This window comes from Pelodiscus sinensis, chromosome 15, assembly GCF_049634645.1.
Source record: "Pelodiscus sinensis isolate JC-2024 chromosome 15, ASM4963464v1, whole genome shotgun sequence".
Taxonomy (NCBI): Eukaryota; Metazoa; Chordata; order Testudines; family Trionychidae; genus Pelodiscus; species Pelodiscus sinensis.
This window is the reverse complement of record NC_134725.1, coordinates 3997485-4136325: the sequence shown is the minus strand read 5'-3', so window position 1 is coordinate 4136325 and position 138841 is coordinate 3997485. Positions and strand designations below refer to the sequence as shown.

At 49.9% G+C, this 138841-nt stretch overlaps 5 protein-coding genes across 9 annotated transcripts; 3 read left to right on the top strand and 2 right to left on the bottom strand.

Moving 5' to 3' along the window:
• Positions 1–31400: 31400 nt before the first annotated feature.
• On the bottom strand, positions 31401–33139 carry VPREB3 (V-set pre-B cell surrogate light chain 3). Its single transcript, XM_006126099.3, has 2 exons — positions 32632–33139; positions 31401–32444 (listed from the first exon to the last, which is right to left on the bottom strand). Exons 1-2 carry the CDS (start codon positions 32678–32680, stop codon positions 32131–32133), a joined length of 363 nt encoding a protein of 120 aa, XP_006126161.1. The 5' UTR covers positions 32681–33139; the 3' UTR covers positions 31401–32130.
• Positions 33140–42834: 9695 nt separating this feature from the next.
• LOC142818439 (uncharacterized) lies at positions 42835–67198 on the top strand. Its single transcript, XM_075897858.1, has 4 exons — positions 42835–43660; positions 57576–57659; positions 65149–65300; positions 66151–67198. Exons 1-4 carry the CDS (start codon positions 43381–43383, stop codon positions 66268–66270), a joined length of 636 nt encoding a protein of 211 aa, XP_075753973.1. The 5' UTR covers positions 42835–43380; the 3' UTR covers positions 66271–67198.
• Positions 67199–68229: 1031 nt separating this feature from the next.
• Positions 68230–79618, top strand: LOC142818440 (pre-B lymphocyte protein 3-like). 2 transcript variants are annotated; one of them, XR_012895912.1, is made up of 2 exons: positions 68230–69183; positions 76546–76780. XR_012895912.1 is itself a non-coding variant. In XM_075897859.1 (2 exons), exons 1-2 carry the CDS (start codon positions 69099–69101, stop codon positions 76964–76966), a joined length of 414 nt encoding a protein of 137 aa, XP_075753974.1. In that variant the 5' UTR covers positions 68249–69098; the 3' UTR covers positions 76967–79618. The 2 variants fall into 2 exon arrangements, 1 of the variants encoding a protein (XP_075753974.1); XM_075897859.1 differs by having other exon boundaries at positions 68249–69183; positions 76638–79618.
• A 15154-nt stretch (positions 79619–94772) lies between these two features.
• C15H22orf15 (chromosome 15 C22orf15 homolog) lies at positions 94773–118803 on the top strand. 3 transcript variants are annotated; one of them, XM_075897853.1, is made up of 6 exons: positions 94773–97406; positions 100510–100596; positions 102638–102763; positions 102987–103061; positions 105485–105657; positions 118431–118803. In XM_075897853.1, the coding sequence occupies exons 1-5, from the start codon at positions 97382–97384 to the stop codon at positions 105655–105657; spliced, it is 486 nt and encodes a 161-aa protein (XP_075753968.1). In that variant the 5' UTR covers positions 94773–97381; the 3' UTR covers positions 118431–118803. The 3 variants fall into 3 exon arrangements, with proteins under 3 accessions (XP_075753968.1, XP_075753969.1, XP_075753967.1); XM_075897854.1 differs by lacking the exon at positions 102987–103061; XM_075897852.1 differs by lacking the exons at positions 105485–105657; positions 118431–118803 and having other exon boundaries at positions 102987–103510.
• Positions 111172–122860, bottom strand: LOC102445770 (coiled-coil-helix-coiled-coil-helix domain-containing protein 2). 2 transcript variants are annotated; one of them, XM_075897855.1, is made up of 4 exons: positions 122703–122860; positions 118522–118732; positions 111953–112100; positions 111172–111437 (listed from the first exon to the last, which is right to left on the bottom strand). In XM_075897855.1, exons 1-4 carry the CDS (start codon positions 122744–122746, stop codon positions 111418–111420), a joined length of 423 nt encoding a protein of 140 aa, XP_075753970.1. In that variant the 5' UTR covers positions 122747–122860; the 3' UTR covers positions 111172–111417. The 2 variants fall into 2 exon arrangements, with proteins under 2 accessions (XP_075753970.1, XP_075753971.1); XM_075897856.1 differs by having other exon boundaries at positions 118522–118729; positions 122703–122854.
• Between the last annotated feature and the right edge of the window lie 15981 nt (positions 122861–138841).

Sequence of the window (138841 nt, the reverse complement as noted above, 5' to 3'; positions counted from 1 at the left end):
CTTTCTGACTCTATCCATTAGGCCGCACTGCCCTGCAGTCCTGAGCTGCGTGTCTGACTCTAGCCATTAGGCCGTACTGCCCTGCAGTCCAGGGCTGCGTTTCTGACTCTATCCATTAGGCCGTACTGCCCTGCAGTCCTGAGCTGCGTGTCTGACTCTAGCCATTAGGCCGTACTGCCCTGCAGTCCAGGGCTGCGTGTCTGACTCTAGCCATTAGGCCGTGCTGCCCTGCAGTCCAGAGCTGCCTGTCTGACTCTAGCCATTAGGCCGTGTTGCCCTGCAGTCCAGTGCTGCGTGTCTGACTCTAGCCATTAGGCCGTACTGCCCTGCAGTCCAGTGCTGGGTTTCTGACTCTAGCCATTAGGCCGTACTGCCCTGCCGTCCAGAGCTGTGTGTCTGACTCTTGCCATTATGCCGTACTGCCCTGCACTCCAGGGCTGCCTTTCTGACTCTAGCCATTAGGCCGTGCTGCCCTGCAGTCCAGAGCTGCGTGTCTGACTCTAGCCATTAGGCCGTACTGCCCTGCAGTCGAGGGCTGCATTTCTGACTCTCGCCATTACGCCTTACTGCCCTGCAGTCCAGAGCTGCGTGTCTGACTCTATCCATTAGGCCGTACTGACCTGCAGTCCAGAGCTGCATGTCTCAATCTAGCCATTAGGCCGTGCTGCCCTGCAGTCCAGAGCTTCGTGTCTGACTCTAGGCATTAGGCTGTACTGCCCTGCAGCCAACGGCTGTGTTGCTGAGTCTATCCATTGAGCTGTGCGGCCCAGGCCCCCGTGACTGACTCTAGCCATTGGGCCTTGCTGCCTCGCACCCCAGGGCTGCGTTACTGCCTCTAACCGTTAGGCCGTGCTACCCTGCCCCCAGCAAGGGGCGGGGCTATTAATGTCTCTGGCCAGTGTGGCCTTTTCTATGGTCTTCTGCCTCACTTGAAGCCCGCAATGAAACTTCTGCCCTTCAAAGGGGCTATTTATACTCGGCATGTTAGATGGGTGCCTAAGCCCCGCCCTCATTGGGAGACTCCGCCCCCCTCTGTTGTCTCATCCAATTATCTCAGCCAGGGCGTCGTCAAAATAGATTTCGAAATCCGGAGCCAACCCTTCGGACCTCCTTATAGGAGGGTCCAGGGAGATTTCGGAACAGCGCTCTCTTTTTTCCATGCAGCGCGGCGTAGACAGCGCCAAATTTCGAGAGGAGCCAAATTTCGACTCGTGTGTCGTTTTCGGCCAGCAGCTCCTGCCTCGAAAGAAGCCTTCCGTCCATCGCGGAGCTTGGTTTGAAACTCGACGCGTCTACACAGCACGTTCCGAAACAGACGGTTCTTCCTCCGACTTCCCTTACTCCTCGTCCAATGAGAGTGACAGGAGCCGGAGAGACCCGCCCTCCGGCTTGACAGGGTTTCGCCATTCTTTCGAACAGCCCGCCGGCTGTGGAGACGCGGACAACGTTAGGAAAAAGTAACTCCAGTTATTTCGAAATCACGTTGCTGTGGCGACGCGGACGAAGTGACTTCAAAAATCATTTCGTCCACATCTGCCCAGGAACGTGATTTTGAGATAATTATCATTACTTTGAAATTAAGCTCATTATTTCGAAATTACGTTGCTGTGGAGACGCGGAAGAAGTGATTTTGAGATAATGCCAGTTATTTCGAAATCATATTGCTGTGGAGACGTGGACGAAGTGATTTTGAGGTCACGCCAGTTATTTCGAAATTACGTTGCTGTGGAGACGCGGACGAAGTGATTTTGAGGTCACGCCAGGTATTTAGAAATCACATTGCTGTGGAGACGCGGATGAAGTGATTTTGAGGTAACACCAGTTATTTCGAAATTACGTTGCTGTGGAGACGCGGACAAAGTGATTTTGAGGTCACACCAGTTATTTCGAAATTACGTTTCTGTGGAGATGTGGATGAAGTGATTGTGAAGTCATGCCAGTTATTTCGAAATTACGTTTCTGTGGAGACGCGGACGAAATGATTTCGAGGTAATGCCAGTTATTTCGAAATTATGTTGCTGTGGAGACACGGACAAAGTGATTTTGAGGTCACGCCAGTTATTTCGAAATCACGTTGCTGTAGCGACGCAGACCAAGTGACTTCAACATCATTTCAGTTGCTGTGGAGACGTGGACGAAGTGATTTTGAGGTCACGCCCGTTATTTCGAAATTACATTGCTGTGGAGACATGGACAAAGTCATTTTGAGGTCATGCCAGTTATTTCGATATCATGTTGCTGTGGAGACGCGGATTAAGTGATTTTGAGGTAACGCCATTATTTTGAAATCACGTTGCTGTAGCGACGCGGACGAAGTGACTTCAACATCATTTCAGTTGCTGTGGAGACGTGGACGAAGTGATGTTGAGGTCACGCCCGTTATTTCGAAATTACGTTGCTGTGGAGACATGGACAAAGTCATTTTGAGGTCATGCCAGTTATTTCGATATCATGTTGCTGTGGCGACGCGGATTAAGTGATTTTGAGGTAACGCCAGTTATTTCGAAATCACGTTGCTGTGGAGACGCGGACAAAGTGATTTTGAGGTAATGCCAGTTATTTCGAAATTACGTTGCTATGGCGACGCGGACAAAGTGATTGTGAAGTCATGACAGTTATTTCAAAATCACGTTGCTGTGGTGACACACACAAAGTGACTTCAAAATCACTTCGGCCATGTCTGCACAGGAACATGATTTCGAAATAAGTAGCATTACTTGGAAATAACACTAGTTATTTCGAAATTACGTTACTGTGGAGACATGGACGACGTGATTTTGAGGTCACGCCAGTTATTTCGAAATCACGTTGCTGTAGTGATGCGTATGAAGTGACTTCAAAATCACTTTGTCCACGTCTGCACAGGAACACGATTTTGAGAGAACTAGCATTACTTTGAAATAACGCTTGTTATTTCGAAATCACGTTGCTGTGGAGACGCGGACAAAGTGATTTTGAGGTAACGCCAGTTATTTCGAAATCACGTTGCTATGGAGACGCGGACGAAGTGATTTTGAGGTCACGCCAGTTATTTCGAAATTATGTTGCTGTGGAGACGCAAACAAAGTGATTTTGAGGTCACACCTTTTATTTCGATATCACGTTGCTGTGGAGACATGGACAAAATGATTTCGAGGTAATGCCAGTTATTTCAAAATCACGTTTCTGTAGCGACGCGGATGAAGTGACTTCAAAATCATTTTGTCCACATCTGCACAGGAACACGATTTTGAGAGAACTAGCGTTACTTTGAAATAACGCTCGTCATTTCAAAATTACGTTGCTGTGGAGATGCGGAGAAAGTTATTTTGAGGTCATGCCAGTTATTTCGAAATCACGTTGCTGTGGAGACGCGGATGAAGTGATTTTGAGGTCACACCAGTTATTTCGAAATTACGTTGCTATGGAGACGTGGATGAAGTGATTTTGAGGTCACGCCAGTTATTTCGAAATCACGTTGCTGTGGAGATGCAGGCAAAATGATTTCGAGGTAATGCCAGATATTTCAAAATTACGCTGCTGTGGAGACGCAAACAAAGTGATTTTGAGGTCACACCTTTTATTTCGCTATCATGTTGCTGTGGAGACGTGGACGAAGTGATTTTGAGGTCACGCCAGTTATTTCGAAATTACGTTGCTATGGAGACGTGGATGAAGTGATTTTGAGGTCACGCCAGTTATTTCGAAATCACGTTGCTGTGGAGATGTGGGCGAAATGATTTCGAGGTAATGCCAGTTATTTCAAAATTACGCTGCTGTGGAGACGCGGACAAAGTTATTTTGAGGTCATGCCAGTTATTTCGAAATCACGTTGCTGTGGAGACGCGGATGAAGTGATTTTGAGGTCACGCCAGTTATTTCGAAATTACGTTGCTATGGAGCCGTGGATGAAGTGATTTTGAGGTCACGCCAGTTATTTCGAAATCACGTTGCTGTGGAGATGCAGGCAAAATGATTTCGAGGTAATGCCAGATATTTCAAAATTACGCTGCTGTGGAGATGCAAACAAAGTGATTTTGAGGTCACACCTTTTATTTCGCTATCATGTTGCTGTGGAGATGCGGATGAAGTGATTTTGAGGTCACGGCAGTTATTTCGAAATCACGTTGCTGTGGAGATGCGGGCGAAATGATTTCGAGGTACAGTAATGCCAGTTATTTCAAAATTACGCTGCTGTGGAGACGCGGACGAAGTGATTTCGAGGTGACGCCAATTATTTCGAAATCACGTTGCTGTGGCAACGCAGACAAAGTGACTTCAAAATCACTTTGGCCATGTCTGCACAGGAACACAATTTCGAAATAACTAGCGTTACTTTGAAATAACTCTAGTTATTTCGAAATAACGTTACTGTGGAGACACGGACGAAGTGATTTTGAGGTCACGCCAGTTATTTCGAAATCATGTTGCGGTGGAGATGCAGATGAAGTGATTTCATCAAAGTAACGCCAGATATTTCGAAATCGCGTTGCTGTGGGGATGCGGATGAAGTGATTTCGAGGTAACGCCAGATATTTTGAAATCACACTGCTGTGGCAATGTAAACAAAGTCACGGCGAAAAAATGCCAGTTATTTCGAAGTAACGTTGCTGTGGGAATGCGGACGAAGTGATTTTGAGGTAACTCATTATTTTGAAATCACATTGCTGTGAGAACACGGACGGAGTTATTTCGAAATCACATTTCTGCAGAGACGTGGACGAAGGGATTTCCAGGTAACGCCAGTTATTTCGAAATCATGTTGCTGTGGGGATGCGGAAAAAGTGATTTCAAGGTAACCAGTGATTTTGAAATCACGTTGCTGTGGAAACGTGAAGTGATTTTGAAATGAGGCCAGCTATTTCGAAATCACGTTTCTGTGGGAACGTGGATGAAGTGATTTCAAGGTAAAGCCATTATTTTGATAGCATATTGCTGTGGAGACACGGACAAAGTGATTTTGAGATAACGCCAGTTATTTTGAAATCACATTGCTGCGGCGATGCGGACGAAGTAATTTCGAAGAATCGCTAGTGATTTCAAAATCCCGGTGCTGTGGAGACGCGGACGAAGAGATTTCGAAGAATCGCTAGTGATTTCGAAATCACGGTGCTGCGGAGACGCGGACGAAGTGATTTCGAAGAATCGCTAGCGATTTCGAAATCCCGGTGCTGCGGAGACGCGGACGAAGCGATTTCGAAGAATCGCTAGCGATTTCGAAATCCCGGTGCTGCGGAGACGCGGACGAAGAGATTTCGAAGAATCGCTAGTGATTTCGAAATCCCGGTGCTGCGGAGACGCGGACGAAGTGATTTCGAAGAATCGCTAGTGATTTCGAAATCCCGGTGCTGCGGAGACGCGGACGAAGCGATTTCGAAGAATCGCCAGTGATTTCGAAATCCCGTTGCTGCGGAGACACGGACGAAGTGATTTCGAAGTATCGCCAGTGATTTCGAAATCCCGTTGCTGTGGAGACGCAGACGCCGTGATTTCAAAGCATCGCTAGTGATTTCGAAATCCCGTTGCTGTGGAGACGCGGACCGAGGGACTATTATATTCACCCCACAACTTTCCCAAAGACGTTCGAAAGAAAAGGTGACGCGTGGCCTTCAAACAGCGGCCCATACCTCTTTTTAATAACACACTCCGGGCCCCGTCTTTGGCGCGGGAGAAAAATTAATCATTCGTAAGCCTAATGGATTCTGCTCCGGACCAGATAAAGGAGCAAAACCCGTAATAATAAGACTAAAACACCAACCCGTTGGATTTAGTTCTGATATCTGACCCACCAGGCGATTTCTGAATTACTTCTCTAATTAGTTTTCACCTTCATGAAGGATACAACCCGTCTCTCTCGGGAGCCATCGACACATGAGAAAAATTTCTCGCAGGCAATTATACGGAAGCAGCAGTCATGTTTGGGATAAGCCGGGATAACACCATATTATAGGGGAAACACGATCGTTTTCTCTAAAAACGTAACCCGTCGTCCTTATTTTCTAAAGGTAACATGCCTTCTAGCCGCTCAGCAAATTGTACTGCTCATCCGTGGGATCGTGGGACGGTTCTCTGAAAACGAAGTTGCTTTTTCCGGGAGGTAACGATTTTTCCTCTCCGTGGACTCCTCTTCCAAGAATGATAGATCCCCCAACCGTGGGACCGAGAGACACGGCACAGCGAGGTCCAGAAATAATTTTCTCGCCCTCCTCCTCACCCCCGTTCTCGTTATTTTCATGTCGACGTAGAATCCCAAAACGGGAAGGGACCTCGAGAGGTCATCGAGTCCGGTCTCCTGTCCCCTGGCAGGACCAAGCCCCATCTAGACCATCCTTGGTAGATGTCTACCCAACCTGTTCTTCAATATTTCCAGAGATAGAGATTTTAACGCTTCCCTAGACCTAGCAGCCTGTGTCTGTTACAAGAGCCCTCTTTTGGGGCAGTGTGGCCTAGCAGCCGGAGTCAATACCAAGCACCCCTCTCACTGAAGCGGTACGGCCTAGTAGCTAGAGTCTGTAACAAGCCCAATTATCGCTGTGCCAGTGCGGCCTAGCAGCCAGAGTCTATAACAAGCCCAGTTATCGCTGGGGCAGTGTGGCCTAGCAGCCAGAGTCTGTAACAAGCCCAATTATCGCTGTGGCAGTGCGGCCTAGTAGCCAGAGTCTGTAACAAGCCCAATTATCGCTGGGGCAGTGCGGCCTAGTAGCCAGAGTCTGTAACAAGCCCAATTATCACTGGGGCAGTGCGGCCTAGTAGCCAGAGTCTGTAACAAGCCCAATTATCGCTGGGGCAGTGCGGCCTAGCAGCCAGAGTCTGTAATAAGCCCAATTATCGCTGGGGCAGTGCGGCCTAGTAGCCAGAGTCTGTAATAAGCCCAATTATCGCCGGGGCAGTGCGGCCTAGTAGCCAGAGTCTGTAACAAGCCCAATTATCGCTGGGGCAGTGCGGCCTAGTAGCCAGAGTCTGTAACAAGCCCAATTATCACTGGGGCAGTGCGGCCTAGTAGCCAGAGTCTGTAACAAGCACAATTATCGCTGGGGCAGTGCGGCCTAGCAGCCAGAGTCTGTAATAAGCCCAATTATCGCTGGGGCAGTGCGGCCTAGTAGCCAGAGTCTGTAACAAGCCCAATTATCGTTGTGGCAGTGCGGCCTAGCAGCCAGAGTCTGTAACCAGCCCAATTATCGCTGGGGCAGTGCGGCCTAGCAGCCAGAGTCTTTACCAAGCCCAATTAACGCTGGGGCAGTGCGGCCTAGCAGCCAGAGTCTGTAACAAGCCCAGTTATCGCCGGGGCAGTGCGGCCTAGCAGCCAGAGTCTGTAACAAGCCCAATTATTGCCGGGGCAGTGCGGCCTAGCAGCCAGAGTCTGTAACAAGCCCAATTATCGCCGGGGCAGTGCGGCCTAGCAGCCAGAGTCTTTACCAAGCCCAATTATCGCTGGGGCAGTGCGGCCTAGCAGCCAGAGTCTTTACCAAGCCCAATTATCGCCGGGGCAGTGCGGCCTAGCAGCCAGAGTCTGTAACAAGCCCAATTATCGCCGGGGCAGTGCGGCCTAGTAGCCAGAGTCTGTAACAAGCCCAATTATCGCCGGGGCAGTGCGGCCTAGTAGCTAGAGTCTGTAACAAGCCCAATTATCGCCGGGGCAGTGCGGCCTAGTAGCCAGAGCCTGTAACAAGCCCAATTATTGCTGGGGCAGTGCGGCCTAGCAGCCAGAGTCTGTAACCAGCCCAATTATCCTTGTGGCAGTGCGGCCTAGTAGCCAGAGTCTGTAACAAGCCCAATTATCGCTGGGGCAGTGCGGCCTAGTAGCCAGAGTCTGTAACAAGCCCAGTTATCGCTGGGGCAGTGCGGCCTAGTAGCCAGAGTCTGTAACAAGCCCAATTATCGCTGGGGCAGTGCGGCCTAGCAGCCAGAGTCTTTATCAAGCCCAATTATTGCTGGGGCAGTGTGGCCTAGTAGCCAGAGTCTGTAACAAGCCCAATTATCGCTGGGGCAGTGCGGCCTAGCAGCCAGAGTCTGTAACCAGCCCAATTATCGCCGGGGCAGTGCGGCCTAGTAGCCAGAGTCTGTAACAAGCCCAATTATCGCCGGGGCAGTGCGGCCTAGCAGCCAGAGTCTGTAACAAGCCCAATTATCGCCGGGGCAGTGCGGCCTAGCAGCCAGAGTCTGTAACAAGCCCAATTATCGCTGGGGCAGTGCGGCCTAGCAGCCAGAGTCTGTAACAAGCCCAATTATTGCCGGGGCAGTGCGGCCTAGCAGCCAGAGTCTGTAACAAGCCCAATTATCGCCGGGGCAGTGCGGCCTAGCAGCCAGAGTCTTTACCAAGCCCAATTATCGCTGGGGCAGTGCGGCCTAGCAGCCAGAGTCTTTACCAAGCCCAATTATCGCCGGGGCAGTGCGGCCTAGCAGCCAGAGTCTGTAACAAGCCCAATTATCGCCGGGGCAGTGCGGCCTAGTAGCCAGAGCCTGTAACAAGCCCAATTATTGCTGGGGCAGTGCGGCCTAGCAGCCAGAGTCTGTAACCAGCCCAATTATCCTTGTGGCAGTGCGGCCTAGTAGCCAGAGTCTGTAACAAGCCCAATTATCGCTGGGGCAGTGCGGCCTAGTAGCCAGAGTCTGTAACAAGCCCAGTTATCGCTGGGGCAGTGCGGCCTAGTAGCCAGAGTCTGTAACAAGCCCAATTATCGCTGGGGCAGTGCGGCCTAGCAGCCAGAGTCTTTATCAAGCCCAATTATTGCTGGGGCAGTGTGGCCTAGTAGCCAGAGTCTGTAACAAGCCCAATTATCGCTGGGGCAGTGCGGCCTAGCAGCCAGAGTCTGTAACCAGCCCAATTATCGCCGGGGCAGTGCGGCCTAGTAGCCAGAGTCTGTAACAAGCCCAATTATCGCTGGGGCAGTGCGGCCTAGCAGCCAGAGTCTGTAACAAGCCCAATTATCGCTGGGGCAGTGCGGCCTAGTAGCCAGAGTCTGTAACAAGCCCAATTATCGCTGGGGCAGTGCGGCCTAGTAGCCAGAGTCTGTAACAAGCCCAGTTATCGCTGGGGCAGTGCGGCCTAGTAGCCAGAGTCTGTAACAAGCCCAATTATCGCTGGGGCAGTGCGGCCTAGCAGCCAGAGTCTGTAACAAGCCCAATTATCGCTGGGGCAGTGCGGCCTAGCAGCCAGAGTCTGTAACAAGCCCAGTTATCGCTGGGGCAGTGCGGCCTAGTAGCCAGAGTCTGTAACAAGCCCAATTATCACTGGGGCAGTGCGGCCTAGCAGCCAGAGTCTGTAACAAGGACAATTATCGCCGGGGCAGTGCGGCCTAGTAGCCAGAGTCTGTAACAAGCCCAATTATCGCTGGGGCAGTGCGGCCTAGCAGCCAGAGTCTGTAACAAGCCCAATTATCGCTGGGGCAGTGCGGCCTAGTAGCCAGAGTCTGTAACAAGCCCAATTATCGCCGGGGCAGTGCGGCCTAGCAGCCAGAGTCTGTAACCAGCCCAATTATCGCTGGGGCAGTGCGGCCTAGTAGCCAGAGTCTGTAACCAGCCCAATTATCGCTGGGGCAGTGCGGCCTAGTAGCCAGAGTCTGTAACAAGCCCAATTATCGCTGGGGCAGTGCGGCCTAGCAACCAGAGTCTGTAACAAGCCCAATTATCGCCGGGGCAGTGCGGCCTAGCAGCCAGAGTCTGTAACAAGCCCAATTATCACTGGGGCAGTGCGGCCTAGCAGCCAGAGTCTGTAACAAGCCCAATTATCGCTGGGGCAGTGCGGCCTAGCAGCCAGAGTCTGTAACAACCCCAATTATCGCTGGGGCAGTGCGGCCTAGCAGCCAGAGTCTGTAACAAGCCCAATTATCGCCGGGGCAGTGCGGCCTAGCAGCCAGAGTCTGTAACAAGCCCAATTATCGCTGGGGCAGTGCGGCCTAGCAGCCAGAGTCTGTAACAAGCCCAATTATTGCCGGGGCAGTGCGGCCTAGCAGCCAGAGTCTGTAACAAGCCCAATTATCGCCGGGGCAGTGCGGCCTAGCAGCCAGAGTCTTTACCAAGCCCAATTATCGCCGGGGCAGTGCGGCCTAGTAGCCAGAGCCTGTAACAAGCCCAATTATTGCTGGGGCAGTGCGGCCTAGCAGCCAGAGTCTGTAACCAGCCCAATTATCCTTGTGGCAGTGCGGCCTAGTAGCCAGAGTCTGTAACAAGCCCAATTATCGCTGGGGCAGTGCGGCCTAGTAGCCAGAGTCTGTAACAAGCCCAGTTATCGCTGGGGCAGTGCGGCCTAGTAGCCAGAGTCTGTAACAAGCCCAATTATCGCTGGGGCAGTGCGGCCTAGCAGCCAGAGTCTTTATCAAGCCCAATTATTGCTGGGGCAGTGTGGCCTAGTAGCCAGAGTCTGTAACAAGCCCAATTATCGCTGGGGCAGTGCGGCCTAGCAGCCAGAGTCTGTAACCAGCCCAATTATCGCCGGGGCAGTGCGGCCTAGTAGCCAGAGTCTGTAACAAGCCCAATTATCGCCGGGGCAGTGCGGCCTAGTAGCCAGAGTCTGTAACAAGCCCAATTATCGCTGGGGCAGTGTGGCCTAGCAGCCAGAGTCTGTAACAAGCCCAATTATCGCTGGGGCAGTGCGGCCTAGCAGCCAGAGTCTGTAACAAGCCCAATTATCGCTGGGGCAGTGCGGCCTAGTAGCCAGAGTCTGTAACAAGCCCAATTATCGCTGGGGCAGTGCGGCCTAGTAGCCAGAGTCTGTAACAAGCCCAGTTATCGCTGGGGCAGTGCGGCCTAGTAGCCAGAGTCTGTAACAAGCCCAATTATCGCTGGGGCAGTGCGGCCTAGCAGCCAGAGTCTGTAACAAGCCCAATTATCGCTGGGGCAGTGCGGCCTAGCAGCCAGAGTCTGTAACAAGCCCAGTTATCGCTGGGGCAGTGCGGCCTAGTAGCCAGAGTCTGTAACAAGCCCAATTATCACTGGGGCAGTGCGGCCTAGTAGCCAGAGTCTGTAACAAGCCCAATTATCGCCGGGGCAGTGCGGCCTAGTAGCCAGAGTCTGTAACAAGCCCAATTATCGCCGGGGCAGTGCGGCCTAGCAGCCAGAGTCTGTAACAAGGACAATTATCGCCGGGGCAGTGCGGCCTAGTAGCCAGAGTCTGTAACAAGCCCAATTATCGCTGGGGCAGTGCGGCCTAGTAGCCAGAGTCTGTAACAAGCCCAATTATCGCGGGGGTAGTGCGGCCTAGTAGCCAGAGTCTGTAACAAGCCCAATTATCGCAGGGGCAGTGCGGCCTAGCAGCCAGAGTCTGTAACCAGCCCAATTATCGCTGGGGCAGTGCGGCCTAGTAGCCAGAGTCTGTAACAAGCCCAATTATCGCTGGGGCAGTGCGGCCTAGCAGCCAGAGTCTGTAACAAGCCCAATTATCGCTGGGGCAGTGCGGCCTAGTAGCCAGAGTCTGTAACAAGCCCAATTATCGCTGGGGCAGTGCGGCCTAGCAGCCAGAGTCTGTAACAAGCCCAATTATCGTTGTGGCAGTGCGGCCTAGCAGCCAGAGTCTGTAACAAGCCCAATTATCGCTGGGGCAGTGCGGCCTAGCAGCCAGAGTCTGTAACCAGCCCAATTATCGCTGGGGCAGTGCGGCCTAGCAGCCAGAGTCTGTAACAAGCCCAATTATTGCCGGGGCAGTGCGGCCTAGCAGCCAGAGTCTGTAACAAGCCCAATTATCGCCGGGGCAGTGCGGCCTAGCAGCCAGAGTCTGTAACCAGCCCAATTATCGCTGGGGCAGTGCGGCCTAGCAGCCAGAGTCTGTAACCAGCCCAATTATCGCTGGGGCAGTGCGGCCTAGCAACCAGAGTCTGTAACAAGCCCAATTATCGCTGGGGCAGTGCGGCCTAGTAGCCAGAGTCTGTAACCAGCCCAATTATCGCTGGGGCAGTGCGGCCTAGTAGCCAGAGTCTGTAACAAGCCCAATTATCGCTGGGGCAGTGCGGCCTAGCAGCCAGAGTCTGTAACAAGCCCAATTATCGCTGGGGCAGTGCGGCCTAGTAGCCAGAGTCTGTAACCAGCCCAATTATCGCTGGGGCAGTGCGGCCTAGTAGCCAGAGTCTGTAACCAGCCCAATTATCGCTGGGGCAGTGCGGCCTAGTAGCCAGAGTCTGTAACCAGCCCAATTATCGCTGGGGCAGTGCGGCCTAGTAGCCAGAGTCTGTAACAAGCCCAATTATCGCTGGGGCAGTGCGGCCTAGCAGCCAGAGTCTGTAACAAGCCCAATTATCGCTGGGGCAGTGCGGCCTAGCAGCCAGAGTCTGTAACAAGCCCAATTATCGCTGGGGCAGTGCGGCCTAGCAGCCAGAGTCTGTAACAAGCCCAATTATCGCCGGGGCAGTGCGGCCTAGTAGCCAGAGTCTGTAACAAGCCCAATTATCGCCGGGGCAGTGCGGCCTAGTAGCCAGAGTCTGTAACAAGCCCAATTATCGCTGGGGCAGTGCGGCCTAGCAACCAGAGTCTGTAACAAGCCCAATTATCGCTGGGGCAGTGCGGCCTAGTAGCCAGAGTCTGTAACCAGCCCAATTATCACTGGGGCAGTGCGGCCTAGCAGCCAGAGTCTGTAACAAGCCCAATTATCGCTGTGGCAGTGCGGCCTAGTAGCCAGAGTCTGTAACCAGCCCAATTATCGCTGGGGCAGTGCGGCCTAGTAGCCAGAGTCTGTAACAAGCCCAATTATCACTGGGGCAGTGCGGCCTAGCAGCCAGAGTCTGTAACCAGCCCAGTTATCGCTGGGGCAGTGCGGCCTAGCAGCCAGAGTCTGTAACAAGCCCAATTATCGCTGGGGCAGTGCGGCCTAGCAGCCAGAGTCTGTAACCAGCCCAATTATCGCTGGGGCAGTGCGGCCTAGTAGCCAGAGTTTTTACCAAGCCCAATTATCGCTGGGGCAGTGCGGCCTAGCAGCCAGAGTCTGTAACAAGCCCAATTATCGCTGGGGCAGTGCGGCCTAGTAGCCAGAGTCTGTAACAAGCCCAATTATTGCCGGGGCAGTGCGGCCTAGCAGCCAGAGTCTTTACCGAGCCCAGTTATCGCCGGGGCAGTGCGGCCTAGCAGCCAGAGTCTTTACCAAGCCCAATTATCGCCGGGGCAGTGCGGCCTAGCAGCCAGAGTCTTTACCAAGCCCAGTTATCGCTGGGGCAGTGCGGCCTAGTAGCCAGAGTCTGTAACAAGCCCAATTATCGCTGGGGCAGTGCGGCCTAGTAGCCAGAGTCTATAACAAGCCCAATTATCGCTGGGGCAGTGCGGCCTAGCAGCCAGAGTCTGTAACAAGCCCAATTATCGCTGGGGCAGTGCGGCCTAGCAGCCAGAGTCTATAACAAGCCCAATTATCGCTGGGGCAGTGCGGCCTAGCAGCCAGAGTCTGTAACAAGCCCAATTATCGCTGGGGCAGTGCGGTCTAGCAGCCAGAGTCTATAACAAGCCCAAGTATCGCTGGGGCAGTGCGGCCTAGCAGCCAGAGTCTGTAACAAGCCCAATTATCGCTGGGGCAGTGCGGCCTAGTAGCCAGAGTTTTTACCAAGCCCAGTTATTGCTGTGGCAGTGCGGCCTAGCAGCCAGAGTCTGTAACAAGCCTAAGTGGTGGAGCTCTGTTGGTCTTATCTCCGTGGTCTAAGTGCCTCTGTATGGGCCAGCGACCCACACGAGGCATGTGGGTTGCACCGGATCGGGCAGCGCTTCCCCGGACTGGCTCAGAATGGCGGCTGGGTCGGGCGCTCCTCCCGAATGCTTCCTAAAATTCACAGCACACACATCGGGACGGAGAGAAAAGCCAACTCCCGATAAACGTCTCTCCGGTGGAAACAACCGGCAGATCCTACCAGCCACGGCTATGACAGAAAGTTCCCAATACCCTTACAAATCTGTCGGCTCTGCATTCAGCAGCAATCCAATTTCTCCCCGGCTGACACAATCCTCCCCCTTCCATGTTGAGGCCCAGGTCTGTGTCTTCCCCGCCTGGATTGATGGCCTGGCGCACTCATAAATGTCAGCGCTCCGTGGGATGGATGGAGGAGGCGGGGGACGCTTCCCCTCGACTTCCGATTTCTTTGGCGTTTTTTCCTCCCTCAGCTCTTTTACAAGCGCCATAAACCAGCCGTGGATTAGTGGCGGCTGTGAAAACTTTCGGGGCAAGCTCCTCAAAGCGGCTTTCGTTGACACCCGCTGCCTGACAGGGTGTCCTTTGCAGTCCCAAGCTCTCAGCTAGGGGGCAGGCCCCAGTTCGGAGAGAAACCAGATCTCCTTCTTGCCCACGAGGGCTAGGGAAACACGCCCAGGACGGCCATTTTCTGTTGCCCCAGGACGGGCTGGCATCTTGATGTAGACGGAGCTTGAGGGCGGAGGGCTGGACTCGATGACCTCTCGAGGTCCCTTCCAGTCCTATGATTCTATGATTCTATGTAGCCCATGGTGGAAGAACCTCGTTTGGGTTGGGGGTCACTGACACACAAGTGAAAAGCAAAAAAAAACAACCAAGGGTACGTCTAGACGACAGGCGTTTGTCGACAGAAGTTTTGTCGACAGTATCAGTCGACAAAGCTGCTGTCAACAAAGAGCGTCTAGACTCCATCCAGTGCTGTCAACAAAGAGCGTCTAGACTCCATCCAGTTCTGTCAACAAAGAGCGTCTAGACTCCATCCAGTGCTGTCAACAAAGAGCGTCTAGACTCCATCCAGTTCTGTCAACAAAGAGCGTCTAGACTCCATCCAGTTCTGTCAACAAAGAGCGTCTAGACTCCATCCAGTTCTGTCGACAAAGAGCGTCTAGACTCCATCCAGTTCTGTCAACAAAGAGCGTCTAGACTCCATCCAGTTCTGTCAACAAAGAGCGTCTAGACTCCATCTAGTTCTGTCAACAAAGAGCGTCTAGACTCCATCCAGTTCTGTCGACAAAGAGCGTCTAGACTCCATCCAGTTCTGTCGACAAAGCAAGCCGCTTTGTCGACATGCCAGTGCAGACGCAAAGGACGGTGTCGATGAAAGAATTCCTTGTGTCGACAGAACTCTGTCGACAAATGGCGTTATTCCTCGTCCAATGAGGTGTACAGCTGTCGACAAAACGGCCGAGTTCCGTCGCCATGAAGTCGACAGAACTCAGCAGCAGCGTAGACTCAGCTTTGGTTTTGTCGACCAAATTCCACTTTTGTCGACAAAACCCTGTAGTCTAGACACACCTTCTCTGTCGACAAAAGTTCTGTCGACAAAAGCCTGTCGTCCAGACGTACCCATAGGGTGTGTCTAGACTACAGGGTTTTGTCGACAAACGTGGACTTTTGTCGACAAATCTATACCTGCGTCTACACCACCACTGAGTTCTGTTGACATAACGTCGACCGAACTCGGCAGTTTCGTTGACGTATGTAAACCTCATTCTACGAGGAATAACGCCGTTTATCGACAGAGTTCTGTCGACAGAATGCATTATTGCATCGACACTGTCCTTTGCGTTCCCACTGTCATGTTGACAAAGCAGCTTGCTTTGGCGACAGAACTGGATGCCGTCTAGACGCTCTTTGTCGACAGAAGCTTTGTCAACAGCATGGGAATGTCTAGACAACAGGGTTTTGTTGACAGAAGTTTTGTCGACAGATAGGGTGTGTCTAGACTACAGGGTTTTGTCGACAAACGTGGACTTTTGTCGACAAAACGATACCTGCGTCCACACTGCCTTTGAGTTATGTCGACATAACATCGACAAAACTCAGCAGTTTTGTCAACGTATGTAAACCTCATTCTACGAGGAATAACGCCGTTTGTCAACAGAGTTCTGTCGATAGAAGGCGCTATTGCATCGACACTGTCCTTTGCGTCCACACTGTTATGTCGACAAAACGGCTTGCTTTGTCGACAGAACTAGATGCCGTCTAGACGCGCTTTGTCGACAGAAGTTGATCCATCGAAAGGCGTGACCCGATCCCGTTGATCTCCTGGGATGGACACATCGAATCATAGCCCACGTGAACTGGAAAGGACCTCGAAGGGTCATCAAGTTCCGTTCCCTGCCCCAGCCACCGTTCTGTCATCCCGGGTGAACCCTCCCTCATTGGCCATGCTCACACCAATAGCAGCGGCTCACCCCTTTGGTGGGCGTGGGCTACTCAGACCTGCCGGCCTGGGATCCAATGGGGAGACTGCCCGCACCAGGAAAGTGACAAGGGGCCTTTTGTCTCAGAATGAATTTCTGATGTACATACCCTTCACTGCATAGACTAGACCAACCGTTTCCGACCTGTGGGTCGCAGACCCCCAGTGGTCCTCAGCGGTACTGCAGGGGGGCCCTGGAAAGTTTAAGACTAAGGATCGGGCCCACCACAACAGTCCGATCCTTTCTTTTTCTCTTCTCTCTTTTCTCCCTCTCTTTTTTTCTCTTTTCTCATTCTTTCTTTTTCCCTCTTTTTTCTCTCGCTTTTTTTCTTTTCTCTCTCTTTTCTCTTTTTTCTCTTTCTTGCACTTTGTCTCTTTTCTCTTTTTCTGTTTTTCTTTTTTCTCTCTTTCTCCTTTTTTCTCTTTTTTCTTTTCCTTCTCTCCAATCTCTCTTTTTCTCCTTTTTCTCTCTCTCCCTTTTCTCTCTCTCGCTTTCTCACTCTTTTTTCTTTTTTTCTCTCTCCCTCTCTCTCTTCTTTCTCTTTTTTTCTCTTTTTTCTCTTTTCTTTTTCTCTCTTTTTTCTCTTTTTTCTCCTCTCTCTCTTTTCCTTTTTTCTTTTTTTCTCCCTTTTTCTCTCTTTTGTCTCTTTCTCTCACTTTGTCTCTTGTCTCTCTCTTTTTCTGTTTTTCTTTTTTCTCTCTTTTTACTTTTCTTTTTTTCTTTTCCTTCTCTCCGATCTCTCTTTTTCTCCTTTTTCTCTCTCTTTCTTTTCTTTCTCTCACTTTGTCTCTTTTCTCTCTCTTTTTCTGTTTTTCTTTTTTCTCTCTTTTTACTTTTTTCTTTTTTTCTTTTCCTTCTCTCCGATCTCTCTTTTTCTCCTTTTTCTCTCTCTTTCTTTTCTTTCTCTCACTTTGTCTCTTTTCTCTCTCTTTTTCTGTTTTTTCTCTCTTTTTACTTTTTTCATTTTTTTCTTTTCCTTCTCTCCAATCTCTCTATTTCTCCTTTCTCCTCTCTTTATTTCTTTTTTCTCTTTTTTTCACTTTTTTTCTGTTCTTTCTCTCTCCTCTCTCTCTCTCCTTTCTCTTTTTCTCTCTCTCCTTTGTTTTCTCTTTTCTTTTTCTCTTTTTTCTTAATGCTCTCTTTTTTCTCCTCTCTCTAGCCTCTCTCTCTTTTTCTTTTTTCTTTTTTTCCCTTTTTTCTCTCTTTTTTCTCTTTCTCTCACTTTGTCTCTTTTCTCTCCCTTTTTCTGTTTTTCTTTTTCCTCTTTTTTTACTTTTTTCTCTTTTTTCTTTCCCTTCTCTCTGATCTCTCTTTTTCTCCTTTTTCTCCCTCTCCTTTCTCTCTCTCTCTCTCTCTATTCCTCTCTTTTTTCCTTTTCTCTCTTTTTTTCTTTTTCTTTTCTTTCTTTTTTCACATTTTTTCTTTTCTTTCTCTCCTCTCTCTCTTCTTTCTCTTTTTCTCTCTGGCCGTGTCCACACTCAGGGGTTCTTTCGAAAAAAGTACCCTTTTTTCGAAAGAACTTCCCCTGCATCCAGACTCAAGCCGCGTTCTTTCGAAATTATTTCGAAAGAACGCGGCTTTTCTTTCGATGGCGGTAAACCTCGTTTCACGAGGAAGAACGCCTTCCTTCGAAAGTTCCTCTTTCGAAGGAAGGCGTTCTTCAATGTAAAGAGGCCGTCTTCGAAAGAGAGCATCCAGACTCGCTGGGTGCTCTCTTTTGAAAAAGCGGATTTCCTCTATCAAAAGATCCACCTGCTGTCTAGATGCGATCTTTCGAAAGAGGCTCTTTCGAAAGATGCTTTCGAAAGAGCCTCTTTCGAAAGAAGCCTGCAGTCTAGACACAGCCTCTTTTTTCTCCTCTCTCGTCTCACTCTTTCTTTTTTCTCCCTTTTTCCTCTCTTTTTTCTCTTTTCTTTCCCCCTTTTTTTCTTTTGACTCTCTCTCCTCTCTCTCTTTTTCTCTTTTTTCTTTTTCTCTCTCTTTTTTGCCTCCCGCAAAGAGGGCACTGCACGAAATGTCACTAGATTGAAAAGGGGTCCATATGCTTGAAAAGATTGGGACCCACTGAATTAGGTGATAGAACATAACATAAGAACATAAGAACGGCCGTACTGGCTCAGACCAAAGGTCCATCTAGCCCAGTAGCCTGTCTGCCCACAGTGGCCAGCACCAAGTGCCCCAGAGGGGGTGGACCGAAGACAATGATCAAGCAATTTGTCTCCTGCCATCCCTCTCCAGCCTCTGACAAACAGAGGCCAGGGACACCATTTCTATCCCCTGGCTAATAGCCTTTTATGGACCTAACCTCCAGGAAATGATCTAGCTTCTCTTTCAACTCTGTTCTAGTCCTAGCCTTCACAGCCTCCTCCGGCGAGGAGTTCCACAGGTTGACTATGCACTGTGTGAAGACAAACAGAAGCTAGGGACACCATTTTACCCCCTGGCTAATAGCCTTTTATGGACCTAACCTCCATGAAATTATCTAGCTTCTCTTTAAACTCTATTACAGTCCTAGCCTTCACAGCCTCCTCCGGCGAGGAGTTCCACAGGTTGACTATGCACTGTGTGAAGACAAACAGAAGCTAGGGACACCATTTTACCCCCTGGCTAATAGCCTTTTATGGACCTAACCTCCATGAAATTATCTAGCTTCTCTTTAAACTCTATTACAGTCCTAGCCTTCACAGCCTCCTCCGGCGAGGAGTTCCACAGGTTGACTATGCACTGCGTGAAGACAAACAGAAGCTAGGGACACCATTTTACCCCCTGGCTAATAGCCTTTTATGGACCTAACCTCCATGAAATTATCTAGCTTCTTTTTAAACTCTATTACAGTCCTAGCCTTCACAGCCTCCTCCGGCGAGGAGTTCCACAGGTTGACTAAGCACTGTGTGAAGACAAACAGAAGCTAGGGACACCATTTTACCCCCTGGCTAATAGCCTTTTATGGACCTACCCTCCATGAAATTATCTAGCTTCTTTTTAAACTCTATTATAGTCCTAGCCTTCACAGCCTCCTCCGGCAAGGAGTTCCACAGGTCGACTCCACGCTGTGTGAAGACAAACAGAAGCTAGGGACATCATTTCTATCCCCTGGCTAATAGCCTTTTATAGACCTAACCTCCATGAAATTATCTAGCTTCTCTTTAAACTCTGTTATAGTCCTAGCCTTCACAGCCTCCTCCGGCGAGGAGTTCCACAGGTTGACTACACGCTGTGTGAAGAAGAACTTTCTTTTATCACCAGCACGTAGCTTCTTGGGCAGCACGGGCAGGGCTGGCAGACTGAGGTCCAAGGCTTGACGCCATGTTGTCTTCTGAAAGCGAAGGAGCACTTGGAGCCCAATGATTTGGGGGCTGGAGCGTATGACCTATGAGGAGAGGCAGAGGGAGGTGGGTCTGTTTAGTCTGCAGAAGAGAAGAGTGAGGGGGGATTTGGGAGCAGCCTTCAACTTCCAAAGAGGCTGGAGAGAGGCTGTTCTCAGTAGTGACGGATGCAGAACAGGGAGCAATGGGCTCAAGTTGCAGCAGGGGAGGGCTAGGTTGGATATTAGGAAAAACGATTTCCCGAGGAGGGTGGGGAAGCGCGGGGATGGGTTCCCTAGGGAGAACAGAGCCGGAGAAGGGAAAGCTGAGCAGGAAAAAGCAACCCACAGGGGAGAGGAGATGGACCCGCTACTGCCCATGGCTGGGAGGGGGCGTTTGCACCCTGCACCCTGCGGGGGAAGGAGGGGAAGATTGCTATGAGTCCGGGGAGTGGGGCAATGGGAGCAAGCCACCTGCTTTGCTTTGGGGACTGCTGGGAAGTGGGGGGAGGAGGAGAGGGGGTATCTGGTAGGAGGCCTGTCTCCTCCAAGGGCCCAGCCCTGCTCCTAGACAGCCAGAGACCAGCAACCTGCGGTGCTGCATCGCCACCTAGTGGCAGAGAGAGAGAGTGGTTCCCAACTTTTTCCAGCATAGGGACCCCTTTCCAGTCTAGCATTTCATGGACCACCCCCCTCCTCCTTCTCCCCTTGCGGGAGAAAAAAAAAAGAGAAGAGAGAATAAAAGAGAGCGGGAAGAGAAAAAGGAGAAGGAAAGAGAGAGAGAAAAGAAAAAAGAGAGAAAAAGAAGGACAAAAATAAAGAAAGAAAGGAAAAAAGAGAAAAGAGAGAGGGGAAAAAGAGAAAAGAAAAAAGAGAAAAGAGAGAGGGGAAAAAGAGAAAAGAAAAAAGAGAAAAGAGAGAGGGGAAAAAGAGAAAAGAAAAAAGAGAAAAGAGAGAGGGGAAAAAGAGAAAAGAAAAAAGAGAAAAGAGAGAGGGGAAAAAGAGAAAAGAAAAAAGAGAAAAGAGAGAGCGGAAAAAGAGAAAAGAAAAAAGAGAAAAGAGAGAGGGGAAAAAGAGAAAAGAGAGAGGGAAAAAGAGAAAAGAAAAAAGAGAAAAGAGAGAGGGAAAAAAGAGAAAAGAAAAAAGAGAAAAGAGAGAGGGGAAAAAGAGAAAAGAAAAAAGAGAAAAGAGAGAGGGAAAAAGAGAAAAGAAAAAAGAGAAAAGAGAGAGGGAAAAAAGAGAAAAGAGAAAAGAGAGAGGGAAAAAGAGAAAAGAAAAAAGAGAAAAGAGAGAGGGAAAAAAGAGAAAAGAAAAAAGAGAAAAGAGAGAGGGGAAAAAGAGAAAAGAAAAAAGAGAAAAGAGAGAGGGGAAAAAGAGAAAAGAAAAAAGAGAAAAGAGAGAGGGGAAAAAGAGAAAAGAAAAAAGAGAAAAGAGAGAGCGGAAAAAGAGAAAAGAAAAAAGAGAAAAGAGAGAGGGGAAAAAGAGAAAAGAAAAAAGAGAAAAGAGAGAGGGGAAAAAGAGAAAAGAAAAAAGAGAAAAGAGAGAGGGGAAAAAGAGAAAGAGAGAGGGAAAAAGAGAAAAGAGAAAAGAGAGAGGGAAAAAAGAGAAAAGAAAAAAGAGAAAAGAGAGAGGGAAAAAGAGAAAAGAAAAAAGAGAGAGAGGAAAAAGAGACACAGAGAAAAGCAAAACGCGAGAGAAAAGAGAGAAAAAAGAGAGAGAAAGAAAAAAGAACAAGAGAGAGAGAGAAAAGAAAAAAGAGAGAAAAAGAAAGAAAGACAAAAAAGAGAGAAAAGAGAGAGGGGGAAAGAGAAAAAAGAGAGAAGGAAAAAGAGAGAGTAAAAAGCAAAAAGCGAGAGAAAAGAGAGGGAGAGAAAAAGAGAGAAAGAAAAAAAAACAAAAGAGAGAGAGAGAGAGAAAAGGAAAAAGGGAGCAGGAAAAGGAAAAAAGAGAAAATAGAGAGAGAAAAGAAAAAAGAGAGAGAAAAAGAAATAAAGACAAAAAAGAGAGAAAAGAAAGAGGAGGGGAAGAGAAAAAAGAGAGAAGGAAAAAGAGAGAGAAAAAAGCAAAAAGCGAGAGAAAAGAGAGAGAGAAAAAGAGAAAGAAAAAGACCAAAAGGGAGAGAAAAGGAAAAAGGGAGAGGGAAACGGAAAAAAGAAGGAAAAAAAGAGAGACAGAAAAAAGAGAGAAAAAGGGAGCCAAAAAAGAAAAAAGAGATATGGAAAAAGAAAAAAGAAAAAAAGAGAGACAAAAAATGGAAAAGAGAGAAAAGAGAGAGAAAGGACAAAAGGGAAAAAGAGAGAAAGAAAAACAAAAAAGGAAAAGATAGAGAGAAAAGAGAAAGGGAAATGAGAAAGAAGAGAGAGAAAGAGAAAAAAGAGGAAAAAGAGGAAAAAAGAAAAAAGAGAGAGAGAAAAGAAAAGAGAGAAAAAAGAGTGAAATAAGATAAAAGAGAGGAAAAGAGAAAAAAGAAAAAGGAGGGAGAGAAAAAGAAAGAAAGACAAAAAAGAAAAAAGAGAGAAAAGAGAGAGGAAAAGGAGAAAAAAGAAAAAAGAGAGAAAAAGAAAGAAAGACAAAAAAGGGAAAAAAGAGAGAAAAGAGAGAGGAAAAAGAGAAAAATGAAAAGAGAGAGAGAAAAAAGAAAGAAAGAAAAAAAAGAAAAAAGAGAATAGAGAGAGGGAAAAGAGAGAGAGAGAGAGAAAGAAGCAAAAAGTGAGAGAAAAGAGAAAAAGAAAAAAATAAAAGAGAGAGAAAAAAGAAAAAAGGAAGAGGGAAAAGGAAAAAAGAAAAAGAGAAACAAAAAAGAAAAAAGAAAAAGAGAGACAGAGAAAGGAAAAAAGAGAGAAAGAAAAAAGAAAAAGAGAAAAAAAGAGAAAGGGAAACAAGAAAAAAGAGAGAAAAGAAAGAGAAAAAGAGAAAAGAGAGAGAAAGAGGAAAAAGAGAGAAGAGAAAAGAGAGAGGGAAATAAGAGAAAAGAGAAAAAAGAGAGGAAAGAGAAAAAGAAAGGATCGGACCTGCTGCGTTGGGCCAGCTCCTTATTTTTAAGCTTTCCATGGACCCCGGATCCACAGAGCACAAGGCTGGGAACCACTGGGTGTAGCCCGGTCTCTGGCGGCTGGGCACATCCTGGAGCCGGGCGGGGAAGCCAACAGGCCTAGGCAGGCCGGCTGGGCTCCGGGAAGGCCTCTGAGTCGGCGGAGGGGCGCTTGAGCTGCCTATTCGCCCTCCAGCGACAAGGCCCCAGCGACTGGCCAGCTCCGGTCCCTGCCCGCGAGCCCAACCACCGTGGCTCAACAGCCGGAGCTCTTCCCCTCCGCCCATCCCCTCGCTTTCCTGTTTGTGCACTGGCTCTATTTTTTGACATTCCTCAGACCACAGGGGTCCCCCGGAGACAGTCCCGCGGCGGAGACGGAACCGCCTGACTTCCTGCCGCCGGGTGCTCATGTATGGATACCGATGAAGCAACACGTCTGCCAGATTCAAGTGGGCTCGGGCCGGTTTTCTTGCTCGTTTCGTGCCCGGTCCGTGCCACGCTCGTTTTCCCGCTCTTTGCACGTGCACGAGGAAACCCCGACACCCGGGCATGCGAGGCACGGTTTTCAAAAAGGCACCTCCCCGTGGTGCGGCGGGATACCCCTTCTTGTGGTTTGTTACAACCGACAACTGGGCAAAAAAAGGGGGGGCACGAAACACAAATATACACCCGACAAAGGATTAATTTTGCTCACCGGGTGCTGCTGATGGTGCAGGATGAAGGGAATAGAAAACCCGAAGTGGCCTTAGACTCCTCGCTTCACTCAAGCCTCGGTCCCTTTCAGTCTAAACTAAACAACCCCTCTTTTTTCCCTCTCTCTTTTCGCTCTTTTCTTTTTTCTCTTTTTTCGTTTTTCTCTTCTTTCTTCCCTGTCTTTTTTCTTCCTCTTTTTTCTTTTTTTCTCTTATTTTTCTCTCTTTTCTGCTTTCTATTTTCTCTCACCTTTTTCTTTTTTCTCTTTTTGTCTTTCTTTTTATTTTTTCTCTCTTTTTTCTTTCTCTTTTTTCTCTTCTTCTCCCTCCTCTCTCTTTTTTCTTTTTCTTTTTTCTTTTTTACTCTCATTTTTCTCTCTTTTCCACTTTCTTTTTTCTTTTTTCTCTTTTTTCTCTCTTTTTCTCTCTCTCTTTCTCTTCCTTTCCCCCTCTCTCTTTTTACTCTCTTTTCTCTTTTTTCTCCCTTTTTCTCTCTCTTTTTTCTCTTCTTTCTTTTTCCCTCTCTTCTTCATTTTTTCTCTTTTTTCTTTCTCTCTTTTTACTTTTCTTTCTCTCTCTTTTCTTTTTTTTCTCTGTTGTTTCTTTTCTCTGTTTTTTTCTCTTCTTTCTTTTTCCCTCTCTCTTTTTCATTTTTCTTTCTTGTTTCTTTCTTTCTCTCTTTTTTCTTTTCTCTCTCACTCTCTTTTCTCTTCTTTCTTTTTCCCTCTCTTCTTCATTTTTTCTCTTTTTTCTTTCTCTCTTTTTACTTTTCTCTCTCTCTCGTTTCTTTTTTTCTTTCTCTGTTGTTTCCTTTCTCTGTTTTTTTCTCTTCTTTCTTTTTCCCTCTCTCTTTTTCATTTTTCTCTCTCGTTTTTTTCTTTCTCTCTTTTTTCTTTTCTCTCTCACTCTCTTTTCTCTTCTTTCTTTTTCTCTCTATTCTTCATTTTCTCTCTTTTTTCTTTCTCTCTTTTTTCTCTTTCTCTCTTTTTTATCTTCTTTCTTTTTCCTTCTCTTTAATTGTTTCTCTCATTTTTTCTTTTTTCTTTTTTTCTCTCTCTCTTTTCTCTTCTTTCTTTTCCCCTCTCTCCTTCATTTTTTCTCTTTTTTCTTTCTTTTTTCTTTTCTCTTTCTCTTTCCTTTTTTCCTTTCTCCATTTTCTTCTCTCTCTCTTTTTCTCTCTTTTGTCTCCTCTTTCTTTTTCCCTCTCTTTCATTTTTTCTCTCTTTTTTCTTTTTTTATTTCTCCTGCAGGAAGGGTGTGTGTACATGAAATGTTAATAAATTGACAAGAGGTCCGGATGCTTGAAAATGTTGATAACCACGGAGCTAGCTAACACTGACAGCTGACTCAGCCGCTCTGGCGTGTTTCTGTCCCAGATTCCTCCAGTGTACAATGCTAGGATGAAGAATGGAGAACAGGAAAGTAAGGCAAAGAGAAATGAAAATGGGACCCTGGGATTATCCACACAGGCCTGTTCACACCCTGAACCTGCCTTTGCTTCAGCAAAGACAGAACGTCATCTGAGCCATCCTATGGGTGTTCGTTCTGGGATCCACCGGGCCAATAAACGGATACGCTTGGGGGTTGTTTTTCTTTGTCCTAGACTTGGGAATACATTGAACAGATGCCCTGGGTTTCCAGCAGCCGGGGTAGTCCCATATTTCCCCAGGCTCTTGGATGCACCAGAGAAAGCCCGGCAGTGCTGCGGAAGGGCCCAGACCCATGGTGACGGGGTACCCTTCACGACATTCAGTACTGGGGTGGCCAACCCATTCTGGGTAAAAAGCCAAGACAGCAGCGGATCCAACACGAAGAGCAAGTTGTCGAGAAAAAAAAAAAAAAGCTCTGTCCCTTTAAGAAAACGCATTTAAACACGTTTAGAGGCTTTTTGGCCACATTAGGCTCCCGCTGGCCGACGCCATCTTTAATTCTAGTCTTTCACGGCTGAACCGACGCCAACTTTCATTCTAGTCTTTCATAGCCACATCGATGCCATCTTTAATTCTTGTCTTTCATAGCTACGCCGACGCCATCTTTAATTTGTCTTTCACGGCCACGCTGACACCATCTTTAATTCTCGTCTTTCATAGCCACGCCGACGCCATCTTTAATTTGTCTCTCATGGCCGTGCCGCCTCCATCTTTAATTTGTCTTTTATGGCCACACCGACGCCATCTTTAATTTGTCTTTCATGGCCGTGCCGACACCATCTTCAATTCTAGTCTTTCATAGCCACATTGACGCCATCTTTAATTTGTCTTTCATGGCCATGCCGACACCATCTTTAATTCTAGTCTTTCATAGTCGCGCCGATGCCATCTTTAATTCTCGTCTTTCATGTCCACGCCGACGCCATCTTTAATTTGTCTTTCATGGCTGTGCCAACACCATCTTTAATTTTAGTCTTTCATAGCCACATCAATGCCATCTTTAATTTGTCTTTCATGGCCACGCTGACACCATCTTTAATTCTAGTCTTTCATAGCCACGTCGATGCCATCTTTAATTCTCGTCTTTCATAGCCACGCTGACGCCATCTTTAATTTGTCTCTCATGGCCGTGCCGACTCCATCTTTAATTTGTCTTTTATGGCCAAACCGACGCCATCTTTAATTTGTCTTTCATGGCCGTGCCGACACCATCTTTAATTCTTGCCTTTCATAGCCGCGCCGATGCCATCTTTAATTCTAGTCTTTCATAGTCGCGCCAATGCCATCTTTAATTCTAGTCTTTCATGGCTGCGCCATCGCCATCTTTAATTCTCGTCTTTCATGTCCACACCGACACCATCTTTAATTTGTCTTTCATGGCTGTGCCGACACCATCTTTAATTCTAGTCTTTCATAGCCGCATTGACGCATCTTTTATTTGTCTTTCATGGCTGTGCCGACACCATCTTTAATTCTAGTCTTTCATAGCCGCACCATCGCCATCTTTAAGTCTCGTCTTTCATGGCCGTGCCGACACCATCTTTAATTCTAGTCTTTCATGGCCGCGCCATCGCCATCTATAATTCTCGTCTTTCATGTCCACGCCGACGCCGTCTTTAATTTGTCTTTCATGGCTGCACTGACACCATCTTTAATTCTAGTCTTTCATAGCCACATCAATGCCATCTTTAATTTGTCTTTCATGGCCGTGCCGACACCATCTTTAATTCTAGTCTTTCATGGCCACGCCATCGCCATCTTTAAGTCTCGTCTTTCATGGCTGTGCCGACACCATCTTTAATTCTAGTCTTTCATGGCCACCCCATCGCCATCTTTAAGTCTCGTCTTTCATGGCCGTGCCGACACCATCTTTAATTCTAGTCTTTCATAGCTTCACCATCGCCATCTATAATTCTCGTCTTTCATGTCCACGCCGACGCCATCTTTAATTTGTCTTTCACGGCCACGCTGACACCATCTTTAATTCTCGTCTTTTATGGCCACACCGACGCCATCTTTAATTTGTCTTTCATGGCCGTGCCGACACCATCTTTAATTCTAGTCTTTCATAGCTGCGCCATCGCCATCTATAATTCTCGTCTTTCATGTCCACGCCGACGCCATCTTTAATTCTAGTCTTTCATGGCCACGCCATCGCCATCTTTAAGTCTCGTCTTTCATGGCTGTGCCGACACCATCTTTAATTCTAGTCTTTCATGGCCACCCCATCGCCATCTTTAAGTCTCGTCTTTCATGGCCGTGCCGACACCATCTTTAATTCTAGTCTTTCATAGCTTCACCATCGCCATCTATAATTCTCGTCTTTCATGTCCACGCCGACGCCATCTTTAATTTGTCTTTCACGGCCACGCTGACACCATCTTTAATTCTCGTCTTTTATGGCCACACCGACGCCATCTTTAATTTGTCTTTCATGGCCGTGCCGACACCATCTTTAATTCTAGTCTTTCATAGCTGCGCCATCGCCATCTATAATGCTCGTCTTTCATGTCCACGCCGACGCCATCTTTAATTTGTCTTTCATGGCTGCCCTGACAGCATCTTTAATTGTAGTGTCTCATGGCCGCGCCGACGCCCTCTTTAATTTTAGTCTTTCATGGCCACCCCAACGGAGAGGGCCATTTTTGGGAACTCGGGGGCAGCTTACGAGCCGCGGGGGTGGGGGCTTCGCAAACCACGCCCTGAGTGGGAAGAGAGCTGCATACAGCTTCCGAGCTTCCAGTTGGCCACGGCTGGGTTAATATGCCCTCAGCCAAGCGAGCCGGTGGCCTGAATTTCTCAGCTGCTGGGCTGGCAGGGGCTGACCCTTCAAGCTGCAGGGAGTTTTGTACTGGTGCAGATTCCTAGGGGCTCTGAGCTGATGAACAGGAGCTTGTGGGCAGGAGAGACCAGCCCTCTGGGGGAGCGGCTGTCACAGGGGCCCGGCCTCCGTTGAACAGGAACCGCCGTCCGTCACAGCTCTGTGAACACAACTGCCTGGCAGGCCTCGCCTGTGGGCTCACTCAAGGGTGGGGAAGGAGCCGTTTCTGTTTTCCGCACCTGACGGGGCTGCGGTTCCCTGAACGTGAGGCTCTGCAGACAGAAGCACAGCAGGGTCCCCAAGGAGCGGCTGACATTTCGGTTCCACATTTCTGCCGTTGACACACATGGGCCCAGAGAAATCCCAACACGGCCACCCCAACCCTTTGTCCTGCTGAGCAAGACCCTCTAGGCTCTTTCATTGGGCCACCCAATGAAATGAAGCGTCCGACCCACGGATGTTTTTCGTCACCCAGCACGCCGTCCACCTGTGGAACTCCTCGCCATAGGAGGTGGCGAACGCCAGGACTTGAACAGGGTTCCAAAAAGAGCTTGATGGATTCATGGAGCTGAGGTCCATCAATGGCTGGTCGCCAGGATGGGGAGGAACGGTGTCCCCAGCCTCTGTTTGTCAGGAAATCGGTGACAGGGGAAGGATCACGTGAAGGTTCCCTGTTGTGCTCCTCCCTCTGGGGTATCTAGTATGGGCCCCTGTCGGCCGAAGGACCCTGAGCTAGATGGACCTTTGATCTGACCCAATCTGGCCATACTTATGTTCCAGCATTATTGTCACAGTGCTATGCAAAGTCATATCAATAGTAAGACCAGGTCAGGGAAAGCTTCTTAAAAGGCAGCAGGTTTTAAAAAAAACTAAAGGAAGGTTTTTTTCCCCCCACTCAGCACACTGTGAACCTGTGGAACTCCTCGCTGCAGGATGTTGCAAATGCCAGGACTTGAACAGGATTCCAAAAAGAGCCTGATAGATTCATGGAAGGTAGGTCCATCAATGGCTATTCTCCAGGATGGGTAGGCATGGTGTCCCTGGCCTCTGTTTGTCTGGAAATGGGTGACGGGGGGGGGGGGGGGGGGACGACTCATGTCAGGATTCCCTGTTGTGTTCCCGCCCTCTGGGACACCTGGCATTGGCCACTGTCAGCAGACAGGATACTGGGCTAGAGGGACCTTTGGTTTGACCCAGTCTGGCCATAACTACGTTCCAGTGTTGTTGTCACAATGCTTTGCAAGGTCATACCAATACTAAGACCAGGTCAGGGAAAGCTTCTTAAAAGGCAGCAGGTTTAAACCAAACTAAAGGAAGTTTTTTTTTCCATGCAGCACACCGTCAACCTGTGGAACTCCTCGCCACAGGACGCTGTGAATGCCAGGACAGCGCTATGCAAACTCATACAGATACGATGACCGGATCAGCCCTTTTAAGATTTCTTTAAAGGGGCAGGCCACAATACCCAGGTACAGAACTCCAGAAAAAAAATCCGTCTTCCTCGGCATAAAGTTTTAGACAGAGCAAACTCATAAAATGTCTGCCTCCTTTTATAACTGAATGAGGGAGATGTGCATCTGCTACCCCTCCCCCCCAGTAACAATTAATTACCCTGGGTTTATTAATTATAGACTACTAGCACTGGAAGGGACCTCGAGAGAGATCAACGAAGCAAAGTCATTTTATTAAGTATCCAAAGCAGGATTTCTGCAGTTGTAAATCATAGCAGACAGAACAAAGCACGTTACTAAGCAAAATCAAACCAAAAACAGCAGCTACGCTTAAGAAAATGGGTTACAAATCACAAACGCTTACGCTAGGTCTTATTTCAGGTAAAAACCCTTCTCAGGTAAAAATTCTTTCTGAGTAGGGTCCATCTATCCTCCTCCACCGCTCTGGTTACAGGCTTTCCGCTTCCAGGCATTTTCATATATCCTCTTGGGGTGGGGAGGCAGTCTGTAAAACCAGCTGAGAAGAATCCCTGTTCACTTCGCTTGTCTTATATCGAATTTCCCCAAAGCAGGAAGTTTTTGGTCAATGTCCCCATTCACCTCTGTGGAAAAGTACAAAATTCAAGATGGAGTCCAGTATCAGGTGACATGGTCGCACGTTTTTGCAACATCCAGACCTCAGTAGCGGAGTAAAAGTTCTGCAAGAAGACAGTTCATCCCCCCTCAATTGTCTCTTGCTAATGAGTAATTAGCTCTGTATCTCACTTCTTGGTTGTCTCTGATGGGTTAACAATAGGCTTTTCTCAACATAAACACACAGGCTGTGTCTAGACTGGCAAGTTTTTCTGCAAAATCATCTGATTTTGCGGAAAAACTTGCCAGCTGTCTACACTGGCCGCTTGAATTTCCGGAAAAGCACTGACGATCTCCTGTAAAATCATCAGTGCTTTTCCGGAAATACTACGCTGCTCCCGTTCGGGCAAAAGTCTTTTTCCGGAAGACTTTTGCGCAAAAGGGCCAGTGTAGACAGCTCAGATTTGTTTTCCGCAAAAAAGCCCCGATGGCGAAAATGGCGATCGGGGCTTTTTTGCGGAAAACCGCGTCTAGATTGGCCACGGACGCTTTTCCGGAAAAAGTGCTTTTGTGGAAAAGCATCCTGCCAATCTAGACGTGCTTTTCCGAAAATGCTTTTAACGGAAAACTTTTCCGTTAAAAGCATTTCCGGAAAATCACGCCAGTGTAGACGTAGCTACTGACAATAACACTACACTCAGTTTTCTTAATTTAAGACAGAAATGGGACATGCCTGCAAATAGAATAGACTGGTGGTTCCCAACCTTTTTGAGCATACGGACCCTTTTTTCAATCGATTAGAATTTCATGGACCTTCCCTGCGGGAGGAAAAAAAAGAGAGAGGGAAAAAGAAAACAGAGAGAGAGAGAAAAGAGAGAGAAAGCAAAAAAGAGAGAGAAAAAAAGAGGAAGCGAAAAAGAGAGAGAGAAAAGAAAGAAAGAAAGAAAAAAGAGAAAAAAAGAGAGGAAGCAAAAAAGAGAGAGAAAAAAGAGAGGAAGCGAAAAAGAGAGAGAGAAAAGAAAGAAAGAAAAAAGAGAGAGAAAAAAGAGAGGAAGCGAAAAAGAGAGAGAAAAAAGAGAGGAAGCGAAAAAGAGAGAAAAAAAGAGAGGAAGCGAAAAAGAGAGAGAGAAAAGAAAGAAAGAAAGAAAAAAGAGAGAGAAAAAAGAGAGGAAGCGAAAAAGAGAGAGAAAAAAGAGAGGAAGCGAAAAAGAGAGAGAGAAAATAAAGTAAGAAAAAAGAGAGAGAAAAAGAGAGGGAAAAAGAAAAAGAAAAAAGAGAGAAAAGAGAGAGTGAAAAGAAAAAAGACACAGGGAAAAGAAAAAAAGAGAGAAAAGAGAAAAGAGAGAGGGAAACAAGGTAAAAGAGACAAAAAGAGGGAGAGAAAAAGAGGGAGAAAAGAGAGAGAAAGCAAAAAAGAGAGGAGGAAAAATTAAAAAAAGAGAGAGAAAGTGGAAAAAGAGAGAGAAAAAAGAGAGAAAGAAAAAAGAGACAGAGAAATGGGACATGCCTGCAAATAGAATAGACCAGTGGTGCCCAACTTTTTTGAGCACACAGACCCCTTTCTCAATTGATTACAATTTCATGGACCTTCCCTGCGGGAGAAAAAAAAGAAAGGGGGAAAAAGAAAAAAAAGAGAGAGAGAAAAGCGAGAGGAAGCGAAAAAGAGAGAGAAAAAAGAGAGAGGAAGCGAAAAAGAGAGAAAGAAAAAAGAGAGGGAAAAAGAAAAAGAAAAAAGAGAGAAAAGAGAGAGTGAAAAGAAAAAAGACAGAGGGAAGAGAAAAAAAGAGAAAAAGGAAAGAGAGAGGGAAACAAGATAAAAGAGACAAAAAGAGGGAGAGAAAAGAGAAAAAGAGGGAGAGAAAAGAGAGAAAGAAAAAAGAAAATAGAAAAAACAGAGAGAGAAAAAAGAGAAAAGGGAAAAGAGAGAAAAAAGAGAGAGAATAAAAGAAAGGGAAACAGGAAAAAAAAGAGAGAAAAGAGAAAAAGAGAGAGAGAGAAAGAAAAAGAGAGAGAGAGAAAAGGGGAAAAAGAGAGAGCGGGAAAAGAAAAAAGAGCGACAAAAGAGAGGGAAACAAGAAAAAAGAGATAGAGAGAAAAGAAAGAAAGAGAGAAAAAAGAGAGAGAATAAAAGAAAGGGAAACAGGAAAAAAGAGAGAGAGAAGAGAGAGACAGAAAGAAAGAGAGAGAAAGAGAAAAGGGAAAAAAGAGAGAGCGGGAAAAGAAAAAAGAGCGACAGAAGAGGGGAAACAAGAAAAAAAGAGATAGAGAGAAAAGAAAGAAAGAGAGAAAAAATAGAGAAAAAAAGGGGAAAAGAAAGGATCCTTATTTTTAAACTTTCCACGTACCCCCTGCAGTACCGTCGCGGACCACCAGGGGTCTGTGGAGCACAGGTTGGGAACCACGGGAACAGAACATATGAACAGACACACTGGGTCAGACCAAAGGCCCATCTAGCCCAGTGTCCTGTCTGCCCACAGCAGCCAAAGTCAAATGCCCCAGAGGGGGGTAAACAGAACATGGAATAGACTGATCCATCCCCTGTCGCCCATTTCCAGCCTCTGACAAACAGAGGATAGTAGGGACACCATTCCTGCCCATCCTGGCTAGTAACCTCCATGAATTAATCTAGTTCTTTTCTGAGCCCTGCTCTTCACAACATCCTGCAGCAAGGAGTTCCGCAGGTTTCCCGTTCAAAAGTTATTTTGCGCATTTGTTTCCAGGGATGCAGCTTCCTCCTCCTCAGCCTGTTCGAGAACGGTGAACGCCGTGTCACAGCATGATGGAACAGTAATAGTCGGCGGCGTCTTCGGCTTCGAACGCAGCGATGGTCAGGACGCAGGCGTTGAGGGCGGGTTCTTTGGTGGCGGAGAACCGGGCGGGGGTGCCGGCGGGTTTGTGCTGGTCCGTCTCCGAGTTGTAGTAGAGTAAGAACTTCGGAGGGCGGCCGGCTCGCTGCTGGTACCAGGAGACCCCGTAGTCGCTGATGTTGTACCCCGGGTTCAGGGCGCACGAGAGGTTCACCGTTTGTCCCAGCAACACTAATATGGAGGCCGGCTGAATCAACACTGGCTGAACCCTGCAGGCTGACCGAAACAAGGGGGCCGTTATGGACGGATTGTCCCGATCCCACCGGGGGTCGCTCCGCTGGGACGTGACCCCCCTCCGGCATCACTTCCCCGGTTTGGGCCTTCCTGTGTGGCCGCACCTGCCTCCCCCAGCCTCTTCCTCGGCAGCTCCCCCTCCCTGGGCAGCTCCGCTCCGGGAACGTACCTGGCACCAACGCCGTGGAGAGGAGTAGAACCAGGAGCCACGGCCCCATCGCTGAGGCCTGGGCGCCGGAGGGACAGCTATCGGCCGCTGCGGTGCACCCTGGTGTGGTGCGAACCGGCAGCAGCTCGTCAGCCCTGGCAGGCCCGACAGAGCAAACGGGGCTATGCAAATGAGCCCGGGGGCTCGGGGACGTCTCCGTCACCCTGCCCTGTGTACCGTGCAGCCACACGGCCGGCTCCGGGGGAGGCTCGAAGCACTGCAGGGAAGAACGCAGGCCCGGCTGTATTTCGGGCTCCGTTCTTTGCTGTGGGATCCACCCTCCGCGTCCGGCCTGCCCTCCCCTCTGCCGGTGCCTGCGGAGGAGAGCGAGGAGGGGGGTTAATCCGGCCGTGGCTGCCTCGCGCCGGGCCGGTGTCCCCACAGGGAAAGCGGGGGCAAGGAACCCCCCTCGCTTGCAGGAGCCGGGAGGCGGCAGCCCCTCGATTTTCGGCAACGCGGCGGGGAAAGGACGCGGGGAGGAGAACCGGAGCAGGCCAGAGCGAGCCGCTTTCCTCTGAGAGACATGGAGGTGTATCCGGAGCCGGTCACAAGGCCGGAGCTGTCCCCGGGCGGCTGGTTCACCTCAGACTCTGAGCGGAGAAGGAGCCCAGGACTGGGCCCGGTGACAGAGCGACTGCTGCCGGGCCTGGACACGTGGAGTCAACCCGCCTCCTGCTTGGATGCCGGTTCTGGATCAGCCCTGCCCTGCTGCCAGTATCTATGGTGCCTGAGATCAACCTAGGAGCCTTTGGTACCCAGGTGTGCCCCCTAGCAACAACAGCATCTTCGCCTGCCTAGCGACGGCCGCAGGCCTCGGCTGGATCCCTCCGGCCCTGCTGACACGGGGAGAGTCTGAGCGTCCGTCTACACAGCACAGTTCTTTCGAAATCATTTTCCTGGCGTCTACACAGCACAGCTATTTCGAAATCATTTTCCTGGCGTCTACACAGCACAGCTATTTCGAAATCATTTTCCTGGCGTCTACACAGCACAGTTCTTTCGAAATCATTTTCCTGGCGTCTACACAGCACAGCTATTTCGAAATCACTTTCCTGGCGTCTACACAGCACAGCTATTTCGAAATCATTTTCCTGGCGTCTACACAGCACAGTTCTTTCGAAATCATTTTCCTGGCGTCTACACAGCACAGCTATTTCGAAATCATTTTCCTGGCGTCTACACAGCACAGCTATTTCGAAATCACTTTCCTGGCGTCTACACAGCACAGCTATTTCGAAATCATTTTCCTAGCGTCTACACAGCACAGCTATTTCGAAATCATTTTCCTGGTGTCTACACAGCACAGCTATTTCGAAATCACTTTCCTGGCGTCTACACAGCCAAAGCGTTATTTCGAAATAAAACCGAATTAGCGGCGCGCTTCTTTCGAATTGGGTTAAACTCATGCCACGCGGAGTAACGCCAAATTCGAAATAGCGAATTCGAAGGAAGTGCGGTGTAGACGCTTAATTCGAAATCGAGGGCTTCCAGCCTTCCCAGGGTGCCTTCAACCAGCCTCAACCAAGAACACACCTCTCCCTCCCTCCTTCCCGGAGCCCTTAAAGGGGTTGACTCTGGCCACAGGGCCTGGGCCAGCTCCAAGCCTGCCAGCCCAGAGCCAGCAGTGGCCACCGGGGCCCCTGACTCAGTGGCCCCAAAACAGGAGCCAGCAAGCCACTGGCGGCCAGCCCTCCACCGCTCCCCAGGAGCAGTCTGCCAGCTCGCAGGAGCCTGCCAGGGCCTGGAGAAGGCGGGCACCTTCCTGGTCCAGGGTGGAGATCATGGACCTTATTCAGGTTTGGGGGGGGTGCCCCCAACATCCATGATCTCAGCCCTAGAGGGAGGCATACGGCCGTCTATGTCAGGATAGCTGCCAGCCTGGCCACCAAAGGCCACATGTGAACCCAGGAGCAGGTTTGCATGAAAATCAAGTTGGTCCGGCGAGACCCCCAACCCTGAGCTTCCCCTCCCCCTTTTTCCCCCTTCCACCTCCCTCCTCCCAGGTTTCCCCCTCCCCTTTCCCACCCTCTCTCTTCCCCTCTCCTGCCTCCTTTTCCCAGTCTCCCCAGAGTTTCATTCCCCACCTCCCAGTTTTGTTAAATAAAGAGAGTTTGTGTTCATGAAAATATGTGTATTTTATTTGACATCAGGAAGGGGGGTTGGGAGGGTAAGTGGAAGGACGTGAGGGAGGAATGAGGCACAAGCCCCCAGTGGGGCAGACCTTAGTGCTCCTCAGGGTGGAAGCTCTCCCGCAGGGCCTCCTGGATACTGACAGCCCCCCAATGGACCCCCCCAAATGTCAGCCTGCAGAAAGTGCAGCCAGGCTCGCAGCAACGTGTCCACGAGAAGCACCAGCTCTGGCTTCATGTTGCTGTGCTGTGGTGTCCCCAGTGAGGGCAACCAGAGCACGCAGAGACAAAATCCTTTGCTGTCCCTCATTGAGGTAGGTAAGCAAGCAGAGAAAGCTGAGAACTGTCTGTCCGGGAGAAGAGGGGTGGTGGGGAGTGTCCCGTTAAGCACAGGCGTCAGTTAGCCTCAGGCAACAGCCACATGCATACACTTCTGACCTGCTTCTGGCTGGCCTTAAATCCGATTCTGTGTCCAGCCAGTGTGGATGAAGTATTTCAAATTAGCAAAATGCCCTGGTGGCCACCCGGGCCACAAGATAACTTCTGACCTGATGCCTTGCCGGAACCAGTTCCGTCTGGCCTTAAATGTCATTCAGCGTCCATTTCAGTGTGGATACGCTATTTCGAAATAGCAAAACGCTCTTCCGAAATGCATTTTGGCTGTGTCTACACTGGCCACTTATTCCGGAAAATCAGCCGCTTTTCCGGAATAACTTGCCAGCTGTCTACACTGGCCCCTTGAATTTCCGGAAAAGCACTGACGATCTACTGTAAAAAATCAGCCACTTTTCCGGAATAACTTGCCAGCTGTCTACACTGGGCCCTTGAATTTCCGGAAAAGCACTGACGATCTACTGTAAGAAATCAGCCGCTTTTCCGGAATAACTTGCCAGCTGTCTACACTGGGCCCTTGAATTTCCAGAAAAGCACTGACGATCTACTGTAAGAAATCAGCCACTTTTCCGGAAATACTATGCTGCGCAAAAGTCCTTTTTCCGGAAAACTGTTCTGGAAAAGGGCCAGTGTAGACAGCACAGGACTGTTTTCCACAAAAAAGCCCCGATCACGAAACGAGGCCGATCGAACGCGCAAATGAAGCGCAGATTTAAATATCCCACACTTCATTTGCAAAGTCGCACCCGATCACCGAGCCTCATTTTCTCAGGAGTACGGAAGCGTTCGAAAAAGGGGTGTTTCCTTTCGAAAGGACCCGCGTCCAGAGGGCGCGTTCCCTTTCGAAATACCGTCTTTCGCCACAGGGAGAGCCGGAGGGGCGTCCTGCCTCGTCCCGGCTTTGGGACGGTTTCCACGGTGACGCTCGGCACCGGAGTGGGCTGGCGTAACCCTCCCCGTGACAGTTTCTGCGCCCGACTGTCACCATGGCGATGGCTGCCAGTAGGGTTGCCAGGCGTCCGGTATTCACCCGGACAGGCCGGTATTTTCGGCTCCTGTCTGGGTAAAAAAATTTAGAGAATACCAGACACCTAAAATTCCCCTGGGTCTTAGTGCTCAACTTCTCCCCTGTTCCTTTTTCGTTCTTTTTTTTTTTTTGTTCAACAACTTTGGTCTCACCCCACTTTTTTTCCCGGTGGTTTTTTTTTTGGAGGAGGGGGGGTCGGTATTTTTCGTTCAACCATCTGGCACCCCGAGCTGCCAGACGGGCGACGAGGCATTTCTAGTTTGGCCTGGTGGGGCTTTTTCCGAAGGTGTCTTCGAGGAACCGTCTCCTCAGAGCGGCGGCTGGAGGCCTGAGTGTGTAGCTGAAAAGCAGGCCTGGGGTGCGGTGAAGTGGGGGGGGGGTGCGTTTGTGGGGTGCATGGAGAAACAGGACACAAACTCTCGTGTCATGGCTACACCCCACCATCCTCAGCTTGAGCCGGGTAAAGCTCAGAGTCCCCTCCGGCCTCACAATCGTGGGTAGCAGCACGTTCGAAATCCAAGGGCAACGGGAGGTCTCCACCGATACCCCAGAGCTCCCTCGCTCCTGATACCACCCAAAAAGAAGGATCTGGTTGGTAGACGGTTGCAGTTGCTAAGTGCCGGGTACAAGCGGAGCTACCACCGAAGTCCCCCTCCCGAACAACGCTGGCATCGGCCACAACAGTCGCCCCCTTTCCCCCACCCCGCTAAATCAGACCTGTGCCCGGCGACTGGCACGGAACGTTTTCGACATGACAGTCGCTGGGGTTTTCACCCGGTGCAAAGACGTCAGTACCCCCGAGCTGCCACGTGAGGGGGGTGTTGGGTGACGGTGACAGGCAGAGGCCTGTAGGTTGTGAGCTTGTCAGCCCTCGGAAGCAAGGTGGGGACGCCTCTGCCGAGTGTTTGGCACGGAGACCCTCCAGGGAAACTCAAGGGGGCCCAGAGAAGAGGCGCTGGGGACGGAGATGGAGACGGAGACGGAGACGTGGGTCCCCGTGTGCCAGCACTGAACACAAGGGCCCAGCGTGGGGTCTACAAACAAGCTGGGACCAGGGGCACATATAGGTACCCCAGGGATAGAGGGCGGCTGCATTTAGTGCATAGGGGGCCCCGAGCCGGGGAAGGGGGAGATCCAGGAGTCGGGGTGGCAGGGTGCTGGGGAGAGCGCGTGCCGGGCGCTAGGGGGCAAAAGGCTCCACTCAACCCAGTCGCTGCTGCTCTTCTTCCTCGGACTCTCGGGGGGGGAGGAGAAAGTTCGGAGCCGCGGCCTCCTCCGCCCTCCCCTCGGCACCCGGGGGCAAGAGGAAGGTACATGCCGAGCGTGTTCCCCTCGCGCCCTCACAGGGGAGAGGAATTAGACCCGGGGCATGCAGCTGCAGCCCTCCCCAAAGGGTGCCCAGGGGGGGCTAGGGGCTGGGGCAAGCCGGGGGGGGGCACTTAACCCCAGCCTGCCCCTTTCACACGCCCGGCGGCCTGTTGCTTCACACGGCGGCCTGCGGGACAGTCCTGAGAGCAGAGCGAACCCTCTCCCTGCCACCGTATCCCTGGCACCGTCTCCCTGCCACCGTATCCCTGGCACCGTCTCCCTGGCACCGTCTCCCTGGCACCGTCTCCCTGGCACCGTCTCCCTGGCACCGTCTCCCTGGCACCGTCACCCTGCCACCGTCTCCCTGCCACCGTCTCCCTGCCACCGTCTCCCTGGCACCGTCTCCCTGCCACTCTCTTCCTGCCACCGTCTCCCTGGCACCGTCTCCCTGCCACTGTCTCCCTGGCACCCTCTTCCTACCACCCTCTTCCAGTCACGCTCTTCCTGGCACCGTCTCCCTGCCACCGTCTTCCTGCCACCGTCTCCCTGCCACCGTCTCCCTGCCACCGTCTCCCTGGCACCGTCTCCCTGCCACCGTCTCCCTGCCACTCTCTTCCTGCCACCGTCTCCCTGGCACCGTCTCCCTGCCACTGTCTCCCTGGCACCCTCTTCCTACCACCCTCTTCCAGTCACGCTCTTCCTGGCACCGTCTCCCTGCCACCGTCTTCCAGCCACCGTCTTCCTGCCACCGTCTCCCTGCCACCATCTTCCTGCCACCGTCTTCCTGCCACCGTCTCCCTGGCACCGTCTTCCTGCCACCGTCTCCCTGCCACTCTCTTCCTGCCACCGTCTCCCTGGCACCGTCTCCCTGCCACCGTCTTCCTGCCACCGTCTCCCTGCCACCGTCTTCCAGCCACCGTCTTCCTGCCACCGTCTCCCTGCCACCGTCTTCCTGCCACCGTCTTCCTGCCACCGTCTCCCTGGCACCGTCTCCCTGCCACCGTCTCCCTGGCACCGTCTTCCTGCCACCGTCTCCCTGCCACCGTCTTCCTGCCACTGTCTCCCTGCCACTGTCTCCCTGCCACCGTCTCCCTGCCACCGTCTTCCTGCCACTGTCTCCCTGGCACCGTCTCCCTGCCACCGTCTTCCTGCCACCGTCTCCCTGCCACCGTCTCCCTGGCACCGTCTCCCTGCCACCATCTCCCTGCCACCGTCTCCCTGGCACCGTCTCCCTGCTACCGTCTCCCTGCCACCGTCTTCCTGCCACCATCTCCCTGCCACCGTCTCCCTGGCACCGTCTCCCTGGCACCGTCTTCCTGCCACCGTCTCCCTGCCACCGTCTCCCTGGCACTGTCTTCCTGTCTCCGTCTTCTTTTCACCACCTTCCCGCCCCTGTCTTCCTGTCTCTGTCTACCTTTTGCCGTCTTCCTGTCACCATCTTCCTGTCACCGTCTTTCTGTCACCATCTTCCTGTCCCTGTCTTCCTGTCACCATCTACCTTTCGCCATCTTCCTTTCACACTCTTCCTGTCTCCCTGTCCCCACCTTCCTGTCCCCTCAGATCTCAACAAAAAACCAGTGAACAGAAAGGTGCCCTGTTTCGTGTCAACAGAGGAGTAAACAACAGGCCTGCCCTCTGTAAGAGGACGAACAGCCGCCCTAGCTGGGACGGGGGCTGTATGTCAGAAGCGGGGTCAAATCGAGGCCCTGAGCGCCTGTGTGTTCAAGACCCCTTGGCTCTCTCGGGAAGGGCAGGGCTGCCGGTGCCGGCGTCACACGCCAATTCCAGTCCTCTTTTCTATTTCCACAGACTCTGCAGCTCGTGTCTCAATTGCCCCTTCTGCTCACTCAAACCCACGGCCCTTATGGGCCCCTTGTCTCCCGTCCAACACGTCCTGCTCTGGCAGTGCGGCCTGCTTCGCTGATTGAGGCTGCCACCGCTGCGCTTACCCCCAGAGGCCTCATCTCCGCCGTCCCGCTACCCTGAGGTGATCACGAAAAAGTCGATGAGCTTTTTTGGGATGCTGCTGCCAGTTCCAGCTCCTCTTCCCCCTTCCCACTTTCTTCGCCCCGTTCAGTCCCTCAGACTCCCTGTGCCTTTCACCTGCATCATGCACATTTCTGGCCGAGTTTCCTCATAACGTTAGAGAGACGAGGTGAGTGAGGGAAGATCTTTGATTGGACCAGCTTCGGGTGGTGAACGGGACAGGCCGTCAACTACACAAAGCTTAGGTGGGCACAAAACTTCACCAGCAGAACTTGGTCCAGTCAACAATACTCTCTTGCCAACTTTGTCTCACTTGTAGACCAGGACCAACATGGCTACTGGTAGTAACACAGGAGTTTGACCTTCCAAATGGGGGGTTACAGCATGAAGAGGGATAAGAACAAGTCCTGCGACCTAGGACCAAGGCTCCCAGCCCTCTGGCTCCAGAGCCTTTGCTGCCAAGGGTCAGCAACGCTTGAGGTATGCACCATGTCCGTGAGCGGCCCTGGGAGGGGGGGAGGTTGAATCTGAGGAGGGGATGGGACAGTGTAGAAGTTGGCTTCATGGAGAGTGGTGATAAGGCAAGGGTCCCAGCCTTCTTGAGAAGAAAGAAAGAAAGAAAGAAAGAAAGAAAGAAAGAAAGAAAGAAAGAAAGAAAGAAAGAAAGAAAGAAAGAAAGAAAGAAAGAAAGAAAGAAAGAAAGAAAGAAAAGAGAGAGACAGAGAGAGAGAAAGGAAAAGAAAAAGAGAGAAAAGAGAGGGAAATGGGAGAAAGAAAGAAAGAAAGAAAGAAAGAAAGAAAGAAAGAAAGAAAGAAAGAAAGGAAAAGAAAAAGAGAGAAAAGAGAGGGAAATGGGAGAAAGAAAGAAAGAAAGAAAGAAAGAAAGAAAGAAAGAAAGAAAGAAAGAAAAGAGAGAGACAGAGAGAGAGAAAGGAAAAGAAAAAGAGAGAAAAGAGAGGGAAATGGGAGAAAGAAAGAAAGAAAGAAAGAAAGAAAGAAAGAAAGAAAGAAAGAAAGAAAGAAAGAAAGAAAGAAAAGAGAGAGACAGAGAGAGAGAAAGGAAAAGAAAAAGAGAGAAAAGAGAGGGAAATGGGAGAAAGAAAGAAAGAAAGAAAGAAAGAAAGAAAGAAAGAAAGAAAGAAAGAAAGAGAAAGAAAGAAAGAAAGAAAGAAAATGAGAGAAAAAAGAGAGACGGAGAAAAGAGAGACGGAAACAAGAAAAAAGAGAGAGAGAAAAGAGTGATAAAGAGAAAAAAGATATGGGAAAAAGAAAAAACAAGAAAAAAGACAGAAGAGAAAAAGAGAGAGGGAAATAAGAAAACAGAAGGATAAAGGGGGATAAAATGAGAGAAAAAAGAGAGAGGGAGAAAAGAAAAAGAGAAAAGAGAGAGAGAAACAAGAAAAAAAGAGGGAGAGAAGAGTGAGAAAAAGAGAAAAGAGAGAGGGAGGAAAAGAGGACAAAAGAAAAAAGAGAAAAGAAAAAGAGAGAGAGAAAAGAGAGAGGGAAATAAGAAAACAGAAGGAGAAGAGAGAGAGAGAGAAAAGCGAGAGTCAAAAGAAAAAGAAACGAAAAAAGAGAGAGAGAAAAGAGAGAGGGAAACAAGAAAAAGAGAAAGAAAAAGGAGAAAGAGACAGAAAAGAGATAAAAAAGAAAACAGGGAGAGAAAAGTGAGAAAAAGAGAAAAAGAAAGGATCGGGCCCGCCGTGGTAGGCCTCATCCTTATTTTTAAACTTTCCATGGACCCCCTGCAGTACCGGCGAGGACCAGAGCTTGGGAACCGCTGTGCTGAGGGATCGCGAGGCGAGGGAGAACCAGGAGCCCAAGGGTGGAGGTGGACAGTGGTGCCGAGGGATCGTGAGGTGGAAGGAATCTCATAGGGTCGTGTCAGGGACCTGGGATTTCTCCTCCTCCGGGGGAAGCCGCGCACGGAATTTTCCACTCCATTTTGGCCAGTCACGTCTCTGACCCCCGGCTTTCCATCCTCCCCTCTCTCCTCTTGTCAGTGCTTGAAAAGGTCGCAGTGCTGGTGTTGCATTGATGTGGGCCGTGTCTCCTCTGAAGCACGTGCTCTGGGCTTCACGGTGAGGCCGTGGGGGCAGAGCTGGGTTATTATTAGGGTTCCGTCTCACGCCGTGTGCTCGTGTGCACCCTGCAGACCACGCCCTGGGTGAGGTGAGACATTTGCTCTCTCGCCTGCTCAGACGCACGCCCGGGTTGCAGCCTCTGCTACCAATACATGGTGTCTGCAGACTCCACAAACAACACAGGCCTTGGGACGCAGAGAGAGATGTAAGAGGCAAGAGCAAGCGTGGGATAAACATGGCTCTTTCCATCGCTGCGTTGGTGGGTTTCCTCTTTCTGGAAGCGTTCCTTTCCCTAGGTAAGTAGAGTCACCTCACTCAGATATCCTTGGGCCTTTGGGGAGTTTGCTCAGGAGAAGAGCCAGGTGGAAACTGGGCATGGGGTGATTAAAATCGGAAAAGGGGGAGATGAAATAATAAAGATGAGCCCAAACGCCAACCCTAGATCTTGGAGGGGGTCAGAATCCAAACACAGCTGGCCCACCCGGCTGAGCCAAACCCCGAAATCGGAGCACCTCTGGATTTCTTCACGGCCTTCGAATCTGGCTTTGAGTTGAATTTTGTGGATGTGCTCGTGGCTCTGTTCCTTGCGCCTCAGTTTCCCTACTGCAAATCTTCTTCGGTGCTTTGAATGGTAACCGTGACAGAGAGTTGTTCTGCTTGGATTTTGTCTTTTTTAATGGAACCTGACATACAAAAGAATGCTGAACCCAGTGCCCACGAAAACTCACGATGCCTCTCCAATTTGATCTGAGGAAGTGGGTCTAGCCCACGAAAGCTCATCACTTAATAAACCATCTTTAAAGTGCTACATAGTCCTGTCGTTTGCTTCAGCAAGACCAGATTAACACGGCTACATCTCTGTTACTAATCTACATGTTTTGTTCGTCTTTAAAGTGCTATCAGACGATGTGTTGGTTTTTAAGTGTAGCCAAGAGATATTCACACACAAAAAGGACCTGGTTTTATGTAGCTTGGACCAAAAAAGTGAATAAAAAGGCCAGTGCGATGAAAAGAAGGCAAAGTTTTCTTCTGAACTGTGTTTAAATGAAAACATATATATAGCACTGAGCATATCATTATGCTTTTGTGTTCAAATATAAGTCAGCATTGCAATATAAACTGAGAAATTAACATGGAAAATAGATGGATGCAGTTGCTTTGCAATGGGAAAAAAATCCCTTTTCTTATCCACAAAGAAAGGATTGAAGTGAATTAATTAGACCTTTTTTCCTGTCCTGTTTTTTTATGGGTTTGCTAGACTGTGGTGAAATAATTATTTCTTGGCATTTGCAAAAAATACTGCTGAGGGAACTTTATCTAAGTAACATTAAGTATTTGGGGCAGCTGGTTAAAAACTGGAAGGAAGTATTTGTGTGAGCAGCTAGATTGTATTGCTAGCCAAAATATTTCAAAAAGACGATTTGCAAAATCCAGCATTGCCCGGAGAGGGATGAAAGTCTAAAGTCTATTGTCTACCCTGCGTTTCTCAACCATTTTTTTATTAACTATATTATAAGCACCCTCAGTACCTAGTTTGCAGACACACCAAGTTTTTTTCTTCCTTTGCAACACATTTGTTTAAACAGCTTCATCGTAGCCAGACGGGCGATGAAATTGGTGGGTGTAAAAAGTCCAAAGATTCCCTACAAAGCAGGCGGGGTCCAGAGTTTGCTGAGATGCTGTTCACTTGTTTTTTTCTCCTTTAGGTTTTCCGGGGAACCCTCTGGAGATCGCGGAAGGGGAACCCGTCTCCTTTGAATGCCGCTTTAATGGATCGCTGGAGATGGCCAATCCATTCTACGAGATAATCTGGATGTATAATAATTCCCGTAATACGTCAGACAGGATCCTGCAATTTAGGATGACTCGTCCCAATACCAGCGCCCCTGTCTCGGTCGCTGCTGGACATTTTAGGGCCCGGTTAGAATTCGAGAAGAACATCAGCTCTCTCTCCATCCCTGCTGCGTCCATGAATGACAGTGGACTATATTATTGTGACGTGGTCATAGGGCCACCACCGGTCCATTCGAGAACGGACGGGATTCATCTGATTGTCGTCAAGGGTGAGTGTGTCTCCTTTCCTCTCCTGTGTCTTTCCCCTTTCGCTCAGTGGCTCCAACAACCGCACGAACGAAACCAACGGGGACTCAGCTCCTAGGAGCAGAGCTGGTGGAAGGTGGTGAGTTTTGGGCAGCTCGCGGCTTCTGCCCTGAGCACAGGGAGTTTGTTTCTAAAAAGAGGCCGGGGGATTAAGATAACCATTAAATTCAGGCCCATTAAAAGACCCCAAAAGCATTCCCAGACTGTCCCATTAAAAGAGAGAAAGCAAAGGGGGAAACCTATCCACTCCCCTGACAGTAAAGTGGTGTAGTGGGTTCTGGCATGGCCTAGTGGATAAGGTGCTCCCCTAGACAAGGACAGATTCATGGGTTCAAATCCTGTGTCCCCTGAAATGGGATAGGATGACTAAAAGCTGGGTAGCTCTGGGGCAGGAGGGATAAGGGGTGCCTTGATAGCAGCATAGTGAGGCTGGTTCCTGTGTGGACTAGGGCACTTGCTTGAGGAGCATAAGGTTGTGGGTTCCAGTCCCATCTCCCCCAGGACAGTCAAAAACCAGGTGACCCCAAGGACAAGAAATACAAAAGGCACCCTGATGGTGAGGTCCATGTTCAGAATAGAAAGAGGTAAATTGTGGTGGCCTCTGTAGACTTACATTGGACTAGAGCTGTTCAACTGATCCATAAATGACCTATGAGGGAAAACTGAACATAAGAACAGCCATACTGGGTCAGACCAAAGATCCATCTAGCCCAGTATCCTGTCTGCCGACTGTGGCCAGCACCGGGTGGACCAAAGCCAATGATTAAAGCAATTTGTCTCCAGCCTCTGACAAACAGAGGCCAGGGGCATCATTTCTATTCCCTGGCTAATAGCCTTTTATGGACCTAACCTCCATGAAATTATCTAGCTTCTCTTTCAACTCTGTAATAGTCCTAGCCTTCACAGCCTCCTCCGGCGAGGAGTTCCACAGGTTAACTACACGCTGTGTGAAAAAGAACTTTCGCTTATTAGATCTAAACCTGCTCCCCATTCATTTCATTTGGTGTCCTCTCGTTCTTCTATTATGGGAACTAATAAATAACTTTTCTTTATCCGCCCTCTCCACACCACTCTTGATTTTATAGACCTCTATCCTATCCCCCCTCAGTCTCCTCTTTTCTAAACTGAAAAGTCCCCGTCGCTTTAACCTCTCCTCATATGGGACCCGTTCCAACCCCCGAATCATTTTAGTTGCCCTTTTCTGAACCCTTTCCAAGGCCAAAATATCTTTTTGGAGGTGAGGAGACCACATCTGGACACAGTATTCAAGATGTGGGCGTACCATAGTTTTATACAGGGCAGTAAGACTGAAAGAATTGGGTTTGTTTCGTTTAGAAAGGAGAAGACTGAGGGGGGACATGAGAGCCATTTTCAGGTATCTAAAAGGGTGTCATAAGGAGGAGGGAGAAAACTTGTTCATCTAGGCCTCTGAGGATAGAACAAGCAGCAATGGGCTTAAACTGCAGCAAGGGAGGTTTAGGTTGGACATTAGGAAAAAGTTCCTGCCTGTCAGGGTGGTCAAACACTGGAATAAATTGCCCAGGGAGGTTGTGGAATCCCCATCTCTGGAGATATTTAAGAGCAGGTTAGATAAATGTCTATCAGAGATGGTCTGGACAGTGTTGGGTCCTGCCATGAAGGCAGGGGACTGGACTCCTTCCAGTCCTATGATCGTATGAAACCATCTGCCGAAAGGGTTTACAAGTGAGGGTGGTAAAGTTTGCAGATGATACGTTACTCAAGATCAGGGAGTCTAAAACAGACTGCCAAGAGTTACAAAGGGATCTCACAGTCCTGGAGGACTAGGCGCTAAAATTCAGTATCGAACGCAAAACAAAAAATGCCCACCAGCTTCCCAACGAGCCATCCTAAACGCGCTGTTCCCGATCAAGAGAGAGATCTCGGAGTCAGTTACAGTACTGCAAATTCACTGGCACCCCGGAACTCCCTCTCCAACATCAGAGGAGTTCAAAACGATCTTCAGTCGCCCCCGGGACAAGCACGACGGATTATTCTAGCTGTCCTGAACGTGCATCAAAACAATCCCAGAGAGCTAGCGGTAGATAAAAGTGCTGTCAGTTTCATCCAGAAAGCAACAGTAAGACACAATGGCTGTGTCTAGAGTGGCAAGTTTTTCTGCAAAATCATCTGATTTTGCGGAAAAACTTGCCAGCTGTCTACACTGGCCGCTTGAATTTCCGGAAAAGCACTGACGATCTCCTTTAAAATCATCAGCGCTTTTCCGGAAAAACTATGCTGCTCCCAAAAGTCTTTTTCCGAAAGACTTTTGCCCAAAAAGGCCAGTGTAGACAGCATAGTTCTGTTTTCCGCAAAAAAGCCCCGATCACGAAAATGGCGATCGGGACTTTTTTGCGGAAAACTGCATCTAGATTGCCTACAGACGCTTTTCCGCAAAAAAGTACTTTTGCGGAAAAGCGTCCCTGCCAATCTAGACGCGCTTTTCCGAAAATGCTTTTAACGGAAAATTTTCCTTTAAAAGCATTTCCAGAAAATCAGGCCAGTCTAGACGTCGCCAATGTCTTCAAGCTGGGACATTAGTGAAGATTGCAGGTCGGTGATTGCATTGATTTTAAAATGCTGTCATTCATGATGATGAAATTATAGAATCACAGTATCATAGAACTGGAAGGGACCTTGACTGGTCGACTCATCCAGACCTCTGCAACACTGGCAGGACTAAAATATTGGGTAGACCATAGAATCATAGAATCATAGGACTGGAAGGGACCTCGAGAGGTCATCGAGTCCAGCCCCCCGCCCTCAAGGCAGGACCAAGCTCCGTCTACACTATCCCTGACAGATGTCTATCTAACCTGTTCTTAAATATCTCCAGAGAGGGAGATTCCACCACCTCCCTTGGCAATTTATTCCAATATTTGACCACCCTGACAGTTAGGAATTTTTTCCTAATGTCCAATCTAAACCTCCCCTGCTGCACTTTAAGCCCATTACTCCTTGTCCTGTCCTCAGAAACCAAGAGGAACAAATTTTCTCCTTCCTCCTTGTGACACCCTTTTAGATATTTGAAAACCGCTATCATGTCCCCCCTTAATCTTCTTTTTTCCAAACTAAACAAGCCCAGTTCATGAAGCCTGGCTTCATAGGTCATGTTCTCCAGACCTTTCATCATTCTTGTCGCTCTTCTCTGGACCCTTTCCAATTTCTCCACATCTTTCTTGAAATGGGGCGCCCAGAACTGGACACAGTACTCCAGCTGAGGCCTAACTAGTGCAGAGTAGAGCGGCAGAATGACTTCACGAGTTTTGCTTACAACACACCTGTTGATACAACCTAGAATCATATTTGCTTTTTTTGCAACAGCATCACACTGTTGACTCATATTCAACTTGTGGTCCACTATGACCCCTAGATCCCTTTCCGCCATGCTCCTTCCTAGACAGTCGCTTCCCATCTTGTATGTATGGAACTGATTGTTCCTTCCTAAGTGGAACACTTTGCATTTCTCTTTATTAAACTTCATCCTGTTTACCTCTGACCATTTCTCTAACTTGCTAAGGTCATTTTGAATTATGTCCCTCTCCTCCAAAGAAGTCGCAACCCCACCCAGTTTGGTATCATCTGCAAACTTAATAAGCGTACTCTCTATCCCAATATCTCCATCATTGATGAAGATATTGAACAGTACGGGTCCCAAAACAGACCCTTGCAGAACTCCACTTGTTATCCCTTTCCAGCAGGATTTAGAACCGTTAACAACAACTCTCTGACTACGGTTATCCAGCCAATTATGCACCCACCTTATCGTGGCCCTATCTAAGTTATATTTGCCTAGTTTATCAATAAGAATATCATGCGAGACCGTATCAAATGCCTTACTAAAGTCTAGGTATACCATCCCTGGCAGGTCTCTGTCTAACCTGCTCTTAAAAATCTCCAGTGAGGGAGATTCTACAACCTCCCTCGGCAATTCATCACCCTGAGGACACCTCAGACCATTTTCTGATAGTTCATTGGTTTGACGCAGAATACTTAGCTATTTTATAGTGTCAGATGGCTCTATAATAACCTCTGTAGTTGAGAATTAGGGAAAAATAGTTTGCAGTTTTTTTATGAAAAAAAATTCACATATGTTCATAGCTTCCTGTACATATTTTCTGCAGAAGAATGAGCAAATGTTGTCCAAAAAGGCAAATTTGCCATATTTTATAGCAATCGTAGACTTTCTAGTAGATACTCTCTATCCCTAAGGCAAACATTATATTATAAATATTGATAATATTTATACTATACTTATAATATATAATATAATTATCATATCAATTTTGGTAATATTATACTATAAATTCCAGTAATTGTATTACTGGAATTTAATTATTTGCCTCTCCTGTCCCGGTATATAGAAATGTACTGTGTTCAAAACAGTACTGCTAATGAGCAGGGCTAAACCTATCTATATTTATGGACTATTGTCATGATAAAAAAATTATTTGTAAAAATATTCCCGATCTATGTTATTTATAATTGTATCTTAGACTATTTTAATGGGCATTATACCTTAGAATTCAAATAAAATGTAGCTCACACTTATGGAACATAAAAGTGGTGCTTAATATAACTTTATGAAGCTAAAAACAAATCGTTAACAGTAATGTGTTGATTCTCCTAATGTTGGATTGGTGTGTTTTTATAACTGAAACAAGATTGCATTTTTGGGAATCTCATTTGTACGATCTAAGAATCCAGGCTGGGTATAGAATCATTAACAAATATATTTCATATAGATTAGATTTTAAATAAAATACAGTGTTTCTTGGGCATGGCCTTTTGTCAATTGTTTCAGAAATATGATCTTTTTTTTACATCCCAGAAGGAGCCATCAGTATTATGAACTGAGTTTATTTATTCTTTAATGTTTTCCCTGGTATTCAAAGGGATCATTAATCTAATCCAGGGGTTCCCAACCTAGGGTACGCATCCCCCCCAGGAGGTACGAGAAGCTTGTCAAGGGAGTATGGGGAATATTTGGTAAATAACTCGATTATCCTAATTGAAATATTCCAAAAGTCGGAGTGTTAGTGAAAAAAGTTGTGGATTCTAGAGTCTAGAATTTATTTCCGTTCATATTGAATAGGGGGTACAGGAAGGTTTACTAAAAGCCAAGGGGATACAGGGTCCAAAAAATGTTTCGGCGCTTCGGGGAGTAGCCAAGTTAGTTTGTTAGGGTACGTCTACATATGCATCCCTAGTTCGAAGTAGGGAGTAAGTGTAGATGTACCCTTAGGCTGTGTCTAGACTGGCAAGTTTTTCCGCAAAATCATCTGATTTTGCGGAAAAACTTGCCAGCTGTCTACACTGGCCGCTTGAATTTCCGGAAAAGCACTGACGATCTCATGAAAGATTGTCAGTGCTTTTCCGGAAATACTACGCTGCTCCCGTTCGGGCAAAAGTCTTTGTAGTCAGTGTAGACAGCACAGTACTGTTTTCCGCAAAAAAGCCCCGATCGCGAAAATGGCGATCGGGGCTTTTTTGCGGAAAAGCGCATCTAGATTGGCCATGGAGCGATTTTTCCAAAAATGCTTTTAACGGAAAACTTTTCCGTTAAAAGCATTTCCGGACAATCATGCCAGTGTAGACGCACAGAAAAAACCCACAAGTGGTCTGGTAGCACTTTATAGACTAACGAAACATGTAGATGGGATCATGAGCTTTCGTGGGCAGAACCCACTTCTTAGTTACTCTTTAAAGTGCTACCCGACTATTGTTTTTTAAATTGATTCTGTACCAAGTAACTCGGCTACCCCCTGAAGCTTTTGACTTCAATGGGGTTTGGGTCAGGCACCATCTGGATGAATAACGCAAGAAGAATTTGGCCCTGTCTGTTAATTCTCCCCCCGTTGTTAGTCAAACGAATTAGCCCGAGAAACCTAACGTCTGCCTTCTACATTATAGAGTTATTGACACTGCATTACTCTCGGCCTTGGGAGTGATCAGCCCAGAAGTGTAACTTTTCCCCCCACCAATAAAACGAATTGTCTAATTAGACTAATTGTCGTGAGTTCATGGGTAAGGTATCAGGATTGTGAGGCCTGATTGCAGAATTCAGATTCCTTGCACAAAGGGATTGGTTGTTTTTCTTACACATTAGCCCAGGCATGGCTCACCGAGCCGATGGGAGCCTGCTGAGGCCAAAAAGCCTTCTTAAAGGGCCAGTCTTGTTTTTTTTTTTTTTGCTCTATAACTTTTTGCGCTGGATCCAGCTGGATCTTCATCTGGAACAGGTTGGCCACCCCTGGATTAGCCAAACCTTTGCTCTTTACCCTCTGTGGCTATATTAGAATCATAGAATACTAGGACTGGAAGGGACCTCGAGAGGTCATCGAGTCCGGTCCCCCTGCCTTCATGGGGCAGCTGTGTGTGTTTAAAGTCCAGAAACTTAGCTGTGGGGACTGTGGTGGTTCTCACACTGTTCGGGGTGTGTCACAATAGCTCATGGCCACAGAGGCCTTCGTTTGGGCAAATCCCCCAGGCTGGTGGTGCCTTCTAAAATTTGGTTTCCCCAAGCGAGGCAGAAAGGTGAACTCCTGGGTCCTTGTAACAGCCTTCCCTGGAGTCCCATTAGATTCTCTGGTCTATCTGACCACAGGCAAGCTGTACTCTACGGTTACTGACACCCACAAACATAGCTTGATAACTCTTCGGCTGTGTGCGGTCTCCGAATGCTCACGCTCTTTCCGAACACCGTGCAGGCTTTACACAGGTAGCCAGTGCTGCAAACTTCTAAGAACCCCCAAGGACCACAAATCAGGCACGGTGCAAAGGCGCTAGAACCAGGTTTATCGTCACACGACTTACGGTTTCTAGCACCTTGCGTGTCTAAGCCAGACGTCAACAGTTCACACGAGTACATACAAGATGGGAAGTGACTGTCTCAAGATGGGAAGCGACTGTCTAGGAAGGAGCATGGCGGAAAGGGATCTAGGGGTCATAGTGGACCACAAGTTGAATAGGAGTCAACAGTGTGATGCTGTTGCGAAAAAAGCAAATATGATTCGAGGTTGTATCAACAGGTGTGTTGGAAGCAAAACTCGTGAAGTCATTCTGCCGCTCTACTCTGCACTAGTTAGGCCTCAGCTGGAGTACTGTGTCCAGTTCTGGGCGCCACATTTCAAGAAAGATGTGGAGAAATTGGAAAGGGTGCAGAGAAGAGCGACAAGAATGATTAAAGGTCTAGAGAACATGACCTATGAAGCCAGGCTGCATGAACTGGGCTTGTTTAGTTTGGAAAAAAGAAGATTAAGGGGGGACATGAGAGCGGTTTTCAAATATCTAAAAGGGTGTCACAAGGAGGAAGGAGAAAATATGTTCCTCTTGGTTTCTGAGGACAGGACAAGGAGTAATGGGCTTAAAGTGCAGCAGGGGAGGTTTAGATTGGACATTAGGAAAAAATTCCTAACTGTCAGGGTGGTCAAATATTGGAATAAATTGCCAAGGGAGGTGGTGGAATCTCCCTCTCTGGAGATATTTAAGAACAGGTTAGATAGACATCTGTCAGGGATGGTGTAGACGGAGCTTGGTCCTGCCTTGAGGGCAGGGGGGCTGGATTCGATGACCTCTTGAGGTCCCTTCCAGTCCTATTATTCTATGATTCATGTCTCAAGGTGCCACCCTTAAACATACTAGGTTGACACCCTCTGATGTACCTGGATACCTCTCATTACCTTGTACGTGGTGGTTTCAATCAGAACATAATGATCTTCCTGACCTTGTGCTATTGAATATGGAGATAAACCGACCTCATAGAGCTGGAAGGGACCTTGAGTCCAGTCCCCTGCCCTCCATACCAGATTTGCCCCAGTTCCCTGAATGGCCCCCTCAAGGATTGAACTCACAACCCTAGGTTTAGCAGGCCAATGCTCAAACCACTGAGCTATACCTCCCCGATAAAGCTAGCTTTCTGGCTGCGTCTAGACTGGCAAGTTTTTCCGCAAACGCAGCTGCTTTTGCGGAAAAGCTTGCCAGCTGTCTACACTGGCCGCTTGAATTTCCGCGAGAACACTGACGATCTCATGTAAGATCGTCAGTGTTCTTGCGGAAATACGATGCTGCTCCCGTTCGGTCAAAAGCCCTCTTGCGCAAAAGCGAGCCACCAGGTCTGTCCTCAGACCGACCCTCTGTGCTCCGCCCCATCGGCCTGCATGCTGTAAACAGAGCTAACCACAGGAAGGACGGCAAAGATGATGGTTCGGCCCGGTAAAAACAAGGCGCGTGATCCGTTTCTTGCTAAACGGCCATTCTTGAGTAGGAAAGGGAGCAGGAGCAAAAAGAGGCCACGTCAGTGATTCCCAACCTGTGGGCCGTGGTGAGTGGTCCACGACGGTACTGCAAAGGGTCCGGGGGAAGTTTAAAATAAGGATCGGGTGCCTTTCTTTTTCTCTCTTTCTTCCCCTCTCTTTTCCTCTCTTTCCTTGCTCTTTGTTCTTGTTTCCTCTCTCTTTTCTCTCTTCTTTCTTTTCTCTCTCTCTCATTTTTCTCTTTTCTCGCTTTTTTCTTTTTTCCTCTTATTTTCCCCTTCTCTCTTTTTTCTGTTTCTCTCTTTTCTCTCTCTCCCTTTTTGACACTTTTTTCTTGTTTCCCTCGCTTTTCTCTTTTTCTCCTTTCTCTCTTTTTTCTTTCTCTGTCTTTTTCGTCTTTCCTCTTTTCCCCTCTCTCTTTTTTCTCTTTCTCTCTCTTTTCTTGCTCTCTTTTTCTCTTTTTCTGTCACTTTTTTCTTGTTTCCCTCTCTTTTCTCTCTTTTTTCTCTTCTCTTATTGCTATTTTTTCTTTGTTCCTCTTTTTTTCCCTCTCTCTTTTTTCTTTTTTCCTTTTTCTCTCTCTCTTTTTCCTTGTTTCCCTCTCTTTTTTCTTTCTCTCTCTTGTCCTCCTTTTCTGTCACTTTTTTCTTGTTTCCCTCTCTTTTCTCTCTTCTCTTATTGCTATTTTTTCTTTGTTCCTCTTTTTTTCCCTCTCTCTTTTTTCTTTTTTCCTTTTTCTCTCTCTCTTTTTCCTTGTTTCCCTCTCTTTTTTCTTTCTCTCTCTTGTCCTCCTTTTCTGTCTCTTTTTTCTTGTTGCCCTCTCTTTTCTCTCTTTTTTCTTTTCTCTCTTTGCTGTTTTTTCTTTGTTCCTCTTTTTTCCCTCTCTCTTTTTTCTTTCTCTCTTTTCTCTTTCTTTTTCTCTTTTTTTGACTCTCTTTTCTTGTTTCCATCTATTTTTTCTTTTTTCTTTTCTTGTTCTCTTTTTCTCTTTTCTTTTTTCTTTCTGTCTTTTTTCCTCTTTTCTTCCACACCCCTCTTTTTTCTTTCTTTCTTTCTTTCTTTCTTTCTTTCTTTCTTTCTTTCTTTCTTTCTTTCTTTCTTTCTTTCTTTCTTTCTCTTTCTCTCTTTTTTCCTCTTAGTTTCCCCTTCACTTTTTTCTCTTTCTCTCTCTTTTTCTCGCTCTCTTCTTCTGTCTCTTTTTTCTTGTTTCCCTCTCTTGTCTCTCTTTTTTCTTTTTTCCTCTTATTCCCCCCTCTCTTTTTTCTCTTTCTCTCTCTTTTTCTTTGTTTCCCTCTCTCTTTTCTCTTTTCTCTCTTTTTGCTATTTATCTTTGTTCCTCTTTTTTTCCTCTCTTTTTTCTCTTTCTCTCTTTTCTCTCTCCCTTTTTCTCCTTTTTGACTCTTTTTTCTTGTTTCCCTCTCTTGTCTCTTTTCTCTCTCTCTCTTTTCTCTTTTTTCCTTTTTTCCCCCTCTCTTTTTTCTCTTTCTCTCTCTTTTCCCTTCTTTCCATCTCTCTTTTCTCCTTTCTTTTTGCTATTTATCTTTGTTCCTCTTTTTTTCCTCTCTTTTTTCTCTTTCTCTTTTCTCTCTCTCTTTTTCTCCTTTTTGACTCTTTTTTCTTGTTTCCCTCTCTTGTCTCTTTTCTCTCTCTCTCTTTTCACTTTTTTCCTTTTTCCCCCTCTCTTTTTTCTCTTTCTCTCTCTTTTTCCTTGTTTCCCTCTCTCTTTTCTCTCTTTTTGCTATTTATCTTTGTTCCTTTTTTTCCCTCTCTTTTTTCTCTTTCTCTCTCTTTTCCCTTTTTCCATCTCTCTTTTCTCTTTTCTTTCTTTTTGCTATTTATCTTTGTTCCTCTTTTTTTCCTCACTTTTTTCTCTTTCTCTCTTTTTTCTCTCTCTCTCTTTCTCCTTTTTGACTCTTTTTTCTTGTTTCCCTCTCGTCTCTTTTCTCTCTCTCTTTTCTCTTTTTTCCTCCCCCCCTCTCTCTTTTTTCTCTTTCTCTCTCTCTTTTTCCTTGTTTCCCTCTCTCTTTTCTCTCTTTTTGCTATTTATCTTTGTTCCTTTTTTTCCTCTCTTTTTTCTCTTTCTCTCCCTTTTCTCTCTCTCTTTTTCTCCTTTTTTGACTCTTTTTTCTTGTTTCCCTCTCTTGTCTCTTTTCTCTCTCTCTCGTTTCTCCTTTTTTCCTCCTCTCTCTTTTTTCTCTTTCTCTCTCTTTTTCCTTGTTTCCCTCTCTCTTTTCTCTCTTTTTGCTATTTATCTTTGTTCCTCTTTTTCTCTCTATCTTTGACTCTTTTTTCTTGTTTCCCTCTCTTGTCTCTTTTCTCTCTCTCTCTTTTCTCTTTTTTCCTTTTTCCCCCTCTCTCTTTTTTCTCTTTCTCTCTCTTTTTCCTTGTTTCCCTCTCTCTTTTCTCTTTTTTCTCTTTCTCTCTCTCTTTTTCCTTGTTTCCCTCTCTCTTTTCTCTTTTTTCTTTTCTCTCTCTCTTTTTTCACGCTTTCTCTCTCTTCTTTTTTCTTCCTCTCTTTTTTCTCTTTCTCTCTCTTTTTTCCTCTTCCCCCCCCCCCCCTCTCTTTTTTTCTTTTTTTCTCCCGCAGTGAGGGGTGGTCCATGAAATTTTCATAGCTTGAAAAGGGGTCCGTATGCTGGAGAAGGTTGGGATCCACAGCCCTCCACGTTAGTAAGGAAACAGACGGGAGACCCATGCCCCCACATACTGCCTCGCCAGCGCATTTCGTCCCACCCGGAAACTCATCTCAACATTTCACACAGGGTCCGGGAGCTGCAAGCGCTCGACACCTCTGAGGCTCCGGCTTGCCACTTGCAGCATTGCTCAGCACGCGCGGCTGCAAAGCGCAACTCTTTGAAGTGCAGTGAGATTAGGCTTTGACAAGTCCAGAGATCGCTATCAAGCAAAAGCGCGGGGGATCAATCAACGGAAAACATTCAAGTAGCTGCCAAACCACAAGCGTGTTTGCACAGGCCCCAACCTACATGCCTCGGTTGCAAGGGCTGCTTACGGCAAGCGAAATGATTTTTGAGTGGCTGCGTGGTAGTGCTAGTGCCTGTGATATGGGCCTACAGCGTGTCAGCAGTGTTGTAACATGTGGTAGCAACTAACAAAGGCTGTCCCGAGACAATCCAGATTGGGTGTGTCGCAGAACAGTGCAATGGGCAAGGGATGAAGTTACGAAGGCAGCCGGCTGAACTGGGATTGGTCCTGCCTTGGAGAAGGGGCTGGACTTGATGACCTCCTGAGGTCTCTTCCAGCTCAAGGATTCTATGAGGAGGTGATTCACAGCTGACAATGCTGGGCAATTCTTCTTCATTCCGTCAACCTGTGGAACTCCTCGCCGGAGGAGGTTGTGAAAGCTAGGGTTGAAAAGTGGAGGTTAAGTCCATTCCTGGCTATTATGATGTCGTGCAGGGGTTCCCAACCTGGGGTCCACGTACCCCCAGGGGGTACGAGACGCTTGTCAAGGAAGTGCGGGGAATATTTGGTAAATAACTCGATTCTCCTAACTGAAATATTCCCAAAGTAGTAGTGGTCATGAAAAAAGTTGTGGATTCTAAAGTCTAGAATTTATGTCCTTTCATATTGAATAGGGGGTAGGGGAAGGTTTACTAAAAGCCAAGAGGGTACGGGGACCGAAAAAAGTTGGGAACCCCGATGTAGTGGGTAGGCCATACACTCTGGGCCTCCATTTCCCCATTTTTTGCTCAACCCTAATCAGGAGGTGCTCCGCTACATTGTTTGTTTGTGGATGTGTTTGTGCAAAATAAAGTCAGACTTCACCATCACCAAGCTTGTGCCCGGGGACTTCCCTCGTCGTGGGTGACACCATCCGCCCCTTTTCTCCTCAGGTTCCGGGTCCCTCAGACTCTGCCCGTGTCAGCAGGGCCGGAGGGATCCAGCCGAGGCCTGGGGCTGTCGCTAGGCAGGCGAAGATGCTGTTGTTGCTAGGGGGCACACCTGGGTACCAAAGGCTCCTAGGCTGATCTCAGGCACCACAGATGCTGGTAGCAGGGCAGAGCTGATCCAGAGTCAGGACGGCTGCCGGGGGTCAAGTAGGCAAAGACCCAATGTATCCGACCGGTTGAAGGCAGGGAGGGAACAAAGGAAGGGAGGTTTCCGGGGGGAGGGGCAGTGGCTAGCTGGGAACCATGAAGGAAACAGCCTAAGCAGAAGGCTGATGGTCTAGGAAGGGGGATCCCCAATTCATCATCCCAGCTATTAGCCAGGATGGGTACGGAATGATGTCTCTAGCGCAGTGTTTCTTAAACTTTTTAAGAACAAGGAACACCCAACTTTTTTTTTTTTAGGAAGAACACCAAGGATTTTTTTGTTGAGGGAAAAAAATAAAGGTCAGGGGAGAGTTATTGAGCCAAAAAAAAAAAAAGTCGCCTGTCCCTTTAAGGGCGGCCATTTTGAACTCTGTTCTCCGCGGCACACCTCCAACTGCCTCGCGCCGCAGAGCACAGTTTAAGAAACACGGCTCTAACCCTTGTTGTCAGAGGGTGGAGATGGAGGGCAGGGGAGAGATGGCTTGATCGTTCGCTGTTCGGTTCACTCCTTCTGGGGCATTGGCCACTGTCGGCAGACAGGATACTGGACTGGATGGACCTTTGGTCTGACCCAGTCCGGCCGTTCTTATGTTCTAATTATACAGAGAGTGAAGATCACATTGTCCTGAAGTTAGGACTCCCTGGCTGTGTCTACACTGGGCCACTTATTCCGGAAAAGCAGCCGCTTTTCCGAAATAAGCTGCAAGCTGTCTACACTGGCCCTTGAATTTCCGGAAAAGCAGTGACGATTTACTGTAAGAAATCAGCTGCTTTTCCGGAAAAACTATGCTGCTCCTGATCGGGCAAAAGTCCTTTTTCCGAAAAACTGTTTCAGAAAAGGGCCAGTGTAGACAGCCCAGTAGTCTTTTCCGGAAAAAAGCCCCGATCGCGAAAATGACAATCGGGGCTTTTTTCCGGAAAAGCGCGTCTACATTGGCCACAGACACTTTTCCGGAAAAAGGGCTTTTCCGGAAAAGCAGCCTGCCAGTGTAGATGCTCTTTTTCCGGAAATACTTATAACGGAAAACTGTTCTGTTTTAGGCATTTCCGGAAATTCATGCCAGTGTAGACACAGCGCCTCTGTTCAGTCTTAGAACACGCCAAAAGAGGTTAAGCATCCCGTTAGAGAACAGTTTAAACGCTGCGTTTGTGCGGGTTTGTCTTATGCCTCCTTGAACATGTGCCAAGAAGGACTCTTGTAATGGGCTTTTAGCTTGGGTTTTAGCGTTGAAATAGCAGGAATGTTAAGTACAGGCTGACTGAGAGACCTGCCATGCATACTAGAGGGCTCTGTCTACACTGGCCACTTATTCCGGAAAATCAGCCGCTTAAAACTGTTCCGTTTTAAGCATTTCCGGAAAAGGGTGCCAGTGTAGACGTAACCGAGCAGTCTTTCTACTCTATTTAGGGTCTCATACGACAGTATCTGAGCACCTAGCTCACGCTTAATGGAAGGAGTTATCTCACTCACAGATGAGAAAAAGGGAAAAATTCCGTTTTCTTTCCCGTTGTTTTGACTTTTCACACATTTTCTTTGTTCTTCTTCATAGCCACGGAGAATGTTCAGCTGATCTCCTGGCTGGCCGGCGGCTTCTTTCTGGCGTTTCTCCTGGCTTTGGGCGTGTGTTTTACACGTAAGTAGCGGCTGGTAAAGAAGTACCAGCAAGTTCCTGTGTCTCTCTTTAAACAAGAAGTCCTGGGGGACCTTATAGACGGATGGATTTATTGGAGCATAAGCTTTCGTGGGCAAAGACCCATTTCATCAGATGCATGTGGTGGAAATTCCAGAGGCTGCTATAACTCAACATATATGGGAGGAATAGCTCAGTAGTTTGAGCGTTGGCCTGCTAAACCCAGGGTTACGAGTTTGATCCTTGAGATGGCCATCTAGGGTGAATTTGTCAGAGATGGTATTTAGTCCTGCTGTGAAGGCAGGGGACTGGACTCAATAACCTTCCAAGTCTATGAAGTAGGTACATCTCCCTATATTATGAGCAGAAAGGAGTGTACCAATCAAGACGAAGGCCAGAGATAACGAAGTCAGGATATAACCCACTTCTAGCAGTGGATAGGGAGGTGTGAACACCACAGGCATGTCTAAACTACCCCCCTCTTTTGAAAGAGGGATGTAAATTAGGCAGACCGAAATTGCAAATGAAGCGAGCATTTGAATGTCCCACGCTTCATTTGCATAACGGTGCCCACACATTCTTTTGAAGACGGGTATTGCAAAAGTGAAACCGCCATCTAGACGCGTTTTTTTCAGGGGAAAAAAAAAACCTTTTCCGAAAGAACCGTAATGCCTGAAAAAATGAGGTTTACCGATTCTTTCGAAAAAGGGTTGGGTTTTTTTCGCAAGACGGCAGTTTCGCTTTCGAGATCCCCTTTTTTGAAAGCCCGCGCGGCCGCCATTATGCAAATGAAGCGCAGGACATTCCAATCCCAGCTGCATTTGCAATTTCAATCTGCCCGATTTACTTCCCTCTTTCGAAAGAGGGGGGTAGTTTAGACATGCCCGTGGTGTTCACACCTCCACATCAGCTGCTAGAAGTGGGCCATAGCCTGACCTTGTTATCTCTGGCCTTCCTCTTGATTGGTACTCCTTTTTGTCTTGGCATAGTCCAAGAGAGGAGAAACTTCCTTTGTAGTTGGTTAGCCATTCACAGTCTTTGATCAATCCTAAATTGATAGTGTCCAATTTGCAGATGAACTGTAGCTCTGCAGCAGGCATGTCCAAAGTCCGGCCCACGGGCCAATTGCGGCCCGTGTTCCGGTTTAATACGGCCCCCCAGGTAATTTGTCAATATCTATCTTTAATGGCCCCCAACGAATCCATATGTATTGAGATGAATACATTGTAAAATCTCAGTTCATGTCAGTTGGTCTAAATCAGTTATAAATATATTTGGACACAACATGTATCCTTGGTGTTATGTTCCTGTTCATATTTTTTGAACTTAAAAGTTGACAGACAACCTTTATGACCAATAATATGTAATGTACTTTACAATGTTCCTGACATATATTTCAGCTTCCTGGATTTTTTTTTTTCATCTGGCCTTCAGATATGAAAGGCAGAGTGGTTTAACACCTGTTTAGATTTGTCGTCCATGTGACGCAATGAAAAGTATGCCGTTTGCAATAAACGTTGCATAAAATAGTTCATTTGCATTTAATTTGAATGGTTCAAAGAATGTCAGGCAAAATGGTCGGCCCTCACGCATGTTCACGTCATCAAATCTGGCCCTCGTTGAAAAAAGTTTGGACACCCCTGCAGTCTACAGTCTCTCTTTGCAGCCTGGTTTTGAAGTTTTTCTGTTGCAGGATGGCTCCTTTTGAATCTGCCACTGTGTCCGGGGAGACTGAAGCGTTTTTTTATGTTACCATTCCTGGTTTGTGTCTATTTATTCGTTTACGTAGGGGCTGTCCAGTTTGGCCCGTGTATATGGCAGAGGGGCCCTGCTGGCTCCTGATGGCGTATATGATGTCGCTAGATGTGCAGGTGAATGAGATTGTGTGGCTGATGTGGTTAGATCCTGTGATGGTGTCGCTTTGTGGCGCTCTTTGCACGTTATCTTACACATTGCAAGGCGGACTTCTACAGAGATTTTAACAACCTGCACCCCACCATCAATCGCAGCCTACATCAGGAGTGGCAACCCTTTTAACAAAGAGAGCCAAAACAGCGGCGGAAAACATGTGAAGAGCCACACCAGAAAAAGAAAACAGCTCCCCAGAACAGAATTGTCGAGCACAACCAAAAAAAAAAAAAGGAGGCTGGCCCTTTAAGACGGCCGCCATCTTGGGCATCATTTTTAAAACCCTGCAGCTCCGACCCGGTAAGCAGAGGGAAGCCAGAGGTGGGGGGGAGGAGCCAGTGGGGGCCATTTGGGGGGGCACAGGAGTGGCTTTGCTGCACTTTTGGGGGACCACGGCTAGCCTAGACCATCTGACATGAGAGATCCATTTCCTGGACCCCACAGTACAAATCACCGATGACGAAATCAATACAACTCTCTACAGGAAGCCCACAGGCTGCTACACTTACCTACATGCCTCCAGCCCCCATCCAGGACACACCACACGATCCATCGTCTACAGTCAAGCCCTTCGACACAACCGCATCTGCTCCAGTCCCACGAACAGAGACCAAAAACGTCACGATCTCTACCAAGCATTCGTAAAACTCAATTACCCACCGGGGGAAGTGAAAAAACAGATTGAAAGGGCCAGATGAATACCCAGAAACCAGCTACTCTTAGATAGGCCCAAGAAAATCAACACTTATCAGCATCTACAGCGGCCAACTCAACCCTTTCCAACGCATTACCAATAACCCACAACCTATACTGGAACAGGATGCTACACTCCGAGGCTGTGTCTAGACTGCATCCCTTTTCCATAAAAGGGATGCAAATTAGACACATCGCAATTGCAAACGAAGCGGGGATTTAAATCCCCCCACCCGCTTCATTTGCATAAACATGGCTGCCGCTTTTTTCCGGCTTGGCGCTTTGCCGGAAGAAAGCGCCAGTCTAGACGGGGATCTTTCGGAAAATAAAGCCTTTTCCGAAAGATCCCTTCTTCCTTTTTTTAAGACCTGTACTCTCTTAGGGTACGTCTAGACTACAGGGTTTTGTCGACAGACGTTTTGTCGACAGATACTGTCGACAAAGCTTCTGTCGACAAAGAGCGTCTAGACTACATTCAGTTCTGTTGACAAAGCAAGCTGCTTTGTCGACAAAACCCTGTAGTCTAGACACAACCCTATATGCAATAACACCTTCTGTCGACAAAACTCTGTCGATGGAAGGCGTTATGCCTCGTAAAATGAGGTTTACCGGCGTCAACAAAACTGCTGAGTTCTGTCGACGTTATGTCGACAGAACTCAGCGGTAGTGTAGACGCAGGTTTAGTTTTGTCGACAAAAGTCCACTTTTGTCGACAAAACCCTGTAGTCTAGACATACCCTTATAGACAACCACCTAACCTCAGGAAGATGCTCACACCACGTTAAAACGAACCCTGGAACTTTCCCTTGCAACAAACCCCATTTCTAGCTTTGTCCACATATTTACTCCGGAGACACCATCCCTGGACCTAACGACGTCAGTTACACGATCCGGGGCTCATAGTTCTGTACGTCCAGTAACGTGATCTATGCCATCACGTGCCTGCCAGAAATGCCCCTCTGTGACGTATATTGGACAAACTGATCAGTGACTTCGTCGAGAATCAACGTTCGCAGAGCAGACGTCAGACATCTCCACACACACAAGCCTGTCAGCCGGAATTTCAATCCGACTGGCCGTTCCCTTAAAGAGCTGACATCGTGCGTCTTACAACAAAGAGTCTTTACCACCAGATTACAGAGAGAGACCTCAGAACTTGTATTGATGCTAACAGTCGACACATTACAAATGGGCCTTAATCGAGCCGATAATTACCTTCAATATAACAAAGACAGCCTCCCCATCTTTTAGTGATCGAAATGTAGCCGTGTTAGTCTGGTGTAGCTGAAACAAAAACCAGGACTATGTAGCACTTAAAAATATCAAGAATGACATTTTTAACTTAGGGTGTGTCTAGACTACAGGGTTTTGTCGACAAAAGTGGACTTTTGTCGACAAAACGATACCTGCGTCTACACTGCCACTGAGTTCTGTCGACATAACGTGGCCAGAACTCAGCAGTTTTGTCGACGGCTGCAAACCTCATTCTACGAGGAATAACGCCTTTTCTCGACAGAGTTCTGTCGACAGCAGGCGTTATTGCGTCTACACTGTCCTTTGCGTCTACACTGTCATGTCAACAAAGCGGCTTGCTTTGTCTACAGAACTGGATGTCGTCTAGACGCTCTGTCGACAGAAGCTTTGTCAACAGTATCTGTTGACAAAATTTCTGTCGACAAAAGCCTGTAGTCTAGATGTACCCTTAGAGAGTCTCATCTCAAGACAAACATCCACACCGACTAACACCTTGCAAGACTTTTGTACCACCAGACAAGAAATCTACTATACACACTTCTATTCCCTACAACAAAAAAAAGACAATAAACTTTCTAAATTGCTCCATGCCACAGGCTACAATAGCAACTACCTCAACCCACCGAATAATATTGTTAACCTCTCCCCATCTTTCGATATTCGTACTGACCTCAAATTAGCCACTTAATTGCCTCTTAGGCTTCGTCTAGACTGCAAACCTCTTTCGAAAGATACTTTCGACAAAAGCCTCTTTCGAAAAAGAGCGTCCGGACTGCAACCAGTACTTTCGCAAAAGCAAGCCGCTTTTTCGAGAGCGCGCACCCGGGCAGTCGGGATGCTCGCCTTCGAAAAAGCAGTTTGCATCTCACCGCGCCTTTTTTCGAAAGAGCGCGTTCGAAAAAAGGCGTTCTCCCTCGTAACACGAGGTTTTCCGCGATCGAAAAAACCTGCTGCGTTCTTTCGATTGACTTTCGAAAGAACGCGGCAGCAGTGTAGACGCAGGGGAAGTTTTTTTTAAAAAAAGGCCACTTTTTTTCGAAAAAAACAACCTGTAGTCTAGATACACCCTTACGGTAAGCAATTTCTTCCTTTCTTGTCACTCTCCCTCGCCTCCTCCTTCCGTTCTATGTAGATGAATTGTCAGTTTGTCATTTTTTTTAACCTTCCTTCATCGTATCCCTGTTATAAAATGGTCATGCCTGTTCTCTTTCAGAATATGATCTGAAGAAGTCGGTTCGCCCCTCGAAAGCTCATCAGCTCATAAACTAGTTTGTTAGTTTTTAAAACGCTACGGCTGTGTCTACATTGGCACCCTTTTCCGGAAAAGGGATGCTAATGAGACACTTCGGAATTGCAAATTCCGCGGGGATTTAAATATCTCCCGCGGCATTTGCATGAACATGGCTGCCGCTTTTTTCCAGCTTGGGGTTTTGCTATTTCCTACTTGAAAGTAGGAATAAGAAATCTTCCGGAAAAGGGTTTATTTTCCGCCAGATCGCGTCTAGACTGGCGCTTTTCTCCGGCAAAACCCCGAGCCAGAAAAAAGCGGCAGCCGTGTTCATGCAAATGCCGCGGGGGATATTTAAATCCCCCGCGGAATTTGCAATTCTGAAGTGTCTCATTAGCATCCCTTTTCCGGAATGTAGACACAGCCTACATGATTGCTTTTTGGCTTTACCAATATCAGACTCACACAGCTACCTCTCTGGGACTATTGCAAGAAGAGTTGGTTTTGAGCATCCCAGGCGGCTGTCATGGTCCCAGGAATCTCAGCAAACCTTCAGCGGCATGACCGGTTCTGGGTGTCTTTTTCGAAATTAACACGCAACTGCCTGCTTTCTCTGTCCGCTCTTGACAAGTCTGTAACGTTCTTCAAGTTTAAAGCAAGGGCAGAAAGGACCCTAGGTTTAGCAGGCCAATGCTCAAACCACTGAGCTATCCCTCCCACTAGGACAGCATTTCTTAAACTTTTCAAGACCAGGGAACACCAAACAATAATTCTTTTATGAGGAACACCAAGGATTTTTTGGTGAGCAAAAAAAAAAAAAAAAAAATGCCTGCCCCTTTAAGGGTGGCCATTTTGAACTCTGTTGTTCTCCGTGGCACAGTGGTGTCCCGCGGAATACAATTTAAGAAACACTGGATTAAGACTTTTCAGCTTGGGAAACAGGAGACTAACGGGGGCTAGAGGTCTATAAAATCATGAGTGGGGTAGAGAAAATGAATAAGGAAAAGTGATTGACTTGGTCCCATCATATAAGAACTCCGGGCCACCAAATGAAATGAATAAGAAGCAGGTTTAAACCAAACAAGTTGGGATTGGTCCTGCCGTTGGGCAGGGGGCTGGACTTGATGAGGTCTCTTCGCCTGAGGTCTCTTCCAGCTCCATGATTCTATGAAATAAAAGGATGATGTTCTTCTTCATACAGCGCACAGTCAACCTGTGGAACTCCTCGCCTAAGGAGGTTGTGAAGTCTAGGACTGTAACAGGGTTGAAAAGAGAACTAGATACATTCCCGGAGGTTAGGGCCATTCATGGCTGTTAGCCAGGATGGGTAAGGACTGGTGTCCCTAGCCTCTGTCAGATGGATGGCAGGAGAGAGATCGCTTGATCGTTATCTGTTCGGTTCACTCCCTCTGGGACACCTGGCATTGGCCGCTGTTGGCAGACAGGCTACCGGGCTGGATGGATCTTTGCTCTGACCCAGTATGGCCGTTCTTATGGATCAGTCAACATTCGGACCCCCTGCCTGACTGAGAGCCCACTGAAGTCAAAGCGAAATCCCCCAACTCGGGGGTTCCCAATTAGGCCTTTTAGGGGTAAAATAAATGAACAGCATGAAAAACCTGACAATGCCAGAAGCCAGCCTGTCCCTGGAGACGAATGGGCATCACGCCCCCTTTTTGATTTTTGAGAAACCCTCATACTTCCTCCCCTCCCGCAAAAAAATAGCAGCAAAACTTGTTGAGCAAAAAAAAAAAAAAAAAAAAAAAATTGCCCTTTTAACAGCAGAGCAAGCATTTCCCTTTTAAGGTGGCCATATTGAAGTCTGCCCCAGCCAGCTGCACGTGTTCTGGCGGATGCCTGAGCGGACGGACAAACCAGGCTCTTTCTTGAGGGGAACTGATGGGGGGGGGGACTGGGTCACCGTGCGCACCCCCTGGAATTTCTTCGCACACACCGGCTACGTCTACACTAGCACGATTTTCCGGAAATGCTTTTAACGGAAAAGTTTTCCGTTAAAAGCATTTTCGGAAAAGTATGGCTAGATTGGCAGGAATTTTCGCGATCGGGGCTTTTTTGCGGAAAACAGAACTATGCTGTCTACACTGGCTCTTTCGGGCAAAAGTCTTTCGGAAAAAGACTTTTGCCCGAACGGGAGCAGCCTAGTTTTTCCGGAAAAGCACTGATGATTTTACAGGAGATCGTCCGTGCTTTTCCGGAAATTCAAGCGGCCAGTGTAGAAGCTGGCAAGTTTTTCCGGAAAATCATCTGATTTTCCGGAAAAACTTGCCAATGTAGACACAGCCACCCAGTTTGGGAACCCATGCTGGAGACCCTAAAATTCTGTCTTCCCTGTGACGCCTGCCTTCACTAGTGCCATACTATGCACGTGTCCTCTGTGTTTTGCATTAGTGAAGCGCCGAAGCAAGGCCCAGAAGCCAGAAGTTTCCTTGGAACTATATGATCTCGTTTCCAGCCCCCCGGTCCTTGCCCGGGGAGACACCTCTCTGCAGCCCAGCGGCCATGAAATGATCTATTCCAAACTGCAGTGGAGCAAGTACAGCGTAAGTGCCGAGCGCTGAAAGTGCTCGGTTGTTAATCCCAGCCCTGCAGGGTCACGTGGAGAACAGATGGGAGGACTGACTTGTTGCACTTCTGCAGTCTTTTTAAAGTGCTTTGCAAAGCTATTCCTGTCTGTGGTTACAGATGGGTAAACTGAGGCACGGGCTGCCTTGTTGCAGGTCCCAGCGTGAAACTCACCCGCCCGTGCAGAGGACTTGTGCAAAGCCCTTTTACTAAGGGGGTGGTTGCCTAGTCCTAGGTGCGAGGAGACACTGGACATATTTATGGAGAGCAGGGGTAGTTGAGGCAGGTTTGCGGACATGAGTCTGGGATTCCCTGCAGCTGGCGTGACGGCTGTTACTGCAGTTCCGACGCTGGCAGAGCAGCGGCGGATGTCGGGCAGCCCAGCGTAGAGGTAGCCGGTTTCAAACAAAGCAAAGGAAGTTTTTCTTCACGCAGCGCACGACCAACCTGTGGAACTCCTTGCTGCAGGATTTTAACAGGGTTCCAAAAAAGAACTCGATACATTCATGGTGGAACGGTCCATCATTGCTTATTAGCCAGGATGGGTGGGAATGATGTCCCTAGCCTCTGTGTGTCAGGCTGAGAATTGGTGGCAGCAGTGGGATCACTTGATGATTCCCTGTTCTGTTCCCTCCCTCTGGGGCACCTGGCATTGGCCACTGTGGGAAGACTAGATGGACCATTGGTCTGACCCAGTGAGGCCATTCTTATGTTCTTATCTCAGCTGTCTCACCTGTTTCATTTCTGCCTCCTCCGCCCTTCAAGCTTGGTGAATTTCTGTTTCCTGCGCTGATACGGTGTAACCCAGGCGGTTCTGCTTGTTCTCAGATGGCGTCCTCCCCTGAGACGAGCGCGCGCTCCGGCGAGCCCGAGACGAGGAACCAACTGTGCGCGGGGACCGGTAACCCAACGCCAGATGCTGTCTACGCAGTACTCCAGGCACGGTGAATGGGTTCTCCTCCGTCTCCCGTTCCACCGACCTCTGCCATCGTCCTGCCGGCCTCCCTCCACAGGAATGTCCCGGCCCCGAGTCAGCAAAGGCCGGGCACCGACCACACCTGCTTCTCCCATGTCCAGACGCCCCACCTTGCTCTGCTACAGGGTTACACCCCAGTGCTCCCAGCTGGCTGAGGCTGGGAGAGACACAAAAACGCACAGGACCGCAGGCCGCCGCTGTATTCACCTGCATGGCTACAGGCAGGAGCAAGCGTAGCTCCCATTGGCTGTGGGCGGACATCCCCGGCCAACAGGAGTGGCAGGATGGGACGTGGGCCGGGAACAGCCATCCCCAGCCAATGGGAGCTCTGCTCGGCCATCCCTGCCGACCAGGATCAGAGGGGTCGCCGTGTGAGTCGGAATCTACAGAAACAACGAGAAATCCCGTGGCACCTTATAGATGAGCAGTTACTGGCGCGTCAGCTTTCGTGGGCAAAGACGTGACGCATCTGATGAAGTGGGTGTTTGCCCACGAAAGCGGATGCGCCAGCAAATCTGCTGGACTATACAGCGGTTCCCGAACTGTGGTCCACAGACCCCTGGTGGTCCGTGACGTCCGTGGAAAGTTTTAAACAGAGTGTTTCTCTTTTTCTCTCGTTTTTCTCTTTTTTCCTCTTCCCTCCCCCCTCTTTTTTCTTTTTTTTATTTCTCTCTTTTCTCTTCTTTCCCTCTCTTGTATCTCTTTTTTCTTTCTTTTTTCTCTTTCTCTTTTTTTCCTTTTCCCCTCTCTCTTTTTTCTTGTTTCCCTCTCTTTTATCTCTTTTTTCTTTTCTCTCTCTTTTCCTCTTTCTCTTTTTCTCTCTCTCTTTTTCCTTTTTTCCTTTTCCCCCCTCTCTTTTTTCTTGTTTCCCTCTCTTTTATCTCTTTTTTCTTTTCTCTCTCTCTTTTCTCTTTCTCTCTCTTTTTCCTTTTTTCCCTCTCTCTTTTTTCTTGTTTCCCTCTCTTTTATCTCTTTTTTCTTTTCTCTCTCTTTTCGTCTTTCTCTTTTTCTCTCTCTCTTTTTCCTTCTTTCCTTTTTCCCTCTCTCTTTTTTCTTGTTTCCCTCTCTTTTATCTCTTTTTTCTTTTCTCTCTCTTTTCCTCGCTCTCTTTTTCTCTCTCTCTTTTTCCTTTTTTCCTTTTTCCCCTCTCTCTTTTTTCTTGTTTCCCTCTCTTTTATCTCTTTTTTCTTTTCTCTCTCTCTTTTCTCTTTCTCTCTCTTTTTCCTTTTTTCCTTTTCCCCCCCTCTCTTTTTTCTTGTTTCCCTCTCTTTTATCTCTTTTTTCTTTTCTCTCTCTCTTTTTCTCTTTCTCTCTCTTTTTCCTTTTTTCCCTCTCTCTTTTTTCTTGTTTCCCTCTCTTTTATCTCTTTTTTCTTTTCTCTCTCTTTTCGTCTTTCTCTTTTTCTCTCTCTCTTTTTCCTTTTTTCCTTTTTCCCTCTCTCTTTTTTCTTGTTTCCCTCTCTTTTATCTCTTTTTTCTTTTCTCTCTCTTTTCCTCGCTCTCTTTTTCTCTCTCTCTCTTTCCTTTTTTCCTTTTTCCCCCTCTTTTTTCTTGTTTCCCTCTCTTTTATCTCTTTTTTCTTTTCTCTCTCTCTTTTCTCTTTCTCTCTCTTTTTCCTTTTTTCCTTTTCCCCCCTCTCTCTTTTTTCTTGTTTCCCTCTCTTTTATCTCTTTTTTCTTTTCTCTCTCTCTTTTCCTCTTTCTCTCTCTTTTTCTCTCTCTCTTTTTCCTTTTTTCCTTTTTCCCCTCTCTCTTTTTTCTTGTTTCCCTCTCTGTTTTCTCTTTTTTCTTTTCTCTCTCTTTTTTCTTTTCCCCATTTTTTGCTCAACCCTAATCAGGAGGTGCTCAGCTAAATTGTTTGTTTGTGGATGTGTTTGTGCAAAATAAAGTCAGACTTCACTATCACCAAGCTGGTGCCCGGGGACCTGCCTTGTCGTGGGTGACACCATCAACCCCTTTTATCCTTGGGTTCCGGATCCCTCAGACTCTCCCCATATCAGCAGGGCCAAAGGGAACCAGCCGACGCCTGGGGCTGTCGCTAGGCAGGCGAAGATGCTGTTGTTGCTAGGGGGCACGCATGGGTACCAGAGGCTCCTAGGCTGATCTCAGGCACCATAGATACTGGCAGCAGGGCAGAGCTGATCCAGAACCGGCATCCAGGCAGGAGGCGGGTTGACTCCACGTGTCCAGGCCCGGCAGCAGTCGCTCTGTCACCGGGCCCAGTCCTGGGCTCCTTCTCCGCTCAGAGTCTGAGGTGAACCAGCCGCCCGGGGACAGCTCCGGCCTTGTGACCGGCTCCGGATACACCTCCATGTCTCTCAGAGGAAAGCGGCTCGCTCTGGCCTGCTCCGGTTCTCCTCCCCGTGTCCTTTCCCCGCCGCGTTGCCGAAAATCGAGGGGCTGCCGCCTCCCGGCTCCTGCAAGCGAGGGGGGTTCCTTGCCCCCGCTTTCTCCGTGGGGGCACCGGCCCGGCGCGAGGCCGTGAGGCAGCCACGGCCGGATTAACCCCCCTCCTCGTTCTCCTCCGCAGGCACCGGCCGAGGGGAGGGCAGGCCGGACGTGGAGGGTGGATCCCACAGCAAAGAACGGAGCCCGAAATACAGCCGGGCCTGCGTTCTTCCCTGCAGAGCTTCGAGCCTCCCCCAGAGCCGGCCGTGTGGCTGCACGGTACACAGGGCAGGGTGACGGAGACGTCCCCGAGCCCCCGGGCTCATTTGCATAGCCCCGTTTGCTCTGTCGGGCCTGCCAGGGCTGACGAGCTGCTGCCGAGTCGCACCACACCAGGGTGCACCGCAGCGGCCGATGGCTGTCCCTCCGGCGCCCACCCAGGCCTCAGCGATGGGGCCGTGGCTCCTGGCTCTGTTCCTCCCCACGGCGTGGGTGCCAGGTACGTTCCCGGGGGAGGCAGAGGGGAGCCACGCCGGCGCCGGGCTGCCGACGGGGACGGGCAGGGCAGGGCGAACCCGGAGCCGGCGGGGAAGCGACGTCGGAGGCGATCCCGTCGCAGGTTTGAGCCGGGATGTTCGATATCGGTTACACGAATAGTCGAGTGGCTGCGTGAATTTTTAGAGTCCAGTTCCCGGGGACGGCCCCACTCCCACGTAGCCCCCTCCCTCTTAGCGCTGCTGCCTCGGTCTCAGACTACGGTTGCTAGGTTTTCGCCCGGACGATCCGTTATTCGAAGCCCTCGCCTGGTAAAAAAAAACGAGAAAATACCCGACATGTGAAATGTCCAGTATTTCCTGTTTCCCTCGGACGGAAGCCCAACGGGGAGCATTTCCCCCTGCCGCGTCTGGGGCAGGTCGGGGAGCGAGGGGCGAGGGGGCATTTAAAGGCACGGCGCCCCCTTTTTTTTTTTTCTCAACAACTTTAGTCTCCCCCAGAATTTTTTCCTGGTTTTTTGGGGGGGAGGGAGGAAGTGTTTGGTATTTTTTGTTAAACCAGACCCACTTCTAGGGGTTGGCCACAGACCCACTTATAGGGGTAGGTCCCAGACCCACTTCTAGGGGTAGGTCCCAGACCCACTTCCAGGGGTAGGTCCTAGACCCATTTCCAGGGGTAGGTCCTAGACCCATTTCCAGGGGTTGGCCCCAGACCCATTTCCAGGGGTAGGTCCTAGACCCACTTCCAGGGGTAGGTCCCAGACCCACTTCCAGGGGAAGGTCCCAGACCCATTTCCAGGGGAAGGCCCCAGACCCACTTCCAGGGGTAGGCCCCAGACCCACTTCTAGGGGTAGGCCCCAGACCCATTTCCAGGGGTAGGCCCCAGACCCATTTCCAGGGGAAGGCCCCAGACCCACTTCTAGGGGTAGGCCCCAGACCCATTTCCAGGGGAAGGCCCCAGACCCACTTCCAGGGGAAGGCCCCAGACCCACTTCCAGGGGTAGGCCCCAGACCCATTTCCAGGGGTAGGTCCCAGGCCCACTTCTAGGGGAAGGCCCCAGACCCACTTCCAGGGGTAGGTCCCAGACCCATTTCCAGGGGAAGGCCCCAGACCCATTTCCAGGGGTAGGCCCCAGACCCACTTCTAGGGGTAGGTCCCAGACCCATTTCCAGGGGAAGGCCCCAGACCCACTTCCAGGGGTAGGCCCCAGACCCACTTCTAGGGGTAGGTCCCAGACCCATTTCCAGGGGTAGGCCCCAGACCCATTTCCAGGGGTAGGTCCCAGACCCACTTCCAGGGGAAGGCCCCAGACCCATTTCCAGGGGTAGGCCCCAGACCCATTTCCAGGGGTAGGTCCCAGACCCATTTCCAGGGGTAGGTCCCAGACCCATTTCCAGGTGTAGGCCCCAGACCCACTTCCAGGGGTAGGTCCCAGACCCACTTCCAGGGGTAGGTCCCAGACCCACTTCCAGGGGTAGGCCCCAGACCCACTTCCAGGGGTAGGTCCCAGACCCACTTCCAGGGGAAGGCCCCAGACCCACTTCCAGGGGTAGGTCCCAGACCCACTTCTAGGGGTAGGCCCCAGACCCATTTCCAGGGGTAGGTCCCAGACCCACTTCCAGGGGTAGGTCCCAGACCCACTTCCAGGGGTAGGTCCCAGACCCATTTCCAGGGGTAGGTCCCAGACCCACTTCTAGGGGTAGGTCCCAGACCCATTTCTAGGGGTAGGTCCCAGACCCACTTCTAGGGGAAGGTCCCAGACCCATTTCCAGGGGTAGGTCCCAGACCCATTTCCAGGGGTAGGTCCTAGACCCATTTCCAGGGGTAGGTCCCAGACCCACTTCCAGGGGAAGGTCCCAGACCCATTTCCAGGGGTAGGTCCCAGACCCACTTCCAGGGGAAGGCCCCAGACCCACTTCCAGGGGTAGGTCCCAGACCCATTTCCAGGGGTAGGTCCCAGACCCACTTCTAGGGGTAGGTCCCAGACCCACTTCCAGGGGAAGGTCCCAGACCCATTTCCAGGGGTAGGTCCCAGACCCACTTCCAGGGGAAGGCCCCAGACCCACTTCCAGGGGTAGGTCCCAGACCCACTTCCAGGGGTAGGTCCCAGACCCACTTCTAGGGGTAGGTCCCAGACCCACTTCCAGGGGTAGGTCCCAGACGCACTTCCAGGGGTAGGTCCCAGACCCACTTCCAGGGGTAGGTCCCAGACGCACTTCCAGGGGTAGGTCCCAGACCCATTTCCAGGGGAAGGTCCCAGACCCATTTCCAGGGGAAGGCCCCAGACCCACTTCCAGGGGTAGGCCCCAGACCCACTTCCAGGGGTAGGCCCCAGACCCATTTCCAGGGGAAGGCCCCAGACCCACTTCCAGGGGAAGGTCCCAGGCCCACTTCTAGGGGTAGGTCCCAGACCCACTTCCAGGGGTAGGTCCCAGACCCATTTCCAGGGGAAGGCCCCAGACCCACTTCCAGGGGAAGGTCCCAGGCCCACTTCTAGGGGTAGGTCCCAGACCCACTTCCAGGGGTAGGTCCCAGACCCACTTCCAGGGGTAGGTCCCAGACCCACTTCCAGGGGAAGGCCCCAGACCCACTTCCAGGGGAAGGTCCCAGACCCACTTCCAGGGGAAGGCCCCAGACCCACTTCCAGGGGTAGGTCCCAGACCCACTTCCAGGGGTAGGCCCCAGACCCATTTCCAGGGGTAGGCCCCAGACCCACTTCTAGGGGTAGGTCCCAGACCCATTTCCAGGGATAGGCCCCAGACCCATTTCCAGGGGTAGGTCCCAGACCCACTTCCAGGGGAAGGCCCCAGACCCATTTCCAGGGGTAGGCCCCAGACCCACTTCTAGGGGAAGGCCCCAGACCCATTTCCAGGGGTAGGTCCCAGACCCATTTCCAGGGGTAGGTCCCAGACCCACTTCCAGGGGTAGGTCCCAGACCCACTTCCAGGGGTAGGCCCCAGACCCACTTCCAGGGGAAGGTCCCAGACCCACTTCCAGGGGTAGGTCCCAGACCCACTTCCAGGGGAAGGCCCCAGACCCACTTCCAGGGGTAGGTCCCAGACCCACTTCCAGGGGTAGGTCCCAGACCCACTTCTAGGGGTAGGTCCCAGACCCACTTCTAGGGGTAGGCCCCAGACCCATTTCCAGGGGTAGGTCCCAGACCCACTTCCAGGGGTAGGTCCCAGACCCACTTCTAGGGGTAGGTCCCAGACCCACTTCTAGGGGTAGGCCCCAGACCCATTTCCAGGGGTAGGTCCCAGACCCACTTCCAGGGGTAGGTCCCAGACCCACTTCCAGGGGTAGGTCCCAGACCCATTTCCAGGGGTAGGTCCCAGACCCACTTCTAGGGGTAGGTCCCAGACCCATTTCCAGGGGTAGGCCCCAGACCCATTTCCAGGGGTAGGTCCCAGACCCATTTCCAGGGGTAGGTCCCAGACCCATTTCCAGGGGTAGGTCCCAGACCCACTTCCAGGGGAAGGCCCCAGACCCACTTCCAGGGGTAGGTCCCAGACCCACTTCCAGGGGTAGGTCCCAGACCCACTTCTAGGGGTAGGTCCCAGACCCACTTCCAGGGGTAGGTCCCAGACCCATTTCCAGGGGTAGGCCCCAGACCCACTTCTAGGGGTAGGTCCCAGACCCATTTCCAGGGATAGGCCCCAGACCCATTTCCAGGGGTAGGTCCCAGACCCACTTCCAGGGGAAGGCCCCAGACCCATTTCCAGGGGTAGGCCCCAGACCCACTTCTAGGGGAAGGCCCCAGACCCATTTCCAGGGGTAGGTCCCAGACCCATTTCCAGGGGTAGGTCCCAGACCCACTTCCAGGGGTAGGTCCCAGACCCACTTCCAGGGGTAGGCCCCAGACCCACTTCCAGGGGAAGGTCCCAGACCCACTTCCAGGGGTAGGTCCCAGACCCACTTCCAGGGGAAGGCCCCAGACCCACTTCCAGGGGTAGGTCCCAGACCCACTTCCAGGGGTAGGTCCCAGACCCACTTCTAGGGGTAGGTCCCAGACCCACTTCTAGGGGTAGGCCCCAGACCCATTTCCAGGGGTAGGTCCCAGACCCACTTCCAGGGGTAGGTCCCAGACCCACTTCTAGGGGTAGGTCCCAGACCCACTTCTAGGGGTAGGCCCCAGACCCATTTCCAGGGGTAGGTCCCAGACCCACTTCCAGGGGTAGGTCCCAGACCCACTTCCAGGGGTAGGTCCCAGACCCATTTCCAGGGGTAGGTCCCAGACCCACTTCTAGGGGTAGGTCCCAGACCCATTTCCAGGGGTAGGCCCCAGACCCATTTCCAGGGGTAGGTCCCAGACCCATTTCCAGGGGTAGGTCCCAGACCCATTTCCAGGGGTAGGTCCCAGACCCACTTCCAGGGGAAGGCCCCAGACCCACTTCCAGGGGTAGGTCCCAGACCCACTTCCAGGGGTAGGTCCCAGACCCACTTCTAGGGGTAGGTCCCAGACCCACTTCCAGGGGTAGGTCCCAGACCCATTTCCAGGGGTAGGTCCCAGACCCACTTCCAGGGGTAGGTTCCAGCCCCACTTCCAGGGGTAGGTCCCAGACCCACTTCCAGGGGTAGGTCCCAGACCCACTTCCAGGGGTAGGTCCCAGACCCATTTCCAGGGGTAGGCCCCAGGCCCACTTCTAGGGGTAGGTCCCAGACCCACTTCCAGGGGTAGGTCCCAGACCCACTTCTAGGGGTAGGTCCCAGACCCACTTCCAGGGGTAGGCCCCAGACCCACTTCCAGGGGTAGGCCCCAGACCCATTTCCAGGGGTAGGTCCCAGACCCACTTCCAGGGGTAGGTCCCAGACCCACTTCCAGGGGTAGGCCCCAGACCCACTTCCAGGGGAAGGCCCCAGGCCCACTTCCAGGGGTAGGTCCCAGACCCACTTCTAGGGGTAGGTCCCAGACCCATTTCCAGGGGTAGGTCCCAGACCCACTTCTAGGGGTAGGTCCCAGACCCACTTCCAGGGGTAGGTCCCAGACCCACTTCTAGGGGTAGGTCCCAGACCCACTTCCAGGGGAAGGCCCCAGACCCACTTCTAGGGGTAGGTCCCAGACCCACTTCCAGGGGTAGGTCCCAGACCCACTTCCAGGGGAAGGCCCCAGACCCACTTCTAGGGGTAGGTCCCAGACCCACTTCTAGGGGTAGGTCCCAGACCCATTTCCAGGGGAAGGCCCCAGACCCATTTCCAGGGGAAGGCCCCAGACCCTCTTCCAGGGGTAGGCCCCAGACCCACTTCTAGGGGTAGGTCCCAGACCCACTTCTAGGGGTAGGCCCCAGACCCACTTCTAGGGGTAGGTCCCAGACCCACTTCTAGGGGTAGGTCCCAGACCCACTTCCAGGGGTAGGCCCCAGACCCACTTCTAGGGGTAGGTCCCAGACCCATTTCCAGGGGTAGGTCCCAGACCCACTTCTAGGGGTAGGTCCCAGACCCATTTCCAGGGGTAGGCCCCAGACCCACTTCTAGGGGTAGGTCCCAGACCCATTTCCAGGGGTAGGTCCCAGACCCACTTCCAGGGGAAGGCCCCAGACCCTCTTCCAGGGGTAGGCCCCAGACCCATTTCCAGGGGTAGGCCCCAGACCCACTTCTAGGGGTAGGCCCCAGACCCACTTCTAGGGGTAGGTCCCAGACCCACTTCTAGGGGTAGGTCCCAGACCCACTTCCAGGGGTAGGTCCCAGACCCACTTCCAGGGGTAGGTCCCAGACCCATTTCCAGGGGAAGGCCCCAGACCCACTTCCAGGGGTAGGTCCCAGACCCACTTCCAGGGGTAGGTCCCAGACCCATTTCCAGGGGTAGGTCCCAGACCCACTTCCAGGGGAAGGCCCCAGACCCATTTCCAGGGGTAGGCCCCAGACCCACTTCTAGGGGTAGGCCCCAGACCCACTTCCAGGGGTAGGTCCCAGACCCATTTCCAGGGGTAGGTCCCAGACCCACTTCTAGGGGTAGGTCCCAGACCCATTTCCAGGGGAAGGCCCCAGACCCACTTCTAGGGGTAGGCCCCAGACCCACTTCCAGGGGTAGGTCCCAGACCCATTTCCAGGGGTAGGTCCCAGACCCACTTCTAGGGGTAGGTCCCAGACCCACTTCCAGGGGTAGGTCCCAGACCCACTTCTAGGGGTAGGTCCCAGACCCATTTCCAGGGGAAGGCCCCAGACCCACTTCCAGGGGTAGGTCCCAGACCCATTTCCAGGGGTAGGTCCCAGACCCACTTCCAGGGGTAGGTCCCAGACCCATTTCCAGGGGTAGGTCCCAGACCCACTTCCAGGGGAAGGCCCCAGACCCATTTCCAGGGGTAGGCCCCAGACCCACTTCTAGGGGTAGGCCCCAGACCCACTTCCAGGGGTAGGTCCCAGACCCATTTCCAGGGGTAGGTCCCAGACCCACTTCTAGGGGTAGGTCCCAGACCCATTTCCAGGGGAAGGCCCCAGACCCACTTCCAGGGGTAGGTCCCAGACCCACTTCCAGGGGTAGGTCCCAGACCCACTTCCAGGGGTAGGTCCCAGACCCACTTCTAGGGGTAGGCCCCAGACCCATTTCCAGGGGAAGGCCCCAGACCCACTTCTAGGGGTAGGTCCCAGACCCATTTCCAGGGGTAGGTCCCAGACCCATTTCCAGGGGTAGGCCCCAGACCCACTTCTAGGGGTAGGTCCCAGACCCATTTCCAGGGGTAGGCCCCAGACCCACTTCCAGGGGTAGGTCCCAGACCCATTTCCAGGGGTAGGCCCCAGACCCACTTCCAGGGGTAGGTCCTAGACCCATTTCCAGGGGTAGGTCCCAGACCCACTTCCAGGGGTAGGTCCCAGACCCACTTCTAGGGGTAGGCCCCAGACCCACTTCTAGGGGTAGGTCCCAGACCCATTTCCAGGGGTAGGTCCCAGACCCACTTCTAGGGGTAGGTCCCAGACCCATTTCCAGGGGTAGGTCCCAGACCCACTTCTAGGGGTAGGTCCCAGACCCATTTCCAGGGGTAGGTCCCAGACCCACTTCTAGGGGCAGGCCCCAGACCCACTTCTAGGGGTAGGTCCCAGACCCATTTCCAGGGGTAGGTCCCAGACCCACTTCTAGGGGTAGGTCCCAGACCCATTTCCAGGGGTAGGTCCCAGACCCACTTCTAGGGGTAGGCCCCAGACCCACTTCTAGGGGTAGGCCCCAGACCCACTTCCAGGGGTAGGTCCCAGACCCATTTCCAGGGGTAGGCCCCAGACCCACTTCCAGGGGTAGTTCCCAGACCCATTTAAACGCGGACCCGCCGCAGGGGTAGGTGCCAGCCTGCTGGCCAGCCTGCTAAATTATGTACTGGCAAGAGGCGGGGAGGTTTGTGTGTTGTCGATTGCGTTAACCGATACGCTTTCACGCAGCGGATAATCGACGACACCGTGACAGCCCTAGGTTTGCGACCGGGGCGGGGATCGGCACCATGCGTCCATAACCTCCCCCTTGTGTCGGTCAGCCTGCAGGGCTCAGCCGGTGCTGACTCAGCCGGCCTCCATTGCCGTGTTGCCGGGACAAACGGTGAAACTCGCGTGCGCCCTGAACTCGAAGTACAACATCAGGGAGTTCGGGGTAGCCTGGTACCAGCAGCGACCCGGCCAGTCTCCGAGGTACCTGCTGTACTACAACTCGGAGACGGACCAGCACAAACCCGCCGGCGTCCCCGCCCGGTTCTCCGCCACCAAGAACCCTGCCAACAACGCTTGTGTCCTCACTATCGCCGGGGTCCAGGCTGACGACGACGCCGATTATTACTGCTCCGTTCAGTACCCCGTCGTCTACCTCTAGCCATGCAGAAACGCACACGTGGGAACCTGTGAGGAGCGGAAAAAAAGCAACAGCTTGAGTGAGCCTACAGGCGCGGCCCGCCAGACGGTTGTGCTCAGAGAGCTGTGACCGACGGCGGTTCCTGTTCGACAGAAGCCGGACACCTGTGTAAACCACACACCTCCGGTGGTCACTGGTCCATGCCTTACAGAGAGATATGCACAAGGGAGCTCTCCTGGGAGCCAGCTGCCTTTAGCGCTCAAGCCAGAAGGCCGCAGGTTCAAACCTACCTGGTGACAGTTACCGCCACATCCGCGGAGTTGGTCTTTCCTGTCCATCTTCACGGAGTCCCAACAGCTACTCCATCCGGCTGACATAACCCTCGGCGCCTCTGACTTTTGCTCGACGCTCCTGGGGGCTGAAATCTAGCCCTAGAGACTACAACTCCCATGATGCTCTCACGTTACTGGATTTTAAGGGGAGCAGCCAGATAAATGCTGCACCCGTTGTGGGGGGCAGGTGTTGGCCCCAAAGTGTATACAAAGGGGGGCATGTGAGGTGTCAAACAAAAGCTTACCTTCTCCTGATTCTGTAGAGGCTGTTCATGTAATTGTATAATGTCTGTAGGTGGAGTTATAATCATGTACTCTGTATGGGTGCTGGAAACCTCTGTCTATAGCTTAGCAGTGCAGAGGAATGCTCCCCCAATGGGTGTGCTGACGAACAAGGCTCAAAGGACAATGGATCTCTAAGAGTACGTCTAGACTACAGGCTTTTGTCGACAGAAGTTTGGTCGACAGATACTGTCGACAAAGCGTCTGTCGACAAAGAGAGTCTAGACTGCATCCAGTTCTGTCGACAAAGGAAGCCGATTTATCGACATGAGAGTGTAGACGCAAAGGACGGTGTCGATGCAATAACGCCTTCTGTCGAGAGAACTCTGTCGACAAAAGGCGTTTTTCCTCGTTGAATGAGGTTTACCACCGTGGACAAAACTGCCGAGTTCTGTCCACGTTATGTCGACAGAACTCGGCGGAAGTGTAGACGCAGGGATCGTTTTGTCGACAAAAGGCCACTTTTGTCGACAAAACCCTGCAGTCTAGACACACCCTACGTGCCACGGACCATGTGACCCCCTCCAGCTTGGAAGAGACCGAGGATGGATCTAAAATGCCACGGGGCAGACTTCATCTTGGCCATCCGTTTGGCTCCTGATCCCAGAGGCAGCCTCGCAGGGAAGCACGAGACGGAAAGACCCGTGGACCCATCCTGACATAGGATGTACACAGAGACTTTTAAGCCAGCAGTTATAATATCTCTGCTGCGAACCTGCATTGAGAACTGGGAGATTCGATGCATGTCATGTATTCTCCTTTAACAGCCTTACTAGTGTTGCCAAGTGTCCGGTTTTCTACCGGACAGTCTGGTTTTTTGGGGCTCTGTCCGGTAAAAAAAAAATCCAGTAAATATTGGACATGTGAAATAATACATCCCTGCACCCGCTAGCCGCTCCCCCCTTCTCCCCGGGCCAGCCCTACTCCACCCGACCCCCACGCCGACCAGCTCTGCTTCCCGTCCGCCACCTCTCCTCCCCGATCTCTCCTGGCCAGCCCCACTCTGCCCGACTCCCCTCCCCACGCCGACCAGCTCTGCTTCCCGTCCGCCACCTCTCCTCCCCGATCTCTCCTGGTCAGCCCCACTCTACCCGACCCCCTCCCCACGCCAACCAGCTCTGCTTCCCGTTGGCTGTCCCCCTCCGATCTCTCCCAACCCCCCCACCCCGCCAGTTCTGCCCCCCCCTTCCTCCCAGCCAGACTCGCTTCGCTCCCTATAAAGTGTGTCCGGTATATTTTTAAGACTGCCTGGTAACCCTAAGCCTTACTCTCACATTTTTCTTCCTTTTAGTAATAAACCTTTAGGCTCCGTCTACACTGGCAGCTTCTTGCGCAAGAACTATTTTGCCGACGAGGTCTTGTGCAAAAACTCTTCCACAAGAGCGCGTCTACACGGGCATGTGCTTTTGCACAAGAGATGTGCGTTTGCACAAGAGACGTGCTTTTGCACAAGCGTATCCATGGCAGTGTGGACATTCTCTTGTGCAAAAAAGATCTGATGGACGTTTTAGCCACAGGGGCTTCTTGTGCAAGAAATTCTTGTTGCCTGTCTACACTGGCCTCTTGCGCAAGAGGGTTTATTCCTCGTAGGGCGAGGAATAACTCTTCCGGAAGACGCCCTGTTTTCCGACGCTAGACTGTAAATTTCCTTGCGCAAGAACGTGCGGGCACTGTAGACACCTGGCAAGATTTGGCGCAAGAACGCTTGTTCTTGCGCAAGAAGCCGCCAGTGTAGACGCAGCCTTAGATTTTAGATTCGAAAGGATTGGCTCAGCGTGACCTTGTGGGTAAGATCCCGAGGGTAAATTGACATAAGAACATAAGAACGGCCGTACTGGGTTGAAACGCAACCCCCACCTTTTCCATGATTTTCAATGGGAAAATTGACCCCGCATAACACGTTTTCACGTCGCACGATCATTTTCGGAAACGTATCTACCGTGTTAAATAAGAACATAAGAACGGCCGTACTGGGTCAGACCAAAGGTCCTTCTAGCCCAGTATCCTGTCTGCCGACAGTGGCCAGCACCAGGTGCCCCAGAGAGGGTGGACCGAAGACAATGATCAAGAGATTTGTCTCCTGCCATCCTTCTCCATCCTCTGACAAACAGAGGCCAAGGACACCATTTCTATCCCCTGGCTAATCGCCTTTTATGGACCTAACCTCCATGAAATTATCTAGCTTCTCTTTCAACTCTGTTCTAGTCCTAGCCTTCACAGCCTCCTCCGGCGAGGAGTTCCACAGGTTGACTCCACGCCGTGTGAAAAAGAACTTTCTTGTATTCGTTTTAAACTTGCTAGCCATGACCCAATCTGTGCGATTTCTTGGGGCTGCAGAACCTGTTCGGAGTAGGTGAGATTGGGTCCTATAGCCCCTCACCTGTGTGTTAGGCCTGGGGCTGATTGGGACACAGGGAAAGCTGAGGGGTTTTGCTCATGAGGCTTCTGGGTAGCCAGGCAGGCAGCTGAAGCGCTCGGTGTGGCTGGTTTGTGGCCTGGTTGGGACGGGCCTCTAGTCAGGAGTGGAAGGAGCCCCGAGTTGGAGCAATTCGCCCTCACCTGGCCCGATCCACCACAGACGCCATGGGGAAAAGGGACGGAAACGAGTTCTCTTCCAGGCAGTGCAGGGAGTGCGGTGGGGGCTCCAATTTGGAGAGAGGAGACAGGTTGCTGGGGTGGGTCCAAAGGGCGGCTGCAGGAAACGAACCCATGGAGCAAGGATCTAGCTGATTGGTTTTGTCCTCGGAGGGGAGGGACCTTGTGTTTGGGGAAGACCCGTGTCAAACAGCCCAGAAGGTAGTGGGAGGACATGAGGCTGTTTGGGATGGAGCATGTTGATATATTAGAAAGGGTACTAGCTGCTTTGACCGGACCTTAGCTGGCTTCAAAAATTGGAGTCCGGAGGGGAGTGGGGAAAATTTAGATTTTGCCGGAGCCTAATCTATCTTCAAAGATTTTGGGAGAGAGGCCGGAGGATCTGTCCAAGGCTGCTGCACTGCCGAACTTGGACTGAGACACACACAACCTGCCCGGGGCCGTCTCCACGCCCGTTGCGGCGTGTCCAAGCGCCTGTGTCTGGGACTCTAAATCTGGAAAGGGGGATAGGATAGAGGGCTAGAAAATCACGAGTGGTGGGGAGAAAGTGAATAAAGAAAAGTGATTCATGAGTTCCCATAACAGAAGAACTAGAGGGCACCCAATGAAGTGAACGGGTGGCGGGTTGAGAACTAAGAAAAGAAAGTTCTTTTTTCACACGGCGCACCGTTAACCTGTGGAACTCCTCGCCGGAGGAGGCTGTGAAGGCTGAGAGTTGAAAGAGAAGCCCGAGCATTTCATGGAGGGTAGGTCCATAAAAGGCTATTAGCCAGGGGATAAAATGGTGTCCCTGGCCTCTGTTTGTCAGAGGCTGGAGAGGGACGGCAGGAGACAAATCTCTTGATCATTGTCTTCGGTCCACCCTCTCTGGGGCACCTGGTGGTGGCCACTGTCGGCAGATTGGCTACTGGGCTAGATGGACCTTTGGTCTGACCCAGTACGGCCGTTCTTATGTAGAAGCGGGTGCGCTCCGGGATCCTGTCTTTCTGCGTGCTTCGGGACCAGGTTTTCGTCACGTTTCGGCCGCTCAGCCCCCGTTGCCGTCAGTGGTTCCGTGAAGCAGGGAAAGTCGAACAGCAGCCATCAGAGGTGGAGTCCGGATCCGTGTTGTTTCGGAGTTCGTTCCAGATTTTTACAGGCGGTCATTTATTCGCCAGGCCTTCAGGTTCACCTGTGTGCAGGTGGGGCAGCCAGATGGAGGCACTGTCATGGTTCCCAACTTGCGGCCTGCGCCCGGACTGCAGTGGGAAAGTTTCAAACTAAGGATCTGTCTGTGTTTAAACAATCATTTTTCCGCACTGATTTCGGACAGTAGAACGTCAGGGCTTTTGCGCAAAATCAAGCGGCCAGTGTAGACAGCTGGCAAGTTTTTGCGCAAAAGCATTCGCTTTTGCGGAAAAACGTGCCAGTCTAGACGCAGCCAGCTTGTATATCTATCAGAAGGGGTAATCTCGGCTTTGGACGGACCCTAAGCTGGCTTCAGAAATTGGAGTCCGGAGGGGAGGGAGAAAGATTCGGATTTGGCCCGACTCTGATCAAGGTTCAAACATTTTTGAAGTGGGCCCGAGGCGAACCGGAAGGGGCGGGGCCTCCAAAGGAAGGGGAGGAGCCAGGATGCTTCCGGCTTCCCCGCCCACCGACCATGATTGGTTTGGGGGTGCCCCTCCTTCCCACTAAGCACCCATGCCCCAGTCGGGGGGGGAGGAGACTTCCCATGCTCCCCCACCAATCAGGTCCTGGGGGCGGGGCATCATGCACAGGCTCCTCCTGCCCTGCCAGGAGCATGTGGTACTTCTAAGTGCTGCACTCTCCTTGCAGTCCTGCGGGCGGGGAATCATACACAGGCTCTGGGGGTGGGGAATCATGCACAGGCTCTGGGGGCGGGGCACCATGCAGAGGCTCCTCCCACCCTGCCAGGAGCATGCGGTACTTCTAAGTGCTGCACTCTCCTTGCAGTCCTGGGGGCGGGGCATCATACACAGGCTCTGGGGGCGGGGCATCATGCAGAGGCTCCTCCCACCCTGCCAGGAGCATGCGGTACTTCTAAGTGCTGCACTCTCCTTGCAGTCCTGGGGGCGGGGAATCATGCACAGGCTGTGGGGGCGGGGCATCATGCAGAGGCTCCTCCCACCCTGCCAGGAGCACGGGGTACTTCTAAGTGCTGCACTCTCCTTGCAGTCCTGGGGGCGGGGCATCATGCAGAGGCTCTGGGGGCGGGGCATCATGCAGAGGCTCCTCCCACCCTGCCAGGAGCACGTGGTACTTCTAAGTGCTGCACTTTCCTTGCAGTCCTGGGGGCGGGGCATCATGCAGAGGCTCCTCCCACCCTGCCAGGAGCACGTGGTACTTCTAAGTGCTGCACTTTCCTTGCAGTCCTGGGGGCGGGGAATCATGCACAGGCTCTGGGGGCGGGGCATCATGCAGAGGCTCCTCCCACCCTGCCAGGAGCATGCGGTACTTCTAAGTGCTGCACTTTCCTTGCAGTCCTGGGGGCGGGGCATCATGCACAGGCTCTGGGGGCGGGGCATCATACAGAGGCTCCTCCCACCCTGCCAGGAGCATGTTGTACTTCTAAGTGCTGCACTCTCCTTGCAGTCCTGGGGGCGGGGCATCATGCACAGGCTCTGGGGGCGGGGCATCATGCAGAGGCTCCTCCCACCCTGCCAGGAGCACGGGGTACTTCTAAGTGCTGCACTCTCCTCGCAGTCCTGGGGGCGGGGCATCATGCACAGGCTCTGGGGGCGGGGCATCAAGCAGAGGCTCCTCCCACCCTGCCAGGAGCATGCGGTACTTCTAAGTGCTGCACTCTCCTTGCAGGGTGGGAATAAGGTGGAAGAAACTTGGTGAACTTCCCTCTCCCTGCTCCCAGGTCCTAACTGGCCAGGGAGCAGGAGGCGGGGCTGGTCTGGCCCCCCAAGTCCCTTTAGCCCACCCCTGGCTTAAGCAAAGGCAGGTTCAGGGCCTTTCCAGCAATTCCTCTCTCTGGAGGTGAGACTCGGCCCTACGAGCAATAAATGCTCATACAGTAAAACTCCGATGGTCCGGCACCATCAGGAACCCGGAAGTGCTCCGGGCAGCCGGACCATTGGAGCTGCTCTGTCCCCAGCTTCCCCGATTCAGCCACTGCTGAAACTGACCAGCACCCCACACCCCTCATAGCCCCCCCTTCCGATAGTCCGGCATATTTGATAATCTGGCACCCCCTGGGTCCTAAAGGTGCCGGATTATGGGAAGTTTACTGTAATTAGCTTCCGCGCTTGCATCCTGGGCTGCACATCCTCTCTTGATGGGTTTTTGCACCCCTCCCTGCTTTTCTGCCCTTGGTCCAAGCACACCCTGCTCTTCCTATCGGCCTGGCTGGTTCTCGGACACCCCCGTAGGGGCGTTATCCGGAATTGTGGGCAGCCTGCGTGTTGGTCGTCCCCCCGAATCTCGCCATGGGCAGGATTTGAACTCACCACCCTGCCCTCTGCTGCTAAATGCCCTATCCCCTACCCGAAGCCACCCCACCAGTTTACCTTCAGGGCATCCCTTACTCTGCCTTCCACATGTGGGTGCAAACTCTATCCCAAGGGCAGCCTGGGTATTGACCGTCCCCTCCCTCCCTCCTTCCTTCCTTCCTTCCTCTGCATCCCAGTGTGGGTGAGACTTGAACCCACCACCGTTTCATCCCCAGGCAAACACCCTACCTGCTAGTCCACCCCAGAACCCACCACAGTCGCATGGTCTTGTCTATGCTGGCTGTCCGGCGGCTCCCTGAATCCATCCGCCTCTAGCAACCCGGCACAGGGAGGGCGGATAGCACAAGACGCCATGGAAGGACCTCCCCTCCATGAATCTATCGAGCTCTTTTCGGAACCCTGTTCAAGTCCTGGTCTTTGCAACATCCTGTGGCGAGGAGTTCCACCGGTTAACGATGGCCCTGGAGCACGCGGAGGGTGGGCACCGGGGGCAACAACTCTCTGCCCACTATGTGCCTACAGCAGGAATTCTGGGGGCGGAGTGTGGGCGGGGCCAGGCTGGCAGTTCGGGACGGCTGTGCCTCCCCTCGTCTCTTCTACCTGCCGTCCCAGCCGCCAACCGAAATAAGACGCCATGGAAGGACCTCCCCTCCATGACTCTATCGAGCTCTTTTCGGAACCCTCTTCAAGTCCTGGTCTTTGCAACATCCTGTGGTGAGGAGTTCCGCCGGTTAACGACGCGCTCGCGGGCCGAAAAAGTCCGTCGGTTTGTTTGAAACCCGCAGCCTCTTCATTTCATTGGATGACCCCTCGTTCTTATATGATGGGAACAAGTCGATAACAGTTCCTTCTTCGCTTTTTCCACACCAGGCGTGACTTTATAGACCTCTCCCCTCTCCCCTCTCGGGGTGCGTCTAGACTGGCACTGATGTGCGCACATCTTTTGCGCAAAGGCACACGGCAATATAGACGCTCTCTTGCGCAAATACTTTTCACGGAAAAACGTTTCCGTGAAAAGTATTTGCGCAAAATTGTGCCAGTCTAGACGCAGCCTTGGTCTACACCCCCGGTGGCTCATTTTACCTACAGGGCTGCGTGAGTTTGACCCCAGGGCTCATCTGAAGATGGGGCTGAGCAACCTCTCCCCCTAAGGGCCCTGAAAGCTGCCCCACGGGTTCTCCCAGAGGTGGCAAAGCAGCAAAAATCAAGCGTTCGTGACCTGTCCAGCTCTCCTGCTTGCTCAGGAGTACGTCGACTGTCCGTGCCAACCGGGGTGCATGTCGCTTGCTATGCAGACACCCCCGCCCCTGCCCCCAGTGTTGGGGGGCTGGAGTCGGGGTCCTCCCGGCCCCTCGTCTGGGAGGCCAACCGTTGGCACCCAAACAACCTGGGAGTCCAGGCCTGAGCACTGCTCAGGGGTCTCTCGGTTTCGGGTTGGCTTGTCCCTCAAGAGCTGAGGGAGCTGTCGGCCACGGCGTGGTCCCCAGGAACACCGTCGCTCCTGCTGCCCTACGACGGCCAACCCCCCCAAAAGATGGAGCATGCGCAGCATGGCTTCCGGGACTCTACAAGATGGGCGAGGTCCCTGCGCAGGAGGTGGGAGCAGATCACAGCGCCTACCCGCCCGTCGATGGCACTCACAGGGCAGGGCGGGGAAGGGAGGCTGCCTAAAATGGCCGAGCATCATCCCCTTCCTGTTCCCTCCATCCCCTCCCCGCACCCGGCTCTGCACCCAGGATGGGTGCTCGGGTTCCAGTCCTGTGGCCTGGGGGCATACGTAGCTCCCAGGCACCCCCAGAATCCTTTGCACCGAGCGCAGCCCGGACAAGGCAGCTCTAAAGACCGAGAGGCGACGTTGACACGATGAAATTATTTCTAACGAAGTGATGTCAAAATTGTCACATAAAAGTCATATGTGGGTCCTGCAGCTTAGCAGGCCCGGGATGGAAATTTCCATCCTTGAAGTACATAGCCTGGGACCCTGCGAGCACAAAGAGCAGCTGGCCCTTATCAGCTTTAACCCATATCTTGAGCTGGCAAACTACTGAGCAGCAAACAAGTCTGACCATAAGAGGGATAAGAATGGCGTTGAGCCAGAGACGTGCACTCCCAGTAAACAACTGCAGTATAAGCTCACTGGGAGTCCCACCCCTCTGTGAGTCTCACCAGGGACCTAGACCTCAAAGGGTGTCCTGACTCCCCCCACATGCACTGCAGCCCTGGTGTGAGGTGACAGAAACGGGACTCCCTGCAGACTGAAGAGATGTCAGAATTTCTAAGTGCCTGTTACTCTCTTATGCATTGCTCCGCCTGTGCTTATTGATGTGTCACTTGGCAGTAGCTGTGTGACCATCTGGCAGTATTAAGCCTGTACTAGAAGTGACGTAGTGAGATTAATAAAAGCAATTATCTATCCCTAATCCACTCTGTCTTGAAGCAAATCCACAACGCCGTTGGGCCTTGCCCCTGTGAGCTGACAGAAATAATTGCTCCCGAAATAATTATTTTGAAATAGCCCGTCCACGCTACGGGGAAGCCTCAAAATTCGTCCGTGGCGGGCTCCCTTAATGCGGACACGCTATCCCAGTTAGCGCTGGGGAGTCATTGAATGACTCTGTGGAGCCATTATTTCAAAATAGCAGCAGCGGAGCGTCCACATTCATCCTAATTTGAAATAGCCATTTCGAAAGAGACGTTATCCTTCAGAGAACGGGGGGCTATTACTTAGAACATAAGAACATAAGAACGGCCGTCCTGGGTCAGACCAAAGGTCCATCTAGCCCAGTATCCTGTCTGCCGACAGTGGCCAGCACCAGGTGCCCCAGAGAGGGTGGACCGAAGACAACGATCAAGCGATTTGTCTCCTGCCATCCCTCTCCAGCCTCTGACAAACAGAGGCCAAGGACACCATTTCTATCCCCTGGCTAATAGAAATACACCTGATAAATGAAGCTGCAATTTTAAATGAAGCTGCAATTTTTTTCGAAAAAACGTCACCTGCGTCTAGACGGCAGCCGCGTCCTTTCGAAATTAAATCGAAAGAACGCGGCTCTTTTTCCGACGGCGGTAAACCTCATTTCACGAAGAAGACTGCCTGTTTTCGAAAGTGCTCTTTCGAAAAAAAGGCGTTCTTGAATGCAAACCGGGCTTTTGCGAAAGAGAGCATCCAGACTGCCTGGGTGCTTTCTTTCGAAAAAGCGGCTCGCTTTTTCGAAAGTACTGCTTGCAGTCTAGACACTCTTTTTCGAAAGAGGCTTGCAGTCTAGACGTAGCCATAGTGTCCAAGTGATTAGCGCACACACATTCTCCTTCCTATAGTAGATTACGTCTGTAAAAAAATGGACATTTGTCCCATTTTGCCCATAAATGACATTTCTGTGGGTTGGCCACCGTGGCCACCAGAGACTATAGAATAAATTGAGTACCACGTAGAAATCGATGAGGTTAATCGACGAGTCAATTAACTGATGTTTAACATCCCTCGCCCTGTGAAGACAGGAGATGCTGGGAGGGTTGATTCAAAACAACCTTTGTGAGTCGGCCTCAGGAAATGTAACCCTGCTACAGCTCCTTATCACCAGCAACCACAACAGTCAACAGCCGCCAAAAAGTCACCTCACCAGCTGTCGACAGCCGCAGAGAGCAACGGAGGCCCGTCGGTCGGGATGTATGTGAACCGGTTTGCGGTTTTTTAGAGGCCTTCTGTTTTTTCGGCGCGTCTCCGAACGTGTGAAAACCCACAGCACGGCTCTTCAAAGAGCATCTCGTTCCGCCACGCACCGCTGCAAAAAGTGAGCTGAATTTTCGGAGGCCCTGGTCACGTCCAGTTTGAACGCCCCCACGTACCCTGCCCCAAACAACGCCTGGGTTTTGTTATTTGTGTGGTACACTTGGGGATAGCTAGGTGGTAAATACACCAGAGAGTTTAACGGCTAACATGTTTGTTACTCGCTTGGGGAAATCTACGTAGAGCAGTGTTTCTCAATCTTTTTTATAAAGTACCCCGTTTTTTTAAAAAAAGTTATACGTATCCCCTTATAAGCAGGCTTAAAACAAATAAAAGGAAGTTCTTCTTCACGCAGCGCAAGTCCAACCTGTGGAACTCCTCGCCGGAGGAGGATGTGAAGGCTAGCACTATAACAGGGTTTAAAAGAGAACTAGATAAATTCATGGCAGTTAAGTCCATCAATGGCTATTAGCCAGGATGGGTAAGGAAGGGTGTCCCCAGACTCTGTCTGTCAGAGGGTGGAGATGGATGACAATCAACCCATCTTGAATACATACATCTAACAACCTAGGTTCCAGAAAATACATCTTATTTCAGCTATAAAAAAATACAACAATCCATAAGAACATAAGAACGGCCGTACTGGGTCAGACCAAATGTCCTTCTAGCCCAGTATCCTGTCTGCCGACAGTGGCCAGTACCAGGTGCCCCAGAGAGGGTGGACCGAAGACAATGATCAAGCGATTTGTCTCCTGCCATCCCTCTCCAGCCTCTGACAAACAGAGACCAGGGACACCAATTTTATCCCCTGGCTAATAGCCTTTTATGGACCTAACCTCCATGAAATTATCTAGCTTCTCTTTAAACTCGGTTACAGTCCAAGCCCTCACAGCCTCCTCTGGCGAGGAGTTCCACAGGTTGACTATGCGCTGTGTGAAGAAGAACTTTCTTTTATTAGTTTTAAAGCAGCTTAGAGGATGTCCTGGCAGTGAGAAGGGAGCTCATGAATTTGTAATACTGTAACGGATTCCTAGATCTCTCGATCGATCGATAACGGCGAGTTCAGGCACCGTTGTTTTGGATGGTTCGTTGGGATAATGGCTTGCCACGGGAATTTTTTTTTTTTTGTGGCATTAAATACTGAATTGTATCTGCTGTTTTGTTGATAATCTCTGAGGACTGTGAAATCCCTTTGTTACTCTTTGCAGCCTGTTTTAGACTTCCCGATCTTGAGTAATGTAAACTTTGCCACTTCCGTTTTGCCACCAAACTTTGCCACCAAACTTTAGGCAGAGGATTTATGGATAGATTGAACAGCACCGGTCCAATATAAGTCCACCGAGGACACCACAATTTACCTCTCTTTATTCTGAACATGGAAAGTTTATTTCAAACCTTAGTTTTCTATCTGTTAACGCCATGGTTGTCAACTGGTGGTCCATGGCTCTAATATGGACCACTGGTGGTCCGTGGTGACTTTTTCGGTGGTCTACAGGAACATTGTCCAACGTCACACGGCGTGGGCAGACGCCAACCATCTGTTCGTCAGAAATAAATTTCAAACCAAAATGTGCGTGGTCGGCTCTTTTGTATCATGTCTCGAAAAGGGGATCCACGAACATTTTTTGATTGGCCTGCTGGTCCGTGGACTGAAACGAGTTGAGAACCACTGTTTTAACGGGACGGATTGAGAATACTTTCAGGGTCTTTTCATGGGCCTGAATTTAATAGCAAGTCCTTGGTTATCTTAATCCCCCGGCCTCTGTTTAGAAACAAACTCCTTGTCCTCAGGGCAGAAGCTGTGAGCTGCCCAAAACTCACCACGTTCCACCAGCTCTGCTCCTCGTTTTGTTCGTGTGGTTGTTGGAGCCATCAAGCACCCACGCACAGCCTGACAGAGGGAAAGACACAGGAGAGAAAAGGCGACACACTCACCCTTGATGACAGTAAGATGAATCCCGTCTGTTCTTGAATGGACCGGTATGACCACGTCACAATAATATAGTCCACTGTCATTCATGGACGCAGCAGGGATGGAGAGAGAGCTGATGTTCTTCTCGAATTCTAACCGGGCCCTAAAACGTCCGGCAGCGATCGAGACAGGGGCGCTGGTATTGGGACGAGTCGTCCTAAATTGCAGGATCCTGTCTGACGTATTACGGGAATTATTATACATCCAAATTATCTCGTAGAATGGATTGGCCATCTCCAGCGATCCATTAAAGCGGCATTCAAAGGAGACGGGTTCCCCTTCCGCTACCGAGATCTCGAGAGGGTTCCCCCGAAAACCTAAAGGAGAAAAAACCGAGTGAACAGCATCTCAGCAAACTCTGGATCCCTCCTGTTCTTCAATTCGTTCAAACCTCCTTACATTTGCCTGGTGCTTCTTGTTTTGAATTAATCGCACAATCAAACGCTATTGAGAATCCATCGGCTGCTCTGTGAGCTTTCTGTTCAATACAAAAAAAACTTACTTCATAGGCTAGACTAGTGTTTCCCAACCAGCGATACGAACCCGAGAGACGTCTGACGGGGTACATCAACACTGAAATCTGGAGAAAACGAAATTTGTGTTTTAAGTTTTACAGCACTTTATTCTTTTTTGGACCTTTTACACCCACAAATTTCATCACCCCTCAGGCTCCGATGAAGTTTTTTAAACAAACGTGTAGCAAAGGAAGAAAAAAACCTGGTGTGTCTGAAAACTGGATTCGTTAAAGTGGCATTCAAAGAAGACGGGTTCTCCTTCCGCTACTGAGATCTCCAGACGGTTCCCCCCAAAACCTAAAGGAAAAAAAACCCGAGTGAACAGCATCTCAGCAAACTGTGGACCCCTCCTGTTTTGTAGGGAATCTTTGGACTTTTTACATCCACCAATTTCATCGCCCGTCTGGCTATGATGAAGCTGTTTAAACAAATGTGTTGCAAAGGAAGAAAAAAACTTGGTGTGTCTGAAAACTAGGTACTGAGGGTGCTTGTAATATAGTTAATAAAAAATGGTTGAGAAACACAGGGTAGACAATAGACTTTAGACTTTCATCCCTTTCCGGGCAATGCTGGATTTTGCAAATCGTCTTTCGGAAATATTTTGGCTAGCAATACAATCTAGCTGCTCACACAAATACTTCCTTCCAGTTTTTAACCAGCTGCCCCAAATACTTAATGCTACTTCGATAAAGTTCCCTCAGCAGTATTTTGGCAAATACATCACAGTCTTGCAAACCCATAAAAAACATGACTGGAAAAAAAGTCTAATTAATTCACTTCAATCCTTTCTTGGTGGATAAGAAAAGGGATTTTTTTCCCATTCCAAAACAACTGCGTCCATCTATTTTCCATGTTAATTTCTCAGTTTATATTGCAATGCTGACTTATATTTGAACACAAAAGCATAATGATATGCTCATTGCTATATATATGTTTTCATTTAAACACAGTTCAGAAGAAAACTTTGCCTTCTTTTCATCGCACTGGCCTTTTTATTCACTTTTTTGGTCCAAGCTACATAAAACCAGGTCCTTTTTGTGTGTGAATATATCTTTGCTAAACTTTAAAACCAACACATCGTCTGATAGCACTTTAAAGACGAACAAAACATGTAGATTAGTAATAGAGATGTAGCCGTGTTAATCTGGTCTTGCTGAAGCAAACGACAGGACTATGTAGCACTTTAAAGATGGTTTATTAAGTGATGAGCTTTCGTGGGCTAGACCCACTTCCTCAGATCAAATTGGAGAGGCATCGTGAGTTTTCGTGGGCTCTGGGTTCAGCATTCTTTGTATGTCAGGTTCCATTAAAAAAGACAAAATCCAAGCAGAACAACTCTCTGTCACGGTTACCATTCAAAGCACCGAGGAAGATTTGCAGCAGGGAAACTGAGGCGCAAGGAACAGAGCCACGAGCACATCCACAAAATTCAACTCAAAGCCAGATTCGAAGGCCGTGAAGAAATCCAGAGGTGCTCCGATTTCGGGGTTTGGCTCAGCCGGGTGGGCCAGCTGTGTTTGGATTCTGAGCCCCTCCAAGATCTAGGGTTGGCGTTTGGGCTCATCTTTATTATTTCATCTCCCCGTTTTCCGATTTTAATCACCCCATGCCCAGTTTCCACCTGGCTCTTCTCCTGAGCAAACTCCCCAAAGGCCCAAGGATATCTGAGTGAGGTGACTCTACTTACCTAGGGAAAGGAACGCTTCCAGAAAGAGGAAAACCACCAACGCAGCGATGGAAAGAGCCATGTTTATCCCACGCTTGCTCTTGCCTCTTACATCTCTCTCTACCTCCTAGGGCCTGTGTTGTTTGTGGAGTCTGCAGACACCATGTATTGGTAGCAGAGGCTGCAACCCGGGCGTGCGTCTGAGCAGGCGAGAGAGCAAATGTCTCACCTCACCCAGGGCGTGGTCTGCAGGGTGCACACGAGCACACGGCGTGAGACAGAACCCTAAGAATAACCCAGCTCTGCCCCCACGGCCTCACCGTGAAGCCCAGAGCACGTGCTTCAGAGGAGACACGGCCCACATCAATGCAACACCAGCACTGCGACCTTTTCAAGCACTGACAAGAGGAGAGAGGGGAGGATGGAAAGCCGGGGGTCAGAGACGTGACTGGCCAAAATGGAGTGGAAAATTCCGTGCGCGGCTTCCCCCGGAGGAGGAGAAATCCCAGGTCCCTGACAGGACCCTATGAGATTCCTTCTGCCTCACGATCCCTCAGCACCACTGTCCACCTCCACCCTTTGGCTCCTGGTTCTCTCTCGCCTCACGATCCCTCAGCACAGCGGTTCCCAAGCTCTGGTCCTCGCCGGTACTGCAGGGGGTCCATGGAAAGTTTAAAAATAAGGATGAGGCCTACCACGGCGGGCCCGATCCTTTCTTTTTCTCTTTTTCTCACTTTTCTCTCTCTCTTCCTCTTTTTCTTGTTTCCCTCTCTCTTTTCTCTCTTGCTCTTTTCTCCCTTCTTTCTTTCTTTCTTTTTCTTTCTTTCTTTCTTTCTTTCGCTTTTTTTCTCTCTTCTCCTTCGGTTTGCTTATTTCTCTCTTTTCTCTCTTTTTTCTTTTTCTTTTCTCTTTTCTTTTTTCCTCTTTTCCCCTCTCTCTTTTTTCTCTTTTTTCCTCTGTCACTCTTTTCTCTCTCTCTTTTTTTTTCTTGTTTCCCTCTCTTTACTTTTTTCTTTTCTCCCTCTCTTTTCTCCCTCTCTTTTCTTTCTTTCTTTCTTTCTTTCTTTCTTTCTTTCTTTCTTTCTTTCTTTCTTTCTTTCTTTCTTTTCTCTGTCTCACTCTTTGAGCTTTCTCTTTTTTCTTTTCTCCCTCTCTCTTTTTTCTCTCTTCTCCTTTCGTTCTCTCTCCCTCTCTATTTTCTCCTTTTTTGTTTTCCTTCCTCTTTTCTCTTTTTTCTTTTTCTCTTTTGCTCTCTTTCTCTCTCTCTTCTCCTTCTGTTTTCTTATTTCCCTCTCTCTGATTTCTCTTTTTTCTCTGTCTCACTCTTTTATCTTCCTCTTTTTTTCTTGTTTCCCTCTCTCCTTTCTCTCTTTTTTCTTTTCTCCCTCTCTCTTTTTTCTCTTTTTCTTTTGTTCTCTCTCCCTCTCTCTTTTCTCCTGTTTCCCTTTCACTGTTCTCTTTTCTCTCTCTCTCTCTCTCTCTCTCTCTCTCTCTCTCTCTTCTCCTTCTGTTTTCTTATTTCCCGCTCTCTGATTTCTCTTTTTTCTCTGTCTCACTCTTTTATCTTCCTCTTTTTTTCGTTTCCCTCTCTCTTTTCTCCCTTTCTCTTTTTTTCTCTTTTCCTTTCATTCTCTCTCCCTCTCTCTTTCCTCTTTTTTCTTGTTTCCCTTTCTCTTTTCTCTTTCCTCTTCTTTCTTTCTTCCCCCCCTCCCCCCCCACTTTTTTTTTCTTCTTTTTTCTCTCTCTCTTTTTTTCTTCCAGAAGGAGGGGGTGGTCCAGAAAAATGTAATAGCTTGAAAAGGGGTCATTATGCTCAAGAAGGCTGGGACCCTTGCCTTATCACCACTCTCCATGAAGCCAACTTCTACACTGTCCCATCCCCTCCTCAGATTCAACCTCCCCCCCTCCCTGGGCCGCTCACGGACACGGTGCGTCCCTCAGGCGTTGCTGACCCTTGGCAGCAAAGGCTGGAAGCTGCTCTGGAGCCAGAGGGCTGGGAGCCTTGGTCCTAGGTTGCAGGACCTGTTCTTATCCCTCTTCATGCTGTAATCCCCCATTTGGAAGGTCAAACTCCTGTGTTATTACCGGTAGCCATGTTGGTCCTGGTCTACAAGTGAGACAAAGTTGGCGAGGGAGTATTGTTGACTGGACGAAGTTCTGCTGGTGAAGTTTTGTGCCCACCTAAGCTTTGTGTAGCTGATGGCCTGTCCCGTTCACCACCTGAAGCTGGTCCAATCAAAGATCTTCCCTCGCTCACCTCGTCTCTCTAACGTTATGAGGAACCTCGGCCAGAAATATGCGCAATGCAGGTGAAAGGCACAGGAAAGTCTGAGGGTCTGAACAGAAGGGAAGAAAGTGGGAGGCGGGAAGAGGAGCTGGAACTGGCAGCAGCACCCCAAAAAAGCTCATCAACTGTTTCGTGATCACTTCAGGGCAGCGGGACGGCGGAGATGAGGCCTCTGGGGGTAAGCGCAGCGGTGGCAGCCTCAATCAGCGAAGCAGGCCGCACTGCCGGAGCAGGACGGGTTAGACGGGAGACAAGGGGCCCATAAGGGCCGTGGGTTTGAGTGAGCAGAAGGGGCAATTGAGACACGAGCTGCAGAGTCTGTGGAAATAGAAAAGAGGACTGGAATTGGAGTCTGACGCCGGCACCGGCAGCCCTGCGCTTCCCAAGAGAGCCAAGGGGTCTTGAACACACAGGCGCTCAGGGCCTCGATTTGACCCTGCATCTGACATACAGCCCCCGCCCCAGCTAGGGCGGCTGTTCGTCCTCTTACAGAGGGCAGGCCTGTTGTTTACTCCTCTGTTGACACGAAACAGGGCACCTTTCTGTTCACTGGTTTTTTGTTGAGATCTGAGGGGACAGGTAGACGGTGACAGGAGGATGGTGAAAGGAAGACGGTGACAGGAAGACAGTGAAAGGAAAACGGGAACAAGAAGATGGTGACAGAAATATGGTGACAGGAATATGGTGAAAGGAAGAAGGTGACAAGAAAATGGTGAAAGGAAAACGGTGACAGAAAGACAGTGAAAGGAAAATGGGAACAGGAAGATGGTGACAGGAAGATGGTGAAAGGAAAACGGTGACACGAAGACGGTGACAGGAAGACGGTGAAAGGAAAACGGTGCCAGGGAGACGGTGCCAGGGAGACGGTGGCAGGGAGTCGGTGGCAGGGAGACGGTGCCAGGGAGACGGTGGCAGGGAGTCGGTGGCAGGGAGTCGGTGGCAGGGAGTCGGTGGCAGGAAGACGGTGAAAGGAAAACGGTGCCAGGGAGACGGTGCCAGGGAGACGGTGCCAGGGAGACGGTGGCAGGGAGACGGTGGCAGGGAGACGGTGCCAGGAAGACGGTGGCAGGAAGACGGTGGCAGGAAGACGGTGGCAGGGAGACGGTGCCAGGGAGACGGTGGCAGGAAGAGGGTTCGCTCTGCTCTCAGGACTGTCCCGCTGGCCGCCGTGTGAAGCAGCAGCCGCCAGGCGTGTGAAAGGGGCAGGCTGGGGTTAAGTGCCCCCCCCGGATTGCCCCAGCCCCTAGCCCCCCCGGGCACCCTTTGGGGAGGGCTGCAGCCGCATGCCCCGGGTCTAATTCCTCTCCCCTGTGAGGGCGCGAGGGGAACACGCTCGGCTTGTGCCTTCCTCTTGCCCCCGCGTGCCGAGGGGAGGGCGGAGGAGGCCGCGGCTCCGAACTTTCTCCTCCCCCCCCGAGAGTCCGAGGAAGAAGAGCAGCAGCGACTGGGTTGAGTGGAGCCTTTTGCGCCCTAGCGCCCGGCACGCGCTCTCCCCAGCACCCTGCCACCCCGACTCCTGGATCTCCCTCGTCCCCGGCTCGGGGCCCCCTATGCACTAAATGCAGCCGCCCTCTATCCCTGGGGAACCTATATGTGCCCCCCTGGTCCCAGCTTGTTTGTAGACCCCACGCTGGGCCCTTGTGTTCAGTGCTGGCAGACGGGGACCCACGTCTCCGTCTCCGTCTCCGTCCCCGTCCCCAGCGCCTCTTCCCTGGACCCCCTTGAGTTTCCCTGGAGGGTCTCCGTGCCAAACACTCGGCAGAGGCGTCCCCACCTTGCTTCCGAGGGCTGACAGGCTCACAACCTACAGGCCTCTGCCTGTCACCGTCACCCAACACCCCCCTCACGTGGCAGCTCGGGGGTACTGACGTCTTTGCACCGGGTGAAATGCCCAGCGACTGTCATGTCGAAAACGTTCCGTGACAGTCGCCGGGCACAGGTCTGATGTAGACGGTAGACGGGAAACGGGGTGAATGTTGCGGCTGACGCCAGCGTTGTTCAGGAGGCGGGACTTAAGTGGTACCTCCACTTGTACCCGGCACTTAGCAACCGCAACCATCCACCAACCAGATCCTTCTTTCCGGGTGTGTCTAGACTAAAGAGTGTTGTCGACAAACGTGGACTTTTGTCGGCAAAACGATCCCTGCGTCTCCACTGCCGCCGAGGTCCGGCGACAGAACGCGGCAGATTTGTCGACGGCGGGAAACCGAATTCGACGAGGAATAACGCCATTTGTCGACAGGGAAATTGACCTGGGATCTGTGGCTGGTTTCTTGGAACCGGACAGGACATAAGAACGTAAGAGCGGCCGTACTGGGTCAGACCAAAGGTCCATCTAGCCCGGTATCCTGTCTGCCAACAGTGGCCAGCACCAGGTACCCCAGAGAGGGTGGACCGAAGACAACGATCAAGAGATTTGTCTCCTGCCATCCCTCTCCAGCCTCTGACAAACAGAGGCCAGGGACACCAATTCTATCCCCTGGCTAATCGCCTTTTATGGACCTAACCTCCATGAAATTATCTAGCTTCTCTTTAAACTCTATTACAGTCCTAGCCTTCACAGACTCCTCCTGCGAGGAGTTCCACAGGTTGACTATGCACTGTGTGAAGACAAACAGAAGCTAGGGACACCATTTTATCCCCTGGCTAATAGCCTTTTATGGGCCTAACCTCCATGAAATTATCTAGCTTCTCTTTAAACTCTGTTCTAGTCCTAGCCTTCACAGACTCCTCCGGCGAGGAGTTCCACAGGTTGACTATGCGCTGTGTGAAGACAAACAGAAGCTAGGGACACCATTTTATCCCCTGGCTAATAGCCTTTTATGGACCTAACCTCCAGGAAATTATCTAGCTTCTCTTTAAACTCTGTTCTAGTCCTAGCCTTCACAGACTCCTCCGGCGAGGAGTTCCACAGGTTGACTATGCGCTGTGTGAAGACAAACAGAAGCTAGGAACACCATTTTATCCCCTGGCTAATAGCCTTTTATGGACCTAACCTCCAGGAAATTATCTAGCTGTCAGGCTGCCACCTCAGTCTGCGTCAGCCCATCCCGAGTGCCGTCCTTTCTGGGTGGGATCCGGAGCGAGGGAGCTCCTTCCGCACTGGCACAATACATACACAAGTGAGGGCCCACGAAAGTACCCCCAAACCTTCTCTGCCAGGTGTAAAACTGATTGACGCACACCGTGCATCGGCAGGGAGAAAGAGCCTTGCACCGGAGCCGGGCGAGGAAACCTCGAGGGATTGGTCCCCAGGTTAATTTGCTGACGATGCGACGGAGGCATTGGAACGGAGCGAGGGGAACCGTCTCGGATGCTTGCGGCAGCTGCTCCAAAGCCGTGGAACCGGACGGCTTCATTTCCCCGTTGCTGGGAAATCCGCTTGTCGAAATCATTCAGAGCCTGAATAAGGGACAGGCTAACTCCTCCCACCGGCTCCTGGCAGGCTCATCACATTGCTGGTCCTCACGGGCTTCGGTTACCAAGGCTGTCCGTCCCGCAACACAAGGCAATGCGAGCCCTCCCTCACCGCAGTCCTCGGGCGAGGGGGGGGAGCCGCACAGCACCCCCCAGGAGGGAACGGCCGAGCTGGAAGCACCATGTTTATCACCGTGAGCTACGGAGGTAAGTGGCAAGAGCTCGGATTTCGCCCGGTGGTGTCTCGTGTCAGGAAACACGGCCGCCTGTTGCGTGTTCTTGTTCTTCCCACCGTGCAGGGCTGCTTCCACTTTGCCTGAAGTCTTAACCAGCGTATTTGGGGTGGCTGTGGTGTCTAATGGTTAGAGACTAGAGCAAGGAGTCCGGGGGGGGGGGGGGGGGGGAGTCCCGGCAAGGCCTCCCAGCGGCAAGAGGGTGAGGTGGGTTCCCACATGGCCAAGGGAATAGGGTGCGTGCTTTTAGAGAACAGGGTCATGGGTTTGAGTCCTGCCTCCCCTAGGAAAGCCAGACTTGCTGTGGGAGCCCCCTGTGCCTCAGTTTCCCCATATATCAAACCAATGTTTCACCTCCTCTGGAAAGAGATTTGAAATGCAGGGGGTGGTTGAGCAATGTACTGAAATCAGAGCCAAGCGTTGTCCAGTATTATTTGCAGGCACAGGCCTCAAAGCATGAAAGGAGACTGTCCAGAACGGATTGGCCTCCCCTGGTGTAAAAAGAGCCAAAATTGCAATGGATAGAGCATGAAGAGCCAGGGCAAAGCTGTTGAGGGAATAAAAGGTTCCAGGCCCATGCAGCATACGCAGTCATTTAACAAAAGACACTGGCTGTTTTGCAGCTGCCCTTAAACGTTGTCTAGGCAGATATCCACTGGTGATCTAGCTGAGGTGCCCAAACTCACCTCATGTGCCAGTCGCAGGTTGGCAGAGGGGAGAGCAGAGGGCCCGGTTGTGCCGACTGTCCCTGTTTCTTCTATTTCAGTGGTTCCCAACCTTTTTGAGCATGCAGACCCCTTTTCAATTTATTAACATTTCCTGGGTGCTTCCCACCTTCCTTCCTGCGGGAGAGAAAAAAGAGAGACGACACAGAGAGAGGAAAAAGAAAAGAGAGAAAAGAAAATAGAGAAAAAGAGAGAGAGAGAGAAAAGAGAGAAAAGAAAAAAGATGAGAAAAAAAGAGAGAAAAGGAAAAAGGGAAGAGAGAAAAAAAGAAAAAAGAGAAAAGAGCGAGAGCAAAGAAAAAGAGAAAAAAAGAGAAAAAAGAAAAAAGTTGAGAAAAAAGAAAGGACAGAAAAAAGAGAAGCAAGAAAAAGAAAAAAGAGAGAGAGAGAAAGGAAAAAAAAGAAAAAAGAGAAAAAAAAGAGGGAGAAAAAAGAGAGAAGAAAAAAGAGAGGAAAAAAGACAGCGGAAAAAGAAAAGAGAAAAAAGAGAGACAGAAAAAAAAGAGAAAAAAGAGAGACAGAAAAAAGAGAGAAAAAAGAGAAAAGATAAATGAGAAAAAAGAGAGAAAAGAAAAAAGATGAGAAAAAAAAGAAAAGCAAAAAGAGAGGAAAAAAGACAGCGGAAAAAGAAAAAAGAGAAAAGAGCGAGAGAAAAGAAAGAAAAGAAAAAAGATGAGAGAGAGAAAGGAAAAAAAGAAAAAAGAGAAAAAGCCAAAAGAAAGAAAAGAGAGAAAAAAAAGAGGGAGAAAAAAGAGAGAAGAAAAAAAGGGGAGGAAAAAAGACAGCGGAAAAAGAAAAAGAGAAAAAAGAGAGAGAGAAAAAAAAGAGAAAAAAGAAAAGAGAGAAAAAAGAGAGAAAAGAAAAAAGAGAAAAAAGAGAGAAAAGAAAGAGAGAGAGAAAAGAGAGAAAAAGATAAAAGAAAAAAGAGAGAGAGAAAGGGAAAAGAGAAAAAATAAAAAAAGCCAAAAGAAAGAAAAGAGAGAAAAAAAGAGAGAGGGAAACAAGAAAAAGAAAGAGAGAGAGAAAAAAGAAAAAAGATGAGAAAAAAGAGAGAAAAGGAAAAAGAGAAGAGAGAAAAAAAAGAAAAAAGAGAAAAGAGCGAGAGCAAAGAAAAAGAGAAAAAAAGAGAGAAAAGAAAAAAGATGAGAAAAAAGAAAGGACAGAAAAAAGAGAAGCAAGAAAAAGAAAAAAGAGAGAGAGAGAAAGGAAAAAAAGAAAAAAGAGAAAAAGCCAAAAGAAAGAAAAGAGAAAAAAAAGAGGGAGAAAAAAGAGAGAAGAAAAAAGAGGAAAAAAGACAGCGGAAAAAGAAAAGAGAAAAAAGAGAGACAGAAAAAAGAGAGAAAAAAGAGAGACAGAAAAAAGAGAGAAAAAAGAGAGAAAAGATAAATGAGAAAAAGAGAGAGAGAGAGAGAAAAGAGAGAAAAGAAAAAAGATGAGAAAAAAAGAGAGAAAAGCAAAAAGAGAGGAAAAAAGACAGCGGAAAAAGAAAAAAGAGAAAAGAGCGAGAGAAAAGAAAGAAAAGAAAAAAGATGAGAGAGAGAAAGGAAAAAAAGAAAAAAGAGAAAAAGCCAAAAGAAAGAAAAGAGAGAAAAAAAAGAGGGAGAAAAAAGAGAGAAGAAAAAAAGGGGAGGAAAAAAGACAGCGGAAAAAGAAAAAGAGAAAAAAGAGAGACAGAAAAAAAAGAGAAAAAAGAAAAGAGAGAGAAAAGAAAAAAGAGAAAAGAGAGAGAAAAGAGAGAAAAAGATAAAAGAAAAAAGAGAGAGAGAAAGGGAAAAGAGAAAAAATAGAAAAAGCCAAAAGAAAGAAAAGAGAGAAAAAACGAGAGAGGGAAACAAGAAAAAGAAAGAGAGAGAGAGAGAAAAGAAAAAGGAGAGAAAAAAGAGAGGGAGAAAAGAGAGAGAAAAACAGAAACAGAAACAGAAAGGATCAGGCCCACTGTGATGGGCCTGATCCTTATTTTTAAACTTTCCACGGACCCCCTGCAGTACCGTCACAGACCACCCAGGGTCTGTGGCCCACAGGTTGGGAATCGCTGGTCTATTTCATCAGACTAAGGTCGCACACACCAAACCAAATCCACAGGCTTCTTATGAAGCAGTGAGGCTACTCCTGGCTTGGTTTGCTTTCTGGTTGACCAGGGAAGAAGTCCAGGTGTATAGCTCCAGAGCGGTCTATGATACATCCCCTTTCTGCAGCTAAATTGCCCCTGCTGGTTGTGTTTGCCACGCCGGCTGCCATGAGCAGAAAACCACTGTCTCTTCATTGTACTTGAACCATCTACCACGGCGTCTGGGGTTGGGTGGGTGGGAATCGCTGTCTCTCCCATTGCTAATTCCCTTGTTCACCTTCCCAGCCGACTGCCACGAGATTGTGAACGTGCAGTGCCGTGTCCTGAGTCTCACCGCACACTTGAAGCGGAAATGCCAGTGCAGGCCAGAAGGTACCGTATCTCCGTCCCTCACGTAGGGCCACCTACTTGGGGGATTGACACAGATGCTCTTCAGAGATGGAGCTGGTGGAAAATGGGTCCCATTGGGGTGGAGAGGGTCAGACAAACACACAGATGAAGTATTTCTCTCTGTCTCATAAAAGGTCCCTTCCTCGTGGCCCTACGTAGCTTGTGATCAATGCCACATACTAAGAGTCCACTAGGAAATACACATCGAGAGTCCCATAGTCCTTTCCTAAGCACTGGACAAAATAGACCAGTGTTTCTTAAGCTTTTTAAGACTGAGGAACACCAAACAGTTTTTTTTTAATTGGACAAACAAACAAAAAAAAAGATCGCCTACCCCTTTAAGGGCGGCCATTTTGAATTCTTCGCCGCCCTTAAAAGGGGTTGTTCGCCCCTTAAAGGCCGGTTGTTCGCCGCTGCACACCTTCGACTGCCTCGTGGCACACCGGTGTGCCGCGGAACACACTTTAAGAAACACTGAAGTAGGCAGACAGCCATGGCTGGTTGGCGGTTTTAGTGACTGAAAAACATTGTCTTTACAACACATGGAGGCAGAACACTTCATACCAGGAGGGGGCAAGTGGATTTCCTATCTCTGTTACCAAGTCCCTTGTCCAGGTGGAGTCTCTTACCGACTGCACCTAATGGGCGGAGCAGAGGGACAACTTTACACAAGGACGCCCGGGAAAGTTCATCCGAATAAACGAAAGCTTGAAATTCAAATTCGATTCATTAAACGGCACTAGCTGCTCACGGGGCTACAAGCTTCTTTCGAAAGAGAGCGTTCACACCTCAAAACCGGATCAAAAAAGTGATGTGCTTTTTCCAAAAGAGAGCATCCAGACTGCACGGACATTCTCTCGAAAGAAAGCCTGCCTCTTCTTTCGAAAAATATCTCTGCTCTGCATCCACACATGCCTTTTTTCGAAAGAGCTCTTTCGAAAAAGGCATTCTTCCTTGTAATTTGAGGTTTACCAATGTCAAAACCGCCCTGCGTTCTTTTGATTAAATTTTAAAAGACCATGATTGTAGCGTGGATGTAGGTGAAGGGTTTTTTTTTTCAAAAACAGGGCGGTTTTTTCGAAAAAACAATATAGTCTAAGCATACCCTTATTCAGAATTCAAGAGGCTTCCATTTGGCTACGTTTCGGCGCTTTCCTCAGTGATCCCTGGGATAGATCTAGATTACGTTTTTCTTTTGAAAGGAGATAAGCAAATTCGGCGCTAATTTGCGCAGCTTCTCCCGATCGCTTTTCCGAACGCGGTTGTCTCGAAAAAGAAAGCAGTTTGGACGCAGTTCTTTTGAGAAAAGGGATAGATCTAGACTACGTTTTGCTTTCGAAAGGAGCGATGCAAATTCGGCGCTAATTTGCACAGCTTCTCCCGATCGCTTTTCCGAACGCGGTTGTCTCGAAAAAGAAAGCAGTTTGGACGCAGTTCTTTTGAGAAAAGGGATAGATCTAGACTACGTTTTGCTTTCGAAAGGAGCTATGCAAATTCGGCGCTAATTTGCGCAGCTTCTCCCGATCGCTTTTCCGAACGCGGTTGTCTCGAAAAAGAAAGCAGTTTGGATGCAGTTCTCTTGAGAAAAGGGATAGATCTAGACTATGTTTTGCTTTCGAAGAGAGCTATGCAAATTTGGGGCTAATTTGCACAGCTTCTCCCGATTGCTTTTCCGAACGCGGTTGTCTCGAAAAAGAGTGCAGTTTGGACACGGTTCTTTTGAGAAAAAAACCCCACCCTTTTCCGCGCACCTCATTGTTTGAGGAAAAAGGGTTCTTTCGAAAACGGTGTTTTTTTTCCGAAAGAACTGTGTCTAAACAGCTTTCTTAAAAAAAAATTGTGTTCGAAAAAGCGATCGGAAGAAGCTATGCAAATTAGCGCCGCATTTGCATAGCTCCTTTCGAAAGAACGTCGTCCAGATGTGTCGAGAAGCCAACGCGGTATGAATTTTAGAGCGGCAGGTAGAGACCGACCACGTGCAGGTGTGTCGGGACGTGCGTCTTAATCCAACCTCTCTCCCCAGATTGCGTTGATCTTCTAGATGAGTCCGGGACGCTGATGAACCTGAGCCAAGTGGAAAGTCCTGGTTCTGAGCTAGCCAGGAAATACCTACAGGAGAGGCAGCATTACATCCTCATCAGAGTTGTGCGTAAGTTTCTTGCCAAACCCCCTGTAAGCCAAGAACACGGGGCGGTAGGGGGATAGAAAGAAACCATGTAGGGATTGTATCATGCATCATGTCTTACAAGAGTGTGAAACAATTACTTCTGGAAGGGACGTCGCAGGCCGATCCAAGCCCGCATAGGTTTCATGGCTCAGAAACAGCATCCAGAATATGAAGTGAATTAATTCTGAACGAATTCTGTTGGCAGGAGGAGAAAACTCAGAACCGACGTGTTATGAATCCCTCCTGGAGAACCTGGAAGAACACCACCCTGAGCTGGCAGGTGAAAACGGGTACCCGAGTCCATCAAATCACCCCAGAAACACCAGTGCTTTAGATGAATGGTTCCCAAACGTTTCAACATACGGATGGACCCCTTTTCAATCTATTAACATTTCATGGACGCCGCTCCCCTTCCCGCAGGAGAAAAAAAAAGAGAGAGGAAAAAGAGAGACAAAGAAAGAAAAAAGAGGGGAGGGGGGAGGAAAAAAGAGAAAGGGAAACAAGAACAAAAGAGGGAGAAAAGGAAAATAAGAGAAAAAAGAGAGAGAGGAAAAAAGAAAAAAAAGAGGGCGAAAAGAAAAAAGAGAAAATAAGAAAATAAGAGAAAAGAGGGAGAAACAAGAAGAAAAGAGGGAGAAAAGAAAATAAGGGGGAAAAAAGAGGGGCAAAAAAGAGAAAAAGAAAGAAAAAAGAGAGGGAAACAAGAAAAGAGAGAGAACAGCGAAAAAGAGCGAAACAGAAAATAAGAGAAAAGAAAAAAGAGCGAAACAGAAAAGACAAAAGAGCGAAACAGAAAATAAGAGAAAAAAGAGAGAGGAAAAAGAAAGAAAAAAAAGGGAGAAAAGAAAAAAAGAAAGAGAAAAGAGGGGGAAACAAGAAAAAAAGAGAGAGAAAAGAGAAACAGAAAATAAGAGAAAAGAGAGGGAAAAGGGAGAAAAAGAAAGAAAAAGAGAGGGAAACGAGAAAAAGAAAGAAAGAAAGAAAGAAAGAAAGAAAGAAAGAAAGAAAGAAAGAAAGAAAGAAAGAAAGAAAGAAAGAAAGAAAGAAAGAGGTAAATGGGAGAAGACAGAGAGAAAAGGACAGAAAGAGAAAGAAAGAAAGAAAGAAAGAAAGAAAGAAAGAAAGAAAGAAAGAAAGAAAGAAAGAAAGAAAGAAAGAAAGAAAGAAAGAAAGAAAGAAAGAAAGAAAAAGCAGGGGAAAGAGGAAAAAAGAGAAAAAAAAGAGAGAGGGAAACAAGAAAAAAGAAAAAGAGAAAAGAGAAACAGAAAATAAGAGGAAAGAGAGGAAAAAGGGAGAAAAAGAAAGAAAAAGTAAGGGAAACGAGAAAAAATAACAGGAAAAAGAGAGAGGAAAAAGAAAGAAAAAGCGGGGGAAAGAGGAAAAAAGAGAAAAAAAAGAGAGAGGGAAACAAGAAAAAGAGGGAGAAAAGAAAAAAGAGAAAATAAGAGAAAAGAGGGGGAAACAAGAAAAAAGAGAAAGAGAAAAGAAAAAAAGAGAGAGAAAAGAGGGAAACAAGAGAAAAAGAAAGAGGAAAAGAAAATAACAGAAAAAAGAGAGAGGAGAAAGAAAGAAAAAGGGGGAAAAAGAGGAAAAAAGAGAGAAAAAAGAGAGGGAAATGAAAAAAGAGGGAGAAAAGAGAAAAAAGAGAGGGTGAAACAGGAAAAAAGAGAGGGAGAAAAGAGAGAGAGAAAGGGAGGATCGGGTCCATGGGGGGCCTGATCCTTACTTTTAAACTTTCCACAGACCCTCCTGCAGTCCCATCGCAGAGCACCAGGGGTCCACAGACCACTAGCAGCCAAATTGCAGATCCACCCGCTCCTGCCCCGCCATCACCGCTGCATTTCACGGCCCTTTGTGCAGAACTTGGCCTGAGGTTCCTTTTGTGACTTTTTCCAGGCCTGACTTGGCCCACCATAGATGTTGCTCTGAATAAAGGAACAAAAGATCCCAGGAACACGGGTGAAAAAAGACACAAAACTAACCACAAGCCAAACCGTGTCCGGTTAGCTTAAATGGGGCACGATTTTCCATCCGTACTGCGCCCGGAGCTTCTTAATGTTATCTTACTAATCCTCACCCCATCCAGGAGCAGTAGGTAGGTAAGTCACCAACCCCGTTTCAGACACGGCCCCAAAGAATCGGAAGAATGACGGGTTTTAGCTCAGGATAAACAGGGAGGCTGTGTCTACACTCGCAAGTTATTCCGGAAAATCAGCCGCTTTTCCGGAATAACTTGCCAGCTGTCTACACTGGCCGCTTGAATTTCCAGAAAAGCACTGACGATCTACTGTAAAAACATCAGTGCATTTCCAGAAAAACTATGCTGCTCCCGTTCGGGCAAAAGTCTTTTTCCGGAAAACTGTTCCAGTAGACAGCACAGTAGTGTTTTCCGCAAAAAAGCCCCGATCGCGAAAATGACGATCAGGGCTTTTTTGCGGAAAAGCGCGTCTAGATTGGCCACGGACGCTTTTCCACAAAAAGTGCTTTTGCGGAAAAATGCCCTGCCAATCTAGACGTACTTTTCCGAAAATGCTTTGAACGGAAAACTTTTCCGTTCAAAGCATTTCCGGAAAATCGTGCCAGTGTCGACGTAGCTGGAGAGTGGGTCGGAACAGGGATGCGAAAGTCCAAAAACCAGTTCTTCGTTTAGAAAGCCGGAGCCTCGCGAGAAACTAACCGCTGGTTTCTGGGTTTACTCCCCAGAGCGGCTGCAGAAGTTATCCGCACACCCTCCGTTGAAGGACGGCACGGGGAAGACTTCCACGCAGAGGAAGTTCGGCCAGGCTAAGGAACCACACCTGGGTTCTCCAGCCAAGTTGAGAAGCACACAGCAGACTAAGAAAGTTTTGTCCTCTCCAGCAGGCCCAGATACATAGGTCAGAGGATCGCTTTTTTAACGGAAAAGTTTTCTTAAACTGTGCGCCGCGGAGAACACGAGAGTTCAAAATGGCCACTCTTAAAAGGGCAAGAGCCCTTTTTTTCCCCTCCATAACTTCTCCCCAACCCTTTTTTTTTTTTTTGCTCAATAACTTTTCCCTCGGTCTCCCTCCCCCCTCCTTTTTTTTTTTGCTCAACAAAAAAATCCTGGGTGTTCTTCATAAAAAAAAAAATGATGTTTGGTGTTCCTCGGTCTTAAAACGTTTAAGAAACATTGCTCTAGACCAGTGGTCCCCAACCATTGGAGGTTGTCGGGCACCAGGGGGCGTGGCCGTTCGCCCGCCGGGTGCCAGAGGGCAGGGACACTTGTGTGCCATGGCGCACCCCCCCCCCCAAGCGCCACGCGCCCAGGCCTGGCGCTCCCTCCAAGCGCCGCACGCCTGGGGCCGGCGCTCACCGTGCGCCTGGGGCCGGCTCTGGCACCATGCGTGCACCACATGCCCGGGCACTTGGCGGGCGCACACAAATGCCCCCGCGGGCACCGTGTTGGGGACCACTGGTCTAGACTACATTCCCTCTTTCGAAAGAGGAATGCAAAGGAGGAAAATCGAACATGCAAATGAAGCGCGGATTTACAAATCTCGCGCTTCATTTGCATAATCTCTTCCGATCGCTTTTGGGAAGAGATTTTTTTCGAAGGAAAACATTAGCACTCTTCTGTCGGAAAAACCTACCCTTTTTCGAAAGAACCCTTATTCCAGAAAAAATGAGGTTTACAGAATTCTTTCGAAAAAGGGTTTTTTTCCCCCCGAAAGAACAGCTGGTACTTTTATAAGAAAAATAATAATCATGTCATTTGAAGTAAACGTGCCTTTCGTTATTGTGGTGACCTGCACAGCATGCACACTCCGTATGGGGGAGTAAAGCGGATCGTATTCTTTCTGCCTCATCAAAACCGTTATTTGCTTTCTAACGGGACACTCTTAGGACAGAGACTGCGTCTACACTGCCGAGTTTTTGTGCAAACACGGCCCGTTTTGTGCAAACATTCGCAGGGCGTCCTCACCTCAAGGCCGTTTTTGTTCAAGAAACTTTACACTGAATCAAAAGAAGAGAGAGTTTTGCGGAATAGGTCCCCCTCTTTCTACGAGGAACAACAACGTTTTGGGCAAGAAAATTTACAGTGAATCGACAGAACAGAGACGGTTTTGCAGTATAGGTCCCCCTCTTTCTACGAGGAACAACTCCTTTTTGCACAAGAACTCTTCCACAAAAAGGTGTGCGAACATAAGAACGGCCATACTGGGTCAGACCAAAGATCCATCCAGTCCAGTAGCCTGTCTGCTGACAGTGGCCAATACCAGGTGTCCCAGAGGGAGTGAATCGAACCGGTAATGATCAAGCCACCTCTCTCCTGTCATCCGTCTCCATCCTCCGACAAACAGAGACTAGAGACACCATTCCTTACCCATACCGGCTAATAGCCATTTATGGACTTAACCTCCATGAATTTATCTAGTTCTCTTTTCAACCCCGTTATAGTCCTCGCCTTCACAACCTCCTCTGGCGAGGAGTTCCACAGATTGACTATGCGCTGTGTGAAGAATTTCCTCTATTTGTGTTAAATCTGCTGCCCATTATGAATTTATCTAGTTCTCTTTTCAACCCTGTTATAGTCCTCGCCTTCCCAACCTCCTCTGGCGAGGTGTTCCACAGATTGACTATGCGCTGTGTGAAGAATTTCCTCTATTTGTGTTAAACCTGCTGCCCATTATGAATTTATCTAGTTCTCTTTTCAACCCTGTTATAGTCCTAGCCTTCCCAACCTCCTCCGGCGAGGAGTTCCACAGATTGACTATGCGCTGTGTGAAGAATTTCCTCTATTTGTGTTAAACCTGCTGCCTATTGGTTTCATTTGGTGGCCCCTAGATTTTATATTATGGGAACAAGTAAGTGGGGATAGGAAACAGGGGTTTTGCGCACAAAGAGGCAATCGAATAAAAGCACAGGTGCCCTGGTGGCTATTCTGTGAATAGCAATCGGAGCTTTCTTGCAAGACAGCGTCTGTGCAGTGTGGACGCTCTTGCGTGCAGAAGCGCATCGCTTTTCCGAGGCGCTTTCACAGTGTGGCGGTGTTGTTGTGCACATTTGTGCGGAAGATCTTTTCCGCAAAAAGCTTCTTGCGCAAGGAGCCCGCAGGCTAGACATAGCCTGAGTAGGCCAAAGTGGATCACTGAGGAATATTTGCATGAACCAGAGTAGAACGTATTTCATAAAATATTAGCGGCATGTCACGGAATTCAAATAGTGATTTAAGAGTGCATGGAATGCCGCACGGAATTGGTTTTTCACAGATGTGTGAGCCCATGTGTAAACACCAATTCTGAGGCCAAAGTGGATCACTGAGGAATATTTGTATGAACCAGAGTAGAACGTATTTCATAAAATATTAGAGGCATGTCACGGAATTCAAATAGTGATTTAAGAGTGCATGGAACGCTGCATGGAATTGGTTTTTCACAGATGTGTGAGCCCATGTGCAAACACCAATTCTAATCTCATTTGCAGTAAGTATGTTTTCGAGTTGCTCTGTTAGTTATTGCAGATTTGTATCGATGTTCCCGGGACCACAAATTCATCCCTTATACACAAAACAAAACCTGAATGTCCTTCGCATCTAGATTTTCCCTTGGCCGTCTCTCTCATCATGGAGCACTTGTGGGCATGTCTAGATTTGCTTTCACTTTTGAAAGACGATATGCAAATTGGGCGCACATTTGCATATGCAAATTGGGCACACATTTGCATACCGTCCAATCACTTTTTCGAAAGAGGTTTTTTCCCCGAAAAAGAAAGTAGTCTAGACGTTGTTCTTACGGGGAGGGGGAACCCTTTTTCAAAAGAACCACGTAAACCTCATTGTTTTAGGAGGAGCTTCAATGGGTAGCCGCGTTAGTCTGTTACTGTAGTGGATTTTTCACCCTTAGGCCAGTAGGTATAATGTCCATCTGTTTGCATTTGGAAAGGAAAATTATTTCCGTTCTCCAGTTATCTGAAGCGGGCTGTGCCCACGAAAGTTCATGATACCATCTACGTTTCGTTTGTCTATAAAGTGCTACCAAAGCAATTGTTGTTTTAGGAAAAACGGTGTGTTTTTTTCCCACCCAAAAGAACTGCATCTAAACTACTTTCTTTTTAAAAATAAACCTCTTCCAAAAAAAGCGATCGGAAGGTATGCAAATTCGCACCAATCTACATATCTTCTTTCGAAAGTGAAAGCAAGTCGAGACACGCCCTGGAAGTCAGATGGCAGAAGAAACGAAACCCGGCCCAAAGTTAAGATCGTGAAGTTTTGGTGAGGGAAAGGCCTAAATTTCAAGGTTGGGGTATGCCCATTCTTGTGTTATGTTTAGGGGAGAAATACAGCTTCCCCGTTTTGCCAAACAGCGAAGAGTAATCCAACTATAGTAGCAGAAATTCTTCTTACAAACCCATCCAGGGAATGAAATTCAGACAATTCCGTCAGGCGCCACAGAGAAAGGACAATTAAAATAACTAAGGCTGCGTCTAGATTGGCATGATTTTCCGGAAATGCTTTTAACGTTTTCTATTAAAAGCATTTTCGGAGAAGAGCATCTAGATTGGCACGGATGCTTTTCCGCAAAACCACTTTTCCCGGAAGAGCATCCGTGGCCAATCTAGATGCGCTTTTGCGCAAAAAAGTCCCGATCGCCATTTTCACCATCGGAGCTTTTTTGCACAAAACAAATCTCAGCTGTCTACACTGGCCCTTTTGCGCAAGAGTTTTGCGCAAAAGGGACTTTTGCCCGAACGGGAGCAGCATAGTATTTCCTACTATAAGAATTTCCACAAAAGCACTGATTTCAAGTGGCCAGTGTAGACAGCTAGTATGTTTTTCCAGAAAAGCGGCTGATTTTCCGGAAAAACTGGCCAGTCTAGAAACACCCTAAGAGTTTCGGAGAAATTTCGTCCACGTGGAAAGAGAATCCCAACTTTACCATTCAAAGCAGCGTTTTGCTTGCTGCCGGCAGCTGCATTCCTAATTGCGTCAGTTTCGATTTTGCTGCGTGTTCATAGAATCATAGAACTGGAATAATAATAGCCAGGAATGGACTTAGCCTCCACTTTTCAACCCTAGCTTTCACAACCTCCTCCGGCGAGGAGTTCCACAGGTTGATGGAATGAAGAAGAATTGCCCAGCATTGTCAGCTGTGAATCACCTCCTCATAGAATCCTTGAGCTGGAAGAGACCTCAGAAGGTCATCAAGTCCAGCCCCCTGCTCTAGGCAGGACCAATCCCAACTAAATCAACCCGGCCAGGGCTTTGTCAAGCCGAGACTTAAACACCTCTAGGGATGGAGATTCCACTACTTCCCTAGGGAACTCATTCCTAGCTTGCTCCCCTATAACTGAACCCGCTGGGCTTTTGCGGAGCCATGTTTTCGGGGGATGTCTAATTCGTTTCAACGAGAAGTCTTGTGGCACCTTCTAGACTAACAGATTTACTGGAATCACAGACCACTAAAACTGGAAGGGATCTCAAGAGGTCATCGAGTCTAGTCCCCTGCCCTCAAGGCAGGACCCAGTACTGACTAGACCATCCCGGATAGATGTCTCTTCTGTTCCTTTAGATGCCCACCCTGTTATGTTTGAATAGCCGTACCCTTAGAGCAGAAGCGGGGAACCTTTTTCAGGTCGGAGGCCCACAGAAAAGCCCTCTCCCCTTGTAGGAGGGTGGCGGGGGGCGGGGAGGAACTGGAGCTCCAGGATGGGTTCCCCAATACTGAGCTTCGAGAGCCAGCTCTAGGCAAGTCAGGGGCAGCTTCCGGACCCTGCGTCTGAGGTTCCCACCCCTGCCTTGCAGACTTCCTGATCTGGCCTTTTCAGCAGACAAAACAGCACAGCAGGGCAGCGTACATGTCCCGTGAGTGGAAATCCAGGCCCAGACTTCATTTGGTTTTGCGGAGTCATCCAGCCACACGGATTTTAAATTTTCCGGCTCCCCTTTGTCTGAAAGGGGAGGGGAAGAAAGAACATTGAGGCTACGTCTACATCGGCATGATCTTGTGCAAATACCCTTTAACGCAAGAACTCTTGCGTTAAATTATTTGCACAAGAGAGCATCTATACTGGCATGTGCCTTTGTGCAAGAGCATCCGTGCCAGTGTAAACGCTCTCTTGTGCAAGAAAGCTCCGATGGTCATTTTAGCCATCGGGATTTCTCGCTCAAGAAATTCATGTCGCCTGTCTACACTGGCCTCTTGCGCAAGAACAGTTGCGCAAAAGGGCTTATTCCTGAGCGGGAGAATCCTCGTTCTTGCGCAAGAAGCCCTGATTTCATACATTAGAACGTCAGTTGCGCAAGGACTCGCGGCCAATGTAGACAGGCAGCCAGTTTTTGCGCAAAATCGTGCCAATGTAGATGCAGCCTGAGAGACCAGAACGGCAAAAGCCTTCGCGTCTAGAGTAAGCGACAACATACAAACGGCTCATCAATTAAAATAAACCATCTGCTTTTATTAGATCTAGGCATTAAAATGTGATCTGGATTCTGAAAGCCTCAAATTCCAACCATCGGTCTTTCCTGGCACTTCTAGAAGCGAATTAGCTCTATGTGGCTCTTTGCTCCGGCCGGACTAGTCTTCCCTTCCACCGGTTACTTTGGTCACTAGCTCTTCCTTCCTTGCTCTTCCATTCTTTTCTGGCTCTCCTTTCCCTGCGGGTAGCGCTGAATTTCTTCACAGGAGGGAAGACACACCTGCAAAGTTGGAGAAACTCAAGTTCAGTATCCGGCAGAAACGCGCTTCCCTGAAGGTCAACTCCCCACAACTGGCCAGAACAAGAGGCGCCAGTTTTGACCAAGCACCATCTCCTTATTTCTTGCCAATTTGCCAAAGAGGAACTACTGGGAAAGGGGTAGGCGCTCACAAGCAACTTGGCAATAGAGCACCCAACCCCTAAAGTCCACTATCTGGACCGCCATTTTCACGCCGTTAAGTCATGGACCAAGAAGTGACTCTCTTCTTCTTTCCATGCATGGAGGGTACAACATTCCTGAAATGGCAGCGGCGTGGGGACTTGCCATCACGTCAACGAGGACAACAACCTCTTCCACCAGGAGGGGTTCGGTTTCTTTAGGAGAAACGACCCATCAGCTACCGCTCGAACGCTCAGACCCCGCCGGACTAAGTCACCCAACACGAGCTGATCCGTCGCAAACTTGACCGCTCTCCCATCTATGCACTCAGCAGCAAAACCCACCAAAAAACTCACCATTGTTATATTTGCACTGCTTCAGCGCCTCGTTGAAGCCTTCGCACAAGGTCAGATCGCTCTGATTGGTAGCACATTCCAAGAACTGTTTCATCTCATAGAGGCAAGGTCCATATTGCGACGGCTGGTACGCAGGCGGCTTGGGCTCCTACACACACGCGACAAAGAAGAAAACATCCCAGTTTAGGACACAACCTCCGGGACAGAAGGAGAAACGCAATGAGCCGTGTTTAGCTACCGATCAGGATGTCGAAACGCTGCTCGCATCTCATTATCTTGGGCTGGTTTCCGAATCATTCCAGTCCTAAATTATCAGTTCGTCAAATACACAAAAGGGATGGCCAAACGGAGACTAAAAAAACCTCTCTTACGCCGTGTCTCAACTATACCCACCTGGAGGCAGAGGGATGTAAATTAGATGGATCAAAGTGCAAATAAAGCCGGGATTTAAATATCATACAATACTAGGACCGGAAGGGACCTCGAGAGATTATCGAGTCCAGTCTCCTGCCCCTATGACAGGACCCAGAACTGTCTAGACCATCCCTGCTAGACATTTATCTAACCTACTCTTCAATATCTCCACAGATGGGGATTCCACAACCTCCCTGGGCAATTTATTCCAGAGTTTCACCACTGTGATAGTTAGGAACTTTTTCCTAATGTCCAACCTAAACCTCCCTTGCTGCAGTTTAAGCCCATTGCTTCTTGTTCTATCCTCAGAGGCCAAGATGAACAAGTTTTCTCCCTCCTTGTGACTCCCTTTTAGATACCTGAAAACGGCTCATGTTCCCCTTAATCTTCTCCAAATCTTTTCCAAATTAAACAAGCCCAATTCTTTCAGCCTTCCTTCGTCGCTCATGTTCTCTCGACCTTTCATCATTCTTATTGCTCTTCTCTGAACCTTCTCCAATTTTTCCACATTTTTCTTGAAATGTGGTGCCCAGAACTGGACACAATACTCCAACGGAGGCCAAATCCGCGCAGAGTAGAGCGGAAGAATGACTTCTCGTGTCTTGCTCACGACACACCCGTTAATGCAGCCCAGAATCACGTTTGCTTTCTTTGCAACAGCATCACACTGCTGACTCATATTTAACTTGTGGTCCACTCTGACCCCTAGATCCCTTTCTGCCGGACTCCTTCCCAGACGTCGCTTCCCGTTCTGTATGTGTGAAACGGATTGTTCCTTCCTAAGTGGAGCACTTTGCATTTGTCTTTATTAAATTTCATCCTGTTTACCTCCGACCATTTCTCCATTAAACTTTGCGAATTGTCCTTATATCCCACGCTTCATTTGCATAATGGCAGCCGACGCTTTTTTTCATTTGAGGAGTACAGGATCTTTCAAAACAGGGCATTTCTGTCGAAAATGCCCCGTCTAAACTGCCTTTTTTTTTTTTTTAAAAAAAGCCCCGTTTCTAAAAAAGCGGCGTCCGCCCTTATGCAAACGAAGCATGGGATATTTAAATCCCAAACTCATTTGCACTTTTGATACATCTAATGTACATCCCTCTGACGACAGAGGTGTAGTTTAGATGTAGCCCTCGATACCAACAAAAGCCTTAAAACGTTGTATTTCAAATTCTGCAACCGATTTTCATTCTTTTCGGTGTCTTTCATAAAAAGTTACAGATTTTTAATGATGCAGCTGCCATGATACAAAACAGGTAGAGGTCTTTGTCCAAGCCACGAACTTTGTCGCAAAATGTTTACTGTTCGGCAGGGACTGAGGGCACGTCTAAGCTGGGGGGAGGGAGGAGGAGTTTCGAAAGAGGCTATGCAAATTCTATGGGAATTTGATAATTTTCTTCCGATCTCACTTTTGAAAGTGAAAGCAGTCTGGAGGCAGTTTTTTTCGGGAAAAAACCCTTTCTCGATAAAATGTGTATACTTTAAGGAAAAGCAGTTTTTTCCAAAAAGGGTTTTTCCTGAAAAAACCACGTCCAGACTACTTTCACTTTGGAAAGATCCTCTTTCGAATGGAGATCGGAAGAAGATAGGCAAACTCCCACGGAATTAGCATAGCCTCTTTCAAAAATTCTATGTAGTCTAGACATAACCTCTGTCAGGTTAACATCTTTGACTCTTTGGGCCTCTATATTCTATGGGAGTTATTAGAACCGTGACCAGCAATCATCCAGCCAAACCCCACACATTCTACAGATGGGGCGGGCAATAAACGGCCCATGGGCCAGATGTTGTTCTGCAAGGTCAGACCCTAGCAGGCCACCAGATGCTTTATAAAAGGAAGTTCTTCTTCACACAGCCAACCTGTGGAACTCCTTGCTGGAGGAGTTTATGAAGGCAAGGACAACAACAGGGTTGAAAAAAAGAGCTAGATAAATTCATGATGGTGAAGTCCATTAATGACTATTAGCCAGGATGGGTAAGGAATGGTGTCCCTAGACTCTGTTTGTCAGAGGATGGAGATGGATGGCCAATGCCAGGTACCCTAGAGGGAGTGAATCGAACAGGTAACGATCAAGCCATCTCTCTCCTGCCATCCATCTCCACCCTGTGACAAACAAAGGCTGGGGACACCATTCCTTACCCATCCTGGCTAATAGCCATTGATGGACTTAACCTCCATGAATTTATCTAGGTCTCTTTTACACCCTGTTCTAGTCCTAGCCTTCACAACCTCCTCCGGCAAGGAGTTCCACAAGTTTCTTGTGTGCTGTGTGAAGAACTTCCTTTTGTTTTAAACCTGCTCCCCGAATTTATCTAGGTCTCTTTTACACCCTGTTCTAGTCCTAGCCTTCACAACCTCCTCCGGCAAGGAGTTCCACAAGTTTCCTGTGCGCTGTGTGAAGAACTTCCTTTTATTTGTTTTAAACCTGCTCCCCGAATTTATCTAGGTCTCTTTTACACCCTGCTCCCCATTAATTTCATTTGGTGGCCTCTAGTTCTTATATGATGGGAACAAGTCAATAACTTTTCCTTATTCACTTTCTCCACACCACTCATGATTTTATAGACCTCTAGCGCATCCCCCTTAGTTTTCTCTTTTCCAAGCGGAAAAGTCCCAGTCTCTTTAATCTCTCCTCACACGGGACCCGTTCCAAATCCCTAATCATTTTAGTTGCCGTTCTCTTGAAACATTTCTAATGCCAGTAGATCTTTTTTGAGACGAGACCACATGGCTACGTCTAGACTGGCATGGTTTTCCGGAAATGCTTTTAACGGAAAAGTTTTCCGTTAAAAGCATTTTCGGAATAGAGCGTCTAGATTGGCACGGACGCTTTTCCGCAAAAGTGCTTTTTGCAGAAAAGCATCTGTGGCCAATCTAGACGCGCTTTTCCGCAAAAAAGCCCCGTCGCCATTTTCGCCATCGGGGCTTTTTTGCGCAAGACAAATCTGAGCTGTCTACACTGGCCCTTTTGCGCAAACATTTTGCGCAAAAGGGACTTCTGCCCAAACAGGAGCAGCATAGTATTTCCGGAAAAGCACTGATTTCTTACAGTAGGAAGTCGGTGCTTTTGCGGAAATTCAAGCGGCCAGTGTAGACAGCTGGCAAGTTTTTCCGGAAAAGCGGCTGATTTTCCGGAAAAACTGGCCAGTCTAGACACAGCCCATCTGTATACACAGTATTCCAGATGTGGACGTACTATGGTTTTATACAAGGAGAGTAAGATATTCACCGTCTTATTCTCTATCCCTTTTTTGCTGATTCCTAACATCCTGTTAGCTTTTTTGACTGCCGCTGCACATTGCGTGGACATCTTCAGAGAACTATCCACCATGACTCCAAGATCTCTTTCCTGATTAGTTGTAGCTAAATTAGCCCCCAGCATTTTATATGTATAGTTGGGGTTATTTTTCCCCTGATGTGCATTACTTTACATTTATCCACATTAAATTTCGTTTGCCATGTTGTTACCCAATCAGTTTGGTGAGATCTTTTTGAAGTTCTTCAAAGTCCGCTTTGGTCTTAACTACCTTGAGCAGTTTAGTATCGTCTGCAAACGTGGCCACCTCGCTGTTTACCCCTTTCTCCAGATCGTTTATGAATACGTTGAATAGGATTGGTCCTAAGACCGATCCTTGGAGCAATCTTGGTGGGTCCTAACATAGTTCCCAGGCAGAAGACCCTGTCGCGCTACCTCTCCAAAAAGCTCATCTCTTCTCCTCGACAGCCCGGAAAAACGAGTCCGGATTAGCCCCACTTTAGACAGACACGGCAGCAGAGCAATTTAATTCCAGTGGCAACGTGCAACTACCCCCGGGGCAGGATTAAAACGAGAAAGGGCCTGCCCCCGACGGAAGACAGAGATCTCTGTCCAAACCACAGACCCTGTTCAGCCCCAGGGGTAGACGCAGGACCCATTCCAACAAATGGGCCCCCCCCAAGAGTCATCTAACTGCCCCACCCTGTAAGCAGCAAGCTGGAGATGCAGGAAAGCATCTGGTTGTTTGGGAGTGACAATTCAGGTAGCGGAGGGGAGGGAGGCTTCCTATTAAACACGGCAAAGATGGAACGTGACACGGCTTCTCCAGCTGGTATGGATCCAAGCAGCTTCATATCGAAAGTGACCAGAATTCGATAGATCCGTGTGTCCAACCGCTAGGGAGATACTAGGCGTGTGGCGGGTTCCTCTACAGACTAGCACAGTGTTTCTGAAACTGATCCACGGAGCAAGGCAGTCGGAGGTGTGCCGTGAAGAACAGAGTTCAAAATGGCCACCCTTAAAGGGGCAGGAGGCTCTTTTTTTTTTTTACATCTACGCGTGGAATAAATTTTGTGCACACCAAGGCATGTGCAGGTGTGCACCACCAAAAGCAACCCACGCTGCTGGCCAGAAGTACTCTACTAATCAGCTAAGCGGCACTGAAATCTCTCTTGGCCGGCCAACTTCCCCCTGTCCTCCCCCTTCCCCCCCACAAGCACACACAAAAAATCCTTGGTGTTGCGCATAAAAAGCCAATGCTTGTTTGGTGTTCCTTGGTCTGAAAAAGTTTAAGGAACACTGCTCTAGTGCCAAGTCCTGCCTTTCTGTTCAGCGTTCGCTGGAAGCCGAGCGCTTGGGCGGCCGGCCAAGAGAGATTTCAGTGCCGCGCAGCTGATTAGTCGAGTACTTCTGGCCAGCAGCGTGGGTTGCTTTTGGTGGTGCACACCTGCACATGCCTTGGTGTGCACAAAATTTATTCCACGCGTAGATGTAAAAAAAAATTAGAGGGAATGTGGCTCGTTCTCAGTAAAAATCACAGGTATAGCCTGGCCAAATTCACTCCAGGCACAAACATGCACCTAATTACTTACACACACCCCCACACACACCACATCCCCCACCCGCACCCATCCACACACACACCCACACACGCCCTCCCCACATCCCTCCACCCCCACACACACCCTAACAAAAACATCCCCACACCCCTCACACACACACCCTCCCCACCACCACAAACCCCATAGCCCCCGCCCACATGACCCCACACCCCCTCCCCCCACACACCCTAACAAAAACACCCCCACCCCTCACACACACACACCCTCCCCACCCTCACAAACCCCACAGCCCCCTCCCCCACATACACCCTTCCCACCCTCAAACCCCACAGCTCCTTCCCACACATACACCCTTCCCACCCTCACAAACCCCACAGCCCCCTCCCCCATACTCCTCCACCCCCACACACATCCTAACAAAAACATCCCCACCCCTTCCCCACACACATCCTTCCCACCCTCACAAACCCCATAGCCCCCTCCCACACACACACACCCTTCCCACCCTCACACCCCCCAGTCCCCTCCCCCACATACCCCATAGCCCCCTCCCACACCCACCCTTCCCACCCTCACAAACCCCACAGCTCCCTCCCACACATACACCCTTCCCACCCTTACAAACCCCATAGCCCCCTCCCACACCCACCCTTCCCACCCTCCCACACCCACCCTTCCCACCCTCCCACACCCCACAGTCCCCTCCCCACATACACCCTTCCCACCCTCACAAACCCCACAGTCCCCTCCCCCACATACACCCTTCCCACCCTCACAAACCCCACAGTGCCCTCCCCCACACTTTTCCCACCCTCACAAACCCCATAGCCCCCTCCCACACCCACCCACCCTCACAAACCCCACAGCCCCCTCCCCCACATACACCCTTCCCACTCTCAAACCCCATAGCTCCCTCCCACACCCACCCACCCTTCCCACCCTCACAAACCCCACAGCCCCCTCCCACACCCACCCACCCTTCCCACCCTCACAAACCCCACAGCCCCCTCCCACACACACCCACCCTCACAAACCCCACAGCCCCCTCCCACACACACCCACCCTCACAAACCCCACAGCCCCCTCCCACACACACCCACCCTCACAAACCCCACAGCCCCCTCCCACACACACCCACCCTCACAAACCCCACAGCCCCCTCCCACACACACACACACCCCCACCCACCCCAGCCAACTCTCAGTAAGAGCAGGGTTTTAAGTGGCTATTGTTTGTGTTGTCTAGGCATGCAGGAAGGCCCTCTAGGACACCCGCCCACCAGCCCCACTTCCGGGACTCCACGCAGCTCCCTAGCGCCCCCCCGGCGCTGCCTTACCTGCGCAGGACTGGCCGGTTTCGCCGGCTCGGCGCCGCTCCCTCCGCCGAACGCCCCCGTCAGCGCACTGCCGACCACGTGACCCACCGCCGAGCCCACAGCCACCCCTGCCGCGGTGGTGGCCATCTGCGCCATCAGGCCGGGCTGCTGGGGCGCCGCCGGGGCTGCAACGGCGGACGCCGGCGGGTGGGCGTGAGAAGGCGCTACACTGCTGCGTGCAAGGGACCGGAGCAGAGGGAAGAGGAAGAAAGACAAGTTAGCGAAAGTGGCAAAGGAAAGGTGTACTTGTGGCGTGGGTGCGAGGCCGAATCCTGCGCACGGCACTTTTCGGAGACCAGTTTAGCAGCACTTTTCGGAGACCAGTTTAGCAGCAAGCGAAAGAACCAAGGACCCCGTGGACCGCAGCCTTGTGATTACCAATCTAGCTCGGCCAGCCCCGATCTTACACTCGATCTCTGCCTTCAAAAAGCCGAGAAGCGATTTATCGAAGCCTATTTACTGCCCGTCAAACCTGCAAGCGCCAGCAGAGGAATTCACGCCCTCCCCCTAACCAAACAGCCACTTGTGGGAAAATTCGGGCCGTCCTCACCAGGGCTTCGTCTACACTGGCGGGTTCGTGCGCCAGTACGGCCGTTCTTGGCGCAAGAATCCGCAGAGCGCCCACACTGCCCGCCCGCTCTTGTGCGAGGAAGTTTACACTACGGCGTGATAAGAGACAGCTCCTTGCGCAAGAGCTACGCTCTTTTCTGACAGGTGTAAGGCCTCTTGCGCAAGAGGGCCGTGTGGACGCTCGGCAGGGATTCCTTGCGCAAGGAATCCCTATGGTTAAAACGGCCACCAGAGCTTTCTGACGCAAGAGAGCGTCCACCCCGACATGGGCGCTCTTGCGCAAAAGCACAACTCGCACATGGCAGTGTGGCCGTGTTCTTGCACAAGACTGCTTGCACGAGAACTCTTGCGCACGAGAACTCTTGCGCACGAGAACTCTTGCGCACGAGAACTCTTGCGCACGAGAACTCTTGCGCACGAGAACTCTTGCGCACGAGAACTCTTGCGCACGAGAACTCTTGCGCACGAGAACTCTTGCGCACGAGAACTCTTGCGCACGAGAAGCTGCCAGTGTGGACATAGCCCAGAAGTCCAAGATCTGTTAAAAAAAGCCAAGACTTCTTGCACGAGAGCTCTTGTACAAGACTTCTTGCACGAGAACTCTTGCACGAGAACTCTTGCACGAGAAGCAGCCAGTGCGGACATAGCCCAGAAGCCCAAGATCTGTTAAAAAAAACACAAGACTTCTTGCACGAGAGCTCTTGCACAAGAGCTCTTGCACGAGAGCTCTTGCACGAGAAGCAGCCAGACCGGACATAGCCCAGAAGCCCAAGATCTGTTTAAAAAAAAAAACAAGACTTCTTGCACGAGAGCTCTTGCACAAGACTTCTTGCACGAGAACTCTTGCACGAGAACTCTTGCACGAGAAGCAGCCAGTGTGGACATAGCCCAGAAGTCCAAGATCTGTTAAAAAAAAACCCAAGACTTCTTGCACGAGAGCTCTTGTACAAGACTTCTTGCACGAGAACTCTTGCACGAGATGTTCTTGCGCGAGAAGCCGCCAGTGCGGACATAGCCCAGAAGCCCAAGATCTGTTAAAAAAAACAAGACTTCTTGCACGAGAGCTCTTGTACAAGACTTCTTGCACGAGAACTCTTGCACGAGATGTTCTTGCGCAAGAAGCCGCCAGTGCGGACATAGCCCAGAAGCCCAAGATCTGTTCCAAAAAAAAAAAAAAAAAAAAAAAAAACCCTCCGCCCCTCCTCACGGCTGACTTCCCTTTAAGCAAATTGGTGGGGAGTATTTTGCACGACTTATAGCGGGGAATGGGAGAACTTAACGCAGCGTTTCTCAACTTTTTTTTAATAAAGTACCCCTTTTTCAAAAAAAAAAAAATTTGTAAGCATCCCCAGTACCTACAGTTTTCAGACAATTTTTTTCGACCATTGCATCACGTTTGAACTTCATCATGGGCGGGCAATGAAATTTTGGGGTGTAAAAAGTACAAAAATAATAAAACACTAGAAGCATCCCTAGTACCTACAGTTTTCAGACAATTTTTTTCGATCGTTGCAACACGTTTGAACTTCATCGTGGGCGGGCAATGAAATTTTGGGGGGTAAAAAGTACAAAAATAATAAAACTCTAAAACTGAACACAAAAATTCTCTCCAAGTTTTAGTTGTGTTGATGTAACCCCCCAGACTTTTCTCAAGTACCCTTAAGGGTACTTGTACTATTGGCTGAGAAACACTGTTCTAATGCAGTGTTTCTCAACCTTTTTTTGCTCATGGCCTCCTTCTGAGCCTCGTTTACCTCTGTGTCCCCCCTCATAGCTGCTGTTAGTTGGAAAAAAGGTACGTAATGTACCTAATGTGCCATTTTTTCCATGTGGCCTTCGGGGAGCTGTATGGTCCATGGTCGAGCACCGTCGTTCTAACTCATCAAACAGCAACAACTTTACCGTGGCACGGCTGTGTATCGGGAAGACTTATAGTGGGGATGTCCTGTACGTCATAAGGACAACACCCTGGGTAAAGTCACCCCCTCAGACCATCAAAGCCACCACCTTGACTACACCTGGCATTGGGCTTTTCTAATGGATTAACTCGCTCCAGAGCGAGATCAGGGTCCCAGAGGGCGAGTTCCGCCTTTCCAGCTGCAGGATGGAAACAGCATTTATCGGTGAGGAGCGTGCAAACAGACTGAAGGTGACCCACAAAGTCACCCCGAAGGAAGTCCTCCCTGGGGTTCTCACCAGGGCAAAAGACAGCTCCCAGGTTTCACCATTTCACCAAGTCCTTCCCACCGGTGCTACGGATTCATACTGAACCAGGCGATTGACCTTGGATTGAGCCGTGACCTTGGGCTGGTGGAAGAGTCCGGCTGCGTAGCAGAAAGTTTGGCTCGCCCACCATCCACAGCCAGGCCAATAACAGATCCTCCCCCCCTCCACATGCCAGACTGGCGACAGGTGGGGGAACAAGGGACGTGGTTCCCATCAAACCAGCTCATCAGCTGTGGTTGGCACCCCCTAGACCAGTGCCTCAACTTTTTTATAAGTTACCCCTTTTTCAAAAGAAACCCACACAATTATAAGCACCCCCTAGTACCTACAGTTTTCAGACCCACCCTTCTTTTCTACCGTCGCCACACATTGGTTTCAACAACGTCACCGTTGCCAGGCGGGCAACGAAATTTTGGGGTGGAAAAAGTACAAGCATCAGAAAGCGCCGTGAAACTGACAACCCACAGTCCGGTTTCGCCAAATGTCAGTTTCCCCCCCCCCCCCCAGAGACCTCTCTCGAGTACCCCCTAAGGGTACTTGGACCCCTGGTTGCGAAGCACTGCCCCAAATCAGGAGTTGGGGGCCTTTTGGGTGCAAGGGCAGAGACCCACGGAAAAAATCAGTGGGGCAGGGGGGTACCTGGCTGAGAAAGGGAAAGACGCCCCCCCCCCGGTAGCCCTCTCGCACTGCAGGATGGAGGGAGAGGCAGCCTAGGAGATTTAGAGCACCGCCGCCCCGCAGCGGGAGGGTGGGCACCGTGGGAATGCTGGGGGGGGGGCGCACCGTGGGAATGCTGGGGGGGGGCGCACCGTGGGAATGCTGGGGCGGGGGGGGGGGCGCACCGTGGGAATGCTGGGGCGGGGGGGCGCACCGTGGGAATGCTGGGGCGGGGGGGGGGGGGGCGCACCGTGGGAATGCTGGGGCGGGGGGGCGCACCGTGGGAATGCTGGGGCGGGGGGGGGGGGGCGCACCGTGGGAATGCTGGGGGGGCACCGTGGGAATGCTGGGGCGGGGGGCGCGCACCGTGGGAATGCTGGGGCGGGGGGGGGGCGCACCGTGGGAATGCTGGGGCGGGGGGGGGCGCACCGTGGGAATGCTGGGGCGGGGGGGGGGCGCACCGTGGGAATGCTGGGGGGGCACCGTGGGAATGCTGGGGCGGGGGGCGCGCACCGTGGGAATGCTGGGGCGGGGGGGGGCGCACCGTGGGAATGCTGGGGCGGGGGGGGGGCGCACCGTGGGAATGCGGGGGGGGGGACCGTGTGGCCCGCGGGCCTCATCTGGCCCGCGGGCCGGAGTTGCCCTAGGCACGCTGCCCCACCCCGGAGCCAGCGGGGACCCCCCCGTACCTGGCTGCCCCCGGCCGGGCCGCGCTCCGGCTCCCGCGGGGCATCCTGCGGCCGCGTCCCGAGTCTCCTTGAGCGCGGCGCCGGGCGGGGAGTTAAAGGGCCGGCCCATGTGGGCGGGCGGCGCCGCGGGGCTGCGACTGAGCATGCGCCGCGGGGCTGGCGCCTGCGCAGTGCCCGCCCCTGACGCGGCTGCCCTCGCCAGGCCTGGCACCGCGGGGGAGCACTGCGCAGGCGCCCACCTCCCGCGGGCCCCGCCCACCGGGTCACCTTGAGCTGGGGCCGGGGGCCGCTCCCGGCAGGACTGGTGCGCATGCGCGCCCCGCCCCGCCCCCTCCTGCTCCCGTCTGCCGCCGCATGGCCCCGCCCAGCCCCCTGCCTCGCCCCCCCAACTCCCCCCTGGCCACGCCCACCGCCACATAGCCCCGCCCAGCCCCCTGCCTCGCCCCCCCAACTCCCTCCAGGCCCCGCCCAGCCCCCTGCCTGACCCCCCCCAACTCCCTCCAGGCCCCGCCCAGCCCCCTGCCTGACCCCCCCCAACTCCCTCCAGGCCCCGCCCAGCCCCCTGCCTGATCCCCCCCAACTCCCTCCAGGCCCCGCCCAGCCCCCTGCCTGACCCCCCCCAACTCCCTCCTGGCCCCGCCCAGCCCCCTGCCTGACCCCCCCAACTCCCTTCAGGCCCCGCCCAGCCCCCTGCCTGGCCCCCCCAACTCTCTCCTGGCCCCGCCCAGCCCCCTGCCTGACCCCCCCCAACTCCCTCCTGGCCCCGCCCAGCCCCCTGCCTGGCCCCCCCAACTCCTTCCTGGCCCCGCCCAGCCCCCTGCCTGATCCCCCCCAACTCCCTCCTGGCCCCGCCCAGCCCCCTGCCTGACCCCCCCCAACTCCCTCCTGGCCCCGCCCAGCCCCCTGCCTGACCCCCCCCAACTCCTTCCTGGCCCCGCCCAGCCCCCTGCCTGATCCCCCCCAACTCCCTCCAGGCCCCGCCCAGCCCCCTGCCTGGCCCCCCCAACTCCCTCCAGGCCCCGCCCAGCCCCCCGCCTGATCCCCCCCAACTCCCTCCAGGCCCCGCCCAGCCCCCCACCTGATCCCCCCCAACTCCCTCCAGGCCCCGCCCAGCCCCCTGCCTCACTCCCCCTCCTGGCCCCTCCCAGCCCCCTGCCTCACCCCCCCTCCTGGCCCCTCCCACCGCCACATGGCCCCGCCCAGCCCAGCCCCCTGCCTGGCCCCCCCAACTCCCTCCTAGCCCCGCCCAGCCCCCTCCCTGACCCCCCAACTCCCACATGGCCCTGCCCAGCATAACCCCCTTCCTGGCCCTGCCCACCACACATGGCCCCGCCCAGCCCAGCTCCCTTCCTGGTCCCCCCAAACTCATTCCTGGCCCTGGCCATTCCCTCTTCCTGCTCTCCAACCCCATCCTGGCCCCCTCAAAACCCGTCCTGGCCCCACCCAGCCCCTCAGGAGTGCCCTGCCCCATTCTGGCCCTGCCCAATCCAATCCCCCTCCTGGCCCCGCCCACTCTCACATGGTCCCACCCAACCCCCTCCCCAAACCTTGTCCTCATCCCACCCACCCCCTCCTGGCCCGGCCCAGCCCAACCCAACCCCCTCCTGGCCCAGCCCGGTCCTGACCCCACCAAGCCTGATCCTCGCCCACCTCCCTGACCCTGTGGTTAATGGAATCCCACAAACTCGTTTTTGTCGTTCCTCGAGGCCACGGCCGGGAAAACCACGGGGCTGTCCTGTCCCTGCACCACAAACGCCCCCGTAACCACGGCACACCCGTGAAGAGCCACAGAAGAGCTCTACAGCAGATGTCTCCGCCCCGCGGCTTCCAAACTTTGTCCCCCATCACCCAGTTGAAGCAAATTGCTGGTGCTTGACTCCCACCCTAATGTGACTAGAATGTGCTCTCTATAATCACGAGTGGTGTGGAGAAAGTGAACAAGGAAAAGTGATGGACTTGTGCCCATCGTACAAGATCGAGGGGCCGCCCAATGAAATGAACGGGCAGCAGGTTTCAAAGAAATCAAAGGAAGTTCTTCACACCTGCGGAACTCCTCGCTGCATGAGATCATGAAGGCTAGGACTATAACAGGGTGGAAAAGAGACCTAGATAAATTCATGGCCGTTAAGTCCATTCATGGCTATTAGCCAGGATGGGTAAGGACTGGTGTCCCTGGCCTCTGTTTGTCAGAGGGTGGAGATGGATGGCAGGAGAGAAATCGCTTGATCGTTACCTGTTCGATTCCCTCTAGGGCATCTGGAATTGGCCACAGTCGGCAGACAGGCTACTGGGCTGGATGGATCTTTGGTCTGATCCAGTCTGGCCGTTCTTATGATCGCAGTTCCCACTGGCTTTGGACTGACATTCCTGGCCAAAGGGAGTGGCAGGATGGGACGTGGACCGGGATACCGTTTCCCGCAGCTCCTATTGGCCAAGAACAGCGATCCACAGCCAATGGGAGCTCTGATCACCTGTATCTGCAGAGGCTCAGGTAAATATAGTGGTGGGGACCCACCAAGAGTTACACCTGGCGGACGGGTTCCAACCCACAGAGCTAGTAATTGCCTGCCCTTGTTTGGATGGCTTCTGAACCCGGCGTATCTTCTTCACCAAGTGCGCAGTCAACCTGCAGGGCCACAGGCAAAGCTGGAGACGAAAGAGGATAGGATAGAGGTCTATAAAATCATGAGTGGTGTGGAGAGAATGGATAAAGAGAAGTTATTGACTTGTTCCCATAATATAAGAGCTCGGGGCCACCAAATGAAACGAATGGGCCGCAGGTTTAAAACAAATCAAAGGACGTTCTTCTTCCCAGAGCTCATAGTCAATCTGTGGAACTCCTCGCCGGAGGAGGTTGTGAAGGCGAGGACTATAACAGGGTTTAAAAGAGAACTAGATAAATTCATGGAGGTTAGGTCCACCAATGGGTATTAGCCAGGATGGGTAAGGAATTGTGTCCTTAGCTTCCCTGGGTATAGCTACACTTCAGCGACAAAGTGGCTTGCTTTGTCGACAGAACTGGGTGTAGTCTAGATGCTCTTTGTCGACAGTATGGGTGTGTGTAGACTACAGGGTTTTGTCGACAGAAGTTTTGTCGACAGATACGGTCGATAAAGCGTCTATCGACAAAGAGCATCTAGACTACATCCAGTTCTGTCGACAAAGCAAGCCGCTTTGTCGACATGACAGTGTGGACGCAAAGGACGGTGTAGATGCAATAATGCCTTCTATCGACAGAACTCTGTCGACAAAAGGCGTTATTCCTCGTCGAATGAGGTTTACATACGTCGACAAAACTGCTGAGTTTTGTCGACGTTATGTCGACATAACTCAAAGGTAGTGTGGACGCAGGTATAGTTTTGTCTACAAAAGTCCACTTTTGTCGACAAAACCCTAGTCTAGACACACCCATACTGTCGACAAAGCGTCTATCGACAAAGAGCATCTAGACTACATCCAGGTCTGTTGACAAAGCAAGTCGCTTTGTCGACATGACAGTGTAGACGCAAAGGACAGTGTAGATGCAATAACGCCTTCTGTCGACAGAACTCTACCAACAAAAGGAGTTATTCTTCATAGAATGAGGTTTACCACCATTAACAAAACTGCCGAGTTCTGTCGATGTTTTGTCGACAGAATTCAGTGGCAGTGTGGACGCAGGTATAGTTTTGTTGACAAAAGTCCATTTTTGTCGACAAAAGCCTGTAGTCTAGATGTACCCATACTATCGACAAAGAGTGTCTAGACTACATCCAGTTCTGTTGACAAAGCAAGCCGCTTTGTCGACATGACAGTGTAGACACAAAGGACAGTGTAGATACAACAACACCTTTTGTCAACAGAATTCTGTCGACAAAAGGCGTTATTCCTCGCAGAATGAGGTTTACAGCAGTCGACAAAACTGCCGAGTTCTGTCGACGTTGTGTCGACAGAACTCAGCGGCAGTGTAGACGCAGGGATAGTTTTGTCGACAATAGTCCACGTTTGTCGACAAAACCCTGTAGTCTAGACACACCCTATCTGTCGACGAAGCTTCTGTCGACAAAACCCTGTAGTCTAGACACACCCTATCTGTCGACGAAACTTCTGTCGACAAAACCCTGTAGTCTAGACACACCCTATCTGTCGACAACGCTTCTGTCGACAAAACCCTGTAGTCTAGACACACCCTATCTGTCGACAAAGCTTCTGTCGACAAAACCCTGTAGTCTAGACACACCCTATCTGTCGACGAAGCTTCTGTCGACAAAACCCTGTAGTCTAGACACACCCTATCTGTCGACGAAGCTTCTGTCGACAAAACCCTGTAGTCTAGACTCACCCTATCTGTCGACGAAGCTTCTGTCGACAAAACCCTGTAGTCTAGACACACCCTATCTGTCGACGACGCTTCTGTCGACAAAACCCTGTAGTCTAGACACACCCTATCTGTCGACGACGCTTCTGTCGACAAAACCCTGTAGTCTAGACACACCCTATCTGTCGACAAAGCTTCTGTCGACAAAACCCTGTAGTCTAGACACACCCTATCTGTCGACGAAGCTTCTGTCGACAAAACCCTGTAGTCTAGACACACCCACCCTGTTTGTCAGAGTGTGAAGAGATGCTAGAGATAGTGATTCTACCCAGCTGGTGAAAAATTAACTCATGTCCCTGTGTTAGAGGGGGAAGAAATTGCTTGAGGAAAAAAAAACCGGGGACTAACGTTGTTGAGCAAAAAAAAAACCCACATCAAAAATAGTCACGATGCTTTTGGAGGGGTCTTCTGCTTTCAAGACAATGTTCCAGGCTACCTTGTTGTAGAGCAGTTCGCCTGTGCTAACCCTTGCTCTCCAGTACAACAGCGTTAGCACAACCCTAGCATTCCTGTTGTTGCTGCGCCGGAAGGCACATATCTTACTGCAGCGGCAAGGAGTTTTTCCATGCTTAACGTCTCATGGTAAGTTGACCCAGTTTTGGTCGAGTCTCCTGTAGCTTCTCACGCCGAACGGACCGAATTATCGCAATTCACCGATCCGTTTCCATGGCGATCACGGTGTCCTTTTGTCAGGAGAGAAACAACCCAGGTGCCTACCTGATGCAGTAACTATTCACGTGCCCACTTGAGGGTGCTGTTTGACTTCTTGTAGCAGCTGGCGCGCTAGCATACAGTTCATTATGTACATGGAGAGACACACACACATGCACGTTGCCTTTACATAATCTCTTGCAAAACGTTGCTTGGCTTTCATGGGAAATCAGGATTTTATAACTCAGGAAAACGAGGTTTGGTATTTTCACAAGTAACTCTCTAATCTAGTTGAAACAAAATTCAGGACTTTGTAGCACTTTAAAGACAAACAAGATGGTTTATTAGGTGATGAACTTTCGTGGGCCAGATCCACTTCCTCAGATCAAATAGTGGAAGAAAATTGTCACAACCATATATACCATACCAAGACGCAGCCTGAGCGTGTAGTTAACCTGTGGAACTCCTTGCCAGAGGAGGCTGTGAAGGCTAGGACTATAATAGAGTTTAAAGAGAAGCTAGATAATAAGCCATCTTAGTCTTTAAAGTGCTCCATAGTCCTGTTTTTTGTTTCAGCTACACCAGACTAACACGGCTACATCTCTATTACTATTCTCTTATCTAGTATTTTCGACAGAGTCTGATCAATACACATTCAACGGGCATGGTACCACAGATATGGTTTCTCACGTGGAAGCGGTATATTGAGAAAGTAGATTTAAACGGAGAGACAAGATACCAGCCTGGGATTTGGAATATGAATTTCAGAGGCGTAGCCGTGGCAGTCTGTTTTGAAGAGTCCGGTAGAGGTGCCAGATAGTGTCACAAAAACTACCGAACATGGCGGGGAAAAATTTGCTTGAGGAAAAAAAAAAACGGGGACTAAAGTTGAGCAAAAAAAAAAAAACACACCAAAAATAGTCACAATGCCTTTCAATACCACACTCTCCGCCCGCACCAGATGCAGCAGTGGAAGAATGTACCAAGCAGCCTTCTGTCCGAGAAAAACAAAAATACCAGACATTTTCCACGTCCGGTATTTTCTGGTTTTTTTTTTTTTTACCGGACAGAAGCCACAAATACCTGGCAACCCTAAAGTCTGGTGTCTCGTTCGAGCCAATTTATGAATCCACTAATACGTTGAGGCTACGTCTAGACTGGCATGATTTTCTGCAAATGCTTTTAATGGAAAAGTTTTTCCGTTAAAAGCATTTGCAGAAAAGAGCGTCTAGATTGGCACGGACGCTTTTGCGCAAACGCACTTTTTGCGGAAAAGCGTCCGTGCCAATCTAGACGCGGTTTTGCGCAAGAAAGCCCCGCTCGCCATTTTCACCCGCGGGGCTTTTTTGCGCAAAACGGTTCTCAGTTGTCTACACTGGCCCTCTTGTGCAAAAGCATTTGCGCAAGAGGGCGTTTTCCCGAATGGGAGAGTCATTGTATTTGCGCAAGAACACCGACGATCATACATTAGATCGTCAGTGTTCTTGCGCAAATTCAAGTGGCCAGTGTAGACAGCTGGCAAGTTTTTCCGCAAAAGCAACTACTTTTGCGGAAAATCTTGCCAGTCAAGACGCAGCCTGAGCGTGTAGTTAATCTGTGGAACTCCTTGCCAGAGGAGGCTGTGAAGGCTAGGACTATAACAGAGTTTAAAGAGAAGCTAGATAATTTCATGGAGGTTAGGTCCATAAAAGGCTATTAGCCAGGGGATAAAATTGGTGTCCCTGGCCTCTGTTTGTCAGAGACTGGAGAAGGATGGCAGGAGCCAAATCGGTTGATCATTGTCTTCGGTCCACCCGCTCTGGGGCACATGGTGCTGGCCACTGTCGGCAGACAGGATACTGGGCTAGAAGGACCTTTGGTCTGACCCAGTACGGCCGTTCTTATGTTCTTATTTGAAGGTCTTTAACATGCTACCAGATTCCTTATTGGTTTTGGTACAGTTCCCTCTTCTACCCCAAACTTTGTGCTTGATTCTGGGGTAAGCTCTCTGTATCCCTTGTCTGTAAAATGGGAATAATAGAATCGCTCTGACGCCCAGAGGTGTGGAGACGATAGCTACGGGGGAGAATCGCCATTGTCTTATGAGGATAGTTTGGGAAGAAGAGGAGAACAGAAATGGGAGCACTGAAACTTTCTCGTTCAGGGGTGTGAAAAACGGCACTCAGAGTACAGCAAGTTACCACACTGTAAAATATCAGTGTGAAGCAGGCTACAGCACTGTTCACTACTCCCCTCGCACGAGTGGTTTCCATGGAGCGATGGGAGAGCTCTACCCTAGTGCTGTTAGCTACTCCCCTCGCACGAGTTGTTTCCATGGAGTGCCAGGAGAGCTCTCCCCCAGCGCTGTTCACTACTCCCCTCGCACGAGTGGTTTCCATGGAGCGCCAGGAGAGCTCTCCCCCAGCACTGTTAGCTACTCTCCTCGCACAAGTGGTTTCCATGGAGCACTGGGAGAGCTTTTCCCCAGCACTGTTAGCTACTCCTCTCGCACGAGTGGTTTCCATGGAGCGCCAGGAGAGCTCTCCCCCAGCGCTGTTAGCTACTCTCCTCGCACAAGTGGTTTCCATGAGCACCGGGAGAGCTCTTCCCCAGCACTATTAGTTACTCCCCTCGCACGAGTGGTTTCCATGAAGTGCCAAGAGAGCTCTTCCCCGTCACTGTTAGCTACTCCCCTTGCACAAGTGGTTTCCATGGAGCGATGGGATAGCTATTAGCTACTTCCCTCGCACAAGTAGTTTCCACGAAGTGCGTGGAGAGCTCTTCCCCAGCGCTGTTCGCTACTCCCCTCGCACGAGTGGTTTCCATGGAGCGCCGGGAGAGCTCTACCCCAGCGCTGTTCACTACTCCCCTTGCACGAGTGGTTTCCATGGAGCGCCGGGAGAGCTCTCCCCCAGCGCTGTTCACTACTCCCCTCGCACGAGTGGTTTCCATGGAGCGCCGGGAGAGCTCTCCCCCACCACTCATGCCTTGGCCATGCTTAATCATTTTTCTGAATGCGGCACTAACAGACGTGCCTTCCAAGCTACTCGGGTAGGAGGGGCTTTACTGTCAGTACTGTCTCTCCAAACCATGCAGAGCCCGTTCGGCCTCTCTGCTCTCATAGCCTGATGTTTCGATGGGTTTTGCCCTAGCTACCTCTCCCTCCACACCTATCAGCTAGACCAGTGTCTCTCAACCTTTTTTTTTTTATATATATATAAAGAACCCCTTTTTAAAAAAAGGTATCAGTGGAGCCAGGGCAAAGTTGTGAGCAAAAAAAAAAAAAAAAGTTCTGCCCCTTTAAGAAAATGCATTTAGAGGCTTTTTGGCCACATCAGGCTCCCGTCGGATGACAGCATCTTTAATGCTCCATCTTTAAAGGCCACGCCGGATGGCTCCCCTGCCCAGATCAGCACAGGGAGCCAGGAGGAGAGGGCCGGCTTTACAAGCCATGGGGGGGGCGGGGCTTCATGAGCCGCACCCTGGAGGGGAAGAACCACATGCGGCTCACGAGTTGCCGGTTGGCCACTGCTGATTTACATTTTTCAGACACACACAAAATTTTTTCTGCCATTGCAACACATTTGTTTCCACAACTTCATCGTAGCTGGGTGGGCCATGACATTTGTGGGTGTAAAAAGTGCCGAAATAATAAATCGCTGTGAAACTTACAACAAACATTCTGTTTTCTCCACATTTCAGTGATGTTGACGTACCCCCCAGACTTCTCTCGAGTACCCCGAAGGGTTCTCATACCCGTGGTTGAGACACACTGGTCTAGAACTTCCCACCAACGGCCGAGGCTCATAATAGGTATGTCTAGACTACAGGGTTTTGTCGACAAAAGTGGCCTTTTGTCGACAAAACTATACCTGCGTCTACACTATCACCGAGTTCTGTCGACGTAACATGGATAGAACTCGGCAGTTTTGTCGACGGTGGTAAACCTCATTCTACGAGGAATAACGCCTTTTGTCGGCAGAGTTCTGTCGACAGAAGGCGTTATTGCACCGACACTGTCCTTTGCGTCTACACTCTCATGTCGACAAAGCTCGATTTGCCGACAGAACTGGATGTAGTGTAGACGCTCTTTGTCAACAGACACTTGGTCGACAGTATGGGTACATCTAGACTACAGGCTTTTGTCGACAGAAGTTTAGTCGACAGATACACGGGATATCAAATTTGTTGAGGAAAAAAAAAAGGGAGACCTAACTTGTTGAGGAAAATAAAACAGGAGACCACATTTGTTGAGGGAAAAAAACGGGAGACCAAACTTGTTGAGGAAAATAAAACGGGAGACCACATTTGTTGAGGGAAAAAAAACGGGAGACCAAACTTGTTGAGGAAAAAAAAAACGGGAGACCAAATGTGTTGTGAAAAAAAACGGGAGACCAAACTTGTTGAGGAAAATAAAAGTCGCTGTGCCTTTAAATTCCCGCATTCCCTCCGCCAAACACGGCAGAGGAAAAATGTCCCTACCGGCCTTCCGTCTGAGAAAAACAGAAAATACCGGACATTTTACATGTATTTTCTGGGGGTTTTTTACCGAACAGCAGCCACAAATATCGGACTGTCCGGCCGAAAACTAGACACCTCGCAACCCTTTGTCAGCCAGTCTGGGAATCAGGCTGACAAAGCTGTGCTCCCAAAATACTCCGGGATGCAGACTCTGTCTCGTTGCTTCAGATCGTTGCCGTGGGGTTGCGACTTCTTTGGAGGATAGGGACATAATTCAAAATGACCTTAGCAAGTTAGAGAAATGGTCAGAGGTAAACAGGATGAGGTTTAATAAAGAGAAACGCAAAGTGCTCCACTTAGGAAGGAACAATCAGTTCCATACATACAAGATGGGAAGCGACTGTCTAGGAAGGAGCATGGCGGAAAGGGATCTAGGGGTCATAGTGGACCACAAGTTGAATATGAGTCAACAGTGTGATGCTGTTGCAAAAAAAGCAAATATGATTCTAGGTTGTATCAACAGGTGTGTTGTAAGCAAAACTCGTGAAGTCATTCTGCCGCTCTACTCTGCACTAGTTAGGCCTCAGCTGGAGTACTGTGTCCAGTTCTGGGCGCCACATTTCAAGAAAGATGTGGAGAAATTGGAAAGGGTGCAGAGAAGAGCGACAAGGAATGATTAAAGGTCTAGAGAACATGACCTATGAAGCCAGGCTTCATGAACTGGGCTTGTTTAGTTTGGAAAAAAGAAGATTAAGGGGGGACATGATAGCGGTTTTCAAATATCTAAAAGGGTGTCACAAGGAGGAAGGAGAAAATTTGTTCCTCTTGGTTTCTGAGGACAGGACAAGGAGTAATGGGCTTAAAGTGCAGCAGAGGAGGTTTAGATTGGACATTAGGAAAAAATTCCTAACTGTCAGGGTGGTCAAATATTGGAATAAATTGCCAAGGGAGGTGGTGGAATCTCCCTCTCTGGAGATATTTAAGAACAGGTTAGATAGACATCTGTCAGGGATGGTGTAGATGGAGCGTGGTCCTGCCTTGAGGGCGGGGGGCTGGACTCGATGACCTCTCGAGGTCCCTTCCAGTCCTATGATTCTATGATTCTATGATCCCCTGGCCTGCAAAGGGGCCACCTTCTGGAGTGGAGGTTGCTTTGAAGAGTTTCTCAAAGGGGAACGTCTCTTCAGAAGATTCCCCCCATGCAGCCAAGCCTGGATGTTGATTCTACCAAAGAAAGCTGGTTCGGATAGCATGTGAAGCACCGACTCCTTTCAGGAAGGCCACGGAACAATCCGCAGCGGCCCTGTGGTGGAAGGCGTTTAGGGTGCGTGTTCTGTAGTTGGGGTACATCTCGACAACGTTCTTCTTTCGAAAGGCGAGATGCCCGTTCGGTGCTAATTTGCATGTCTTCTTCCGATCGCTTTTTCGAAAGCATTTTTTTTTTCGAAAAAAAAGCCGTGTAGACGCGGTTCGTTTGGGAAAAAAAACGCCCTTTTTTGAAAAAACCCTTCTTCCTCAAGACGGGCATGTCTCGATGACATTCCTCTTCCGAAAGAGGAACATAAAGGAGCCCAATCGAAAATGCAAATGAAGCGCAGATTTAAAGTCCCCCCGCTTCCTTTGCATATGCACGTCCGAGCGCTTTTTCGAAAAAGGAGTTTTCGAACGTGAAAGCGCCGTCTACATGGGCTTCTTTTGAAAGAAAAACCCCTCTTTCGAAAGAACCCGTACTCCTTGTTTTTTCAGGAGTACGGGTTCTTTTGAAAAAGAGGGTTATTTCGAAAGAACCGCGTCTAAACTGCTTTCTTTTTCGGAAAAAAAATCTTTTCCAATAACGTGATCGGAAGAAGACATGCAAATTAGCGCTGAATTTGCATATCGCCTTTCGAAAGGCGAACGTAGTCCAGATGTAGCCGTGCAGAGGCGCGCTTTCTGCCGGCTATCCAGAAAGCGCTGTCGACAGGCTCCAGCGGAGTCTGGTTTTCCTAGATTACATCCGTGCTCGTGTTCTCTGTAGGAACTCACTCAAAGGCTACGTCTAACCTGCAGGCTTTCTTCGGAAGAAGCTTTTCCGGAAGAGATCTTCCGGAAAAACTTATTCCAAAAGAGAGCAACTACACCAGTGTTTCTCAAGCTTATTTTATAAAGTACCCCTTTTCCAAAAAAAAAAAATGTTGTGAGTTTCAGATCCCCAGAGCAGACGGAGGTTTCAGAGGGGTTAGAAATCTCCTTCTCCACTTATTACGTGGCTCCTTGCAGCCGTTTTTTCCGTAACGTGCTTCCCCAGGTAACAGTGCACCATACGGACAATATAACTAACATCTATAGATAACAGATTCAAAATGGAGTTTGTGGACTGAGGGATAATTCAAAATGGGAACCTGAAAATTACCATCTGCACACGGCACATGGCTGTGCACACGGCACCACGGTGCTGCACACAGTGCGAAAGTTTGCACCCAACTCTAGTTTTGCACCCAGCACGACACCCTGCTTTGCACTAGAGACGCTTTGAGTTTTCCCGCCTCGAGCTGGATAAAACCCAGAATCCTGAGGAGATCGGGTGGGCAGTTTTACTACACCGTCGCGGAAGAAGGAGACCTCTAGTCAGGAGACGGTAGTGAAGACCGATTCGAGCTGAGAGATCGACCCATTCCATACCTGCCACACTCGGGGTGCGTCGGCCCACACTGTGCCGATAGCCGAGTAATTGTGAACGTTGGCTACTTGATTGCTCCCTCCATCATCGGGACTCACAGAGCATCAACATCACGGCGCCTAGAACCGCTCTGACATCACCCACAAAGTGCACGTCCGTCCATCGTACCAGCAGCGGTAACATCTAACCAAGCATCTCTCCATACCCTCAAGGACGTCTCAGTGTTCCTCCCACCAAAGCTGCCTCTGATGGACTCAATATATCATCTGCTTTCAGTCATCTCTCCTATATTCTTTTATTTCAGAGGGTGACGGGCTGGGTTACGAGTTCGGTGTCGTGCTGTTGTTATTTGCCTGTTGTATTTCAATATACCTTTTTGGCTGTGTCTAGACATTCCGTAAAAGGGATGCAAATTCGACACATCGCAACTGCAAATGAAGCGGGGATTTAAATCCCCCTCACTTCATTTGCATAAACATGGCTGCCGCTTTTTTCCGGCTCGGAGCTTTGCCGGAAAAAAGCGCCAGTCTAGACGCGGATCTTTCGGAAAATAAAGCCTTTTCCGAAAGATCCCTTATTCCTCTAGACACAGCCTTTTATATTCAAATCTGATAGTGCCCGTGTTTATTCAAAATACAGGACTATGTAGCACTTTAAAGACTAACAAGATGGTTTATTAGATGATGAGCTTTCGTGGGCCAGACCCACTTGCTCAGATCAAATAGTGGAAGAAAATAGTCACAACCATATATACCAAAGGATACAATCAAAAAAATGAACACATATGAAAAGGACAAATCAAATTTCAGAACAGAAGAGGGATGGGGGAGGGGGAGGTAAATGTCTGTGAGCTAATGATATTAGAGGTGATAATTGGGGAAGCTATCTTTGTAATGGGTAAGATAATTAAAGTCTTTATTCAAACTTAGGTGTAAAGTGTTGAATTTAAGCATGAATGCCAGTTCAGAGGATTCCCTTTCAAGTGGGGATTTAAAAGGCTTCTGCAGCAGGATGCAGGTAATTAAGTTGTTGAGACAGTGTCCTTTCGGGTTGAAATGGCAAGAAACTGTTTTTTCTTTGTGGTGCTGTCTAATATCTGTTTTGTGGGCATTGATCCTTTGGTGAAGTGTCTGAGACCGTCTGTGGCCAATGTAGACGGGCTTTTCCGGAAAAAAGCCCCGATCGTCATTTTCGCGATCGGGGCTTTTTTGCGGAAAAGACTACTGTGCTGTCTACACTGGCGCTTTTCCGGAACAGTTTTTCCGGAAAAGGACTTTTGCCCGAACGGGAGCAGCATAGTTTTTCCGGAAAAATACCGACAATTTTACAGTAGATTGTCATTGCTTTTCCAGAAAAGCAAGCGGTCAGTGTGGCACATGGTCAGTGCCAGTCCCGGGTGCGTGGCGGTTAGGTCAGCGTGGTCAGTGTGGCACATGGTCAGTGTGGCACATGGTCAGTGCCAGCCCCGGGAGTGCGGCACGTGGGTGGTGCCAGCTCCGGGCACGCAGCATATGGGTGGCCTCGCCCCCAGGCGTGTGCGTGGCCCCGCCCCCGGGGGCCCGACGTGTGAGCAGCCCCACCCCCGGGCGCCCGGCAGCCCCAAAAGGTTGGGGACCACTCTCCTAGGGAAATCGTTTTTTCTAATCCACCCCGACATCGCACCCTGCAGAAAGAATTCCTTCCACAGCCCTCTCCCGGCTACATCTACACCGGCATGCTTTTCCGAAAATGCTTTTAACGGAAAAGTTTTCCGTTCAAAACATTTTCAGAAAAGCGCATGGGCTACCTAGTTTGGTAGGATGCTTTTCCGCAAAAGCATTTTTTGCGGAAAAGCATCCGTGGCCAATCTAGACGCGGTTTTCCGCAAAAAAGCCCCGATCGCCATTTTCGCCATCGGGGCTTTTTTGCGGAAAATAAATCTGAGCTGTCTACACTGGCCCTTTTGCGCAAAAGTCTTTCGGAAAAAGACTTTTGCCCGAACGGGAGCAGTGTAGTATTTCCGGAAAAGCACTTACAATCTTACATGAGATCCTCAGTGCTTTTCCGGAAATTCAAGCGGCCAGTATAGACAGCTGGCAAGTTTTTCCGGAAAAGCAGATGATTTTGTGGAAAAACTTGCCAGTCTAGACACAGCCCAGATGTTCCCCTGAGTCCTTCAATTTAGCCTACTTCTGTGGCCAGTTCTCTCTCTGACCAATAGTGACTTGTTACGTACCAGCCCTGTGCTCTTGGGAGCCAGGGCGTGACACTCATGGAAAACCATCCCCCTCCTCTTCCCCTAAGCCAGAGGTTCTTAACCAGTGAGGTGCGCCTCCCCAGGGGTGGTGTGCGGTGCCTGCCAGACAGTTTACCGCAGGCCTAAGGGAAGGCGGCTGTGGGAGACCCGGGCTAGGTTTCAACCTCGTCAGGTAGGAGCTCTGAGCAGGCCTCTGTCCCCCTCCAAGGCTGGACCCCGACTGAGCTCCCTGGCGGAGTTCTTATAGTCCTAGCCACGCCCCTTAGCTTCCTGTCAGGTGAGGGGGCGGGACTAGGCAGTGCACAAAATGGCTCCCGGAGGTGTGTCCACATGCAGTTCACTTTCAGGGGGAGGTGTGAAGGTAAAAAGGTTAAAAACCGCGGCACTAAGCCATTGCTAGAATCAGACAAAGCAAGGAAAAGGCCACCTAAACGGATTACGGAAACACCCCCGCCTCATTTGCATTGAAGATCGAACTCATTAGCATACAGAAAGGAGAACAGCTCTTCCAAGGCAGGAACCGCACTGAGCTAGGGGATACCGAAAGCAGAGAAGCACTGCCTGATGGGAAATCTACTCCAGATGCTAACGAACCCAGGTCAGCTCACACCCAAATGCGGCGTTATCAGACCCATTCTAGGAACGATCCTAGTGACAGCCAAAATACGGAAACGGCCTAGTTGGATTGTGAGCTCGTTCAAGGAACATGCCCCATAACCAGCGATCTGGCCATATTGTCTCGCCTCTTTTTCTTCGAACTATCCCTATCAAAACTCCTATCCTTGCCCCAAGAAAAACTGATCCGATACCTGGATTTAAACGGCATCAGTTCCATTGAGACATCTTCATCTCCTGTCTGATCTGCTCTGCTTGTCTCCTGCTTCTGGACCCCCAGCTACCATCACCATCTGGGAACCCCGATTAGTGCAAGCTCCATCCAGTGGTGAGGTCTCTCCCTCTCTCTCTCTCTCTTCCTCTCCACCATCAACTACCTCTCTAAGCACAGCCTCCTGACCCTGCCCTACGTAAACTGTGATATGGTTACCTTACATTTGTAATCAGTTTCAATTTAGATTTAATACTGTAACTGTTTTGTGTGTTTTCGCTCCCTATATACTAGTTAGGCCTCAGCTGGAGTATTGTGTCCAGTTCTGGGCGCCACATTTCAAGAAAGATGTGGAGAAATTGGAAAGGGTCCAGAGAAGAGCGACAAGAATGATTAAAGGTTTAGAGAACATGACCTATGAAGCCAGGCTTCATGAACTGGGCTTGTTTAGTTTGGAAAAAAGAAGATGAAGGGGGGACATGATAGCGGTTTTCAAATATCTAAAAGGGTGTCACAAGGAGGAAGGCGAAAATTTGTTCCTCTTGGTTTCTGAGGACAGGACAAGGAGTAATGGGCTTAAAGTGCAGCAGGGGAGGTTTAGATTGGACATTAGGAAAAAATTCCTAACTGTCAGGGTGGTCAAATATTGGAATAAATTGCCAAGGGAGGTGGTGGAATCTCCCTCTCTGGAGATATTTAAGAACAGGTTGGATAGACATCTGTCAGGGATGGTGTAGACGGAGCTTGGTCCTGCCTTGAGGGCGGGGGGCTGGACTCGATGACCTCTCGAGGTCCCTTCCAGTCCTATTATTCTATGATTCTATGATATATATAATAAATCACTTTCATTATTAAGCTGGTTGCGTCTCTCTCTTTTTCTCTTTCTTCCGCAAGGGTTAGGGTTAGGGTTAGGGTTAGGGTTAGGGTTAACTTTGCTTTGCTTCCCCATTCACTCTGCAACAACGCCTCT

Coding starts and splice junctions, on each gene's coding strand:
- VPREB3 (XM_006126099.3), bottom strand. CDS start 32,680: ATGGGGCCGTGGCTCCTGGTTCTACTCCTCTCCACGGCGTTGGTGCCA. Junction 32,445..32,631: donor CTCCACGGCGTTGGTGCCAG/GTACGTTCCCGG, acceptor TGTTTCGGTCAG/CCTGCAGGGTTCAGCCAGTG.
- LOC142818439 (XM_075897858.1), top strand. CDS start 43,381: ATGGCCAATCCATTCTACGAGATAATCTGGATGTATAATAATTCCCGT. Junction 57,660..65,148: donor TTTGGGCGTGTGTTTTACAC/GTAAGTAGCGGC, acceptor GTTTTGCATTAG/TGAAGCGCCGAAGCAAGGCC. Junction 65,301..66,150: donor TGCAGTGGAGCAAGTACAGC/GTAAGTGCCGAG, acceptor GCTTGTTCTCAG/ATGGCGTCCTCCCCTGAGAC.
- LOC142818440 (XM_075897859.1), top strand. CDS start 69,099: ATGGCTGTCCCTCCGGCGCCCACCCAGGCCTCAGCGATGGGGCCGTGG. Junction 69,184..76,637: donor CCCCACGGCGTGGGTGCCAG/GTACGTTCCCGG, acceptor TGTGTCGGTCAG/CCTGCAGGGCTCAGCCGGTG.
- C15H22orf15 (XM_075897852.1), top strand. CDS start 97,382: ATGTTTATCACCGTGAGCTACGGAG. Junction 97,407..100,509: donor TATCACCGTGAGCTACGGAG/GTAAGTGGCAAG, acceptor TCACCTTCCCAG/CCGACTGCCACGAGATTGTG. Junction 100,597..102,637: donor ATGCCAGTGCAGGCCAGAAG/GTACCGTATCTC, acceptor CTCTCTCCCCAG/ATTGCGTTGATCTTCTAGAT.
- LOC102445770 (XM_075897855.1), bottom strand. CDS start 122,746: ATGCCCCGCGGGAGCCGGAGCGCGGCCCGGCCGGGGGCAGCCAG. Junction 118,733..122,702: donor GCCCGGCCGGGGGCAGCCAG/GTACGGGGGGGT, acceptor CCTTGCACGCAG/CAGTGTAGCGCCTTCTCACG. Junction 111,438..111,952: donor GCAGTGCAAATATAACAATG/GTGAGTTTTTTG, acceptor CCAACTTTGCAG/GTGTGTCTTCCCTCCTGTGA.